The sequence below is a fragment of the Schistocerca cancellata genome, chromosome 3 (genome assembly GCF_023864275.1).
Source record: "Schistocerca cancellata isolate TAMUIC-IGC-003103 chromosome 3, iqSchCanc2.1, whole genome shotgun sequence".
NCBI lineage: Eukaryota > Metazoa > Arthropoda > Insecta > Orthoptera > Acrididae > Schistocerca > Schistocerca cancellata.
The window spans coordinates 379,513,660-379,657,838 of NC_064628.1; the positions used below are offsets into that span (position 1 = coordinate 379,513,660).

Below are 144,179 nucleotides of genomic sequence, written 5' to 3' on the forward strand. Positions count from 1 at the left end.
TGTTGGTGTACAGGTAGGTAGTATCACCAAGGACGAGTTGGGATCCAGGAGGTAAAGGGATGGGGATGGTGGAGTGTTGGTGGAGGAAGTGGTTGGCATATTTGACTTAGGAGGCTAGATTATGGGCAATTGGTTGGAGCTGTTGCTCAGTGAGGGCCAAAATTCTTTCTGTGGAACCACAATAACCAGACACAATGGGGCATCCAGGGTTGTTGGGTTTGAGGATTTCGGGGAGCTTGTAGAATGTGAGTGTGTGGGGTGTCATAGGGTTGGGGAGGGAAATGGATTCATGGCGGAGGTTCTGGGAAGGGTCTAAGGCTTTAAGCAGGGATTGGAGGTGATGGGACGGGGTCACTCTGGCTGAGTTTATAGGCGGAGGGGTAAGATAACTGGCAAAGGCCTTCCACAGGGTACTCACTGCAGTTCATAACAACAGTGGTGCAACCTTCATCAGCAGGTAGGATGAATAGGTCATGGTTTGATTTCAGGCAATGTATGGCTGTCCTTTCTTCTGCTGAAAGGTCTGTCTTCTGAGGAAGACACCTGGGGAAGGATGGAAAGGCCATCTTGGAGGTAAGAAATTTCTGGAATGTGACTATTGAGTGGTTAGATGGGAGGGGGTGAGTATAATGGCTGGATGGTGTAATATTTCTGGCTTAGTCAGCCATCATATTAGGCTCCAAGAAGCAGTTCCCAGAGCAGTGGAGATGCAAGAAGTATATAGATGATGAAGTGTGGTGTGAGGTACTTGTGACAGATGTTAGATTCGGTACCATTCCCGTGAGAAAGACCACCTGCATAATGCTACTGCTCTGTGGTTGGCTGCTGTGTTCGGAGCAAGGGCGCCAAAACGTTAAAGTATAGTTATTATTATTAGTTAAACTACTCATTGGAATGACTTCACTTTTTAAGATAAATGTCTCTCAACAGCTGACTATCAGTCAGTCATTTTAGAATTATTAAAAACAATTTACATCAAAAACAATAAGACTGGCGAAATTGCAGACGAAGCACTTTGGAAGCGTTCGGGTCACGCTTTTTCTGGTATGGCTTGCGAAGTGTTTTGGGCTGTTCGTCACTCTGGATTAGGCAGTCGAGAAGAACAGACATGTTGTCTGTCATAGTATGTGTTTCCAATTTCTATTTAACTTCCTTTTCGTCACTCTGGATTAGGCAGTCGAGATGTACAGTCATGTTGTCTGTGGCAGGATGTGTTTGCCAGTATTCAGTATTAAAAGATTCATTCCGGTAGTCATGAGGCACAGACATGTGCCACTAATAGTGTAAAGATACGTTTTCGTAAACATTGTGTTTGATCATGTACTTTGCTGTATCAGAAGGTGTTGTATTAAGATCATGTAGTCTTCTCGTATGGCTATATTAAAATACGCGAGTGGCATCCCAAAGAAGTGATACATCATTTCAGAATAGAACCTCACTAAAAGTCAGTTTCAGTCTCAAGATACATAACCTACGACCTGCATGCTGTTTTCTGCGCTGGGGACATCAACTTGAAGACAGCAGGTTAGTGAACTATATCAGAACCTTCGTATTACACACAGTGCAGTGGAAACAACTAGGCGCCTCACGTGTACTGCATGCACAGAACAAACGTGCTCAGTGAGACGTCATCTGCAGTAGTGCAGAGGAGGTAAAGGAGGATGATCGTTATTAACACCAACAATCAATTCATTCTTCCTTTCTTGCCATAATGGCGGTATGAACTGGGTGAGGTAGGGATCAGTGTTGGGATTAGGTTCGCTATGGTTGGAGGGATTGGTAGCAAATAAGTGTTTCCACTTCAGGGATCGGAGAAGGAGGGTAGAAATTCGACAAGTCCAGCAAGGATAAATTTGGGTGTAGGGCTAAAGGTGAGGTTTCTGGCTGGGCTTGTCAGTGAGCTACTCTCCTCCCAATCCCTGCAATGGAAACAATGATTTCCTACCAGTTCCTTCAACCAAAGCCAACCTAACCTCAACAAGGAACCCTGCCTCCCCCAGTTCATACCATCATCCAACTATGATCCTGCCCCCCTCGCATTTAACCATCCAAAGGTCTCTTTCCCAGAATTCCTTAACTCCAACTTGACCCCATCATCTTTCCCCAGGTGTCTTCCTCAGAACATACAGCTTTCAGCAGAAGAAAAGACAGCTATACAGGGTATTACAAAAAGGTACGACCAAACTTTCAGGAAACATTCCTCACACACAAAGAAAGAAAATATGTTATGTGGACATGTGTCCGGAAATGCTTACTTTCCATGTTAGAGCTCGTATTATTACTTCTCTTCAAATCACATTAATCATGGAATGGAAACACACAGCAACAGAACGTACCAGCGTGACTTAACCCTTTAGTGACCAAATTATTTCCATAAGTTTTACACTTTTTATGAACACTTTATTGGGCTAAGGAACCACTCATAAAATCATAGTTTAAATCTTAAAAGTGAGAGTTTAGCCTAAGAGCATAAAAAAATTAGTGGGAACTATTGTTCCCACCGAACTCTGGAGTAACTTCTCTTGCTAATTTAAAAAAAATGTATATCCTTTTTTTTTAGTACACAAAGCATGTTAAACGTTACATTTATATTAGTATTTGTTCATATTGTCTTTAGAGTTCACTAAGGTGTTGTACTATGGAACTTAGAGAAGCATGGTGCTACACACAAAGGTACCCGACAGTTGCTGCACATTAGTTTTGTTCTTTTCTTTGTTCTTGGCGCTACATTGGCTGCATCTTGTGTTTGTTGTACCTTTTGTAGGCAAATAAGTTCCAACTTTCTCCAGACGAACTTCATCTGGCCCTCCAGACCTGTCACCTTTCTGGTGTTTGAAAATGAACAGGCCTTCCTCTTCGCTTATGACCTGAGATTCCAGAGATAAGCTGCCTCGCCAAGTGCAATCTAAATGTTAGCTGGTCTGCTTCTGTCATCTGTAGCTTCCACATAATGTAGGAATTGACAGCTGCCAAATCTACAAGAAAGAAAAACAGTCTGTGCCACCACTTCCATGAACGATAGCCTGCAGCATAATGTTCACGCAGGTGATCAAATCTATCCACTCCTCCCATTATTTTATTATACTCTGCCATAGCCAATGGGCAGAATACTTACTTCACTTCTGCTTCCATCTTTGTTTCTTCTCAAAACAGTTGTAATGTGTTTGGATTGTGGTAATTTGGTAGTATACAAACAGGTTTGCTATCCTGCCACTTCACTGCAGCAACACATGACCTGACAGAAAATTCGAATTCTCCCCTGCTAAGTCTAGAATTTTTTTCAGCATATCTGTGAAATATTTGGTGACTCAAAATCATCATCAGAGTCAGCATCGATATCTGAATCTTCTACATCTTCTGGTAAAGCATACAAAATTCTGAAAACATCTTCTGCCATCAGTCCAGGCATTCTAAACAATAAGAAACAAACAATAACTACGATGCCAATTACGCAGCCATATGCATTGCACTTCACCCCAGTTCAGTGGGAAAAATAATTCCCACTAACTTACCTTGTAATATTTACGTAATTTCCAGTCAAATCCAGCAAATATACTCGAATACTATCTGCCTCACAAATGTAAAAGTAGATAAATACGACACAAGTCATTTCACACGCAAAAGGAAAGCACACTGTACAAAAAACGCTGTGGCGGTCGAAACAGTGGCTCGTTTTCACGCGGAAACTGCGCTTCTGCATTGATTGACTAACAAGGTAGAAATACAACCGCTTTCGCACACCCGTTGACAATTTACATGTAGTTACCATACTCTAACAGAGCTGACAGCACAAGTTAGAAGTGGGAACACAGGTTACCACTGAACTAACAGCGAAAACAAATAAGTGGGAACTATAGTTCCCACTGGTCACTAAAGGGTTAAAACACTTTGTTACAGGAAATGTTCAAAATGTCCTCCGTTAGCGAGGATAGATGCATCCACCCTCCTTCGCATGGAATCCCTGATGCGCTGATGCAGCCCTGGAGAATGGCGTATTGTATCACAGCCGTCCACAATGTTGTTGTTGTTGTGGTCTTCAGTCCTGAGACTGGTTTGATGCAGCTCTCCATGCTACTCTATCCTGTGCAAGCTTCTTCATCTCCCAGTATCTACTGCAACCTACATCCTTCTGAATCTGCTTAGTGTATTCATCTCTTGGTCTCCCTCTACGATTTTTACCCTCCACACTGCCCTCCAATGCTAAATTTGTGATCCCTTGATGCCTCAAAACATGTCCTACCAACCGATCCCTTCTTCTAGTTAAGTTGTGCCACAAACTTCTCTTCTCCCCAATCCTATTCAATACCTCCTCATTAGTTACGTGATCTACCCACCTTATCTTCAGCATTCTTCTGTAGCACCACATTTCGAAAGCTTCTATTCTCTTCTTGTCCAAACCAGTTATCGTCCATGTTTCACTTGCATACAAGGCTACACTCCATACAAATACTTTCAGAAATGACTTTCTGACATTTAAATCTATACTTGATGTTAACAAATTCCTTTTCTTGAGAAACGCTTTCCTTGCCATTGCGTCTACATTTTATATCCTCTCTACTTCGACCATCATCGGTTATTTTACTCCCTAAATAGCAAAACTCCTTTACTACTTTAAGTGTCTCATTTCCTAATCTAATTCCCTCAGCATCACCCGACTTAATTTGACTACATTCCATTATCCTCGTTTTGCTTTTGTTGATGTTAATCTTATATCCTCCTTTCAAGACACTGTCCATTCCGTTCAACTGCTCTTCCAAGTCCTTTGCTGTCTCTGACAGAATTACAATGTCATCGGCAAACCTCAAAGTTTTTACTTCTTCTCCATGAATTTTAATACCTACTCCGAATTTTTCTTTTGTTTCCTTTACTGCTTGCTCAATATACAGATTAAATAACATCGGGGACAGGCTACAACCCTGTCTTACTCCTTTCCCAACCACTGCTTCCCTTTCACGCCCCTCGACTCTTATAACTGCCATCTGGTTTCTGTACAAACTGTAAATAGCCTTTCGCTCCCTGTATTTTACCCCTGCCACCTTCAGAATTTGAAAGAGAGTATTCCAGTTAACATTGTCAAAAGCTTTCTCTAAGTCTACAAATGCTAGAAACGTAGGTTTGCCTTTTCTTAATCTTTCTTCTAAGATAAGTCGTAAGGTCAGTATTGCCTCACGTGTTCCAACATTTCTACGGAATCCAAACTGATCTTCCCCGAGGTCGGCTTCTACCATTTTTTCCATTCGCCTTAGTATTTTACAGCTGTGACTTATTAAACTGATAGTTCGGTAATTTTCACATTAGTCAACACCTGCTTTCTTTGGGATTGGAATTATTATATTCTTCTTGAAGTCTGACGGTATTTCGCCTGTCTCATACATCGTGCTCACCAGATGGTAGAGTTTTGTCATGACTGGCTCTCCCGAGGCCATCAGTAGTTCAAATGGAATGTTGTCTACTCCCGGGGCTTTGTTTCGACTCAGGTCTTTCAGTGCTCTGTCAAACTCTTCACGCAGTATCTTATCTCCCATTTCGTCTTCATCTACATCCTCTTCCATTTCCATAATATTGTCCTCAAGTACATCGCCCTTGTATAAACCCTCTATATACTCCTTCCACCTTTCTGCCTTCCCTTCTTTGCTTAGAACTGGGTTGCCATCTGAGCTCTTGATATTCATACAAGTGGTTCTCTTCTCTCCAAAGGTCTCTTTAATTTTCCTGTAGGTAGTATCTATCTTACCCCTAGTGAGACAAGCCTCTACATCCTTACATTTGTCCTCTAGCCATCCCTGCTTAGCCGTCCACAATACAAGCACGAAGAGTCTCTACATTTGGTACCGGGGTTGCGTAGGCAAGAGCTTTCAAATACCCCCATAAATGAAAGTCAAGAGGGTTGAGGTCAGGAGAGCGTGGAGGCCATGGATTTGGTCCACCTCCACCAATCCATCGGTCACCGAATCTGTTGTTGAGAAGCGTACGAACACTTCGACTGAAATGTGCAGGAGCTCCATCGTGCATGAACCACATGTTGTGTCATACTTGTAAAGGCACATGTTCTAGCAGCACAGGTAGAGTATCCCGTATGAAATCATGATAACGTGCTCCATGAGCTTAGGTGGACGAAACTAAAATGAGCTCTAACATGGAAATTAAGCGTTTCCGGACACAAGTCCACATAACATCTTTTCTTTATTTGTGTGTGAGGAATGTTTCCTGAAAGCTTGGCCGTACCTTTTTGTAACACCATGTATACACCCTCAAAACAAAAATGGACCTAATTATCCTACCTACACAAATGGTTTGTGAGTTAACGAACATTTCCCTCTGATTTAAATATATGGTCGAAAGAGTCAACCTTCAGGAATTGTGAAATGAACCCTGAAGTCCAGGACCGTGTGCCACAAATTGCGCAGATTCACCACGAGATGGGGGAACATGCCACTATTGTCTATTGAGGCCTAAGTGCTGTAGTTTGCGAGTGAGACAGACGAGAACCTACGTCATAGGGAAACCCAGGAGAAGGCGTTTGTGGCCAGGGATGTGTAGCAGTGTTAAATATGGCGGACCTAATATTGGCCATAAAGGGAAACATTTATGGAAACTATTTAATTCTGTAGTAATTCAGAAAATGAAGCCACAGTAATTTCCTGCCATCCTCCATAAATTTCCATGGTGATCCCAGTAAAACTTTAATATTGATCATATCTATAATAGTTTATGGTTTCCTCCACACAAAACACATTGAACGATGACAACATGACACCTTACTGTATCATTAGGTAATAGAATATTTGTTGTAAAGTTTAGTGCATAATACACTCCTGGAAATTGAAATAAGAACACCGTGAATTCATTGTCCCAGGAAGGGGAAACTTTATTGACACATTCCTGGGGTCAGATACATCACATGATCACACTGACAGAACCACAGGCACATAGACACAGGCAACAGAGCATGCACAATGTCGGCACTAGTACAGTGTATATCCACCTTTCGCAGCAATGCAGGCTGCTATTCTCCCATGGAGACGATCGTAGAGATGCTGGATGTAGTCCTGTGGAACGGCTTGCCATGCCATTTCCACCTGGCGCCTCATTTGGACCAGCGTTCGTGCTGGACGTGCAGACCGCGTGAGACGACGCTTCATCCAGTCCCAAACATGCTCAATGGGGGACAGATCCGGAGATCGTGCTGGCCAGGGTAGTTGACTTACACCTTCTAGAGCACGTTGGGTGGCACGGGATACATGCGGACGTGCATTGTCCTGTTGGAACAGCAAGTTCCCTTGCCGGTCTAGGAATGGTAGAACGATGGGTTCGATGACGGTTTGGATGTACCGTGCACTATTCAGTGTCCCCTCGACGATCACCAGTGGTGTACGGCCAGTGTAGGAGATCGCTCCCCACACCATGATGCCGGGTGTTGGCCCTGTGTGCCTCGGTCGTATGCAGTCCTGATTGTGGCGCTCACCTGCACGGCGCCAAACACGCATACGACCATCATTGGCACCAAGGCAGAAGCGACTCTCATCGCTGAAGACGACACGTCTCCATTAGTCCCTCCATTCACGCCTGTCGCGACACCACTGGAGGCGGGCTGCACGATGTTGGGGCGTGAGCGGAAGACGGCCTAACGGTGTGCGGGACCGTAGCCCAGCTTCATGGAGACGGTTGCGAATGGTCCTCGCCGATACCCCAGGAGCAACAGTGTCCCTAATTTGCTGGGAAATGGCGGTGCGGTCCCCTACGGCACTGCGTAGGATCCTACGGTCTTGGCGTGCATCCGTGCGTCGCTGCGGTCCGGTCCCAGGTCGACGGGCACGTGCACCTTCCGCCGACCACTGGCGACAACATCGATGTACTGTGGAGACCTCACGCCCCACGTGTTGAGCGATTCGGCGGTACGTCCACCCGGCCTCCCGCATGCCCACTGTACGCCCTCGCTCAAAGTCCGTCAACTGCACATACGGTTCACGTCCACGCTGTCGCGGCATGCTACCAGTGTTAAAGACTGCGATGGAGCTCCGTATGCCACGGCAAACTGGCTGACACTGACGGCGGCGGTGCACAAATGCTGCGCAGCTAGCGCCATTCGACGGCCAACACCGCGGTTCCTGGTGTGTCCGCTGTGCCGTGCGTGTGATCATTGCTTGTACAGCCCTCTCGCAGTGTCCGGAGCAAGTATGGTGGGTCTGACACACCGGTGTCAATGTGTTCTTTTTTCCATTTCCAGGAGTGTAGTTACACATTGAACGATGACAACTGAATCATTAGTTAATAGAATATTTGTTGTAAAGTTTAGTGCATAATAGTTACTTTTGTTCTGTATCTTTTTATCAGAAAGCACATTGGTGCAAGGCTACTGGCCGTGACATTCAAAGTTAAGAAGGAAATTGTATTGGTTTTATGTAAAAGAATTTAACATTTACTATGTAATGGATATTATTGTTACTTTATTTATAACATGAAAGTGGTCAAGCTTTGATTATTTAAATATATTAAAATGTAAAATAATACAGAATAAGCTGTAGCCAATAAGATGTACGGCTTCAGGAAAGGGAACTGCACTAGTCAGTTGAGCGAGTATGTTCGGCGAGCAGGAAGTGCGGCCAGGGACAGGCGGAGGAAGAGTGCTGGTGCAGACACGAAAGTGGACAGTTCTGGTCTACATACGAAAGGGAACAGTTTGGATTGAGACGCGAAAGCGGACAGTCAGTCTTTAGGCAGCTAGAAAGTGAAACGACTTAGACAATTTCGTGTTGTGTGGTATCGCGGGACTTAGTCTCTGAGCAGTGAGCAACCGCGCGCCTGGTGTAACTTTTCGTGTGAATGATCGAACTCTGTCAAATGGATATGTGGTTGAGTGTAACAGTAACTCTAAAGACGACCACTTTCGCTATTAGTTTGCCTTCTGAGTAAACATTATTCTAAACAAATCGCAAATGTGTGGCCTAAATTATTTATGGGCCATTAATTTAGTTCCCGATATTATTATTACTGTTAATGTTATATGAACTATGTATTTCGCAAACTTGCCATCAGACTGAAAATTTAACCAAACGTTCATAAGTGTCTAATTTAGGACGTGTAATGCGACACGTGCGATTCAACCCCTAGACGCAGTTGAGCCAAGGCAGTGAGCCCGAACATCTTTGGGATGTTAGATCGCAATTGGGGGCTCGTCCGAGATAGGAATTTGGAAAGTGTTAGCTGAGGGATAAGAATCTTGCACAGTGTTGGAACAGGATTGGATTTTGGAAAGTGTTAGTTGCAGAATATGAACTCTGGAAAGTTTTAGAACTGTATTTGAACTCTGCAAAGTGTTTCCAAAAGTATTATCTTAACTTCGCCGGCCGCTGTGGCGGAGCGGTTCTAGGCGCTTCTCAGTCCGGAACCGCGTTGCTGCTACGGTCGCAGGTTCGAATCCCGCCTCGGGCATGGATGTGTGTGATGTCCTTAGGTTAGTTAGGTTTAAGTAGTTGTAAGTCTAGGGCACTGATGAAAAAAAATGGCTCTGAGCACTATGGGACTTAACATCTATGGTCATCAGTCCCCTAGAACTTAGAACAACTTAAACCTAACTACCCTAAGGACATCACACAACACCCAGTCATCACGAGGCAGAGAAAATCCCTGACCCTGCCAGGAATCGAACCCGGGCGTGGGAAGTGAGAACGCTACCACACGACCACGAGCTGCGGACAGAGGACTGATGACCTCAGATGATAAGTCCCATAGTGCTTAGAGCCATTTGAACCATTTTTGAACCTCAACTTCGATGGGCAGGGTCTCTCGCAAAATTTAAATGTGAGATCGTTTCAGTACTGAATACTAGGTGTCTTTATTAGTTGTGAATTTACAGTTTTAATTCTGACAGTTAACGACATTCTGTGATCTAAGTCTCAAGACTGTGGCAGCTTAGGTAGTTTGCGTGCGGGCTCTGGGGTACGAATTCTGCAACAGTTGTGCTGAAGAAGAGGCGACATCGAAAGCACATGGTTCCAGCCGGCAGTGGAATATTCAACGGCGATTCATCGCTTAGCGGCGGTTGCAGCACCACAGCAGAGGCTACGAGATCTTCGGCATCAGCTTCAACTGCAACATTGGCAGCAATACCATGGCAGTAGGATCTAGCACGACACAGCTAAGTAGCTGCGCTGATAGTGACATTATGTATGCTTCTGTGGTTCAATCGCCAATAATAGACGTCGATAACATGAAGCAGTCGGCCAGTTTGTGTGGGTCCGAAAATACTAGCGAAGTAGGGCAAATAGTCCGAAAACAGGCAAGGTACATGAATTTGGGGGGAGACATGATGTTGCAATTAATGCAAATGATAAGAAGATTGGTATCCAAAACTGAGTCTGTTAAAACTGATATGGGATCAAAAACTGATTCTGTAAAATCCGATATGGGATCTAAAACTGATTCTGTTAAAACCGATAGGGGTGACGTAAATTTAAAAATTGATTTGGTTCAATCCGAACTAGCTTCGGTTGTGAAAGGAGAAATAGATAAAATGGCTAGTATAATCGCGAAACAGATAGACGGAAAATTAAAAACATTCTTGATGAAATGGGCAAAATTTCTGATGAAGTTAAGATACTTGACTCTAAGGTAGATCAAGCGGAGAAAAATTTCAGTGATAAGGTGGAGAAGTTGCAGGCAGATCTGGGAGGCAAAGTAAGAAATTGTATGAGTAGGCAAGATGCTCTAACGGCTGAGACGACAGAGGATATTAGCAACTTATCCGTTCGAATAGGTAAAGGGGAGAAAGAAGTAGATAAAATATATGAACTAGTAGAACGTTGCATTCATATTGAAAATAGTGAAGTTATAAAGCAAATCAATGAAACAAGAAGCGATCTGAATTTATTAGCTGCACATCAAACCTCTACAGTGATCATTGTTCCGTGGATGAACTCAGGATCGGCCAAATGTTTTGGAGACGATGGGAAATATCACCCAGTAAATTTTCTAGCAGCATGCAGGGATGGTTTTATAAGGGGAATTTCTGACAAGGCGAAGATAAAATTCGTTAAAAGACATTTGGAAGGTGAGGCGCAATCGTGGGCAAATATACACTACTACGAAATATCTGAAAGCAGTTTCCTGAACAAGTTCTGGAGTGAAGCAAAGCAAACGTAACTCCAAAATGAGTTTCCGAACGGGCCAACATTTAAATACGGGAATGGGTCGATGCGAGAATTTTGTAAACGTGAACTTGTGAGATTAATGCATGTGAAATGTCCATTGGGAGTGCTTACTGAAATTATGATGTTGAAAAGGCGGTTACGAAACGGTAACAGGAACACATCCAATGATAAATTTCAAAGGGGTAGTGGGAACGGATACTTTCGTGACAGGGACCGACACCAAGAACTTAGATTTAGGGACCGGCACCTGGCGAAATGAACCAGCGTAAAGGGAGACTGGGAAACTAAGTTTTGCCGCATCTCAGGTCCGGAGATGGCAAAATAAACCGGCGATGAATAGGATTCGAGTAAACGGAAATGTGACATGTGTTAATAAATCGGCAGAAAGGTGCCAGAATTTTGAAATGAGATTAGTAAGAGATGAAAATCAAATAGGCAAATTTTCAGTTCAGATCGTACATAAAAGGCGTAATTCTAAGATAATGAAAGATAGCGATAAACCCAATGATGACGATTTAGGGCTAATGATTTGTTTTACGAATGTGAGACGAAAGAGTGTGTGAATGTTAATACAATGAAAGAATCTGTGTACCAAAAGGAGGCTGCGGTGGAACTGAATTTGGTGGAGTTAGATGGTATAGAAAATTCAAAAGAAGTACTAACTAGCGGTAACGATTATAGTGATGAAGGTGATGATGTTTCCGGTGATATTTTGACGGCGAAAGTTGTGAAAGAGGTTAATAAGGGCGGCGTGCATTAGTCTCGTAAGCTGTTGATGGATTTGTGTGTGTATCGGCAGATATTGGTGAATTATTTTTGAAGGAAGGTAGTAATGATGATTTATGTGCTGAAGTTGGTATTGATACTTCAGAGGAAGAAATCTGTGTGTATCTTTCTACTGATGGAGGAGAACCCGAAATTCTGGATGGATCTGTGGATCTTGAATGTTTGTTTGAGAATGAATGTGTATCTGAATTTGATGTGCGATCTTCAATTAATGTGGTGCAGGAGCATGTAGGAGAGGAAAAGGTATTATTCTCAGGTTTAAATCAAAACGCAGCGGAATTAAATGGTACTGTTGATTCTGAAATTGCACGTCTCTGTAGCTATAATGTATGTGATGTAACGGCAGAGGATGGTGAAACTATGAAGGGTTCTTATATTTGGTGATCTGTCGATGGAGGTAAATGAGGTTTTATGTAGCGAGTTGTATGATGTATCAGCGGTTGTTCAAAGTGTTGTTTGGGAAGGTGTTTGTAATGATGTGAAAGTAAAAAGTAATGCTTTATTTCATGATGATGATGTTGTAGCTACTACTCTTGATAATTTTAAGGGAGAATACAGTGAGTTTGATTCCAATATACAAAATAATATTTGGACAGAATGGTATCTTAAGGAGAAATGTGATTTTACTGTAACTGATTGGCGGTGGTACGGTAGAACATTACGATCGTTATTGCCTCATTTGTGGACTCGAGAGAAGTTTAAGATAGCGAGAGGTCTAGAAGGGGGGAAAAATGACATTGGGGCGAAAGAAGCATTTAATTAATTATTCTGGGGCGAGTACGAAATTGAGGGGTGGATCGAACAATATATGTGTACTCTAGAGATGGAAGAGAAGGGACGAGACGTAGAGAATGATTTATTGAGGGAACAATGTTTAGAGCAAAGGGAAATGATTAATGTTCAGCCTATCATTGAAATAAAAGTAAATGACGAGAAAGTAGATGCACTGCTCGATTCTGGAAGTAATGTTCGGCAGTGTCGGAAGGTTTTGTACATAGGGCAAAGAACAAGAAATTAGTATTACTACCTGTCAATAGTGTAAAAATTAATATGACAGTTGGCGGTTTAAGTAAGCCGATAAGGCAAGAAGTGATCTTGGAATTCAAGTGCGAGGAGAATCACTTTAGTATAGGATGATTTGTAGTGAATGGACTTGTAAAAGATATGGTGCTGGGAACAGATTTCTTATGTAAATATAAAACTTCGTTTCACTGCGTGGGAAGGTGCTTGGATTTTCAAATTGAGGGTGAAAAAAGGAAAGTAAAATTTAAGAATATTTTGGTGGGGACAACCAGATTGCGCACACTATAATTACACATGGTTGGAATGAATAGAACAATATGTGTGACAAGCTTGGAGAGGTGATTTTCAATGTTTTACTTCAGGATTTATTGTAACTTGTTTGTTGTTTTGTCGCATAAAGATTTTTTTGGCACAAGATCTGTGTGATTATAAAGAGATGCGGTAGTTAAGACGCACATTTGGGTACGAGGAGGTTGTAAAACTCGATTATTTGGTGAACGGTATCAAACCAAAAATCTGTGCACAGTATGCATATAAATTAGGTTTTGGGGGTATATAAGGGATTTATTTTTGTGTATATTTTTGGATGGTTTTATGTTTATTGTAATTTCCAAATTATAAGTTATGGTCACGTCAATTTGGGTGCATAGAGGTCGGAGATATTTGGAAAATGAAAATTAATAATGCTTACCTAGGAGGACAGATGTATGTTTATCTATTTATCTGAGAATATATTGGAGGAATAATTTATTATTGTGTGGAATATTGATTTGTGTACGCAGCTTCACTGCACGGAATTAAACGAGGGGTGAAATTTGTTCCTCTATTTGTTGTTAGTTTTGAGTCTATGGGAGTTATTTAAATTAAAAGAAAATATTAATTTGCCGATGAAGTTGATTGGGAATCTGTCACGAGATGCATGTCTCTAGTGGGACTTGAATAACGTGTCAGAATCATTGAAGAAATTACGAGCATCCTGCAAACAATGTAAATCAATTGTTTAATGTGTAGTTCAGATCTGTTTGTATCGATTCCACTAGGAGAAGTGTTCAGTGCAGATCCCGGGCGTTTCAGAAAGTGTTTGTTTTCTGGTATCCACACCCGATTCGAATTTCAACAGATATGCTCCCTAAAAACGATGTCGATGGAATGCAGAGCCATTCAATATTACGGTGGGGTACTCGGCTCTGAATTTGTGGAGCGCCGCTGGTGACGTTGTGACAAAACGTTTCTGTGAAAGTGAGCGCAGTGGCGCTGATATTACTGCGGCATTTCAATAGACAGTCGATTTTGATAAATGTATAGTTTTATTTGGCATTTAATTAATATAATGCAATCCATAATTTATGTGAGATAAAAGTTTCTTTAATTTAAAGCATGCTGCATCTACACCACTACAAATATTTACACTATTGATCTGGTGCTTAGTATATTCACTACTGGCCATTAAAATTGCTACACCAAAAAGAAATGCAGACGATAAACGGGTATTCATTGGACAAATATATTATACTAGAACTGACATGTGATTACATTTTCACGCAATTTGGGTGCATACATCCTGAGAAATCAGTACCCAGAACAACCACCTCCGGCCGTAATAACGGTCTTGATACGCCTAGGCATTGAGTCAAACAGAGCTCGGATGGCGTGTACAGGTACAGCTGCCCATGCAGCTTCAACACTATACCACAGTTCATCAAGAATAGTGATTGGCGTATTGTGACAAGCCAGTTTCTCGGCCGCCATTGATCAGACGTTTTCATTTGGTGAGGGATCTGGAGAATGTGCTGGCCAGGGCAGCAGTCTAACATTTTCTGTATCCAAAAAGGCCCGTACAGGACCTACAACATGCGGTCGTGCATTATCCTGCTGAAATGTAGGGTTTCTCAGGGATTGAATGAAGGGTAGAGCTACGGGTCGTAACACATCTGAAATGTAACGTCCACTGTTCAAAGTGCCATCAATGCGAACAAGAGGTGACCGAGACGTGTAACCAATGGTACCCCATACCATCACGCCAGGTGATACGCCAGTATGGCGATGACGAATACACGCTTCCAATGTGCTTTCACAGCGATGTCGCCAAACTCGGATGCGACCATCACGATGCTGTAAACAGAGCCTGGATTCATCCGAAAAAATGACGTTTTGCCATTCGTGCACCCAGGTTCGTCGTTGAGTACACCATCGCAGGCGCTCCTGTCTGTGATGCAGCGTCAAGGGTAACCGCAGCCGTGGTCTCCGAGCTGACAGTCTATGCTGCAGCAAATGTCATCGTACTGTTCGTGCAGATGGTTGTTGTCTTGCAAACGTCCCCATCTGTTGACTCAGGGATCAAGACGTGGCTGCACGATCCGTTACAGCCATGCGGGTAAGACATCTGTCATCTCGACTGCTAGTGATACGAGGCCGTTGGGATCCAGCACGGCGTTCCTTACTACCCTCCTGAACCCACCGATTCCATATTCTGCTAACAGTCATTGGATCTCGACCAACGCGAGCAACAATGTCGCGATGCGATTAACCGCAATTGCGATGGCTACAATCCGACCTTTATCAAAGTCGGAAACGTGGTGGTACGCATTTCTCCTCCTTACACGAGGCATCACAACAACGTTTCACCAGGCCACGCCGGTCAACTGCTGTCTGTCTATGAGAAATCGGTTGGAAACTTTCCTCATGTCAGCATGTTGTAGGTGTCGCCACCAGTGCCAACCTTGTGTGAATCGTCTGAAAAGCTAATCATTTGCATATCACAGCATCTCCTTCCTGTCGGTTAAATTTCGCGTCTGTAGCACGTCATCTTCGTGGTGTAGCAATTTTAATGGCCAGTAGTGTATGTTATTGTATGGCACGCCACACGTTATGCAGTGGAGGTGTGTGAGTTAATGAGCATTGCACTCTCATTTAAATATATGGTCAAACGAGTCAGCCTTCAGGAATTCTGTAACGAACCCTGTCGTCCAAGACCGCGTGCCACATAGGGCGCAGATTCACCACGAGATGGGGGAACTCACAGGCGTCTATTGTCAATTGAGGCCTAAGTGCTGTAGTGTGCGAGTGAGACAGACGAGAATCTACATCATAGGGAAACGAGTAGACGGCGTTGGTGGCCAGGGAGATGTAGCTGTGTTAAATATGGCGGACCTAATATTGGCCATAAAGGGAAACATTTATGGAAACTATTTAATTCTGTACTAATTCAGGGAATGAAACCACACTAATTTTAATCTGCCATCCTCCATAAATTTTCATGGTGATCCCAATACAACTTTATTATTGATCATATCTATAATACTTTCAGCTTTACTGTTACAGTGAAATTAATCAGTGTTGTAACAAAGACCTGAATGCTAAAATCTGAATGCTTTGGTCGATCTTAAAGACAGACATTTCATACAGAAGCGCATCATTAAAATGACAAACGTCGTAGATATCAACGCTGTAACTTTATTTGTTTAAAAGATATAGGAAATTTAAATTATCAGTATTTTCAGTTAAGCATCAGATCATCATTTCCTCCACACAAAACAAATTGAACGATGATGGCATGACACCTTATTGAATCATTAGGTAATAGAATATCTGTTGTAAAGTTTAGTGCATAATAGTTACTTTTGTTCTTTATTTATTTATCAGAAAGTACACTGGTACAAGGCTACTGCCGTGACATTCAAAGCTAAGAAGGAAACTCTATTGGTTTTATGTAAAATGATTTAACATTTACTATGTAATGGATATTATTGTTACTTTATTTAGAACGTGAAAGTGGTCATGCTTTGATTATTTAAATATATTAAAATGTAAAATAATATAGAATGATCTGTAGCCAATAAGATGGATGGCTTCAGGAAAGGGAACTGCACTGGTTAGTTGAGCGAGTATGTTCGGCCAGCGGGAAGTGCGGCTGAGGAAAGAGTGCTGGTGAAGACACGAAAGTGGACAGTTCTGGTTTACATACAAAAGGGAACAGTTTGAATCGAGATGCGAAAGCAGACAGTTGGTATTTAGGCAGCTAGGAAGTGAATCGGCTTAGAAAATTTCGTGTTGTGCGGTATCAGGTGACTCAGTCTCTGAGCTGTAAGCAGCCGCACACCCATTGTGAACTCGATAACTTTTCATGTAAATGATGAGGTGGAGTATCGGACTTGCATTTCGCGATGAGATTGTGAATGATCAAACTGTGTAAATGGATATGTACTCGAATGTAACAGTAACTCTAAATACGACCACTTTCGCTATTAGTTTCCTTTCTGAATAAACATTATTCTAAACAAATCGCAATTGTGTGGCCTATATTATTTATGAGCCATTAATTTAGTTCCCGAAATTATTATTACTGTTATTATGCGTTATATTAACTTTGTATTTCGCAAGCTTGTCATCAGCCAGACAATTTAACCAAAGGTTCATAAGTGTCTAATTTAGGATGTGTAATGTGACACATGTGGTTCAACCCCTAGACAAATTTGAGCCAAGACATTTCGATGAAGGGGAGCCGCATGTGAGCCCGAACATCTTTGAGATGTTAGCTTGCAGGTTCCACCAATGTTGTTAGGAATCATAGTGACTGTCTGACTCCACCTGTAAACTCTGTTGGATTGATACCATCCCAGAACTCCACTGTAACCTCCACTCCTTGCTCAAAGCCTTAATCTCCTCCCAAAACCACTCCCTTGAATCAATTTCCCTCCTCTCTCCTATGACACCCGGCACACCCACATTCTATATGCTCCCCAAAATTCACAAACCCAACACTTCTCCCACTGTGGGTGGTGATTGTGCCCCCACAGAAGGAATTTTGGCCCTCATTGAGCAGCAACTCCAACAAATTGCCTGTAATCTAGTCTCTTATATGAAAGATGCCAACCACTTCCTTCAGCACTCTCACCATCCCCACCGCTTTACCTCCTGGATCCCTACTCATCACTGGTGACATCACCTCCCTATACAGCAACATCCCTTATCCCATGGTCTTATTGCTATTGAATACTACTTTTCCCACTGTTCTTCAGACTCCAAACTCACTGCCTCATTCCTCATACACTTTACTAACTTTATCAAGCAACGGAGATTCCAGGATGGAATATAACAAAGATGAGGCCAGAATGCGAGGAGCAGTGCATGATGGGAGTGGCAATTGGGTAGTGGGGGTGAGGAGGAGGCTGGGGTGGGGAGGGGGGGAGAGCAGGGTAGGGCTAGGGGATGGTAAAGTGCTGCTTGGAGGAGTATATATGGATGAGGTGGTGAGAGGCTAGGATAGCTAGGTGTATTCAGGGGTTAGATGGAGGGCAGGTGGGGGGGGGGGGGGGGTAGCAGAAAAGGAGAGAAGTAAAAAGTCTGTGGGTGTGTTGATAGAATAGAGGGCTGTGTACTGTTTACTAGAATGTGAGCAGCGTAGGGGCCAGATGAGTAAGGACAATGATCAATGAAGTTTGAGGCCAGGAGGATTACAGAAACATAGGATATATTGCATGGAGAGTTCCTACCTGTGCAGTTCAGAAAAGCTGGTGTTGGCGGGCAGGATCCAGATGGCACAGGCTGTGAAGCAGTCATTGAAGTGAAGCTGTTTCTTGACAAGTTGTTGGTGGCCATTCATTTGGAAAAACAACTTGTTGGTTGTCATGCCTGTGTAGAATGCAGCATGGTGGTTGCAACTTAGCTTGTAGGTCACATGGCTGGTTTCCCAGGTAGCCCTGCCTTTGATGGGACAGGTGATGCCTGTGACCGGACTGGAGTAGGTACTGGTGGGATGATATATGGGGCAGGTCTTGCACATAGGACTATTACAGGGATATGAGGCAAGGGGTTGGGAGAAAGGGTTGTGTAGTGATGGATGAGGATATTGGGTAGGTTCAGTGGGCAGCAGAATACCACTGTTGGAAGCGTGGGAAGTGTAGTGGGTAGGACGTTCCTCAATTCAGGGCATCATGAGAGGTAGTCGATGGTGTGGTATGAGATCTTTAGGAGGAAGGACTGACAGAGGACATCAAAAAGTTCTAAAAATGGCAGCTCATTTTATAATATTCCAAAATAATGGAGGGAGTGTCAGAGATATGATAAACGAGTTGGGGTGGAAATTGTTAAAACAAAGGCATTTTTTGTTGGATCGAGATTTTTTCAGAACATTTCAATCACCAACTTCCTTCTCCGAATGTGAAAATATTTCTTTGTCAGTGACCTACATAAGGAGAAATGATCATCATAATAAAATATAAGAAACAGCTCTTTTTCATCATGAGCTGTTAGAGAGGAGAATAGTAGAGAAATAGTCTGAAGATGGTTCGAAGAACCTTCTGCTAGGCATTTAAGTGGGAACTGAATAGTAATCATATAGGTGTAGTTGTAGATGTAGATGTTATTAATGGCAAATACTATTAGGGAGTATAAAATAAATAATTTTTTCACCTAAAGTGTAATGTCCCATAAGACCTGCCTTCACAACACAGTGAAAGAGAGTTCTGCATACAAAGCAGGAAGACCTCAGCTTTTTGGTTAACTTACCCACATGCTAGTGCCACTTTGGTTTATTATCCATCTGATGCCCTGGAGCTTCACACATGGGGTGCCATCCAACATATGCCCATTGATCTCTATTTCTGTGAAGTCAGGTTTATTTGTTTGAAAATTGCAGAATATGGGTTTTGTAAAATTAAGTGTTAATCTTTAGCTGTAAGCCATTCATAATCCTGTTAAGTTGTTCTCCTGGCTGTGTCTGGTGTGGATGTGTTTATCAATATATTTGTGTCATAAATAAATGTTACGGTCTTTGAATACCCCTCTGAATGTCCAGGGTAAATCATTTATGAATACCAAGAACAGAAGGGGAGGCAATCATCAAACATTCCAGCACACCATATATAAGGGATGATCAAAAAGTTACTCTCCAAAGGCTGAACAGTCCAAAATCAGTACATGAATCAGACAAAATCACCATGAGCCTTGAGGCAATCATCCCACTGATGCACTAAGTTATAGATATCAGTTTGGTAAAACACTATGTCCTGTAGCATGAAGAAGTCCATTAGTGCCTGCTGTGTTTCCCTGTCCGACAGGAATAATCGACCCTTCAAGGCCTTTTTCAGGGACTGAAGCCATGATAATCAGATAAGTAGAGATGAGAACTATAGGGTGGATGCTCAAGTGTCTCCCACTTCAGTTGGTGTAGCTTTTGCATCTTGTGTTGAATAGTGACCACCGTGAAACATGGTACACCACTCAACAATGGTGGTTTTTGATGGACATGTTGCCCCATACACATTCTTCATTCTCTGGTGGATGTCTATTGGCGTTCGTCCTTCGGCAGCCAAAAATAACAGCATCTTGCTCCTGTTTGGATACATTTGGTAATAAAATTGCCATAGTTTATGTTTCCGCATTTACCACACAAGTTGGAAAGACATGAATGCAACACTAATCCCCTCCCTAAATATCACTGTTTATACTCCCACATGAGTCACACTCCACTGCACACATGCTGCAGCAATGTCATCAAACTTTCTGATTGACACCTACATGATGTTTTCCCAGCCTGAATTGAATCTTATTCTTGGTCATATCACTTGCTGGCCTGACCTCCTGTTTCCTGTTGTCAAGATGTGACCATTCAAGGGGAAGACTTTAATGTCATGTCATTTTAGTTTCCCTAGCATAACTTTATTATCTACCAAAAGCTACTGCATATTTAAGTCTTTCAGTAAATACACCTTGACTGATCTGGTTACAAAGACAACACCAGGATGGTGCTACGAAGTCAGCATAAGATTTTAATATTTTGGCTGATATAGCATCATGAACCTCATTGTAAAGGCTGAGTACTACTAAATTTTGAGGTAAATTCTTGTGAGTGTCCAAATTGAGTTTTAATGTTGTTAGCTCTCCATGCTACTCTAGCCTGTGCAAGCTTCTTCATCTCCCAGTACTTACTGCAACCTACATCCTTCTGAATCTGCTTAGTGTATTCATCTCTCTCTCTCTCTCTCTCTCTCTCTCTCTCTCTCTCTCTCTAAGATTTTTACCCTCCACGCTGTCTGCCAGTACTAAATTGGTGATCCGTTGATGCCTCATAACATGTCCTACCAACTGATCTCTTCTTCTAGTCAAGTTGTGCCACAAACTCCTCTTTTTCCCCAATTCTATTCAATACCTCCTCATTAGTTATGTGATCTACCCATCTAATCTTCAGCATTCTTCTGTAGCACCACGTTTTGAAAGCTTCTATTCTCTTCTTGTCCAAACTATTTATCATCCATGTTTCACTTCCATACATGGCTACACTCCATACAATTACTTTCAGAAACGACTTCCTGACACTTAAATCAATACTCAATGTTGAGTTTTAATAAAACCTCATAAAAAGAAATGCTGAATTTTGTCACATGAAAGTGCTTACATTTAAAGTTAAATGACTATAAGCAATTCTTTTCATGTCACAGACAAAGTTGCATAGAGCAACTATTGCATGCATTATATTATGTATTTTATTGCTGTGTCTTGTTGTGTGTAGTCTGCTTTGTGTTTTGTCTATGGTGTAAATTCAGTATTCCTGACCTGTGCAGTGCATGAAGTGTTACTTATGACTTACAAAAGATACTAGTTTGAGGACAAGATTGAGGCAGGTGCTGATGTGAAAGAAAACTTGCAAATTAGGCTATTGTGCACAAATGATTGTAGGCCTTCAGTGCACTGAGGTGTCTTTCCAAGATCAACTGAAGGAAGCACGCATTGTGTTTGTGACTTTCTGTCATTCATCCACAGTTTTCTGTTTACCATGTAATTTTAAGCTATACTGGTATTTTCTTGTAGAGTGGTGAGTATTTACCATACATCACAATTACACTGCATAAGTTAAATAGTAGCTTCATGTTGCTACTCTGCTATGATCCTCATTGCCTAACTAGCTGAAAATTGTACTGGGGAGAGAAAGGTTGAGGTGGGGAAGGGGTGTGGGAGGCTTGGTTTCAAAGAAGAATTACCCACATTCAAAGTGCCCTTCACAACACCAGTATAGTTTTTACAGCTGCTCTTAGTGAAGAACTTTGCACAGCAAGGCAGGTAAAAGAAACTGATACATATTGCCTAACAAAACAAGAAAAGTAAAGCACCCAGAAGAATAGGCTGGATGTCTATGTACCTTTGTACATGTCCACACCATTGGCAGGTATGTAAATGATAAAACGAGTTGCAATTTGTAACACGCATCTGCACTTTGTGCCATGGATGGCATGATCATTTAGGTTGGCACTTGCCGATCTGGGTTGGCTGTAAAGCCCTGCATATGTATGAGGAACTCCTCTGAGGAAGAAAGCAATTTATCTACGGAATGGGCAGGCTATGAAAGGAGAGAGAATGGTTGTGGCGGAGAGAGAGAGAGAGAGAGAGAGAGAGAGAGAGAGTGAGTGAGAGAGAGAGTGAAAGAGAGAGAGAGAGAGAACGGGTACACAGAGACGGAAGAAGCCTGGGCATACGTACAGAAAGCATGGCATCAAGCGAGTGTGCTGGTGTTTACTTGACAGAAGCTAAGCTGGTAAGAGCAGTTAGCATCGGGCACAGAGGAAATGAGAGGCACGGTGACTCAAAGTAAAGAGTGGTGCATGTAACATGTCTTAAGTGGCTAGATTCACTATGTGATCAAAAGTATTCGGACACTCCCAAAAACATACGTTTTTCATATTAGGTGCATTGTGCTGCCACCTACTGCCAGTACTCGATATCAGCGACCTCAGTAGTCATTAAACATCGTGACAGAGCAGAATGCGGTGCGCCGTAAAACTCATGGACTTCGTACATGGTCAGGTGGTTGGGTGTCATATGCCTGTAAGCGAGATTTCCACAGTCCGAAACATCCGTAGCTCCACTATTTCTGATGTGATCGCGAGGTGGAAACATGAAGTGACACAAAAGCTCAAAAGCATACAGGTCGACCTTGTCTGTTGACTGACAGAGACCACTTACATTTGAAGAGGGTCGTAATGTGTAATAGGCAGACATCTATCCAGACCATCACACAGGAATTTCAAACTGCATCAGGATCCACTGCAAGTACTATGACAGTTAGGCAGGATGTGAGAGAACTTGTATATCATGGTCGAACGGCTGCTCATAAGCCACACACCACGCCGGTAAATGCCAAAAGGCGCCTCGCTTGGTGTAAGGAGTGTAAACATTGGACTACTGAGCAGTGGATAAACATTGTGTGGAGTGACAAATCACGGTACACAATGTGGTGATCCTATGGCAGGGTGTGGGTATGGTGAACGCCTGGTGAATGTCAACTGCCTGCGTGTGTAGTGCCAACAGTAAAATTTGGAGGTGGGAGTGTCATGGTGTGGTTGTGTTTCTCATGGAGGGAGCTTGCACCCCTCGTTGTTTTGCATGGCACTACCACAGCACAGGCCTACATTGATGTTTTAAGCACCTCCTTCCTTCCCACTATTGAAGAGCAATTCGGGGATGACGATTAATCTTTCAATACAATCGAACACCTGTTCATAATGCACGGCCTGTGGTGGAGTGGTTACGTGACAATAACATCCCTGTAATGGACTGGCCTGCACAGTGTCCTGACCTGAATCCTATAGAATACCTTTGGAATGCTGACTTTATGCCAGGCATCACCGACAGACATTGATACCTCTCCTCAATGCAGCACTCCATCAAGAATGGGCTTCCACTTCCCAAGAAACCTTCCAGCACCTGATTGAACATATGCCTGCGAGAGTGAAAGCTGTCATCAAGGCTAAGGGTGGGCCAACACCATATTGAATACCAGCATTACTGATGGAGGGTGCCATGAACTTGTAAGTTATTTTCAACCAGCTGTCTGGCTACTTTTAATCACATAGTGTACATGAAATGATAATGCGGCTGCTGCATTACTGGAACATTTGCTAAAGGTACAGTTATTCGCTAATATTATATGCTCGTTGTCTTGGTTGAACATTAACTTACATTGCATCAGTATCACATTGATCATCCTTGTGGTCAAACCATTCTCTTCTGTGGATTGGGCAGCCTTTGATTTAGAGACTAAAGGGTAGCTAGAGCGTGTAATGTTAGAGAGATTCATTAAGTGGTGTTGGGATCAATCATGTATAACTCCAGCTCACAGCTGTTAGGGATTGTGGGAACCCTGAGCACAACATTACGCCATGGACGTGCTGTGTCCTCATGAGTTACCTCTCGTTAGACAGTACCACGGTGCCATTTTTCAACATGACAATACTCTTCCAAATATGACAGTGTCTCAGTGAGCTGTCTGTATGATTTGGGGTACTCCTATGTCCAGCAGGATCCCCAGATCTGTCCTCAACAGAACATGTATGGGAACACCCTGGACAGCATATCTCTCTCTGTGTCAGCTTCTGGGAAATCAAGGAATAGTTACAACAGTTGGAGGCCAGTCTGCTTCATCAGAGGATACAACAGCTTTGACACCCTTCCCAACTGAATCAATGCGAGCATCAGTGTCAGAGGGGATGCAACATCATACTTATTAGTGGGCTCGTACTGTCTAGTTCTTTCTAAAATTTGACTCATTTTTGTAGTCACCAAAATAACATCATATACCGTCTCAGCCCATACAGTTTCATTTTGTTTCTTCCTATCCTTCCAAGTGCTCCACTTTTTGTTTCAGCCAGTGTGTTACATCACAATTTTCTTATTGTATGTCACACAAGCATTCATATTCATGAAAGTATTTTGGACGCCACATATAGGCGATGTATAAATTGCACCTGAGGATAAGATTCCTGGAACATTTTACAGCAGACCAGGACACTGTTGATGAGAAGAGAGTACCCTTTAGGGGCTGCATCGGCTCCTTATTTGACAATAAACAAACTAAGTGAAATGGACCATGCGTATTAAGATTTTGGCTGAATGCAAGAAAGCTTAGATCAACTGTTTTGAAATCTTCTACAGAAGTTGTAACACCAAGATGTGACCACATGTGTCATTCATGAAAATTATATATATAAAAACAATCAACATAGTGTGTAAACTGTCATTTTATCCATCCATCCACTCATTTAACCTGGTGCCCTATATGCAGCCAATGACTTGTCATGACTTATAGGGTACTTATCCAGTTTCACAGAGAACCAACCATACCCATATGCAGGCTATTATTACAATGGGAGTTGCCACTTCCAAAGGCATTTTAAAGGTACTGCCAGCTCTTTTACCCTCAACTCCCCCAACCCCCCACCCCAACCCACAAGCCCTCTAGGTGGAACCCATGCAACCTTTCTTTCTGCATCTAGTGTCTAGTGTGCACGGCATGGTCAAATACGGCATCGTGTTTCAAAGGAGTGATTTGGGAACCAACGAAGTAGTTACCTAAATGGATATGGAAAACCACCTTAAAACTAGAGCCAGGCCAGCTGGTACATTGGCCCTCATCGTTAATCTGCAAGAAGAATTCGATCTGGGTCCGGCACATCTCCCTGTGTCCCAGAAGTGGACACCTTAACACACTCTGATATCTAGGTGGAGTAATTTAACTGTCACAATACAGTTTAATGTTAATCATGCTTAAACCATGGTTTGGAATTCTGAATTCAGACACCCATCTCCCAATACATTTACTTCTAACTTATTTTTGTTGTTTAAAATAAAATTCAGTTTCAGTTGAAGTATGATGAATCAGACGAAACACAAAAATAATTTACATGTACACTTTGCTTCCTCATTTAGGGCTCACAAGAGAGTTATGTGCTCTAGTCCAAAAGTACTGAACAAGTTCCCATCCACCACTAGGCAATACTTTTCAGTAGAATATTAAAACATGCACCTTGTTTGTCACTCTTTCTACAAAATTATCTCAATACCTACATTCAAGGATTAAGTTATTTTAGCTCCATGGCACTCTGCACAGCTGCATAACACACAGTAACACACGGTAAACAGAACTTGTATGTACAGATGTAGGAAAACGTTCTGAGAAAAATGCCAACAGGACAACGAGCAACCAGCTTTCAAAGTTAGCAGCTTACTTTCTAATTTACTTGATTAAATTTAGCTGGCATAATCATGAGTACTATTAAGCAGTATAGTGATAGTTTTATTGTTCATATGTGTATAAATTAAGTTGCTATGATATTCTTGTCTTTTGTTCATGTATACATTTGTTTGTTCTGCATTCCGGAACATTTTTCTCCTTGACAGTATCTATGGAACATGATGAATGAATGAACTCTTAAGCAAGTCATTTGGCATGAACCCAATTGTTTCTCCTACTTGGCTACTAATAATTGCACTTTAAATTAAATTCAGTAGCTTGTAAAGAAATTCTAAAAAAAATACACAAATTAACACTACTTGCACCATTAAACAAACTGGGAAAGAAAAAGTGCCAACATGCAAAAAGGAATAAATAATGGCATGCAAAATGAAGGGAGAAGTAAACAACTGGATGATTTAAAATCTGTTTACAGTTGCCATAGCTACAATGAAACAACATAACATCTAGTGAGAAGATATTTATTTTATATTATATTGAATGGGGAGAGAAGAAGACAATGAAAACAGAGTCATTAACCTACCCAAAGAAGAAGAATCACCTGTTACTTGGACAGAAATTGCTCTGAAACAAATGAAAGGAGTGCAGTCACCTGGATATGATTAGTTAACTCATACGGGGATCACCTTATTACCACACTGCCCGGTATCTTTGGAAAATTGTAGGTTATCTAGAATCTCAGTTCAAAGAATAGCATGGATCTGGGATAACAGAGGAACAATTGGCCTTATTTTTACACTCCAACAAATAACAGAAAGATATTGGGAGAAAGATTTCATAACAGTGTACTTAGATTTGGAGAAGGCATATGACAAATGTGCTGAGGTACAAAATATGAGACTGCCTGGGAAGAAAGAGAGTGTCTCCATCACTAATGACAGAAGTTCGGATGCTGTATGGTACATGTAAGGACAGTGAACAAATAGGAACCAGACAGTCAAAGTGATTTAAAACAAAAAGAGGTGTGCAACAGGGCAGTTCTTTCTCCACCTTTACTCCCCGTCACAGTCATGGATACTGTAAGGACATAAAGTAAAAAATAGACCTAAACATTCTATTTGTATATGACATCATGATTTGGGGTGAAACCAAGATAGAGGTACAGAGGAAATTGGATATGCAGAACACCAAGTTCTAAGAGTTTGTGTTAACTGTAAGCAAAAACAAGACAACAGCAATGTGAATGAGCAGACCACCCACTCCAAGTAATATATTTCTGGAGTGTGAAGACTGAAAATGTGAATAATTTCACATATCATCACAGTGTTAGGGCAAGTGATCACAGTATCATTCTTGAGGTTCTGAGCAGCATAACCAAAAGATCTGAATTCATCAATGTAGTACAAAGACTTGTCTGGGATAAGGTTGTTCCTGCCTACACAGACCATGATCATCTTTCCTTCTTCCCACCATGCCCTCTAGTTTGGAGAGCTGTGTCATAAAAACAAGGCACATAAACTTATGACGTGAAATTTCTTATGTCTGTTCTACGAAAGATCAGGGAGGCAAGCTCAAAAATGAGCACATAAGGAGAGATATGCAAGTGGAAGTGACAATGCAGGAAAGGCTAAGTTCAGTGAGGCTGAAGCACTTTTGCTGTGTGAAACAGATGCAGACTAACTGAATTATCCATCTGTACTTGGAAAGAAATGTGACAGGATAAAGTACAGAAAGTACAAGAAAGATTGGCTGGACCAAACTAAAGAAGACCTTGAATGGCAAGGAGAGCTGTGACGAGGGAGAAAATCTACCAAGACAGAAACAGACTGGTGCAAATCATTCCTTGCTGGAACAGCTCCCTGGTATTGATGACAAAGATGACGACGATAATGGCAACAACTATGACAATGAACATCTACAGCAAAATAAAACAATCTTGTGTAATTCCAGCTCGAGAATGGAAGTGAAAATTTCATGTTCTAGATCCATTCAAGAACATGAACACTTAAAAACAGGATATACAAGGCACTTAAGGATGTGTCTGATGTGTTTTCCATTAACAGAAAAATCATGACTTAGAAAGTTGGGGGAGAGGGGTGGGGGGGGGGGGGGGGTGGGGTGTTAACTAAATATCAGTGATTAAGTGAATCCACACTTTTACTCAAATTATAACTGCCAATGACATAACAACCTTTATGGATCACTATCTGGGCAACAAATATGGATGAGTTGCTCACCAACATGGCCTGCACATGGGGCAGTGTGTTAAAGTTCCTCTGGACTAAACACATTACAGATAACAAAGACTTGGTCAACAAGTCACATTGATCCCCTGATTGATATCTGGACGCACTCAGGCCTGGGCTGAAGCCCCCAGGGGGCAGTGTAGCAAGGATACAGTTGTCGAGGCTATGCTACAGTGTGAAAGATCCCAGCATGACATTACCTCAACATAGATGAAAGCAGGTTAGGGGCTGTGGACTGAGGGAACTAATGCAGTGGATGAAGATGATGGAACACACATACTTTCTTCGGCACCCAGTCCTTGTTACATCACATTTGGCTGAACAGACAATATTGTGGATTTAGAACCCTACTACTTTTGTTTAGGGACCCAAAGATAGATTACTGGAGTCAGAATAAACAAAACCAAATTGGATGTTATAATGTTATCAATAATGTGGTGTAAAATCGAAAAACAGGACATCCTTATTATTGAGGTACATGGTGGAATGAAAATTCAGGAACAGCCTTTGTTGTAAACAAGAAACTGAAAACCACTTTACAGGTGTCTCAGAACTCTCAAGAATGGTACCAAGATTATTTTTAAAAATAAACAAAATATTTCTATGTAGAATTATTTCATGTCCACACAACAACCTATGTGATGAGGAGCTAGAAGGCCTTTATGCAAAATCACACATCTGACAAATGACAGCAAATCCCACTACATGGCAGTGTCTATTAATGCAAAAGTAGCACAAAAACTGAAGACTGATTCTTCAGTGAGTAATTATGGATATAATATTTGACATAACTGAGGACATAGGCAAGTAGAAATAGCTCAAACAATAAATGCTTGCTCTTAACAAATTCAGCAGCCAGCTATCCTCTTTCCCATAAAGCTTACTGTACAAGATTGATAAAAAAAAAGCAAAGATACAAACAGTTCCAATTCAAAATCAACAGGTGAAGCTCTGGTACCAGGATGTTCTGAAGTTCCTTTGTCAGTGTAAGCAAAAATGTACAATAGAATATATTAGTATATTGTCTGTGTAACTCAAAGAGTGTAAGTTTCAAACAGTTTCACTGACAAAGAAATTTCTTCAAGAAAGTGGTTATGATAAATAATACATATCATGTCACACATGTAGCCAACTGAGGCTTAATTTGGGTGGACAGTGGGTGCATGAACAGATATAAATAAAAACCAAAAGTAACAAAGAGGTAGCAATATATTTTCTGGTACATTGAAATTATACAAAATTAAAATTCAAAATGAGAAAAAAATGCTTTTGGTGAATGTGAAATAAGAACAAAATTAAAATAACACTGCAGATATACTGTGATTTTAAAAAGCAAAAGAAAGCTGCACAGACAGCAAATTTCTAAAAATTATTGAAACATTAATATGGCTAAAAATAAAAACTACCAAACCATTGACAAATGTAAAAAAATAAATGTATAACAAATTCTTTAACATTAATGGTTTGTAAACAAAACAACATTTTCTTGAACATTATTAATTACACCCTATGAGACCACTATGTAAGAATGTTTTCATGAGGTAACAAGTACTACACATCAAATACTGTCACTGCCTGTATTTCCTCATTATAAAAACTAGTGTCTTGTTTCCTTTACCTAAAATAATATCATTATATACACCTAGCAACAGTCAAACAAAACGCACTAACTCAGCACCAAGGATAAAAACAGAACATTATCAATGAAACTATTCTTGACAACAAATACATACACATATTTGATCATGCACCAACATTTCCATTCACACATTCATGTACTACACAATCATGCTGAAACACACTGTTGGCTAGTGGCTTCAAGATTAAACTCTCAACCACACCAGAGAACAACTGGGTGTTTCACTGTATTAATATGATTTGCAGGAACAGAACTAATAAATTCATTCATTGTTTCAAATTAGCTTTGTTATTTTGATCAGAACTGGTTATTGTGTTAACTAATCAAAACAGATACTTTTTCCTTATGAAGCAGCCTATTATTCGTGCACCATAACTGAGAAATCTTAATTTATTTTCAAACTGAGTAATAAATACTATGGAAATGAATTTGTGAAAGGCAAACAAGACAATTACCAACATATGGGGAATATGATAAACAGCTGAAAGACATAAATGGGGGCTTTAACAGTACCACACCCAGAGCTACATTCTCTCCATGTTGAGAAGTAAGCTTATTAGGTGACACAGAATCAGGGGAATATAATGTTTTCACTCCCCCTCCCCACAATTATATTGCTCTCTCCTTATGCCACTGTTTGCATCCCACCAAGGACTTTCTACTATTATACAGATTTTGTAAAGGTACTTTTATAAGAAACCTTGACACTTTTTTTTTAACAGGAACAATAAACTAAAGAAAATTTTAAAAAGAAATATTAATTAAAAAGTGTTGATAACTGTGTACTGTCAACAAATTAGATGTGAACCAAATTAGAACTACTTATTTCTATACAGAAATATACAGAAGGCTGTCACAGTATTCTCAAGTTCTGTTTCTTCGGGGAGGGGACGGGAGGAGGGGAGGGGAGGAGGGTGGGGGGTAGGAAAGGCTTTACTCCTGAAATGCAGTGACCAATTGCAGATCAGAATATTACCATCAAATTTGTCTTCTTGTGTAAAACTAAAACCAAGTTATAGTCACATAAATGCCTATTTAACAACAAAAGAAACAAAAAAATTGACTTCATGATCATCAGTTAGAAGATATCCTAAGTGTACAATAAAGTAAAATATCTTCAACAACACTCTTCTTTGCTGAAAATAGATAATGGGTCAGAGTTTACAATGCCATTTCTCTCTTTGTTGGCAGGTAACACAAATTTTATTTAAAAAATAAACATAACAGACAAACTCATTTGCCTCTTTCTTTCACTTGAAATAATGAAGTTGTCATATAAATGTAATTTTTACTAAAAGGAAGTCTGTATATTACTTTGTACCCAAACTTTCTACAATTTTGTAGGCACACTCTGATAACATTTCCAGCTCAAGCAGTTTGTGTTTACAATTAAAACTGCTAAGCATACTCCAATGAAGAAATGTAATTTTTCCACAACAGAATCCATTATAAACAGTCGAATGATCATCAATAAGACCTGCACCAAGGCGGCCGGACCTGCCCCGTAAGGGGCCTCCCAGCCAATTACGCCAAATGCTCATTTCCATTTTCCATTGCTGCCAAAAAAGCAAGCAGTGTTAATTCAAGCAAATGGTTACTGAAATTATAGGTTACATATGGTTTCCTGACAAAAGAAACTGAAGTGCCAGTTCTGTGAAGCTAAAATTAACTTTAGAAATATCAGGAGTCCCTAAAATATTTTAGAGCAATTCATAGGATTTTATAATAATAAATACATAGAACAAATTCATAAGCATTAGCAGCTACAAAAGTAGAAATGTAATTCATAGAACAAAAATTCAAGGAAAATGAATTCAAGTAAAAATGAAAGCCCACTTTGCAAAAATACTGAATCTCAAGCTTCAAAATAAGAACTGCAGGCTTATTTTTCAGAAGCTACAGAGATACAGTAATAACACTGGGTTTGAAAAGTTTGGAATTTAGTTGCATCTTTTTCATGAAGTACACCAGTAACGTCAGAGTCTTTTGTGACCAGACCATTGTATGTACCTCTTACAGATTGCTGCATTGATTTACTTCCTCTACAGCATGTTGCACATAAATGAAGATGTAAATATAACATCAGAATTAATGATAAGTTGACACACCTGACAATTGAAAAAGGAGGAAAAATGGGAAAAACTCAGCTTTTGTGGCTTTTATGTTTTATACTGTCTGACCAAGGAAAGTATTTCCGAAAAAGAGGAATCTGTAAACATCTAATATAAATTCAAGTGTTACAAAGTCTTTTCTGAAGGTATTAGCCAAGACTGTAGCCTTATATGGAAGTGAAATGTGGACGATAGGCAATTAAGACAAGAAGAAGATAGAAGTTTTCAAAATGTGGTGATGCAGAAAAATGCTGAAGATCAGGTGGGTAGGTCAAATACCAAATGAGAAGGTACTGAAGTGGATTGGGGAAAAAAATTTATGGTACAACTCGACTAAAAGAAGGGATAATTTGATAGGGCACATCCTGGGGCATGAAAGAACTGTCAAGTTGGTAATGAAAGGAAGTCTGGAATGGTAAAAATTTGTAGAGGGAGACCAATGCAGTAAGGGCATTCAAACGGATGTGTGTTGCAGCAGTTATTCAGAGGTGAAGAAGCTTGCACAGGACAGATTAGTACAGAGAGCAACATCAGTCTTCGGACTGAAGACCACAACAACAGACAGAGGAACTTCAACAGCTCAAATGAACAGTACAATGTTTCAGGTCAATAGCAGGCTTGAAAAAGAAAATTACAGAAAATTTGCTGCATATTTATCAAGCAAACACTGTTCACGAAAACATCACATATAAAAAGAAACAGATACAGACTAAGCTTCTACAATTTATATAGGAAAAAGGCTACGGAAAACTGATAATTTATCAAACAAGTGCTATTACTCTTAAATTAGCTATGGAAACTTTCCTCAAAATCTAAAAGAATTTAAAGTATCTGGTGCAATAGACTGCTTTTTAATTCAAGTCCAAATGGAAAAGCACTAAATTTTCTTAAATAACATACTTCAGTATTTCAAGAAAAGAGAACTTTGGCATTTACAAATGCTGTAATTTGAATAATACTTCTATACAACACATTATGATCAGAACCACATCATGCACTCTGTAAATTATAGTACTTTTGAAAAATATGCTATACATTTATTTCTAGTAAGTACACTTGTACGATTACAACTGGCTATTCAATAATCTGGTCAGTTATTAAAAGGTACACAATTCTTTGTCTGAACAGTACTGAAAAAGACACAAAATTTCTTCACAGACATCTCACACAAAGTAAAATGGAACATGTCAACTAATACTTGGCAACAGATTCTTGAGTTTTTCGATCTATTTACTGTTTTTCTTATCATCCGGGACAACAAATTCTACATAAAAGAAATGTATTTACTTCCAATCTTCTGTAAATATGAAATAATCTAAAATATTGAATTTAAGAATCAATAATCTGTCTCGTGTACAAGTAAGTCTTGTTTTATCAAAAAACCTAATTAAGTACTCATGACCAACTAAAATATTAACACTGTCATAGCCTTCACTTTGTGACAAGAAATTACAATATTATAACTAAATTTCTGGATTTGTTCCACAGTTCATAAATGCATTTTAAGAAAATCAAGAAAACAATCCCCAGTGTCAAATATATTGTATTTACAAAAGAATCATTATGGTATAACCTACTTCTTAGAACAACAGTTTATTAAAGATGTAACATCACGTAACAGTGCAAAGATCAATTAGAAGAATAGAAATACTGAGAAGGCGCTCTGTACTTATGCCTACACACAACACATGGAACAATGAATGTCAACAAAAACTATCTTACTATATCACACACAGTTGTCACCCCACACATATACTGACAACATTAAATGATTCTAAATAGTGTCAATAGTTTTCAACATAATATATTCAGTTATCACATTTGTGTAATCTATAAAAGTTCTAAAGCATATATGCAGTTTACTATTATTTAACTAGTGGGAATCAGTTACTTTTCTATTAGTAGTGCCTTGGCCACACATTAAGGTGACGTACTTCTATAACCACAGGATAGTTTTATAGAACGTCTTACAGTACAAACTGCAACACAGGAATCTTTTGAATTCTTCCACTACATGAAATTTCACATCGTGTGTTTGATAAGAAATGCACTAGAAACTACAGTTCTGCAACTCTGATCTATGTAAGGTAACTACCAGTGAACTTCATCACGATTAAAACACTTGGCTATTATTCTGCAAGAAAGACATATTATAACAGGAGCTCACTAACCATTTTCTTCTGCACATTATGCTGGACAGAAATCATCGGCTACAATTTTGGAATTTGCTAGCCAGCATTCATTCTTGTGCAAATATATTTTTGAAAATGAGAATGAATAAAATGTTATGATTATCTTCATTTATAATGCAAAACCAGAACTCCACAGGCCAATAATATGGAAAGTGCAATTATTAATACACATTACAATGAATTCAACTGTAGGTTGATATGATACAAAATCAGTAGACACAAATACCTAGAGTTGCAAAGATGTATCTTCTTAAGATTAAATCATTTTATCACAGCTGAAAACAGAAATTAAGAAGACAATGTTATAGGGAATGATATTAAAATACTAATGTTGAAATTTTTAAGCATGGTAAAGAAGAAAACTGACATACAGGTATAACACTGTTCTCCCAGCTCTCCTCACTAAGGACCTGGTCACGCTATATAAGGCTGCATCTATTTAGGGCTTGGCCCTTTATAGAAACATCCTTTTACAAAAATCATTATAGTGGCATTAAGCAATTTTTAAGCTGGTGACAGATGCCTTGCACAGCTAGCTTCTTAAAACTTCATTCACAGTTACATTCTCTCTTAGTTTATCATCTGCAAATATTTACAGAAAGCACCAATCACTTTTCAGGATCATCTACCATCTATAAGATTATAATGTTCATTAAAGATTTACAAAGTTAGAAAAAATACTCAAAGGAAGGAAACACACACAACCACTGTATAGTGTCCCCTGTATATCACAATAAAAATGGGCAAGAGAGACACACCATTGTTCAATGATGTAACAGTTCACTTTGCTTTTGTTTCAAGTAAGTAACTGTCAATTCTTGCTTTCCTCCATCACAGCTCCACCTGCAGTGTTATTTTTTCAGTTGCTTGTATCTAATAAATAAAGTACAAATTAATAAGAAAAATTCAATGCAAAAGCACATTACTCTCAAAAAATGTAAATAATTTATACATCCTTCAACTATGTAGAATATGCATCAATGGTACTTATCAAAAGCATTACCACAGGAAACTTCAATAACTTCTATGACAGCATGAATGTTAACTAGTGCTTATAAAAATATAAATAATGCAAAATGATGAATGAAAAATAAATATACAAATAATTGAAGTTTCCCTTAGTCACCAACAAATGCCACAAAATTCTAGTCACTATTACGGATTTTCTGAATGGTTCACCAATAAAGTCTTTCTCATTTTGATTTTTGTACCAGAAGAGACCACCTCAAGACAGATACTGGGCTGCATACTGACAGTACCAGTTCTGTGACTGTATATTTTAGTCGACTCGGGCCTTGCTTCTGGTTTTCCTTAACTGTCATACGAAGTCAAGTTCAGATTTGAAAGCCTTCTGACGCTTCTCCAGATGCCTCTCCATAAACTTCTTCAGCTCAGAAACAACAAACACTGTTGACGTCAGACTGACGAGGAACAAAATATCTGCACAAAAATGAAAGCAAAATTAGGTCCTGCACTCAGAACACAGCTCCGCTGTACATGATACGATAAGGGAGGCAGCAGATAAATAATCAAGAAACATTCCTGAACATCAATCGCTAAATGTATTTAAACAACATTATAAAGATATGGCCAAAACACTATCTGTGTCAGTCCTCTCAGATGATGCATGTACATGACACAGAAATGAGGAATGAAAATAAAGAAATGCAAAAGTAGCAATGTTAAAGTTGTCCTTGAGCAAACGTCCAACTGCTTAGAAAAAATTGGTTCTTTTCACAGAAAAAAATCAGCAAGTCCTTATCTAAACATAGTCCAGTAGATTAAGGTTAGTCTCACAAAAATCAAAAGACTTTCTTAAACTATGCAGGTTTCCAAATTCTTAATTCAATAACCTAGTCTGTGTGTGCATGCCATTTCTACAGGAAAGTGTCATTTCAAAAGGACTGCCTTCTTCATTTACTCAGATGCACTCTTAATTCCACATTTATGAACTGTAAAACGCCACTCTCAACATAAAACTAGAACAAAAGGAAATGGGGATAAGGGGCTAGAAATGTCTGTTTATGTCCAATCTCTCTAACTTCATTTTAAATATAAATGTTACAGGTATGTATACAACAGAAAGCAGAATATTTTAAGACTTCTCTATACAGATTTCATCTTTAGATTTAATGGTATTGTTTAATTTGATGAACGAGTGAAAAGAAATTTTGCTGGAGAAACAAAGAAATTCACAAAATTGTTGTTTATATCTTACCAAACTCTTCCACTATGACCACTTGCTAACAAGTCAACAATACAATTAAACGATAATTAATTGAAACCCTCAGCTGCCGACAGGTGGTGTTGATATACCTCAATGGGGACAGCCGAAAATGTGTGCCCCGTATGTAGATCGTGAACAGCTCTGGGAAGGCGGACGGCTCTGGGAAGGCGGACGGCTCTGGGAAGGCGGACGGCTCTGGGAAGGCGGACGGCTCTGGGAAGGCGGACGGCTCTGGGAAGGCGGACGGCTCTGGGAAGGCGGACGGCTCTGGGAAGGCGGACGGCTCTGGGAAGGCGGACGGCTCTGGGAAGGCGGACGGCTCTGGGAAGGCGGACGGCTCTGGGAAGGCGGACGGCTCTGGGAAGGCGGACGGCTCTGGGAAGGCGGACGGCTCTGGGAAGGCGGACGGCTCTGGGAAGGCGGACGGCTCTGGGAAGGCGGACGGCTCTGGGAAGGCGGACGGCTCTGGGAAGGCGGACGGCTCTGGGAAGGCGGACGGCTCTGGGAAGGCGGACGGCTCTGGGAAGGCGGACGGCTCTGGGAAGGCGGACGGCTCTGGGAAGGCGGACGGCTCTGGGAAGGCGGACGGCTCTGGGAAGGCGGACGGCTCTGGGAAGGCGGACGGCTCTGGGAAGGCGGACGGCTCTGGGAAGGCGGACGGCTCTGGGAAGGCGGACGGCTCTGGGAAGGCGGACGGCTCTGGGAAGGCGGACGGCTCTGGGAAGGCGGACGGCTCTGGGAAGGCGGACGGCTCTGGGAAGGCGGACGGCTCTGGGAAGGCGGACGGCTCTGGGAAGGCGGACGGCTCTGGGAAGGCGGACGGCTCTGGGAAGGCGGACGGCTCTGGGAAGGCGGACGGCTCTGGGAAGGCGGACGGCTCTGGGAAGGCGGACGGCTCTGGGAAGGCGGACGGCTCTGGGAAGGCGGACGGCTCTGGGAAGGCGGACGGCTCTGGGAAGGCGGACGGCTCTGGGAAGGCGGACGGCTCTGGGAAGGCGGACGGCTCTGGGAAGGCGGACGGCTCTGGGAAGGCGGACGGCTCTGGGAAGGCGGACGGCTCTGGGAAGGCGGACGGCTCTGGGAAGGCGGACGGCTCTGGGAAGGCGGACGGCTCTGGGAAGGCGGACGGCTCTGGGAAGGCGGACGGCTCTGGGAAGGCGGACGGCTCTGGGAAGGCGGACGGCTCTGGGAAGGCGGACGGCTCTGGGAAGGCGGACGGCTCTGGGAAGGCGGACGGCTCTGGGAAGGCGGACGGCTCTGGGAAGGCGGACGGCTCTGGGAAGGCGGACGGCTCTGGGAAGGCGGACGGCTCTGGGAAGGCGGACGGCTCTGGGAAGGCGGACGGCTCTGGGAAGGCGGACGGCTCTGGGAAGGCGGACGGCTCTGGGAAGGCGGACGGCTCTGGGAAGGCGGACGGCTCTGGGAAGGCGGACGGCTCTGGGAAGGCGGACGGCTCTGGGAAGGCGGACGGCTCTGGGAAGGCGGACGGCTCTGGGAAGGCGGACGGCTCTGGGAAGGCGGACGGCTCTGGGAAGGCGGACGGCTCTGGGAAGGCGGACGGCTCTGGGAAGGCGGACGGCTCTGGGAAGGCGGACGGCTCTGGGAAGGCGGACGGCTCTGGGAAGGCGGACGGCTCTGGGAAGGCGGACGGCTCTGGGAAGGCGGACGGCTCTGGGAAGGCGGACGGCTCTGGGAAGGCGGACGGCTCTGGGAAGGCGGACGGCTCTGGGAAGGCGGACGGCTCTGGGAAGGCGGACGGCTCTGGGAAGGCGGACGGCTCTGGGAAGGCGGACAGCTCTGGGAAGGCGGACAGCTCTGGGAAGGCGGACAGCTCTGGGAAGGCGGACAGCTCTGGGAAGGCGGACAGCTCTGGGAAGGCGGGCAGCTCTGGGAAGGCGGACAGCTCTGGGAACGTGGTCAGTTGGGAATGTGGGTCTCATGGGAAGCGTGCAAGGGATAAGTCCCTGTAGTCACGACATTCCTCTGCATCCTCGGTGGCTCAGATGGATAGTGTGTCTGCCTTGTAAGCACGAGATCCTGGGTTTGAGTCCCAGTCAGGGCACACATTTTCGGCTGTCCCCATCGAGGTATATCAACAACCCCTGTCGATAGCTGAGGGATTCAATTAATTGTCATTTATTCTAGAGAAGCTGCACAGTCATCAATGTTATCTGTTCTTTCGAGAACATTGACTATCTTCATATAAATACAATTAAAAATGGGAAACAGAAATGTTTTCCCAATGTATTATTCTGTATCCACCTACAAATACCAATCATTTGTATTTTATGGCAGTCTGGGATTTTCACAGAGTGACCAATAGCATGTATTTGTGTGTCCAGCTGGGCTGACAATTCTAATTTTCTATGCAATATTTAAAACCTGCTAACCCAGTTATCATCTTCCAGTGCTAAGAGAGAGTAACAATGTGTGTCTGGGTGGGAGGGGGGGGGGGGGGGGGGTGCACTCTGATGGCAAAGAATAAGCATGCACATAAGACCAAAACTAAAATGGCATTTTTCTCTCTACAAGACCAAACCACACAGAACATAGTAAATGTGACAATGTCACTTTCAAAGATTGTGCGAAAAAAGCAGAATCTTTGATTTGGCTGGACATAAAGAAACAAACATACTGTATACACACTCACCTACTGCTTCAAAGGTACCCACACAGTTGTGTATCCCATACCTTGATAAATGATAATACAGTATTCATCAGGTGTCAGTAATTACAGTGTGACAATGGAATTGGGAATCCATCTGGCTATAAGAGAAATACAATTTTGAAATGTTCTTTGACTCTTAAGTGCCTCTATAGATATTGTTTTGTTTCAGTTTCCCTTCTGCCTAAACTGTGACTCTTAGGTTTATGAAGTTTAACCAGAAGCGAAAAATTCGTACAACAGGAACAGAAACCCTGTCTACATAAGACACGCAGTTCCACAAGGTGAATGAAATTACACTTGGAATTTCATCTAATATCTTTAAAAGTGACATATGGCTTTCAGTTTTAGACTTCTGATTTAAAATTGTGAAAAAACTTATGGATAATGATTATTATTACCTGTAAGTGTAAGAGCTTCAGTTTGGAACACCTTCTGAAGGGGTGGGAAATAGACAACAAGCATCTGACCTAACACAGAAAGTGACACCGCAAGCAGAAACATTTTATTACTCAGGAGACCAACTGTGAACACTGATTTAGTCTGTAAAAGAAAAAAAAAAAAAGATCACACATCAACAAAGTAACACTAAAAAATACTTGCAACAAACAGAAACTAATGATTATTTCCTTGTGTGCTTGCACTTCCAAATTTTTACATTAACCTGGGGATAAGTGTACATTTTATTATGGAATATCATTTAATCAAAGTGCTGCATTAGAATAAGTGACTTGGTGATATACAGTACTGATGTGAGGTATGAAACAGTATACATGGTTTGTATAGTGTGATGTGAAGCTGATATGATGTTCCATTAACTTTGACTGTAGTGATTACACTTGGTTTTTGTAGATACTTTACTATAAATGTGTTGTTATGTCACCAAAACTTTCATTACACATCATTTACTGTCTTCTCTATACCTACAAACTTCAGTGTCATGACTGCTGCTATGACCCTCCTGTCCATGGACCCTATATAAAAGGAGTATGATGCAAAACTCACGTGCTTCAATTTTCACATAAATCTAGACAGGGACACCATATTTTTTAGCATGCTGAATGGCACCAACATGACATTCTTTATTTCAATGATATGACAAAATGCACACTATCATTTTTCGTTAAACATAGGATATTGTGAAGTTACATGGTTGGTAAGTTGCTGAGGACTCTAGCAGTGAAAGACTTTTTCTGGAGTTGGTATCAGCTTTCCTTAAGATATATGATTATTTTATCCGACTAATAGTTTCAAAGGGAAACATGTAATTTTATTTTACTTCAAATAAAGTCATTTATTCATTTATTTCACACTGAAAGTCCATGACATAATATGGTATAGTATAAATGAGTTTAAAAATGCTTGTTTGTAGCTGAAAAAAATTCTCATAGCTGTTTTTGCAGGTTTCTTTTTCTTTTTTTTTCTTAAATTTCCACATTTACAACATGTTTTGGACCCAGCCCATCATCTGGTGACCTGTCAGCACTTAAAATTTGGGATTACAATTACAATTTACGTTGATTTCTTCCATCTCAGCATTTCTTCACAGTAACTATTCTTCACTCTGTTTTAGTTTCCAACGCCTCTGCCACACACCGTCAGGTGGCTTGTGGAGTATGGATGTAGATGTAGACCTGTCACTGTCTTACCCATCTATTTTTCACTGTCCCTGTCCCACCTCTGTTACATACAATGCACTTAGCTTTTCACTCTTACGAACTCACGTGTGATGTTTAAGCATCATCTCTGTCTTGCATATTACCCTGTCTTCCACCTTTAAGCTCTCATGTTTTCAAATCACATCTGATGCAATCCCCAACAATCAGTTTTTTCTTCTCATCCCATGCGGTAAGTCTCCCCTGACCTGAGTTCCCGAGTTCTACCCCTTTTCCTAGACCTCTCCAGTCCTTTTCCTTGACTCCTCTTCCCTTCCCTTCAATCCTTCAGCTTGAAGAAGGAGCCACAGGCTCCGAAAGCTTGCCTAATTACAAACCTATTTTATGTGTGTGTTCTGCCACCACTTGGTGAGTAGATTTTTTTTATCTATCCAATTAAAAATAATACATATAATAATATAACATATAATAAATACAAATAATACATATAATAAACAATATATAATACAAATAATAAACATCCCAATAATGCAAATGCAAATACACACAACTGCAAGGCTTACACACATACAAAAATAATAATAAAAAATCGAAGATGTCAAAATAGGCAAAACTGTGCATATCACATCCAATTATATAAGCTTAAGAGGCTGTTGTAAATGCTGCACATCAAGAAATGCATTTGGTATATCAGGTGCAATAACTTCCCACTTGCAAAGACAGAAACCAACTGTACCAGAGCCAGAGCTGCAGTTAATGCACACTGTGGCCAATGTAGGGCACCTTGGGCTAGCACAATGTCAGGTGGCCAAATTTTTATTGTTGGCACATCACCAGACCATGGCCTGAGCCAGAAACATGTTCCGAATGTGGAAATAAAAAAATAAAAAACAGCTACGAGATATTTGCAGCAACCAACAAGCATTTTTGGAGTAACTTTTGCCACTGATTTATTTCAGAAGAGGACAAGAAGTATTAAAGACAGGAAATGAAACAGCTTGACTGTAGAGCAAGGGCAATCTCTTCAGCCATGACAATGCAGCTGTACAGAAATACCTTCCTGTATGTATGTGTACTCTATAAGTACAAAGAAGGATTTGTCTCAAAGCTAGGAAAGTTCTAAGTGTTATTTATGTGCCTCCAACAATTTAGGGCCTTAACTATTTGTTACCAATAACCTTAAGTCCTCAAATTATTTATATTCCACCAAGGACTTTGTTATCATATTAATAATGTAAACTATTTTATTTATGCTTTTCAGTCAGTAAATTGAGTAAGAAAATATGAAGTATAGACAATTAGTTTATTACATTAGACTTCAAAAGAAACTAGCAAAGAAAAATTTTTTCTGATCTTTGAATTAATTCTGCAGCAGTAACAGAGTACTAAAAACAAAACTAAACTAAAATCTTTTACACTGAAATAATAGTGACTCTTAAGGGGAGAGGGGGGAGAGGGGGGGGGGGGGGGAGAGAGAGAGAGAGAGAGAGAGAGAGAGAGAGAGAGAGAGAGAGAGAGAGAGATTTGATTAAAAATACATGAATCTTAAGACTGAACAATAAAATTAAATCTTTTTTTTCCTATGAAACTAAATTTATAAAATGAAATACAGACCTGTGACCGGCAGCTAAGGGCATTGAACATGTCGAAGAATACAAAACATGTGAATGTCATTGTTGTGTCCCTCGGTGTTATAACATTATCGCTCATCTGCAAAAGTAGGAGATGTGTTAGTCCAGAGGGAAATAGTGCAACACACGACTAACTCTTGCAGCACAAGACAAACTCTTATCACCAGAGAACTGAAAATTACTAGGAACATTTTCACGGTACCTCTCTCTTGAAAACCCATAAGGTTCCAGCTATAATTATAAGAGCTGACAACAGCACATTCAGTATAAGTGATTTGGTGATCATTGGCTCCTTAACATTTCTAGGTTTTTGTTTGGTGACATCCTTGTCTACTGGTTCAACGCCAAGACTAGGAGAAAAAGAGTTCATTAGTAGCCACCACTGAAGGAAATAATGTAATAAGAAGCAGCTTATTAAATTAATAATATCTCTATTCCTTATATTAGCTATAAAAAAGAGTTAACTAGTTTTTGTTGGAAAATTGCTAGATAAGTAGCAACTTACCTCTGAGCTGGTGGACCATCCATAATAATATTAATCCACAGAATCTGCATTGCATTTAAGGGATTTGGTATTCCCATCAAAGTTGAAAGTGCTATAAGTGAAAGAGCTGCTATACTAGTACTCAGTTGAAATCTGACAAAATTTCTGATGTTGTAGAATATACCCTTCCCTTCTTCAATTGAAGATCTGAAAGTTGAGGAAAAATCTTTTTTTTTAATACTTATATGAGTTTAAGACAATGTCAAACAAAATATTAAATAACTGCTCTAGGTGAATAAATTCACAACAACAAAGGAAAATCTATCATCAATCCAAAAGTTGGTTTAAACACAACAATGTTTTACTACAATTTTAGTAACAATTCTAGTTCAGTGTATCTGGAAAGGTGCATTCAATAATTATGGAAAATTGTAAGTTGGTGTCTCAAAAATTTTCCAAGATATTGGGTCACAAAATTCGATAATTTAACATTGGCAGAATAGGACATACAATGTCCCATGAAAAACTTTTTCGTTCTATTTGTGTGACTATCAACAACTCAACTATAAGGGCATTACTCCTCCCATTACTTTTATTCCACTTTATATCACATCCACTGTCTATTCAAAAACTTTAATCTCAACAGGATGTAGCCATGTCATATTTTTTGTCAAAATTAGTTTTCACATGTATCAAAATCCACAGCTGGACATGTTGATGGATATCCTCCTTCCACAGTGAGTTTTGACTTTGCAGCAGAGTGTGTGCCAGTTTGGAACTTCCTAGCACATCAAAACTCTGTGCTGAATCGGGATTCAAACCTGAGAGTTTTGTATATCATGAGCAAGCACCCGACCGATCGTGCCAGCAAAGCCCACCCTCAAAGCTTTATTTCTACCAGTACCTCATTTCCTATTTTTTAAATTGCAGACTTTCCCCTACAGACCTTGCAGGAAGGTCCTAGAAGGAAGGATACTGTGTAGAGATGGCTTAGTCAAAACTTAAGGGACTGTTTTCAGAATAAATTTTCATTCTGGAGTGAACTGTGCACCGATATGAAACTTCCTGGCAAATATGAGCTGTGTGCTGGATCAGGACCCTAACCTGTAACCTTTGAGAAGTTTGGAAGGCAGATGAAGAGGTATCAGCACATGTACGCTGTGAGGCCAGGTCATGGGTCGTGCTCGGAAAACTCCATTGGTAGACCGCTTGCCCACATATGGCATAGGTCCTAGGTTTGATTCTTGGTCCAGCAAACAGTTTTAATCAGCCAGGATATTTCAGAATCACACTTGCCTCATTTTCACACAACCATACCAAAAGCAAAAAGTTCAATGTACTGGAAAGTACAAATGACTGATAATAGAACTCAGTAATTTATATAAACAAAATAAGTTAAGAACTCAATAAATGAATAATAACAATTGATTGTAAAAGAAAGATTTTCAGATGAGTAAAGGGCCAAGATGGTTTTAAGAGAAGCATTCTATATTAAAGGGCATCTCTGCCCCAAGTATATTGTGTCCATTTTTTTATATTAGAAATATTCACACAAAATAAAATACCACTAATCATGTGAAACCACTTTTCTACCATCCCTGAGTAAAACTTTGCTAAGAGCAACATGGCTCATGGTCTTTCCGGATAAATCTCATTTTCTGTGCATCATTTAAGTACTATTTCCATAAAAATATGTGCACAATGAAATTACTTATCTTTGTTTTTAATACATATAATGCTACTTACATAATGGTGTGAAAATCATCATCAACAAGAATCATGTCTGCTGCTTCTTTGCACACATCAGTCCCATTCTTTCCCATTGCAATCCCAATGTCAGCTTTCTTCAGAGCTACGCCATCATTTACTCCATCTCCTGTCATTCCAACAATCATGCCATTCCTCTGAAATGCCTGATCACATACAACATAAAATGATAAAGCTTGCAGTTTCTGCAGAAATAAATAATGTGAGAAATATTGCACAATCTGAATTACCTTAACTATACATAGTTTGTGGCGTGGAGTGACTCTGTAAAACACGCTAACACTGTTCACTATCTGTTCCAGCTGATGATCAGTCATTGAGTCTATCTGATCTCCGGACAGTACCTGGCTGTGGATAGTATCTAGGCCAATCATTGAAGCTGCAAACAACAAATGAAATCTTATTCCAGAATACAGTTACACAATTTACCAGCTATAGAGATACTGTTCAATATTTGCAAATATAAGCATTTAGATGTTAAAACTAAGGATTTACCACACCACACAAACTTACTTGTATCTATTTCTAATCTCTTTTATGAATGTTTCTGTCACAATGTTCTATAAATTATTCTATAGAAGGTGTTACTGAAACATGTAGAGATCTCTAGAAAGAATCTGTATAACTGTGAATATATCTCTAAACAACACTGGCTGGTGAATATCAAGGCAGCACAGAAGGAAGGTGTTAATATTGCAATATGGCAATCTTTGCTGGAATAGGCTTGGTCATTACTGACATGTGCAGGGAAATCTGGCAATGGGTGATAAAAGGCAAAGAATTTTGTCAACTGACTTTCCAACCATGGAACAGTAAACCATACACCTTGATTTTACCTCCTGAAACATATGTTACATAAAAACAAACAGATGAGCATTAGAAATTGACCTAAGAAAGCATCTGATGCATAACAACACACTTCCACAAATGCTGACTCAGAAAATAAAACTGGCTGAATTTGGAAGAAGATGAAGAAATGGATTTAATTTCCTGTTGAAATGAAGCAATTAAAAATAGAGCACATACTTAGACTGGGCAAGAATGAGAACAGAAGTCAGCCAGGTCCTCTTCAAAGGAACCAATACAGCATTTGTGTTAACTTGTTTAGGGAAATCACAGAAAACTTAACGGTTCATCAGATGATGATTTGACCATATTCCTCCTAAATGTGAGCCCTGTACTTTAACTACTGTGTTACATTCTTCAGTAGTTCATATTCAAGCATAGGGTTTAAGAACATCCTCACTAATTACCTGTTTAAGCCTACTACACTACAAACACTTTGAAAAAACAAAGGAGACTTTAAGACAAAAGATATTAAAATACGCAGATGGTGTACAGCAAGCTGTCCATGAGTGGAGATGTATGGATACAAAAAACTGAGTCTAATGACAATCTTGTGAAAAGGATAGATTACTGCTCACCATATAGTGGAGATGCTTAGTCACAGATAGGCACAACAAAAAGACTGTCAAACAAGTAAGCTTTCAGTCAAAAATGCCTTCATCAGAATTAGACAAACACACACACACACACACACACACACACACACACACACGGATCACAGTCTCTGTCAGTGACTGACGTAAGACACAAAATCTGTTGGCAATCAGAGACTGGTCGTGTGTGTGTGTGTGTGTGTGTGTGTGTGTGTGTGTGTGTGTGTGTGTGTGTGTGTGTAAGACTAAGTTTCAACCCAGTGATTTTATTTCACAACTCATGCCTCATCCATCTTAACAGTTTGATTGGATTCTTTTTAAAATGATCACAACACAGCTCATAAATGTGTTATTGCAATTGTTTTTGGTAAACATTCCGCAAATGAGACACTCCTCAAGCACCATATTTTCTCAGAGACAATTATTTACATGATGCTGAACAAATTCATCTCCTGACATGTACATGCCATCAGCTATTTCATCATTAAAATTCCACTTCACTACTGTGCAATTCATCAATAATTTCCTTTGTGGTTGCAGTTTTGGTATGTCCTTAATGAGGATCATCTGCAAGTATGGCATGCTTGAAGAGTGCCAGACATTTCTTGGTCATTGAAAAAGAAAGCACTTCTGATAAATATTCACCATGTTTGGATTGATTTCCATTGTGATAAACTATCTGAAATGAAAATTCTATGACAGGTAGGTATTCCAGTCAGTCTTTGTGAATGAAACACATGATTTATCTACTTTAAAATCCACATAAAGTATTTCTCAGTTCCAGTTGACACTTACATCACACATACATCAATATAACAAAGTGTCACAGATTTCAGCATCATCTCAGAGGGAGCAAGAACATTTTCCTCAGATACTGATCTGTTATGAGTTTAGCCTTTAACTTTTTAAATAATGTAAATCCTTTAACAGAAGATATGGAATTATTTAAATTATGAGCCTTTGGATAAACACTGCACCTAGAATTACATGACTGAAAGCTGTAATTTTTGGGGCAGTGAAAGTAAAATAATTAAAACAACGTAAGATAACTTTAAAGACTTCTTGCTAGAGCAGTTTCTTACCTATAGCAGTTGCAGTTTCCTGTGCATCTCCTGTTACTAGTGTTACTTTCACACCAGACTGCACTAGTGTTTGTATTGATTCTCGTACAAATGGTCTGGGTGGATCACAGATGCCCACTAGGCCAGTGTACACCAAATCTTGAAGTGAACTGCCTCTTGCCATTCCCATCACTGGGAAAAAGTCAGAATGATATCATTAAATTAACACAAAGTGTTATCACATAAAGATATTGCACAAAACATTTATTTTAGCAACCACACAGTTATCTGAAACAATATTTATAAGCACATAACTGTCAAAGGTCATTACAATACAGTTACTGTCAGCCACATAAGGAATGCACCTTACTTTAACGAGAATGAAAATGGAACAGCAGTTAAACTTTAAGTCAATCTACATAACAATGATATTTTCTCAGAATCACTGTAATTTGGTGGAAACATGACAAAATTTTGTACACACTGCATTTGTGTATAAAACACAAATTATTTTGAACAGAAGAGGAGTATTTACTTGGGGTTCACTGAAACAGAAATAATGGAACAGTGCTATTAGATACAGAACTTTTCTTATTTTCAGGTTGTATCCCTAATCTTCTGAACTCTTAAGAAAGAACAAAATGGGAAGCAAGGAGGAGGATGTGGTATACACACGGCAGAAGCAAGTTCTGTATTTGGAGTTAGAGAAGCAGTAAGAAAATAATCTTAACTAACAAGTTACGGCATCATAAAATCTTAAAGTGAAACAGTTATTCACTGAGAAAGGATATTAACAGACTAAATGTAAACAGTTTCCAAGGAGACAAGAGGATGAAGGGGGGCAATGGCATTTTTCCAACAAGTACAAATAAAGTGAGCTCACATGCATGAACGAAGAACCATGAAAACAAATCTCTAGGCATGAGCAGACGAAATGATATGTTAAGATTGGGACTGAGACAGAAAAAGAAGGGGCAAAAAGCTAAGAATTCAGCTTAATAATATACTCCGAGCATACAGCAGTTCCACAAGACAGAGATTCTTGTTTACAGAGTTCAGATGGGAAATGAAACTGTTAACTGCCAACTCTTAAACTTTTTTTCTGCTGCTGTGCAACAAAAGCACAAAAATCACTCATTTTGTATGTGATTTACATCTGTTGCTGCAGCTATTACATGCAGCTTTTTATATGAAATGCACAAAAATAATTTCTGTGATGAAAAATATAGCAAGATACAGAAACGTACTATTATAAAAATTGTTTGCTTTTTCCTTAAATGTTCTCCACAGTCCTCTTAGTCATCATCTGCATTGAATGTATTCAAAATAATTCTCTGTTAATCCATCAGGCACTCCAAGCCACATCCAGTAAACCTTACCTCTGAGACCCTTTCTGCCAATTTCATATGCTTCAGCAAGATATTCCTGCTCTTTCTTGGCATTGAGGGGTTGTACTGTACCATTTATTAAGTATTTTGTACACTGCTGAAGCACTTTCTCAAGAGCTCCTTTCACAAAGTACGTCTCCTCTTTATTCTGTAAAGGTAAGCACAGTTAGTCATTGTAGACCTTATTTCTCACATTAAATACACATGAAAATCACCACTGAATATCACAAAAAAATTTCTTGCACTTACATCACCATACTTAGGCACACATTTCACAGCCATCATCTTCTGTTCAGAACTGAATGGGTACTCTTGGAGTCTAACATATTTGTCTGCCACTCCATACATCCCATGCTGCAAGGTAAAACAGAAGAGACATTTTTAATAAACACTCCTCAGAGTGAAACCTATCCATTCTGTGATTAGTAAAGTAGAACGCAGCACACAGAAAAACTAATATACTCAAGAATGAAGTCACCATAATTCCACACATTCCATTGCAACAGTACAACATTCAACTTACTTGTTTACATTGTTGAGAGAAAACTTTACTAAAAACTAACAAATAGAATGCAGTGATGTGGAGTCACAAATAGGCACAACAAAAAGACTGTCACAATTAAAGCTTTCGGCCATTGACCTTCGTCCAGACACACACACACACACACACACACACACACACACACACACACACACACATACCTGCAGTCTCAAGCAACTGAAACCACACTGTGAGCAGCAGCACCAGTGCACAATAGGAGTGGTGACTGGGCGGGTGTAAGGAGGAGGCCAGGGTAGGGAGGGGAAGGGATAGTAAAGTGGGAGTGATAGAAACTGAAGTGCTGCAGGTTAGATGGAGGGCAGGGTAAAGGTGGTGAGGGGGGTGGAAACAGCAGAAAAGGAGAAAAATAAAACGACTAGGTGTAGTGGTGGAATGACAGCTGTGTAATGCTGGAATGGGAACAGGGAAGGGGCTGAATGGGTGAGGACAGTGACTAACGAAGGTTGAGGCCAGGAGGGTTACGGGAATGTTGGATGTATTGCAGGGGAAGTTCCCACCTGTGCAATACAGAAAAGCTGAAGGATATCATGTTTGGCAGCGTATTCAGCAACGGGGTGGTCCACTTTTTTCTTGGCCACAGTTTGTCGGTGGCCATTCATGTGGACAGGCAGTTTGCTGGTTGTCATGCCTACACAGAATGTAGCACAGTGGTTCAAGCTTAGCTTGTAGACCACATGACTGGTTTCACAGGTAGCCCTGCCTTTGACGGGATATGTGATGTCAGTGTCTGGGACTGGAGTAGGTGGTGGTGGTGGTGGTGGTGGTGGTGGTGGTGGTGGTGGGAGAATGTATGGGATAGGTCATGCATCTAGGTCTATTACAGTGGTATGAGCCATGAGGTAAGAGATTGGGGGCAGGGGTTGTGTAAGGATGGACGAGTATATTGTGTAGGTTCGGTGGACAGTGGAATACCACTGAGGGAGGGGTGGGGAAGGATAGTGGGCAGGACATTTCTCATTTCAGGGCATGATGAGAGGTAATCAGAACCCTGACAGAGAATGTAATTCAGTTGCTCCAGTCTTGGGTGGTACTGAGTCACAAGTGGAATGCTCCTCTGTGGCTGGACGGTGGGACTTTGGGAGGTGGTGGGAGACAGGAGAGATGGCATGACAATCAACAAGCTTTGCAGTACAAAGTTTTAAAATTCCAAATTCCCAGTCAAGTGGTAGTAATTCTGAAAGGGCACTTGACCAGAAAAAGTGTTATGCCATATTTCCAGAGCTGATGGGTAATTGTGAATTGTGCATTTTCACTTCCATTTTCCGTTTTGTCCAGGTTCAATGGCCGCTCTTTGACCCATTCTGTTGTCATCCAGGACTTTGTTGAGGCTGGTGGGCCACAGGAAATGACGTGTGGGATAGTAGAGCTCACTATCGAAAGTGATTTTTGCTTCTCAGACCTGTCCATGTTCACTACAAGCAAGGGCATTACTACATCTTTGCTATGATTTCCAAACAACATTTTTCATCTTTAAAAAATAAATGTGTGGTCAAGATTATAAACTTGTAGAAAAGGAAGTTTTGTCAGTACTGCACACGTCACATGGTTTGTAACTTGCCAGCAGGCTTTCTAGGTCATTTTTCCACGCCAAACAATGTCATCAGATCTTGTGCTTTCTCCACAGTCATCTTAAAAATGATTCAGTTTTTTCTTATAGTTTACAAGCAACTTGCTTACTAGCGGTACCATACATGCTAGAAGATTAACAGCGAATGACTCCTGCCTTTTCCTTAATAATATAGCCTCTCACAGGGATACTTTGTCCTTTACATTGACTAAGCACGTTTCAAGAAGTGAGAACTCTCCTTGCAGATGGGAGTCCACTTCATCCCTCCATGTGATATGTTCCCAGCAATCCACAGTTTCTGCTTCAGGATTATTGAAGTGAGGATGGTGGAAACTCAAAAGATTTTGCTACGCTATTTTTGTTTCACCCCAGTTTCCACAACCCCAATATTCTCCTCATTTTGTGTGAGAATCAATTTTTATAACTGGTCTATATACTGCAGTACATTACACATTGTTGAGTAAGCAGAAGACTGTCATGCAGAACTGAAAGATGACAAGAATGAAAACAATTGACAAAACAATTCAAATTACCGAATATTGACAGCCGCTAACTTCAAACTATAGTGTGTATGTAAAGAGTCTGTTATCTGACATACACAATTTCTTTGATTTATTGCTGTTTAATCAAGAGAATGGACAACTATTTCGCTTTATCAAGAAATTTGATTTATTGCTGAGGTTCGAATTAACAAGAGTCTACCAATTTTTGCTTAATTTCAGTTACATGATAAATCAGACGAATCTAATGACTAAGTTTGACTAAATACGTAGGGATTACAATTACAGATAACTTACATTGGAGCGATCACACAGATAAAGTTGTGGACAAAGCAAACCAAAGACTACAACAACAGGTCTATTAAAGAGTGTGCTTACACTACATTTGTACGTCCTCTTCTGGAGTGCTGTTGTGTGGTGTGGGATCCATATGAGCAAGGATTGACAGAGAAAATTGAAAAAGTTCAAAGAAACGCAGCTCATTTCACACTATTGCAAAATAGGAGAGAGAGCACCACAGAAATGGTACATGAATCTGGGTGGCAATCACTAAACCAAAGGCATTTTTTGTTGCAGTAGAATGTTCTCATCAAACTTTGATTGCCAGCTTTCTCCTCAGAGTGTGAAAATATTTTGTTCAAGAGTGATCATTATAATAAAATACGCAACACAGAAAACATAAATGAAACACTACGAAAGAGGCGACTGCTATTTTTTGGACACTAATACGGAATGAACAGCAACAGGTTCACCAAACAGATTTTTAAATATCTTTGGGACATGAAGCCTGGATTCAAGAAGTTAGGAAAGATTTGGAAAGAAACAACATAAGTGAAAAAGATGCAACGGAAAGAGAGATTTTCAAGAGGAAAGTGTTAAAAATGGAAGACTTGCAAGGCAAGAGGAAGAAGTAGGCAGCGTCAAAATGATCTGAGGAGAGAAAAAGGATACATAGTGAAAATATGAAAGAATACTGGAGGAAAAAGAAATAACAACAAAGAAGAAAGCATTGAAATTGGTGTGTGGTCCTTAGATAACCCACACGAAGAAAGAAACAAGAACAAAATATGGTAAATCAGAGCTTGCACAGAAAGATTTAAGTGTTCATTTTTCCCATACACGGAGAATGGAATGGTAGAGAAATATCTCTACATCTACATCTACATCCATACTCCGCAAGCCACCTGATGGTGTGTGACGGAGGGTACTCTGAGTACCTCTATCGGTTCTCCCTTCTGTTCCAGTCTTGTATTGTTCGTGGAAAGAAAGATTGTCGGTATGCCTCTGTGTGGGCTCTAATCTCTCTGATTTTATCCTCATGGTCTCTCCGTGAGATGTACGTAGGAGGGAGCAATATACTGCTTGACTCCTCGGTGAAGGTATGTTCTCGAAACTTCAACAAAAGCCCGTACCGAGCTACTGAGTGTCTCTCCTGCAAAGTCTTCCACTGGAGTTTGTCTACCATCTCCGTAACACTTTCGCAATTACTAAATGATCCTGTAACGAAGCGCACTGCTCTCCGTTGGATCTTCTCTATCTCTTCTATCAACCCTATTTGGTACGGATCGCACACTGCTGAGCAGTATTCAAGCAGTGGGCGACGGAGCGTACTGTAACCTACTTCCTTTGTTTTCGGATTGCATTTCCTTAGGATTCTTCCAATGAATCTCAGTCTGGCATCTGCTTTACCGACAATCAACTTTATATGATAATTCCATTTTAAATCACTCCTAATGCCTACTCCCAGATAATTTATGGAGTTAACTGCTTCCAGTTGCTGACCTGCTATATTGTAGCTAAATGATAAAGGATCTTTCTTTCTATGTATTTGCAGCACATTACACTTGTCTACATTGAGATTCAATTGCCATTCCCTGCACCATGCATCAATTTGTTGCAGATGCTCCTGCATTTCAGTACAATTTTCCATTGTTACAACCTCTCGATATACCACAGCATCATCCGCAAAAAGCCTCAGTGAACTTCCGATGTCATCCACAAGGTCATTTATGTACATTGTGAATAGCAACGGTCCTATGACACTCCCCTGCGGCACACCTGACATCACTCTTACTTCGGAAGACTTCTCTCCATTGAGAATGACATGCTGCGTTCCGTTATCTAGGAACTCTTCAATTCAATCACACAATTGGTCTGATAGTCCATATGCTCTTACTTTGTTCATTAAACAACTGTGGGGAACTGTATCGAATGCCTTGCGGAAGTCAAGAAACATGGCATCTACCTGGGAACCTGTGTCTATGGCACTCCGAGTCTCGTGGACGAATAGCACAAGTTGGGCTTCACACAATCGTCTTTTCCAAACCCATGCTGGTTCCTACAGAGTAGATTTCTAGTCTCCAGAAAAGTCTTTATACTCTAACATAATACGTGTTCCAAAATTCTACAACTGATCGACGTTAGAGATATAGGTCTATAGTTCTGCACATCTGTTCGACGTCCCTTCTTGAAAACGGGGATGACCTGTGCCCTTTTCCAATCCTTTGGAACGCTATGCTCTTCTAGAGACCTATGTTACACCACTGCAAGAAGGGAGGCAAGTTCCTTCGTGTACTCTGTATAAAATCAAACTGGTATCACATCAGGTCCAGAGGCCTTTCCTCTTTTGAGCGATTTTAATTGTTCCTCTATCCCTCTGTCATTATTTCGATATCTACTATTTTGTCATCTGTGTGACAATCTAGAGAGTGAACTACAGTGCAGTCTTCCTCTGTGAAACAGCTTTGGAAAAAGACATATAGTATTTCGCCCTTTAGTCTATCATCCTCTGTTTCAGTACCATTTTGGTCACAGAGTGTCTGGACATTTTGTTTTGGACCACCTACCGCTTTGACATAAGACCAAAATTTCTTAGGATTTTCTGCCATGTCAGTACATAGAACTTTACTTTCGAATTCCTTGAATGCCTCTCGCATAGTCCTCCTCACACTACATTTCGCTTTGTGTAATTTTTGTTTGTCTGCAAGGCTTTGGCTATGTTTATGTTTGTTGTGAAGTACCCTTTGCTTCCGCAGCAGTTTTCTAACTCTGTTGTTGTACCACGGTGGCTCTTTTCCATCTCTTACAATCTTGCTTGGCACATACTCATCTAATGCGTATTGTACGATGGTTTTGAACTTTGTCCACTGATCCTCAACACTATCTGTACTTGAGACAAAACTTTTGTGTTGAGCCGTCAGGTACTCTGAAATCTGCTTTTTGTCACTTTTGCTAAACAGAACAATCCTCCTACCTTTTTTAATATTTCTATTTAAGGCTGGAATCAACGATGCAGTAACCGCTTTATGATCGCTGATTCCCTGTTCTGCATTAACTTTTTCAAATAGTTCAGGTCTGTTTGTCACCAGAAGCTCTAATATGTTATTGCCACGAGTCAGTTCTCTGTTTAACTGCTCAAGATAGTTTTCAGATAATGCACTTTAAAAAAAAAAGCTTGTGCTTCTGTAAGGTGGTTTGATAAACCCTCTGCCAGGCACCTAACTGAGGATTGCGGAGTAATCATGTAGATGTCAACATAGATGTAGATATATGAATGTCATATCAGAATGCTAAAATTGCAGTTTTTTATTACAAATACTTAAGGTATAAAATGAAGAAAGAATACCACCAGTCCCTTCTACGAATTCTTTTCCTGGAAAAGATATAACTACACTCATTTGTAACTAAAAATGAAGAAAAAATAATTAAATAGATAAATGCACTTCACCTTCATGCCCACTGCAAGCAGGGCACCTTCTGTTGGCTGACCCAGAAGTGTTTCAGAATGTATCACAGCATTGTTACATACGCAGCCAACCTGAAAAAAGAAATTTTTTACTGATGAAATATTACTGTGCATGTACAATGAACTAACCAAGTACTTCAGAAATGAAGGGGATAAAGGAAATTAGACAAAAAATACATATCTGATATTATTTTTCAATATCCCAGTCATTATAATCCTACAAATTAAATGTCAATTTGTTACTTACATCAAACAATACAACAAGATTTCTAAAATACTGGACAAGAGTTGACTTGCTAATACTAAACAATGTTGCATCAAAGAATATCTACTCAGAAACCTAAGACAGTTTCCCTCTGTGGAAAAAAAAAAATTAAAAAATGAGCACAAATTATTATTAACTAAAGATCATTTTTTTAGATGAAATGTTGTGCTTCTGCATATTTTAGCAACAATAATGAATGCTGGAACATTTACTGAAGAGGATAAACATGGTTAAGCTTCATGAAGTTCTTGGAATACTGTAAGTGTTGTACGAGAACAAATGGTAAACCCAATAATTCAGTTAACAAAGTCACCTAAAATGACACTCAAGTGATTTAGCAGCTTATTCTCTGACCATAAAAGGTGAGCAAATTAGAAGCATTACCAAGATGTGAGGGCAGAATACAGAGTGAAAAAGAATGATTTCAATATAAGGCCACCACTACCTCTAGCAACTCGTTATAAAAGTTATTGCATTTTGTTTCTCCACCCAATTTGCTTTGCATCTGTACTGCACTGAAATCAGGGCACAACAGTTTAAATGTAGAGGGTATGCGCGATGTGTTTTGTTTCCACTTGCTCACAGTTGTTAACAATAGTAGTACTCGTTTTACTTTTAGCCTTCAGGTATGCATTCAGTACTGCTCAGTTTCATCTTGCATTTGTTTTTCCACCAGTGCGAACTGTACCTTAACAGAGGTACACAACTATATGGATAGGTTTAGTGATGAAGAATTGGCTGATATGCACTTGGTGTACTGGTCCGCTGAATGCAATGGAAGCGCAGCACAATGACTATCTTTTTATTAATACAGTGAAGGCAGTTAATCATAGTACATTGTTTCATCTGCGGTTTGTGGCATTACTCTGTGTTGTGTGCTGTACAATTGTTGGTTAGTTTAATGATGAAAGGGACTTAATTATGAGGTCATCAGTCCCCCCCTTCCCCCTACTAGAATAGTAGTCAACCAAACTGCACACTAAAGAAGGGCCTAGTGTGCAAAATCCAAGGAAAGAAAACCCCAAGGTCTACCGGAAGTCAACAAAGCCTAGAGAAAGGAACAAGGTAGAAGAAAAGGGGGAAATAAGAGGACCCCCCCAAGGGCAAAAAGTGTGATGGAGGACAGACCCCCAACCCAACAATACCCAGGAAAACTAGCAATACAGACAGGGTGAGAGGAGCACAGGAAAACAATGGAAGAACACAAAGTCAAACAGAACACACAAGAAGGGGGAAGCGAGTCTGAAAGATTAAGGGTCTGCAGCAGGTCGGCAAGATTAGGACAGTCCAGTAAAGTGTCAACAATTGTCAAGTGGGCACCACAATGACAGTGGGGCAGATCCATGAATGGAGGAGATGACCATGAGTCAGCCAAGTATAGTTGATGCGCCGCCGGCAAAGAATGACGGAGTCCCTGGAAGAGACCGCATGGAGGATCTTCACAAGTTCATGGTCTCCTTTATTGCCATAATGTGTTCAGCAAAGTCAGAGTATGCCATTCCGTGCACCAAATCATTAGAACTTTAAGGTGTAACACCATTCTAAGGTCGCATTCTGAAATACAGGTCTCAAGAGGTGGCTTGCCGGTAGCCAATTTGTCAACAAGTTAATTCTCCAGGATGCCAAAGCAACACAGGGTCCAGACAAAGACCGAGTGTCCACACTGTTTGAGGGAAAAATGAGAATACTGCATAGTCAGGACCAAGGGACAGCGAGAGTAACACTGGTCAAGATCTTGTAAACTACTCAAAGAGTAGCTACAGATGATGAAGGACTCACTGGTGCAGGAACGGATATGTTCAAGAGCACGAAAGATGGCTACCAACACCACAGTGAAAACATAGTGGCCATCAGGCAAGGAGCAGAGTTAATTATATCCTGCATGAACTTAATCAAAGCCAACATCACCAGCAACCATCAGTACAGATTACTTATGAACCCCGAAACATGCCAAGAATGGAGAAGAACTGGTGGCAGAAGGCCTCAGGATGAGCAGAGTCTTTCGGACCTTGTGATGGGTCAAAACAGAGCAGTTGATGGGGGTATGCACTGTGGAGGTGTACACAATGCGGTCCAGTGAAGAGGTGGTAAAAAGTGAAAGCTGGAGTTCAGAAAACGGATTCAGATGCGGATGGCGATTGTCACCCCAGACCTGGGCTGCCATTGCGGGAGGTACATGTCCGTATCTGGAAAGAGGTGATGGTAGTTCGGGTGTTCCAGGAAACAGTGGATGCATAATACCAAAGTCACCAAATGATGATGGCACAGAACCTCCAACAGTGGAACCCCTACCTCCACTAGGAAGCTAATCACGGCCATTGTCTGAAAAGCACCAGTTGCCAATCGTATCCCACAATGGTGTATCTGGACCAGAATCTGTAATATCAAAGGTGATGCTGAGCCACACACGAGACTCCCATAATCTAAATAGGACTGAATCAATGTTATGTAGAGCCGTATCAGAGTAGAGCAGTGCACACCCCAAGTGATGCTGCTGAGGCATCGAAAAGTACTGAAGTGCGATCACCATATTCACTTTAGTAGAAGATGGGGAAGCCACATCAGCCAGGCATCTAAACCAAGACCCAAAAAACAATGAGAGTCCACCACACTGAGGGACTTCCATCAAGTTACAGATTCAGATGGGAACAGACTGTATACCGATGACAGAAATGCATAATAGAGGTCTTGGCAGCTGCAATATGGAAGCCAGGGGAGAAAGCCCAAGACTGCACTCAGTGTATTGCTCTCTGCAGTCTGCACTCAGCAACGCCCATCGCAGACAAACAAAAATAAATGAAAAATCATCACCATACAAAGAGGCCCCACAGCTACCAGCAGACCGCAAAGACGTAAAAAGAGAGGGACACTCAAAACAGAATCCTGTGGAACCCCATTCTCCTGCAAATGGGAAGTGCCAACATGTACCTGAAATGAGTGAGATGAAAGAAAGTTCCAGATAAAAATCTGGAGAAGGACACAGAGGCCCCACTCATGTAAGATTGCAAGGATGTCTTGGTGCCACATAGTATCATAAGCTTTACATAGATCGAAGAAGATTGTAACAAGGTGTCGATGTCAGGCAGAAGCCTTATGGACAGCAGACATCAGGTGGATTAAATCACCTGCAGTAGAGTGCCGTCGGCGAAAACCACCCTGAGTGGAAGCAAAAAGGTCCCAGGATTCAAGGACCCAACACAGCCTTCGACTCATCATACAGTATGTTCCAGTACCTTGCAAAGGACATTGGTTAAGCAGATCGGACAACAGCTCTCCATCTGAAGAGGTCGTTAACCAAATTTCACAACTAGAATAACGACACTTTTTCACCACTGGGAAGAAAATTCCCCTTGGTCCAGAGATGGTTAAAAAGGGCAGGTATATGGCACTGGCAAGCCATCAATAAGTGTTGAAACGTTTAGTGTGGTCCAGGAACCATGTCAGAGCAGAGTGCGACGGTGCTGGCGAATTTCTACTCGCTAAATGGAGTGTTATAAAACTCCAGGCAGAGGGGAATTGAAGATAAAGGAAGTCATTCCAGACTGTGTTTGAGAAACTGAACATGGGTGGATAGTGGATCAATGTTGAGGCCTGGGCGAAATGCCAAGCAAAATGCTCAGTGATAGAGCCCCGGCTGGTGAGAATAATACCATTCAGGGAAATTCCTGGGACGCCTGTAGGACGACGGAGGCCAAAAATGTGCCTGATCTTTGCCTAAATCTGCGAAGAGGGAGTCTGCGGCCCTGTGGCAGTGACATATCATTCCCAATAAACCCGTTTCTAAGATAATGGGCCCAAGCATGAAGCTGTCTAAAAGCAAGGTGGTGCTCAAGAGACGGATGTCGTTTGTAGTGTTGGAGTGCACAACAGTGGTCTTTAGCAACTGGCAATTTTGTGGAGGTCCACCAAGTGACAGACATACATCAACAAGAATCTGAGGAAGAAGGAATCTCCAAAGCAGCTGCTCAAAGGATGGCCTCATTCGAACTCCTTAAGGACACTCAGTGCCGTTATGTGATGAAACAACTGGGATGGCAGCCAAAGAAAAGGCATCCCAATCCACATTAGTAAATGGCAACCTAGGAGGGCCTCTAGGTGAGTGATGGTGAAGACCAGATAGGGTGATCGGAAAACAATCGCCGTCACACAAATTGTCATGAGCTCCCACTGAATGGAAGGGAGAAATCCCGAGCTACAGCTGGAAAGGTTAGGTTAGGTTAGTGTTGTTTAACGTCCCGTCGACAACAAGGTCATTAGAGACAGAGCGCAAGCTCGGATTAGGGAAGGATAGGGAAGGAAATCGGCCGTGCCCTTTCAAAGGAACCATCCCGGCATTTGCCTGAAACGATTTAGGGAAATCACGGAAAACCTAAAACAGGATGCCTGGAGATGGGATTGAACCGTCGTCCTCCCGAATGCACAGATGGAAAGATCAATGGCCAAGAAAGTGCTGTCTGTGACACTACAGTGTGTGTGGACACCATTGTTGAGGAGTCAAAGATCAAGCACTGCCATCAGGTTTTCAACAGTCCTGTCCTGGTCAGTGGTCACAGTATCACCCCACAGAGGGTTATGGGCATTAAAATCCTCAAGGAGAAGGATGGAGGGAGGGACTGACAGAAGAAGTTTTAGTCAGTAGGGAACCAGATTGCATTCTACTAAGTGATTCAAATCCGTCAAACTTACCTTAGATATTTTCTACAGAAAAGAGGACTTGGCAGCGGTGAAAGTCTCCCCCCCCCCCTCTCCTGTCATGGAATAAACCTAGTAACGGGGACAGGCTTATATGCACGCCTGCAGGCCTGGCCTCTCTCCAGGTAGCCCTTACCTTAGTAAGGGCTGCCTGGCATGACAGTCACTGCTAGGAGTTCTGATGCCCCAAAAAGATAAGCAACCACTCCTAGCAAACACTTGGCAATGGCAGTCCGGGTATCAGAAGTGTGATCCCTGTGTTGTCAGGGGGCTCAGCCAGATGGGTAGATGGGTACATAACAGCCCCACCACATGGACAGGCTACAAGTATTGCAGAGGTGAGGGGTGGGGGTCTACGCTAGGGAGGGATGGGTGGAAAGAGGGTGAGGATGGGGGGAGAGGAAGTCCATCACCAGAGACGCTAGGGAGAGAGTTCTTGCCCCAATGGCTCACACTCGAAAACAGAATTTAGTAAGAAAGGTCAAACCCCACAGGGGACCGGGAAATGCCAGAAAAAGAGGGGAAATGAAAGCATGAGACTCAAAAACAAAAAGGAATAGCACAACCAAGGGAATAGCTAGGTTGTCAAAAAGGGAAATACCAAGGGAGAAAGATGGAGGGTGCATTCAGGGGGAGGAGCTAGGGCGGGAAGGAGTGGATATGGGGAAGGAATGCACCCCGGGAGAAAAGAAAGGCTGCAATAGTTTGGGGCCCCTTGTGTACCAACCACACACACACACACACACACACACACACACACACACACACACACACAAGGAACTTTCGGGTAATGGAACATGTATCAATAATTACAGATTTCTGTAGTTGTATATATATGTTTGGATGTAGCTGTATTGTGTTGATGTACTGGTGGATACTGTGTGGTATGGTTCCTGTAGTTGATAGTATAATTGCTACAATGTCAACTTTATCCTGATGCCACATGTCCTTGACTTCCTCAGCCAGTTGGATGTATTTTTCAATTTTTTCCCCTGTTTTCTTCTGTATATTTGTTGTATTGGATATGGATATTTTGATTAGTTGTGTTAATTTCTTCTTTTTATTGGTGAGTATGATGTCAGGTTTGTTATGTGGTGGTGTTTTATCTGTTATAATTGTTCTGTTTCAGTATAATTTGTATTCATCATTCTCCAGTACATTTTGTGGTGCATACTTGTATGTGGGAACGTGTTGTTTTATTAGTTTATGTTGTATGGCAAGCTGTTGATGTATTATTTTTGCTACATTGTCATGTCTTCTGGGGTATTCTGTACTTGCTAGTATTGTACATCCGCTTGTGATGTGGTCTACTATTTCTATTTGCTGTTTGCAAAGTCTGCATTTTTCTGTTGTGGTATTGGGATCTTCAATAATATGCTTGCTGTAATATCTGGTGTTTATTGTTTGATCCTGTATTGCAATCATGAATCCTTCTGTCTCACTGTATATATCGCCTTTTCTTAGCCATGCGTTTGATGCATCTTGATAGATGTGTGGCTGTGTTAGATGATACGGGTGCTTACCATGTAGTGTTTTCTTTTTCCAATTTACTTTCTTCGTATCTGTTGATGTTATGTGATCTAAAGGGTTGTAGAAGTGGTTATGAAATTGCAATGGTGTTGCCGATGTATTTAAATGAGTGATTGCTTTGTGTATTTTGCTAGTTTCTGCTCATTCTATAAAGAATTTTCTTAAATTGTCTACCTGTCCATAATGTAGGTTTTTTATGTCGATAAATCCCCTTCCTCCTTCCTTTCTGCTTAATGTGAATCCTTCTGCTGCTGAATGTATGTGATGTATTCTATATTTGTGGCATAGTGATCGTGTAAGTGTATTGAGTACTTCTAGGTCTGTGTTACTCCATTTCACTACTCCAAATGAGTAGGTCAATATTGGTGTAGCATAAGTATTTATAGCTTTTGTCTTGTTTCTTGCCGTCAATTCTGTTTTCAGTATTTTTGTTAGTCATTGTCTATATTTTTCTTTTAGTTCTTCTTTGATATTTGTATTATCTATTCCTATTTTTTGTTTGTATCCTAGATATTTTTAGGCATCTGTTTTTTCCATCGCTTCTATGCAGTCACTGTGGTTATCCAATATGTAATCATCTTGTTTAGTGTGTTTTCCCTTGACTATGCTATTTCTCTTACATTTGTCTGTTCCAAAAGCCATATTTATATCATTGCTGAATACTTCTGTTATCTTTAGTAATTGGTTGAGTTTTTGATTTGTTGCTGCCAGTAGTTTTAGATCATCCATGTATAGCAAATGTGTGGTTTTGTGTGGGTATGTTCCAGTAATATTATAGCCATAATTTGTATTATTTAGCATGTTGGATAGTGGGTTCAGAGCAAGGCAGAACCAGAAAGGGCTTAATGAGTCTCCTTGGTATATTCCACGCTTAATCTGTATTGGCTGTGATGTGATATTATCTGAATTTGTTTCGATATTAAGTGTGGTTTTCCAATTTTTCCATTACTATGTTTAGGAATTGTATTAATTTAGGATCTACTTTGTATATTTCCAATATCTGTAGTAACCATGAGTGGGGTACACTATCAAAAGCTTTTTGGTAATCAATGTATGCGTAGTGTAGCGACCTTTGTTTAGTTTTAGCTTGATATGTCACCTCTGTATCTATTATCAGTTGCTCTTTACATCCTCGCGCTCCTTTGCAGCAGCCTTTTTGTTCTTCATTTATAATTTTGTTCTGTGTTGTATGTGTCATTAATTTCTGTGTAATGACTGAAGTTAATATTTTGTAGATTGTTGGTAGGCATGTTATGGGGCGATATTTTGCTGGGTTTGCTGTGTCTGCTTGATCTTTAGGTTTCAGATAAGTTATTCCTTGTGTAAGTGTATCAGGGACTGTGTATGGGTCTGCAATGTAATTGTTAAATAATTTAGTTAGATGTGAATGTGTTGAGGTGAACTACTTTAGCCAGAAATTTGCTATTTTATCATTCCCAGGGTCTTTCCAACTGTGCTAGAATTAATTGCTCGGGTGACTTCATGTTGCAAAATTATCACTTCAGGCATTTGTGGTATCATCTTGTATGAGTCTGTTTCTGCTTGTATCCACCGTGCATGTCTGTTATGTTGTACCGGGTTTGACCATATGTTGCTCCAGAAGTGTTCCATGTCTGTTATGTTTGGTGGATTGTCTATTTTAATGTGTGTGTTATCTATTGTCTGGTAAAATTTCTTTTGGTTTGTGTTGAATGTTTGGTTTTGTTTCCTTCTATTTTCACTTTTTTTGTATCTTCTAAGTCGTTTGGCCAATGCTTGTAATTTCTGCTTCTTTTCATCTAATTGTTCTATTGCTTCTTGTTGTGAGATTTTACCTAACCTTTTTCGTTTTTTGTCTGATATTTCATTTCTTATAAATTGTGTTAGCTGCCCGATGTCTTTTCTCAGTTTTTCTATTCTGATCTGCAGCCTGTGTTGCCATGCTGGTTTTGTGGGTTTCTTCCGTGTGTTGGTTGGTTCTGATCTCTGCCTAGTATGTATATATAGTGTAGTGAGAGCTCCTACATACACCAGTAGTTGTAACTCTTCCATAGTTGTATTTTCATTTATTTTGTTGTGTATGATTGTGTTGATAGTTGTTATTGTTGTTTCGACTTGTGGATTATTTGGTGGTCTATGCAAGAATGGTCTAACGTCTGTATTTGTGTCTTTGTATTCTATATATGTTAACTGAAATTTTTCTTCTATATCTAACGTGTGTCACTTCATGTTCTATTTGTGCTTGTTCTGGTGGCTGTCTTAAGATTTCGTTTTCCTCTGATTGTTCAACTGACGCGTGTTGTTCTTTGTTTGTTTGCTCTGGGGTGTTTGAGTCAATTACTGTATTTTCTTCTTCTTCTTCTTCTTCTTCTTCTGATTGCACATTATTTTGTTCCAGTATTTGTTGTACTTGTTGTTTGATGTTTTCTAATTCTGACTGGGGTATCCTGTTATTTTTTATTATTACACGAATCTGATCAGCTAGTCGTTGTTCTGTTAAAAATTTTAATTCTGGGTACCTGGTAATAAATGTTGTGTATACTTGTGATCTGTATCCAGTTGTGTTGGTTCCTAAGTTTGTTGCTTTGTAATAACAGAACATGAGGTGTCGGTTAACTTCATCTGACCATCTCATCCTCTGTCTGTTTTCCTTCTAGAGCGGTTGCAGGAAGCATATCCTGCAAAACACCTCTATTTAGATTTAACTCATTTGCCGTGTGGCTAGCAGTGTCGTTACAATTGTGGACGGGCATAGTTCTGTCCTGAACCAACTAATTACACTAAAAGGGATGGGTTAGCCCTATTAGTGGTTTGTTCTTTTCGTCGCCTTTTATGACTGACAGAACTTACCGGAGGCCTATTCTTTTCCCGGGCCTCCACGAGGTTTATTATTAATTATTATTATTATTTCTTTTTCTTTACTTTCTCAGACTGTTAAGTCTGGTTAAAAATGGAACGTGACGCGGACCTTGATCAAGCGTGACTTCCTTGTAACTGTATGGTATATGTTATATTGCATTTAGGAACTTTCGGATAATTGAACATGTATCAATAATTACAGATTTTTGTAGTTGTATATATATGTTTGGATGTAGCTGTATTGCATTGATGTACTGGTGGATATTGTGAGGTATGACTCCTGTAGTTGATAGTATAATTGGTATAATGTCAACTTTATCCTGATGCCACATGTCCTTGACTTCCTCAGCCAGTTGGATGTATTTTTCAATTTTTTCTCCTGTTTTCTTCTGTATATTTGTTGTGTTGGGTATGGATATTTCAATTAGTTGTGTTAATTTCTTCTTTTTATTGGTGAGTATGATGTCAGGTTTGTTATGTGGTGTTGTTTTATCTGTTATAATCGTTCTGTTCCAGTATAATTTGTATTCATCATTCTCCAGTACATTTTGTGGTGTGTACTTGTATGTGGGAACATGTTGTTTTATTAGTTTATGTTTTATGGCAAGTTGTTGATGTATTATTTTTGCTACATTGTCATGTCTTCTGGGGTATTCTGTATTTGCTAGTATTGTACATCCGCTTGTGATGTGATCTACTGTTTCTATTTGTTGTTTGCAAAGTCTGCATTTATCTTTTGTGGTATTGGGATCTTTAATAATATGCTTGCTGTAATATCTGGTGTTTATTGTTTGATCCTGTATTGCAATCATGAATCCTTCCGTCTCATTGTATATATTGCCTTTTCTTAGCCATGTGTTGGATGCGTCTTGATCTATGTGTGGCTGTGTTAGATGATACGGGTGCTTGCCATGTAGTGTTTTCTTTTTCCAATTTACTTTCTTCGTATCTGTTGATGTTATGTGATCTAAAGGGTTGTAGAAGTGGTTATGAAATTGCAATGGTGTAGCTGATGTATTTAAATGAGTGATTGCTTTGTGTATTTTGCTAGTTTCTGCTCGTTCTAGAAAGAATTTTCTTAAATTGTCTACCTGTCCATAATGTAGGTTTTTTATATCTATAAATCCCCTTCCACCTTCCTTTCTGCTTAATGTGAATCTTTCTGTTGCTGAATGTATGTGATGTATTCTATATTTGTGGCATTGTGATCATGTAAGTGTATTGAGTGCTTCTAGGTCTGTGTCACTCCATTTCACTACTCCAAATGAGTAGGTCAATACTGATATAGCATAAGTATTTATAGCTTTTGTCTTGTTTCTTGCCGTCAATTCTGTTTTCAGTGTTTTTGTTAGTCATTGTCTATATTTTTCTTTTAGTTCTTCTTTAATATTTGTATTATCTATTCCTATTTTTTGTCTGTATCCTAGATATTTATAGGTATCTGTTTTTTCCATCGCTTCTATGCAGTCGCTGTTGTTATCCAATATGTAATCTTCTTGTTTAGTGTGTTTTCCCTTGACTATGCTATTTTTCTTACATTTGTCTGTTCCAAAAGCCATATTTATATCATTGCTGAATACTTCTGTTATCTTTAGTAATTGGTTGAGTTGTTGATTTGTTGCTGCCAGTAGTTTTAGATCATCCATGTATAGCAAATGTGTGATTTTGTGTGGGTATGTTCCAGTAATATTGTATCCATAATTTGTATTATTTAGCATGTTGGATAGTGGGTTCAGAGCAAGACAGAACCAGAAAGGGCTTAATGAGTCTCCTTGGTATATTCCACGCTTAATCTGTATTGGCTGTGATGTGATGTTATCTGAATTTGTTTGGATATTAAGTGTAGTTTTCCAGTTTTTCATTACTATGTTTAGAAACTGTAACAATTTAGGATCTACTTTGTATATTTCCAATATCTGTAGTAACCATGAATGGGGTACACTATCAAAGGCTTTTTGGTAATCAATGTATGCGTAGCGTAGGGACCTTTGCTTAGTTTTAGCTTGATATGTCACCTCTGTATCTATTATCAGTTGCTCTTTACATCCTCGTGCTCCTTTGCAGCAGCCTTTTTGTTCTTCATTTATAATTTTGTTCTGTGTTGTATGTGTCATTAATTTCTGTGTAATGACTGAAGTTAATATTTTGTAGATTGTTGGTAGGCATGTTATGGGGCGATATTTAGCTGGGTTTGCTGTGTCTGCTTGATCTTTAGGTTTCAGATAAGTTATTCCTTGTGTAACTGTATCAGGGACTGTGTATGGGTCTGCAATGTAATTGTTAAATAATTTAGTTAGATGTGAGTGTGTTGAGGTGAACTACTTTAGCCAGTAATTTGCTATTTTATCATTTCCAGGGGCTTTCCAATTGTGTGTAGAATTAATTGCTCGGGTGACTTCATGTTGCAAAATTATCACTTCAGGCATTTGTGGTATCATCTTGTATGAGTCTGTTTCTGCTTGTATCCACTGTGCATGCCTGTTATGTTGTACCGGGTTTGACCATATGTTGCTCCAGAAGTGTTCCATGTCTGTTATGTTTGGTGGATTGTCTATTTTAATGTGTGTGTTATCTATTGTTTGGTAAAATCTCTTTTGGTTAGTGCTGAATGTTTGGTTTTGTTTCCTTCTATTTTCACTTTTTTTGTATCTTCTAAGTAGTTTAGCCAATGCTTGTAATTTCTGCTTCTTTTCATCTAATTGCTCTATTGCTTCTTGTTGTGAGATTTTACCTAACCTTTTTCGCTTTTTGTCTGATATTTCATTTCTTATAAATTGTGTTAGCTGCCCAATGTCTTTTCTCAGTTTTTCTATTCTGATCTGTAGCCTGTGTTGCCATGCTGGTTTTGTGGGCTTCTTCTGTGTGTTGGTTTGTTCTGATCTCTGCCTAGTGTGTATACTTAGTGTAGTGTGTGCTCCTATATAAACCAGTAGTTGTAACTCTTCCATAGTTGTATTTTCATTTATTTTGTTGTGTATGATTGTGTTGATAGTTTTAATTGTTGTTTCGACTTGTGGGTTATTTTGCAAGAATGGTCTAATGTCTGTATTTGTGTCTTTGTATTCTATATATGTCAGCTGAAATTTCTCTTCTATATCTAACACTTGTGTCTCTTCATGTTCTATTTGTGCTTGTTCTGGTGGCTGTCTTAAGATTTCGTTTTCCTCTGATTGTTTAATTGATGCGTGTTGGTCTTTGTTTGTTTGCTCTGGGATGTTTGAGTCCATTACTGTATTTTCTTCTTCTTCTGATTGCACATTATTTTGTTCCAGTATTTGTTGTACTTGTTGTTTGATGTTTTCTAATTCTGACTGGGGTATCCTGTTATTTTTTATTATTACACGGATCTGATCAGCTAGTCGTTGTTCTGTTAAAAATTTTAATTCCGGGTATCTGGTAATAAATGTTGTATATACTTGTGATCTGTATCCAGTTGTGTTGGTTCCTAGGTTTGTTGCTTGGTAATAGCAGAACATGAGGTGTCGATTAACTTCATCTGACCATATCATCCTCTGTCTTTGTTTTCCTTCTAGGGTGGTTGCAGGAAGCATATCCTGCAAAACACCTCTATTTGGATTTAAATCGTTTTCCAGTTGGCTAGCAGTGTCGTTACCATTGTGGGCGGGCATAGGGTTCAAGCGTCGTCCCCGACCATGACGGCGCTTGTCCGAGGCTTCTTTAGTTCTGTCCTGAACCAAGTAATCACACTAAAAGGGGGGTTAGCCCTTCTAGTGGTTTGCTCTTTTCGTCGCCTTTTACGACTGGCAGAACATACCGGAGGCCTATTCTTTTCCCGGGCCTCCACGGGAATTATTATTATTATTATTATTATTATTATTATTATTGTGTAATGAGCTGCCACAGGCCGTGGGTCCCTTAGACTCAAACAGCCAGAAAGTATCCATTAACAACCTCTATAAGTGTTGGTGGAACTTTGTTTCACCCTATATAGACCAGTTTGTTTTATCATTCACACCCCATTGTTGAATGTAGGCTAGACTAAGAAAAACAATGTGGTAATACTGAAAATGTGGGAGGCACACAGAAAGACGTATATTCAAAAACTTGGGTAGAATACTTCAAGCAGAATTTTGAAGGAGGAGACCACACATCCTTTTGATTCAAAAGATCAAACAAACCAGTAACTGCATTTGTGGACTTCAGGACAGCATAGAATCCAAACATTGGTAAACACACTAGAATAATTTCGAGCTGCTAAAAGACAAGAGAATTTATCAAATATGTTGTTTTACTGAACAAGCACATACCCTTATAGGTTGATCTGTTTCAAAGCAGGAATTGTTGAAGGCACAAATCAGAAGGAAATTTATATTGTTTACGAAACAAGTTGTCAAAATATGCAAGTCCAGTTTCCCCATCCCTCATACAGCCTTAGTCCCACCAAACGTAAGAATTAACAGCAAATTTCAACAATGAGATTGATGAGCCTATCAGTCAATTTGCCTTTACGATAAAGAGGACATAACGCTGATTAAAAACTTTTAAAATTAGGAACTATTTTGTAAATATTACTATTAATGATGATGATGATGATGATGATGATCTGTTTCCAGAAACTAGAACAATTTCTTGTTGGTTACTTTATCAAAATGTAAGTTAGCTGCAGTGTGGACAAGCATCAAGCTAAAAATGCAAAGACCCATTGTCTGTTCCAAGTTGTTCTCAAGACCTTTCCTGGCCACTAACAAACTTATGTTTGACAATGTTTTGTCTATGTGAAAAAAATCAATTTGTGCTGTGGTTTGGATTCCAAATTGAGCTTTGGGGTTGCACCACATAACTAGATGACTCTCGGCTTAGAGAACAATCAGTAAAACCCCGATTCTTTAAGGAATTGTGCTATCATGCATGAAACAGCTTCAACTTACGTTACAAATGAGTTGATGTGGTAAATATTTCACATTAAGAATATAAAGGAGAAAAGTTTAGAAAATATTTTAAATTATGTTTAAAGTTTGTTGCAAGGCACTAGTGCTCTCAGTCTCAGACACTGTATGATGTACCTTCATTCGTGAGACGTCCAATTTCGGACAGTGTGCATCCATAAAGTTCACAGGCCCACTTACACAGACCAACTGGGTTGGCCCCCTGGCACGCTCTGATGGGCCATCAAAGAAACAGCATTATCTAAGTGATTGCAAAAGGGTGCTCGGCCTATTCTTTATGCTGTATTACTGTTGTCCAGTCAATGTGTTCAGTGCTATGCACAACCTGTACCTTATGTGTTGCTCAACAAAATACTATGTTCCATAAGTTGTGTTTGTTCTTGCTGTAACAAAATGGCAACAGGTGAGGGTTACGTTTCTTCCTCTGCATGTTAGTGCCAGTGCCAAGTCATCCAACAAACATCTCAATGGAAGAAATACTGAACAACTCATTGCCCAGCAGCAAGCTTTTACAGAACATCGTCAAGCTATTGCTACTGCTCTTGATCAAGTGGCACCTGCATGTTCACAGCAGGTTACTCTCCAGTCAGTGCAACCATCACCATTTCCAGCATATAATGAATCGGCTGAAGATTGGAACTCCTACGAAAAATGGTTACATCAATACATCCAGGTTTTCCAGGTGGGCGATGCTTTCTTTCTTTCCTGGCTTTTGCCTGGCATGTATCAGTTGTTATGGCAACATGTGTCTTTGCAAGAACTGGCCGGCTTATCATCTGACAAAATGTGCAAGCTTCTCTCAATCTATTACTGTGACAGAACACAAGGCATTGTGATGCATGTACAATATTACCACAATTTACCAAACCAATCTTACAAAGCCTGGACTGCAGAATTACACGAGTTGAGCCATCATTGTAAATTTGTCACTAGTACCCATCATGAATCCTACGCTGATCACACACAGCATGATATTAGTCATCTGGCCCCAGATAGGGAAGTCCATGAAAAACATTTCAATGCGAGAATCTGGCACTTATGGATGTGCTCAACACAGCACAGTCCTTTGAAGTGTCACGGGCCACAGGTGATCAGATTGCTGTGTGGGGGGAGGTTTCAGAAGGTGCTCAGTCAGTCCCTGTTAGGCACACTGCAAGTATTCAAGAGGCAGGGAAGCTTTTGCAGCAGTACAACCTTTGACTCAGTGTCGCATTGGTTATGGCTACAGCAGCAACAGGCTGCATTACAGCAGCGGCCATGTGCCCCTCTTCTGTCTTGCCTGTACAGCTTCGTCCAACACAAGCACACTGCATGCCCTAAGTGTTGGGTCATTTGCAACAAGTTTCAAAAGAAAGGCCACAATGCATCGGTGCGTAGCTCCTCTTCAAATGTGACAGATACAATAGTACCGAAGGACATGAACTGTATCTCTACAATGACTGTTTTCCCAAACAAATTGTTCATTGACTTGCACATCTTTTATAAACTGCTAAAAATGCAAATGGACACAGGAGCTGCAGTGACTTTACTAAACGCACAAACATACATAGACTTGGGCTCTCCTCTCCTCACATGTTTCACGGAAGTTGGTAAAGTACAATGTATTGTTTGCCCTCTCATCATGTATCAGCAAATGGAGTCCCTCTGCGCTGAGTTTTCGCCTCTTGTTTTCCCCTGGGCTACGTTTTCAGGTCCACATTACCATGAAAGTGTCATGTGCCCTCTTTTTTTTTTTTCGGGCCAACAGGTGCCTGTTGCATTGTGTGACTCTGTAAAGGCCGAATTAGACCATTTGACATCACTCAATGTCATTCAGCCCATTTCTTCCAGTGAATGAGATACACAACTGGTCATCATTAAGAAGCCGATGAGTAAGCTTCGCCCCTGTGGCGATTCAGTGTCACGATCAATGCACAATCCATGATACATACCCTTTGTCCCACACTGATGAGTTGCTCGCAAAATTGTTGCATGGCACTACTTTTCCAAGATTGATGTGTCAGAAACATACCTCCGGTTCCCTTTGGACGAGGCCACTAGGTGGCTTCTCGTTGTTAATACACCTTCGGCCTATATCAATATCAACGCTTGCCTTTTGGTGTCTGTATCCGGCTACATCAAATATCTCTAAGATATAGTTTTGGGTTTTTCCACTGAAGACCACCTTAGCCATCTCCAATCACTGTTCTCTGTTACGAAGTCTGTGGGTCTCAAGTGCAAACTTGCCAATCTCAATTTTCTCACTTGTCAATTGAGTACCTATGTTTTGAGGGTTCTCGCACACAAGTTAAATTGTTGCACCACCATGCTGATGCAATTGTGGCTTTGCCGCAGGCGATCTCCATTAAGAAACCACAGGCATTTCTCGGTAAAGTTTCATACTACCGTAAGTTTTTACTAGATGCATCCACTGTTGCTCAGCCACTGCATGCACTTTTGCATAAAAATGTGCCTTTTTTCTGGTCCCCAGCTTGTAACTGAGCATTCACTTTCCATAAATATAAGCTTCAATCTGCCCCATGCCTGGCCACTTTTCACTTGGGCCAGCATTTCGTGTTGGCTACAGATGCCTTTCGGCACATTGTTGGCACACAAATATGGGGATGGGTCTGAATGGCCTATTGCTTGCACTTCTAAGACTTTAAGACCTGCTCAGCAGCAGTATTCTCAGATTGAAAAGGAGGCTTTGCTATAGTGTTCACCCTCAAGAAATTTGACATCATCTTGTAAGATTCTAAGTTCCATTTAATCATGAATCACAAGCCACTGGTTGCTCTTTTTCACCCTTCGGCCTCCATGCTGGACAAGGCATAGCATAGTTTGCAGTGGTGGGCTCTCCTCTTCTTCTACTATCATTATCAGATACACTACCGGCTGACAAATGCAACAAGCCAATGCCTTATCTTGTGTTCCGGTCAGCCCAGATCCGGCATTCAATCAGGACGAGTTATTTTGTTTTTATTTAGATACTGAGAACCAGAACGCTGTTGATGGTTTTCCCATCTCTAGTGCCATGTTAGCATCAGCTGCTGCTGTGGATCCTGTACTTAGTCGAGTCCTCCCTTTTGTGCAGCACAGTTGGCAGGGAAAACCCCCAGGCTATGTCTCTAATCCTCTGCATAATTCCTTCTGTCTCCAGCACTGCCATTCTGTGTTTGATGGGGTTCTTTTGTTAGCTATAGAGGATGCTGCCCCCTGGGTTGCGATTTCTGCTTCCCTAAGTCATAATGTACTGCAGCTTTTGCATGTCGGTCACAGAGGACCTCTCGCACCAAAGTTTTGGCTCACTAGCGTATGTACTGGCCGGCTATAGATGGAGTCATTACACAGTGTATCACTACTTGCCTCACTGTGTTCAGAAACAGGTGGCCTTGCAGGCATCTCTTTTCACCTGGCAAACTCCGCAGCACCCCTGGGAGCATCTACAGGATGATTTTGCTGGGCCATTCCTAAATAGCTATTGGCTCATTGTACTGGTAGCCTATCCCGAATTTCCCCCACAAGGTGCTTTGTCTGTTCATGTCCGCAGCGGCCACAATTTCGGGCCTGTCTAAGATTTTTGTAACTAAAGAACTTCCTTATACCATGGTTACTGACAACGATCCCTCAAGCTGTTTCTCGAGAATTTACATCTTTTTGTCAGGATGGTGGTGTTCACAGCTCCCCCGTTTCATCCTCAATCTAACCGTGAGGCTAAATGCCTAGTTCAGATGTTTAAAACTCAGATGCAGAAGTATGTATCTGGTATGTTCCCTGAAACTGCTTTTGACAGTTCTTTGAGTTGCACCATTTCACTCCGGTGGGGGACAAGAGCCTGGCAGAGCTGCTACCTGGAAGCCAACCACAGACCCTCCTTCAACTGATGTATCTGATGCCATGTCTGCTGGCATCACCAGCTCCATGACAGTTCCGGTCGGTTGCACCTGTTTGGGATAATGGTTTCAGCTGCTGGCTGAACTGGGTTCCTGAATCATTGAGCATCACCTGGGCTGGCGCCTGTTTGTTGTCTGCACTCCCAATGGGTGGATGTCCCAACCAGTTGTGGCCGCACAAGGCAAGGCTAGACCAGAGGTCCCACTGCCTCCCCTGCCTCCTGTGTCACAGATGGTCTGGTTTGTGCCGCAGAGAGGGTCGTAGGCTAGCAGATTGCTGTCCGGGGTACCCGTCTCCTCCCCCACTCCTCGTTGGTGCAGCTCTCTCTGCACCAGATGCTAAGGCCACCACCATGGTGACCTCAGTTGACAGGTCCTGTGCGGCCGTCATCTCCGACGCCCCTGGTGATGCCTCTGATGCCAATCACTGACCTCAATGAGGAAGTCGCTATGGAGATGCCATCTCCGGTCCTGCCCTATGGACTCTCATGAGAGGAGGGATGTTTGGCCATCCTCCCCCCCCCACCCCCACCCCCTCATCACCACTAGCCTGTGCCTACTTGCCACATGCTGAAGAAGCAGTCTCCATCACTGGGCAAAGAAATCAACGTCAGTGCCATCACTGGCATTTTCCGTGACTCGTAATCTCAGAGCCTCATGAGAGGAATGGTTTGTTCTTTCGCCTCTTCACGATACCCGTGCACTTTCAGTGCCAGAGCATTTTATCTGCACCTACTGTTTTTTATGTATGTGTGTATGCATGTGGTTTTCCTGCCCCTAGAAGGGAGGAGTTAGGTACCTTCACTCATTATGTGCCCGATTTCAGAGAGTGCACGTCCATACAGTTCCCTTCCCTGTTTATAGAGGCCACTTGGGACGGTCTCTTGGAGCACTCTGGTGCCCCACCAAAGAAACATTATCTAAGCAATAGCAAACAAGCGCTCGGCCTATTCATTATGCTGTATTACTGATGTCCAGTCAAAGTGTTCAGTGCTACGCACAACCTGCATCTTATGTGTTTCTCTATAAAACACTATATTATGTTAAGTCATGTTTGTCCTTGTTAAAGCACTGGATGAGTATAGTCTGGGTAATTTTCACTCTATTTTGAGCAAAAGATAGTCTTAAGCATCTCACTGATTACGACATCATATCTCCTAAACTATGAGCTGCACAATTACATAATTTGTAGTACAGAAGTAATAAATTAAAATGCAGCATTTTACTGCATGAACAGTGAAAATGTAGAAAGTGGCATACATTTTTCCTTCCATCATTTTGTACAGCAGCTCAGTGAGATACAGTGTCATAATGGTTCAAAATTATGTGTAAAGTTAGTTCAAGTCATTAAGTGCTCTCATGCTCAATTACTGGACTAATATGATGTGGGTATTTGCACACAATGAGTTATGTCACCTCAACTGTAATACTTGTCTTACTGTGTTAAAAGTTTAATGTTAGCTTATACTTCATAATGAATATATGCAGACAACATCTTAAATTTTTAAGTTTGGTCAATATTTACAACACAAAACATTGAAAATTAAATTGTTGTCCCTGGAAGCCATTAGATAGGTACACTGGAGCTGGGACTAAGAGCCATTTAGTAATACAGACACCTAGTACAATCATGTGGTCATCAAATGAGTAGGCTGATGAGACCTTTGCTCTACTCTCCATCACAGCAGGCAATAACTGTGAAGGAATATTTGATGATGAAATCTTTTGCACTGTCAGCACCCTCTTATACACAGCTACAAATGTTTCAGCAACTGCATTTTTCTAATAAATTTGTGACGGCTGAAATTCACAGTGCTAAGATCACAATAAAAATTACAAAGAGGTGGTAGGTAAATGAATAAAAAAGGCAGTAAAAAAAGTGATTATCCTATGTGATACACTAAATATGCCACATAAAAGTAAAGTTATTTCTTACCTCCAGCAATGTATATATGGATTCTCTGGCACGATCTACACTGTCACATTTGTGAATATGGATCTCTCCCTGATCATTGTAGCCAGCACCTGAGACCTGTTCAACAAATAAAATTTACAAGATGGAACAGTTTCTCTGGTTTATTCGAGTCATTTGAAAAGAAACTACAAATTAAACCATTTTAGATTTTATTTCCCACACACTTAACACATTCCATTTAGTCATTTGTAATGAAAGAAGCTGCCAAAACCAGAAAAATACAACAAACGCTTTTGTTGTGCAGTGAAATTTGGATATAAAGAAAAAGACAGTGTGTGTGTGTGTTTTCTTTGGGCAGACTAATGTGGCAAAGAAAATATTACTGTGGAAATCAGGTCATTGTAATTTATATCAATTTCCTGTATTACTATCTATAGAGCACACAATAACAAATTACGTTGGAAAGTCCTGGTCTGTCACAGGCATATCCTATCCAGATACAGGTCACCTGTGAAAGCAATCATGTCATATACTAGCTGTGCTGCAATCACTGCACAGCATTCTAAGTGGGCATGGCCACCAACCAGTTGTCCACCAGAATGAATGGCCATCACCAAACTGTGACTAAGGATGAAGTTGACCATCCAGTGGCACAACATGCCACTAAGCACACAACATGCTTGCGTTCAATGCCTTCTCCACAACCCGTGCCAGCTGTATCCTTCTCTGCAACACCAGCTTTTATGATCTACATAGATGGGAGTTATCCTTGCAACATATACTGCACTCCCATAATCCTGCCGGTCTCAACCCCTGCTAACCCGCTGTTCCCACAACCTTTACACAACAGTTTCTCATCCCTGTGTCCTGTCATCCCCTCCCAATCCATGTCTCCATATCACCTTCATCATGTGCCACATCTCACTGTCCCCTCTACCCGTGCATCACATGCCTAGCCCATGCACCTGCCACATTCCCTCCCGCATTCCTACCTTGCACATCTACTGTCTCCCTCCCAGCCACTGGTTGCACACCACTCAACCCTCCTCCTGCTTCCTCCATTTTCCTTTTCTCCCTCTACCTGTCCATCCTAACAAGCCCACCCCTAGTCCCAATCCATCACAGTTGTGTGAAGCCAGCAAGATTTTCATTCTCTTTTGCGTCCATCATTCGACGACGTAACACCTCTGCTATTCGGTGAATGAACCCCTTTTACTCCCAAATATTTGCAGCCTTTTACTCCTAAATACTTACAACAAGAAACTCTGTAAAATTTAGCAGATATGCAACTTGCACCACTGCCTATATGAAGCAATTCACATCAACTGTCAGTTTACAAGACAAAACATTGTAACAACACAAAATACAACCGCTACTCATGAAGTGCATAGAAGATGGTACTTAGCACAGTACCAACATTAGGGCTTCTTCCCATTTGATTCACATAAAGGACATGGGAACAATACCCACTTAAATGCCTTTGTACATGTTTTAATCTTGTCTTCATAGTGGCAAGACAAGTAATACTTGGAGGGGGTTGGGCATGGTCACATAAAACTGTGAGAAATTAAAATGCCAAACAGATTCATTGGAAGAATGTGGAGAAAGGGCAGTCCACATATGAAGCAGGTACCCCTCAGTAGCTAGTATTGATAGAGGACACAGGGAAGATGGAAATAAGATGGTTGATTGGTTTGTGGGGGTCGAAGGGACCAGACTAATAAGGCCATCGGTCCCTTATTCCACGACCATGAAACATCCACAAGGAAGAAAAACAAGCAACAAATACGACAAAGGATGACACAGAACAAGAAAGACATAGACAAAGACCAGAAAAAAAGAAGTAAAAACACACAGTGTTACAGTGGTTGGCCGACCAGGGAAACAAAAAAGGAAAAACCAACCACCAAGAGACACACTAAAAACACCAACCTAAACCGTAGGCCAAAGGCCAGACTCAACACAAAAAAAGACACAAACCCTCAGATCAAGCAATAAAAGCCCCCTGTGCAAATAAAACTTAAAACTAATGTCTGTCTGAGCACAGTTAAAAGCGGACAGGCCAACAAGATGTGGACAACTGTCAACACTGATCCACAGTGACAGAGGCAGGTCCTCGCTGCTCAATAAATTACCTTGTGTCAGCCAGGTATGGCCAATATGGAGCCGGAAGAGAACAAATGAGTCCTTGTGAGAGGCTCACATGGAGGAGTGCCACACACCTGTAGTTTCCTTGATAACCCGAAGTTTGTTGGGTGAAGGCAGGGTGCGCCATACATCACCCCAAGTACCAAGGACTTTGTCGCAATAATGCCTGGAGATCACATTCCGAAAGGCCAATTTCCAGGGCCAGTTCGCTGATAGCCTGTCAACACATTCATTACCCGGGATGCCGACATGACCCAGGATCCACACAAAAACCACGGAGTGACTGCAACAGGTAAGAGTATGGATGGACTTCTGGTTAGACATCACCAGACGAGAGCGAGGGAAACACTGGTCAATAACTCATAAACCGCTCAGGGAGCCACTACAGATAATGAACGACTCCGTGAGCAGGAGCAGACATACTCTAGGGCGCGAGAGATGGCGACCAGCTGGCAATGAGTGTTGTTCATAATGATCCCCTAGAGTAAGAGCATAACCGACATGACCAGCAACCAGCAACCATCGAACCATCGGTAACACGACAAGGCTGGAAAGAAAGCTGCGGCAGAGGGTCTCAGGAGGGACTCAGTCCTTCGGGCTGTACCAAATCCAGCCGAAGGCATGGGCGGGGCAACACCATGGGGGTATACATATATGGGCCCAGAGGGAGGTGGGAGAGGGAAAAACTCAAGCCCAGAGAGAAGAGCCTGGACACGAACCGCGATCTTACACCCTGACTGGGTCGACATTCTAGAGAAGATGGATGACCGAGTTGGGGAACAGGAGACTGTAATTTGGATGCCCGGGCAAGCTACAAACATGTGCAACATAAGCGGCCAGTAGTCATTGGCACCGGATCCGCAATGGAGGGACACCAGCCTCCAACAAGTATGCTGTTTACAGGGCTTGTGCGGAAAGCTCCAGTTGTGAGTCGGATCCCGCAGTCAAGTATTAGATCAAGCAACCACAACACGGAAGGCGATGGCAAACCGTAAGCCAGGCTCCCATAATCAAGACGGGACTGAATAACACCTGATACAGTCAGAGAAGGGTATACCGATCAGCACCCCAGCTGGTGTGACTGAAGCAATGTAGAGTGTTAAGATGCGGGAGCCAAGTCAACCGGGCATCAAAAAGCAATCCCAAAAACCGGTGCATCTCCACCACAGCAAGAGATTCACAATCAAGATAACACCATGGGTCAGGATGAACAGAGCAATGCTGGTAGAAATGTATGATGCAAGACTTGGCAGCCAAAAACTGGAAGCCGCACGATATGGTCCAAGACTGCACCTTGCAGATAGCGCCCTGCAGCTGCCGTTCAGCAATCTCAATGCCAGTGGAGCAATAGTACAGGCAAAAGTCATCAGCATACAAAGAAACCTATATGGACATTCCAACAGCAGCAACTAGCCCATTGATAGCAACTAAAAAGAGGCAGACACTCAAGAGCCTTGCGGGACTCCATTCTCCTGGATTCTGGAGGGACTATGGGAGGGACCAATTTGCACGCAGAAGGAACGAAGCGACACAAAATTATGAATAAAAATCGGCAGCAGGCCCCAAAGACCCCACCCATGAAGCGTGGTGAGAATGTGATGCCGCCATGTTGTATCGTATGCCTTCCGCATGTCGAAAAAGACAGCAACCAGATACTGACAGTGGGCAAATGCTGTGCAGAAGGTAGACTCCAGGCAGACCAGATTATCGGTGGCACAGTGACACTTATGGAACCTATCCTAGGACAGAGCCAACTAAACCTCCAGCTCACCATGCGTGTGAGCAACTTGCACGGAATGTTGGTGAGGCTAATGGGGTGGTAGCTGTCCACCTCCAGTTGTGGAAATAAGAGCAGTACATTGCATTGCAGATTCACTTAGTAAGTACAAAATGATCCGCAAGATGCTCATCGAATTCCACTTTTAACATTACCCTGTTTATGTGTGCCAATATGGCTCTGGTTGCTGCACCTCTGTCGGATCTGGCTGAAAAGCAACTGGTGAAAGTAGGTTATTTCAAATAATGTTGTTCATATCAGGTTCACGGTCCAAAGCACTTTAATTGTGATTTGATATTAAATAACCTACTGTTTATTGCCAGATCGAGTCTCATTTACTATTCTTTATGCACAGATAATGGGTAACCCACACACTACACTCGATTGACGTCCTATAACGACGACGATGGTCTGAATGCAGTAACCTAACATAAATGCAGATTCACAATAATTAATGTACAACAAGTAAATCACTAATACATTCACTAATTATACAGTCCTTCCAAGTATATAATCATATCAAAATAAAAACGACGTTCACAGTAAGCGTACTTCAAAAATAATACACTTCACAGTTCAATACTACTGTTACAGTTCGCAGAACGCATTATTAAAGATTAACACAGTTCTAGAGATTAATTGCAAGTTAACAATCAATCCTTTAAAGTAGTCACTAAACTATAGAAATACCTTGCAGATGCAAAATTTAGATAAAACTTGGCACATTGTATGAATTGTAATTTATGCTAATTCGCCTACAGTACACTGTGTGATAATTTTGGACACAGATCTTGCTCACATTATACACTTCCACAGATTGATTGAAATGGCTTCCAGCAATCTACCTTTTATAGTATCGCAATAATAACCAATAGATTCAGCTATTGTTGATATTGTATTTTTAGAAATTAAAATTAAGTATCTACATGCCCGATTAACTAAATAGTGGGGAAAAATTCTTCCGTATGTGAACTTTCAGATACAACAGTAACTGCTACTGTGTGCTCTCTTATTTGCCAAAATGTGGTATTCTGTTTCAGTAACAATGTTTTAACTATAAATGCTAATTATTCTGAAACTAAATGAGCGCAGAAGTTGCTAACATATTTCCAGCATTAGCTCTATAAATACTGCAATTGTTGTGTGTGTTTTTCCTTTTCTCTATCCGAAAGTTAGTAACTGGGTACAAGTTAACATGTGAACAATGATGATAAAGTTTTATATTACTGGTATCTTGCAATCAGCACAGTTTTTAGGTAAATGAATTATAGCAATGGCTTCTAATTGACTGAATGAACATACTTGATAACAAAGTCAAGTTGGCTAAGTGCTGTGTTAATATTCAAGATTTCTGGTACTGTGCACTTTGTCATATAAATGATATCTTGTAGATATTTGCTAAAATGAATGAAGAAATAAAATTTTGTGGGCCACAAAACATAACAGGGGGGAAGAATCCACCTGCTTTGTTACACAGTGGCGGACTTTACAAGAGATGTCTTCTGCATCACTCTGTGGTTTTCTTTAGGAATTCCTAGAAGTGTCAATGAATATATTACTTCCTCCTACACATATCTGTGAAACTGCAGCTCACATGGATACATACCAACAGTTATTCTTCCCACATACTATTTGCGATTAGAACAGAAATGGGAGGAAGTGACAGTGGTACACAATGTACCCTCCCTCATACACAAATGCCAGCATCTGACTAGCATCACAACATTCACGTTTTCAGCATTAATGTAAATGTTTTACTCTGAAACTTGAATTCCGTGTCACTTACATGGGCAAAAGTTCTTTGTTGACGGATGGCCCTTTGACGTGTTCCTATTTTATTTCCCAGAAATACATCATTGTTTATACAAGGGGTAATCATTTGGTTCCACTTTGTGTGCTTAAACAGTATGTGCGTATCAAATGTATTAACAAGCACCTTTACTCACCTCAGCCAAATATCCATCTGAAGTTACAATGACAGTAACAGTCATTTCATTCTTGGTGATTGTGCCAGTCTTATCTGAACATATAACATTTACACACCCTGAAAAAGAAAGTAGTCAGGTCTGAAAACACATTGTCTGAAAAACTTTATACTGAAAAAAATATCTAATATTATACAGAGACACCAATGACAATATACCAAAACATGGTAAGATTTTGCACTGGTAATTTGACAATATTGTTATCTGGATATGCAGCAAAAGTGAGTAGCCAGTGACGCATGAGAACATGTAGTTAAGTGACCAGAGAATTTTAGATGTCCGATCTTTTCATCATGCACAGAAGTGCATAGCCACTCAATTTCCAGCCTCTGTTCACAACTGACAAAATTCTCAATTGAAAGCAATTGGCTGTCATTCTGTTGGCAAAAAGTCAACATCCATATGTTATCTAACTTAACACCTGCTTCTTTCCTGATGTCAGCCAGAGATAATCACCCAATCAGCAATATGATGACAGACTGCTCTCTAAGCAGCTCTATAAATGCAGGGTTTCCTCAAGTCCTCCATGTAATCATTGTTTTACCTCTGATGATGTTTCCCATAGTTGGAAACAAAATGCCAGATAATAGCTTTATACATCAACTGTGGCTTCTCATGCTGGAAGTTTTAACTGAAGTAAACACCAGCTGTGAAAGCCTATGTCGTATGATTCTCAGAACTTTCTTCAACGACCCCCTTTTCAATGAGTATGCAGAATAACTGTTGTTATAACTAATATAAACAAGAGTATACCTGCAAAGATAGCATCCCCTAGGGCAATAGGAAATTTGAAAATAAGCAATCAAGGAGGTCTGATTGGAGACTAAGTATAGGAAGGGGGCAAACATTTTGTTATGATTTGTTGTGGAGATTCATTAGTAAGAGGACAAGCTGCGCACACACACACACACACACACACACACACCACACACACACACACACACACACACACACACACAGTCTTTACAATAATGGTGTGCTGGACCAGTGGGAAGCAATTGCATGAGTAGCTGCCTGCAATGGACTGTCAGATGGGGTCTGCACACTTCACACTGTAGCAGCTCTCAGTACAGAACAAGTTGGTTATAAAGTGCTATGAATGTTTATAGTCTGACACTGACAATGTGGCTTGACAGACAGTTCAGAACTATGTGGTCACTTCAGTTCAGTGCTCTGCGTATCTTGCAGTAAACTCTGAAGCGCTGAAACGTAATTTTGCTTTTGAATGATCATTAGATTTATTAGAGTACTTTTGACAGTTAACAATACTGAGTGCTAGTTCCTGCTTGCAATCCAACAAACAATATTATACCTATCAACTGATCCAGATATACACTAATACAGTAAACTACCCAGACCACAATTTCATTGTGGAGCACAACTTATTTACATAAACTTTTAATGCGTGCTGCATGTAGTGACACAAAAAGGACAAAAAGGTTTCATGTAACTTTTGGTAACTTGGGTGAGACTGCTGCTGTGTTAAGACTCATATAAATTAACTGTATCAGTTTTAACTACTTAACATTCACATACTTAATACAAACTGTCACTACTAAACAAGGCATAGAAGCTTTGTTAAAAGTTGCTGACAATGCATACTAACCAACTAACCAAAGAACTTACACGAATTTCACTCTATGTATAGAAAGTATTATTATAATTTACAGCGTGTTGCTCTGTTGTTTAATGTGTGAGTTTTACTTTATGTGAACGCTAGCATGATTTTGAATATAAATTAGATGTAAAAGTAAATGGATAGATTGCTACTCACCGTAAAGAGTTGCAGACAGACAATGGAAAGAGTGTTACATATTTAACTTTTGGCCAAAGGGTCCTTCAGAAAAGAACACACAGGCATACATACACACAAGCAAGCACACCTCATGCACACATGTCCACCGTATCTGGCAGCTCGGACTGGAATGCAGCTGTCATGTGTTACAAAAGTAGCAGTCTGCAGGGTGCAAGGAAGGGGAAAAAACAGCAAGATGCAGGCAGGTGAGTTAAGAGTGCTGTCTGGCAGAGCATGCAAGGATAAGATGGTGGTATGACAAGACTGTCACCAGGTGGAGCATCAGCTGGCTGTGCATCAGTCAGGAGGGGGGTGGATAGCAGTGAGCAGGGGAGAAGAGGGGCAGGGGGAGAAGAGGGGCAGGGGGAGAAGAGGGGCAGGGGGAGAAGAGGGGCAGGGGGAGAAGAGGGGCAGGGGGAGAAGAGGGGCAGGGGGAGAAGAGGGGCAGGGGGAGAAGAGGGGCAGGGGGAGAAGAGGGGCAGGGGGAGAAGAGGGGCAGGGGGAGAAGAGGGGCAGGGGGAGAAGAGGGGCAGGGGGAGAAGAGGGGCAGGGGGAGAAGAGGGGCAGGGGGAGAAGAGGGGCAGGGGGAGAAGAGGGGCAGGGGGAGAAGAGGGGCAGGGGGAGAAGAGGGGCAGGGGGAGAAGAGGGGCAGGGGGAGAAGAGGGGCAGGGGGAGAAGAGGAGCAGGGGGAGAAGAGGAGCAGGGAAGAAGAGGAGCAGGGAAGAAGAGGAGCAGGGAAGAAGAGGAGCAGGGAAGGGAGAAGATAAGCAGGTGCATTAGCAAAGGGTGGCACACTATGAACGCGATGGGATGTAATTAGGGAGCATGTGACAGGACAGAGGGGGTAGAACCTGCTGGGTAGAGGGTGTGAGAATGGTACGTTACTGTCGGTTGAGGCCAGGGCAACTTCAGGAGCAGATAATGTGTTGTAAGGATAACTGTCATTTGCATATTTCAAAAAAGCTAGTGGTGGAGGACATCAAGACGGCCACAGTTGTGAAGCAGCCATTGAAATCAAGCATACCATGTTCAGCTGCCTGTTGTGTCACAATTTCGCAATGGCCATTCATCCTGGTGGACAACTCTTTGGTAATCATACCAATATAAAAAGCTGTGCAATAATTGCAGCAGTGCTAGTCTATGACATGGATGCTTTAGCAGGTACCCCGCCTCTGCTGAGGTAGGATAAGCCTGTGACAGGTCTGAGATAGGAGGTGATGGATGGGTGGATCGGGCAGGTCTCACACATGGGTTTGGGATCAGGAGTGGCACAGGGATGGACTAGGATGTTGTCATGGCTGGGTGGGTGGTGGAACACCACTTTAGGAGGGCTTGGAAAGATCTTTGGTAGGATGTCTTCTTCTCCGGCCAGATTCTGGAAATTGAGGCTCTTGGCTAGTTAGTGTAATTTTGCTGTGTTCTGAATTGGAAACTGCTTAATGCTACAAGATGTTAAAAAAATGTAGTCCACCCTGCTGATCCCAGAAGACTGTGAATACTACATTACATGCAAATGGCTGCCTCCTGATTTTCTTTTTTGTTGCAGAATGGACATGTCACCACTACATGGGCTGCTATTCTGGCTTCCAGCTCATAGTGGTGATCTCTGGTGCTGAGGATGTTCATAAAATTGTCACCTTGATCATTGTATTGGTCCAGCAGAGCCCAACATATTTCAAACTGATAAATTTTTTGATCTCGTGCAAGCCTTGTTGGACCCGCATCTTGTCTAAGGAATTATAGCCAACATTCAGTTATGCACACAATTTTTGGGCATAATCTATCGATAATCGTGAAAAAGTTGATTGAGAAGCTGTTTATTACGAGATATGGCAGCTGAGGAAGGCCGACTACCGCACGACTTGTTATGCCGATCCTATTTACCACAGTTAAAATGCAGTAACCATCATCTCATGTTATCTCCGTTTTTTGTTATTAAGAAACTAAGTATGTGAAAAATAACTGGTGTTCCTTCATGCATCAGACAAAGAGCAATTGACATGTGTGAATATCTCCTCAGAATAAATGTAAAGTGTTTGGATACTGCTGAAAAAGACAAATTAAATTCAGGAAACTGTAAAAATATACATACATGTTTGCTGTATAATCTCTGTACAACTTTGGTGGCCTTCGATGGATTAACAGTAACACATCTCTGTCTAGTAAGCACCACAATGTAAGGTGCCCTTTTGGACTACTCTCTTGCTGCTATCTGTTGCAAGAATTCAACACCATTAGTGTGAAGATTAAAAAAAATAGTACTACACAAAGATACCTTTGCTCAGACAGCCGCAATCAGCACACAAAAATAGGAGGCATTAGTTTCGGAGTGACCCTCTTATTTGTCCAACGCTTTCCCATTTCTGCCAACTGAGGGTTTGTGGGAGAAAAAGTGACGGAAACTCACCAAAAAAAGTAAAATGGTACTAGCCTTACTTGACCCCAGCGGACACTTTTGCATTTTCAAATCACAGATTAGTGTTTTGCACAAAAAATGTATGAGGGAAACTAAGTGATAATAAGAAATATTTATAAGAACAAATGGAATTACAGACCTAAGGTTTCAACTGTAGGCAACTTCTTGACTATTGCATTTCTTTTCGCCATGCGCATTACTCCCAAGGCCAGTGTCACAGTCACGACAATGGGGAGGCCTTCTGGTATAGCAGCAACAGCTAGGCTGTAGACCCATGAGAAACAAAATAACTTACAAATGTTGCAATACATGGATTTAGAACAAAATTCAAATGTGAACAACAACAATAAATGAGACAGAAATGGCACATATAAGTGTACAACTGCCAAAACATATCCGAACTGTAGCATTATTGTGTAATATGTGGAAATATTAATTAAAGGAGTAGTTGAAACTCTAGCTTTCAACATTAAAAAATAATTCTTTTGTTAGGAGGATAGGAAGCTAAGGACCAGTAGTACAGGTAAGATTTACAGTGAGAAGCAAAAGTCACGCCATCTCTGGATTAGAAAAGGCAGAAGGTGAAAGAGAGTGAAACTTATCTTGTCAGTTTTTCTTAATCACCCCCTTCCCTCTCTCCCTTACCCCATCCCAGCCTCTCTCTTCAAGCTTCAGAGTTGAAATTTTGTTATCTTTCCAAATGGATGGTATTGAGTCAACTGACACATTTCAGATTCAAATACAATGCAGATGCAGCCATTTTTTCATACTTCCATCAAAGAGGACAACAGGGAGTACGAAATCATGCAAAGTTTCATGTTATCTCCGTTTTTTGTTATTAAGAAACTAAGTATGTGAAAAATAACTGGTGTTCCTTCATGCATCAGACAAAGAGCAATTGACATGTGTGAATATCTCCTCAGAATAAATGTAAAGTGTTTGGATACTGCTGAAAAAGACAAATTAAATTCAGGAAACTGTAAAAATTACCAAGACAGAAAGGCTGCCAAGTACTTAACTTTAGGAGGTGCAGGCCCCAGTACTGTTACACTCAAAACAGTAGTCTCCTCGCTTTAGGAACAATACATTCCTTCTTCAGGAAAGAGAAAAATTTGCTTTGAGATGAAAAAGGGGTAGGGTGTAGTTCACTCAGATCCTGTCCTAATATGAACCCACCTGTTACAAGAAGAAAGGGGGGGGGGGGGGGGGGGGGGGAAGAGGGGGCGAGATCAAGGGGAAAAGGGGTAGTATAATACTAATAATAATAATAATAATAATAATGATAATAATGTCAAGAGTGAAATAATAAACAAAAATGAGAAATGGTGACCAGTAGCCAACTGATCAAAAACTTAACACTCGATAAGTACATTTGGGTGTTTGTAGTGTTAAGTATGCGAATTTATAAGTGCTAGAAAAAGAGCAGTAGCTCCAAAGCTATAGTTATATATATCTATAATATTTGTGCCTACGTTCCACTAATCAAACTGCTGTAGATTAGCAGTTGTCCTCATTTTTGTTTGTTTTAAAAATGGTTGTAGGTTAGAGATGAAGCATGCACACAACCACGAACTAACAGCAATGAAGGATACACTGTATTTTGAGCATACCCTTCAACATTCTGCGAGACAGTACTCTTTCATTTTATGCTTAAAAAAATACAACGGTTTGGAATAGTGCAAACATACCGCATAATAAAATATGGCACAAGGACTGGTACTTATGACATCATAGTATAATATAATCAAGTGTGGCTTAACATTTTAAAAATGAAAATAGTCAGGTTTTCACAATGTAATAATGTATTACTTCTCACAGTTAGAGAAGTAATTTCTCATTGCTGAAGACAAGTGTATTCTGAGCAGAAAAACAACACTAAGCACATGACCTGCAATAATATTTGGTGCAATCTTTGGAGGATTACAAGATAACACTCATAATTTAGTTACTGCACTATTATTGGAATTAAATCAAAGCAAAAGGTAATATTCACCTAAAGGGTAAGAGCTATGGCCCGTTATGAGTTTAAGTATAATACTAAAATAAATATACAAAATTAAAATTTTAACCCAACAACTGTCAACTGCTCAAACCTTCGCAAGAGGAACAAGACAGCAAAGATCTGCCTCCCCTACCCCACTCCCTCCCCTAGTAACACCATCCTTGGTTTGCTATGTGGGAAATATGGACAATTTAACAATTTGCTCAATATCTACAAGACCTTATCGGGTCATGCCAGCAAACAAATTGTGATAACAGTCACCAGTAAAACTCAAAGGACCTGCACAAAGTGTCATTGCAGCATCCTTAAATGAATGTTTCAAGTAGTCAATGTTACTGGGATTTTAGGCCCAATTTTTTCAAACTCAATAATGGTAAAACTGTGGTTCTATATGGAATGTCAGTTTGACAAATAAATGTGTTAAACTGAACCACTTTTACTAACAGTACTCCCGATTTCCAACAAAATGGACTGACAGCCCATATTACTCAAAGAAGTATCAATGTTGTTTATACGAAATGTGTGGAACAGTTGTTATCAATTTTGAAGATAATGCTTGGTCTGTACAGTTACTGGATTTGACTATTACATGCTTTTTCCTTTGGTAACCTCTTTTAAACCTTAAGTTTTTGATGTGTGTCTTGAATCACACAAGTCACTGTTAATGAAGCTGCATGTATATCAATGAATTCTTAAGTGTTATCACCCACTTTCAACTGGTTTGGTATTATCTATTATTTGTGTATGTAACCAAACAGTAACAATCTAAAAGGTCATCTCTCCTCGGATGAAATAAACTATTAAATACTTTTGAAGTGATTTTCACAAAATTCTGTTCATTTAATTTAGCCAAGATGACATATTGGCTAACTACTTAAAACAACTGTACAATATCTCCATAAAAATCTCAGGCAGAGTAAAAGAAAATGTTTTGGCCTTACTACTTTAAGAATCAACGATATAGGAGAAGACAGACTGCTACTTACTGTAAAGATGACACATTAGGCTAGGCGCAAATTGAGACGCGTATAGCGCGACACAGCGCGCGTTTTTGTAACATCACAGGTTCAAATTGGACCGCGCAAATTGCGACACGACTGGGATGCGACACGCGCCTGCGCCAGGTCGCACGGCGTTGTGGTTGAGGCACAGTTTCTCGTGTCGCTCGTGCCTCGCTAGCACTGTGGGAAATTTGAGGCGGGGAGCGGAAAAGTAGCCCGGCCATAAGCTCATATCGGAACGGTGCATGTGAGAAATGGCAGTATTGCCCATACAATAAGTACATTATACTTATCTGTTATTTATATCTGTGTAGTTTTGGTTGTTTTTTCTTCTGTCAAGAAAAATGCATACTTCAGTAACTGATGAGCCACTGGCCGCTGGAATTGTATCATATGCCTCCGCGATGTTTTCAGATCGCAAAAAGAGACAGAGGGTAGTGAATAAGGAAGCAAGGAATACTATAAAATCATGTGATTAATAATCAAGGTAGGAAAGTAAAGCAAAGTTATCTTCTTTCTGCCTAGTATGCTGGCGTATCTGTACGATCTGTTACAAAAATTTAGAAAGGGATAATCTCCACAGGTGTGATCCCTTTGTGCTCCTGGTAAAAAGCGTACAAGATCTGAAGTATAGAAGTCTCACTGTGATTACTCTGATATGGATGTAATAATGTAATACGACACACTGTGCTACATGCACGTGAACATCACATTTACATTGTAACCTAGAAACAGTCGAAAAGCAGTCACAAATAACAATGTTTTAATTGGTTCGCCATGATGAGAAAAAGCACTTCAATTGTTGCATCCACATTATCAGCATTAATAAACTAATTACACAACAGGCTACACAAATGAAGAAAATGGTCGGTATTATTACTAAAGTAGGAATATCCTAAAATAATGTTATGATGAGATATATTTAATTTGTTGAAATGTACTGCTGACAAAGGCAGATCTACTTTCATGACAATGTTTTTCAAACTCCAACTCACAAGACACACATGACTAGCTTGTGCATTCCTGTCGCGCGCATTATCCTCCGCTGCTGATAATACACTGACCATTGTGTTGTGCGACAGATCAGTTGTTTATTTTTCTCAATAACAACTATTTTATTCGCGATCACACATTGTCAGTTTGGCAAGCCATAGGTGAGTAACCAGTATCTGGCATGTGCCTATCATTCCGCCTGAAGGAACATTCATCGTTATTTTAATACTGCTCAGATCAAGAGAAGGAATAAAATCCTTTGGTAAGTTTCCAATCCAGTCGCTCAGTGTTAAAAATACGATGGGTTACGTGGATTCCACCAAAATTCCAACAGAATTGGCAATCTATTTTTGTGTGAGTTGTTAATCTTATCTCATTCGAACAAGCATCACCATTTTTGAGTAACGGCCACATTTCTCTTGGTGAAGGGTTTAACTGTACTTCCTTCGTCACAGTATAATTTGCCAAACTCATCTCACAGCAGCTATTGCGACAGAATTCCGAAACGGAGTGCCTCATTAAACGAGTAATTGGCAATCGCAGAGCTCAATAGCTTACGAAAAACCTCATAGTGTCGGTTTGCAGTAACATAAGAAGAAATTTTATTTTTATTTTCATACTAGGAAGCTCTTGTTTCGCTAGCTGTCGATAACTCTTAAAAAATTACAGTCACTGGAGTGAAATAAATAACAAGGGAAGTACAAGTACTGATATATTGCCATAGATAAGAAAGTTCCGTGTGTTTAAGAATTGACAAAACACTCTCCTCCTTGTATGCTATCATTCGCCAAACTTTCGTTTCGATGTTTTGTTTTAGGAGATATGAGAGATGCTGTGAGTATTTCATTCTTCCGGGCATGAGAGCAGAAGTGAGCACGCTACATGAGATCCATTTTCTCGAGATCGGAGGCAGATAGAGACCTCCTCCCAAATCTAAACAAAAATTCAGCATGTTAGCTAAATTTCATACTCAGCAATATATGGTGTAATACGCACCAAACGCAAAATCGTAGCGGCCCCTATTTTCGTTGCAAACTTTTTGAGTTTTGCGTAGTCTCTTACTAAAATGTGTACATCACAATAAGAATGGTCATCAGCGAGTTGATGGGCACTTCATGACGAAGCTGACATATAACGCTACAAATAAGGCAAAAATCATATACTTTCAGTGAATAGTTTCTGTAAAATCGTTTGAGAAAGATAACAGCTTGCGCGCACTTCGGTTCTGTCAGCGCAGAGCGTCGCCAGTCGGCGCTTGTGAAGTATGGTGTACGTGTCGCAATATGCGCTGGACCCGTGCGACTCGTGCAGCATGTGCGTGTCGCGCTGTAGTGTCGTGTCACGTCACACGTGCTATACGCGTCTCAATTTGCGGCTAGCCTTAAGTTGCAGACAGGCACAACTAGAACACACTTCCATATTAGCTATCAGCCACAGTATTCGTCAGAGAAAGAAAGAGAAACACACACCATTCATTCATGCAAGCAAGCAAAAAAGCACACCTTACACACACAAGCAGCTGAAGTAGGTGGTTGTGGTTGTGGTTGTGGTTGTGTGTGTGTGTGTGTGTGTGTGTGTGTGTGTGTGTGTGTGTGTGTGTGTGAATGAAAGGTCTGTTTTTCCTTCTTTCTTTCTTTCTTTTTGTGACTAAGGCTGTGGCCAAAAGCTTTTATGCAAGGGTCTTTTACATGTACCTGCCTGCAATTTAATGTGTCATATTTACAGAAAGTAACAATCTATCTTTTCCTACATTATTGATATTCCAACCTGAAGTTTCTATAGTTTTCTTTAGGAATCGTGCAAGAAAAAAAAAAAAAAAAAAGTTATGTGGCCTTCTTTTGTTTAGTTTTTCCACAATTACTGTATTACTTCTGGAACTTACTCTTTAAATTATTATCAGACTTTATGTCACATAAATGAAATATATAAGGAAATAATAGTGTATTGACTACTGTTCCTCGAGTACAAAATTTTACCATTAAAACAATTTGCATGCATGCACCTATGACCTATGATTGATCTTAGAGTACAACTCATTCTAAAGCTGATCACTTAGCAAACTATACATTATTCTTATAAGAACAGTAAATGATTAAACTGAAAGACTACAATAGATACATGTTGTATTAAATTTTTGTACCTGACACCAATGGTGAACATATCAAGAATAGGCCGGCCTTGAAACCAGCCAAGAATCATTATGAATCCAATGATGCAGAATGAATAGAATGACAATTGTGCTCCTAAGATATCCATGCTTTTCTGCAAAGGTGTTTTAGGTGCTTCTTCAGCTTGCATCATTTTAAATACTTCTCCAAATTCAGATTTTTCGCCTGTATTTACTACAATCCCCTACAAGTAAAATTAAAAGTACATTATGAGGCAAGTCTACCAAACATAAGCAAAACTCAAATATTCACTCAGCTTCTAGTTTCAATTTAAAGCACAGACCTGACACACTATGTAAATAAAAGTTGAATTAGTAGTGGTTAAGGAACTTCAGAATTTTTTCAGCAACTTTCAGTTAAAGTATTCTTAACTAAACAGAGATTAGACAAATATAAAGGCAAAACACATACTTGAGGTACACATAGAAACAAATACAATTTTAGTGCTTACCTTTCCATTTCCACATCTTACGAGTGTCCCCATGAATGCTATGTTTTTCATGGATGAATGACCATTGCTTTTTAGAATGGGAGCAGTAATCTTGTTTGAAGGTTCTGTTTCTCCAGTAAAACTGCTCTCATCTATAGCCAGATCGATTGCCTGAAAATCGAAATGTTAAAAAAAGAATCATATATGAATTGTGTTGCAGTATGCTTTTGACACTTCTTTGGTTGTGTGGCACCACAAATATGAAGCACTGAGCATGGAGCAATGTGGAAATACTGTGTGACATGTCTGGAAACTGATATTGTGGAAAGGAGATGTGTGTGAGCTGAAACAACCAAGATAAAAGTATCAAGAGTACTTATTTCTACCTGTACTTCGGCACAATTCTGAGGCAGAATTTCCTGTAAACGTTCAATACCTACAGTGCACACACAAGCACTGAATGACTGTGCTGTAGCGAAATGTCACTGATGTGTCACTCATTCACTCATTACTAGTTTACATGCATCCATGCAGAGCATAGTAATTTGTCATATGCAACATTATAGATAAAACCCACCTTGTTAGAGCTTAAATGTGTTATTGTAATGTGCAAATAATGCCATATTAATAATCATGTATCTGATGTAAGCTTCTTCTTGAGGGTAGTTTATTTTTATCAGTCTAATTGTAGACGTTTGCAATTTCTCCAAGCTGCAATGCACCAACTTTACTAGACAATCTAACTGAAATGTGTTTTACATGCATTCACTTCCAACAAATCCTAAGCACAGACAATAAAACTTCATATCCATCTGTATGCAATAGCTTACATGCTGCTGATACTGTATGTCTGACTAATTGACAAAAGGACTTTATTGTCACTTTCTGAACTGAACATGCTCTGGTTTCTGAGCCACCTTGTACTAATGGTTCTCATCCACGCACAACACACGGCTACGTAACTGTAAGGATTGTCAGGACAATGATCTCATGTTGCACATTCTTTCCACAGATATAATTATTCCTATATCCCTAGACCTTCAGACTGATCACACTACCATCCTTCACCCCCACATACTTTTGTGTGTTTTTCTGTACTTTCATGTGCCACTGACACACATTTTGTTGAATCCCGAACCTAACCCCCTCCTCCTCCTCCTCCTCCTCCTCCTCCTCTCTCTCCTCCACGATTCTAACACTGACCTCATACAATCCAATTATACCTCTTCACACCTATCAACCCGCTGAAATGTGCCCCACTATTTGTAACGTGCTGGGCTGTATCCTCACCTGGGGCACCACATGTAACATGCCGGGACATGTCCTTATTCATTAGTGCCTCTTACTAGTTCACATCACAATCGGATGTACCGGTATTGAAACATTTCCTCACCCAGTAGATAGTGCGCAGTGTTCTCAACCTACCTTGCTTTGTTTATTCAATATTGTCTTCCCGGTAACTGCGTACATCTCACCTAAATCACACTGAAATTAAGAAGCCAGGATCCTAGGCGAAGTTTTCCAAAATCAAAAGTCAAGATCGTATTCATTGTTGAACATTTATGCCAACCACAATGCGATTTATTTGTTATCACTCGCACACACAATATTCATGTGACCAGGCCTCTTACACTTAATCATCACAATAGGTAGTCAAAAACTTCCAGTCTTTAACAAAGTTCACAATTACTGAAAAATTAACCAACTTGCCGCACTTTTGCTCCAAGAGAATCTGACCGAGAACTAACAGAGAACTGCACCAGCTCGGACCTTATATAGACAAGCGCTTGAATATTTGACTATTTCTGTTAATATATTATAGTTTATAATTTCCCAGGGTTAAAATGATCCTTTCTAACTGGTTTTGAAGTTAGCTATTGGGTTTTATTACTTAAATAACATGAGTGAGCTGTATCAATTTAAAAACGCAGAACTAACTTATGCATCCGCCGTGGGAATTCCCGACTTATAACCATGGCAACCCTCTTGAACAATAATTTTTACTTTTTCAAATTTACTTAATTCTTTTAATGCACTTACAAAGTTGAGACTGGAGTCATTTTACGTAGAAAAATATAGGTAGCAAAAGTATCAAAACAGATCTCGGAATTATACAGTAGTTTGGTCACAATTGGCACTGAAAGTCATACAGGCTACAGATTTTAAGTCTTAATATCTATTTAACTAACAGACTTTAGGTTAATTTAAAAACTTTGCTGGAATCAGTAAAATTTAGGCTTTCTTTTAGATGCAGTCTTATAGCTGAATTCGATCTATTAGCTCACTCGAATTTTACTTAATACACTCCTGGAAATTGAAATAAGAACACAGTGAATTCATTGTCCCAGGAAGGGGAAACTTAATTGACACATTCCTGGGGTCAGATACATCACATGATCACACTGACAGAACCACAGGCACATAGACACAGGCAACAGAGCATGCACAATGTCGGCACTAGTACAGTGTATATCCACCTTTTGCAGCAATGCAGGCTGCTATTCTCCCATGGAGACGATCGTAGAGATGCTGGATGTAGTCCTGTGGAACGGCTTGCCATGCTATTTCCACCTGGTGCCTCAGTTGGATCAGCGTTCGTGCTGGACGTGCAGACCGCGTGAGACGACGCTTTATCCAGTCCCAAACATGCTCAATGGGGGACAGATCCGGAGATCTTGCTGGCCAGGGTAGTTGACTTACACCTTCTAGAGCACGATGGGTGGCACGGGATACATGCGAACGTGCATTGTCCTGTTGGAACAGCAAGTTCCCTTGCCGGTCTAGGAATGGTAGAACGATGGGTTCGATGACGGTTTGGATGTACCGTGCACTATTCAGTGTCCCCTCGACGATCACCAGTGGTGTACGGCCAGTGTAGGAGATCGCTCCCCACACCATGATGCCGGGTGTTGGCCCTGTGTGCCTCGGTCGTATGCAGTCCTGATTGTGGCGCTCACCTGCACGGCGCCAAACACGCATACGACCATCATTGGCACCAAGGCAGAAGCGACTCTCATCGCTGAAGACGACACGTCTCCATTCGTCCCTCCATTCACGCCTGTCGCGACACCACTGGAGGCGAGCTGCACGATGTTGGGGCGTGAGTGGAAGGCGGCCTAACCGTGTGCGGGACCGTAGCCCAGCTTCATGGAGACGGTTGCGATTGGTCGTCGCCGATACCCCAGGAGCAACAGTGTCCCTAATTTGCTGGGAAGTGGCGGTGCAGTCCCCTACGGCACTGCGTAGGATCCTACGGTCTTGGCGTGCATCCGTGCGTCGCTGCGGTCCGGTCCCAGGTCGACGGGCACGTGCACCTTCCGCCGACCACTGGCGACAACATCGATGTACTGTGGAGACCTCATGCCCCACGTGTTGAGCAATTCGGCGGTACGTCCACCTGGCCTCCCGCATGCCCACTATACGCCCTCGCTCAAAGTCCGTCAACTGCACATACGGTTCACGTCCACGCTGTCGCGGCATGCTACCAGTGTTAAAGACTGCGATGGAGCTCTGTATGCCACGGCAAACTGGCTGACACTGACGGCGGCGGTGCACAAATGCTGCGCAGCTAGCGCCATTCGACGGCCAACACCGCGGTTCCTGGTGTGTCAGCTGTGCCGTGCGTGTGATCATTGCTTGTACAGCCCTCTCGCAGTGTCCGGAGCAAGTATGGTGGGTCTGACACACCGGTGTCAATGTGTTCTTTTTTCCATTTCCAGGAGTGTATGTATTGCACAATATATGTCATTGTTTATAACTTTTAATAGTATGCATTTCCAATAAAACTGATTACCTCATTACTTTCAGAATAGACATTAGAATGTACTGAAATAATAGATTTTACAAGGGGAATTTTATTTAAACTATTTCTGAATTCTGTACTATGAGGCTGAAGGCCACAGAATCTGTAGTCGGAATCTGAGTAGTGAAAATGAAAAAAAAAATAAATAAATAAAAAATAAATAAATAAATAAAAGTTCATTACTTAACTAAGTTACTGAAGGAGTGTAAAACCAAAACAGGATAGCAGACGGCAACCCTGCTTCGTTACATATTACCTTCTCTTTGATTTCATTTTGTTTTCACATGAATTTTTGTTCATTTTCATATTTAACTATAGGCACTACTCCTACGTGTTTCACCTCTTTTCACTATACTTCATCTGTTTGTCCTTTCTGTGATTTTTCTCACCTATTTTCATGCATTTTTAATCTTCCATTTGTGACAGTTCAGAAAAGTTTCCCTAACCCTAAGCAGAACCCTACAAACTGTTCCTGCATTGTAGCCTAGCTTATGGAATTCCCAAATGACCTGGCCATCATATTACCCATCTCTAGCTGAGAACCCTAATCAAATACAGTCAATCTACTGCTCTCATAAACATAGTTCTGCAAAACCACATAACTGAGGCCCAAACCTCCTTGCAATCCCTCCTCTCCATTCATAAAATTCTCTTGCTCTGCAATAGCAAATGCCTACAGCCTATCTGCCAGACAAACTTTTGCCATCCAGAAACTAGAGCAGCATTCACACAACCACCTCAAAAAACTCTCCAATCTATTCACCTCATACACCCATGGACTACCACCACACACCCCTCCATCAAACCTCCCTCATATCCCCTCCATAGCTGCCAAATTTTGCATCACAGACCTACTACATTTACTGCACCCTCGGAAACTCCCTCCCACTACCACAAATTCCAAGACTTAAACAGACTCACAAAACACAGTCATGAAGCTGTCCTTCAAAAGCCTCAGTCCCACAGACCTATCAGTCCTTTCCAAAGGACTTAACATCTGTCCCACTTACAAATTCAGTCACATTGGGCTTTTTAAAGACCTGTTCTCCTTCTCTTGATCCTTATGTGGAAACACTTTTTCACCATCAATCCTACCAATCACACTAAATTGAAAAGCAATACTGAACACTGCCTAACTCAGGTTTTCAAATCGCATCTGGTGCAATCCCCAACAATCAGGCTTCCCTTCTCATCCTGCCCAGTAAGTCTCCCCTGACCCGCGGTTCTGGGTGACTTTTCCGAAATCTACAGCTTTTCCTAGACCTCTCCAGTCCTTTTCCTTTACTCCTCTTATTTGCCGTTCAACCCTTCTGCCTGAAGAAGGAGCCACCAGCTCTGAAAGCTTGCCTCATTATAACCTCCTTTTATGTGTGTACTACCGCCACTTTGTGAGTAGATTTTTTATTTATCCAATTACTTCACTGTCTCTGTGCTAGGATGAGAATTTCTGTTTAGCCCTAATTTGCTTGCAGGATTATACAAAATTACAAAGATGGAGTACTTGTCAGTGTGAATTTAGTATGAATTCACGGATATATACTCTACAGCACCATATGTTCAAATGGCTCTGAGCACTATGGGACTTAACATCTATGGTCCCCTAGAACTTAGAATTACTTAAACCTAACTAACCTAAGGACATCACATAACACCCAGTCATCACGAGGCAGAGAAAATCCCTGACCCCGCCGGGAATCGAACCCGGGCATGGGAAGCGAGAATGCTACCGCACCATATGTAATATGCCTCTAAGAGCTATGAAGGCAAGAATACATTAATTACAGCATGTACAAATGCTTTTAGGTAAGCATTCTCCCTGTGCTCATTAGGCAAACGGAACACTCTGAAAGATGACCAAATTCGAATTCACCTCCTTAGAACCAAGGCCACTAAGGGTCCCAGATTTGTATACCTGCTAGAACTAACTTGACCCTTTAAACATGGCCACAACAACATTTCAATTAAGAGTTTGTTGTTTGAGCAGTTTTATTCATTACTTGGCTGGCTGTAGACAATATTTATCTGTACAAAATCAGATCACACAACCGAGAGACAATTCTGCCTGTGCCGCCACTGATGTCAACATAAATAGAAAAACTGTGAAGAACAGAAGATTACAGTACCATTGAGGAATGAAACAACCCGACACCTTGTGCAGTACTGCAGCTGCAGCAACGCAGGAAGATGAGTGCCTTCCATCAATTAACAATAAATAACCCTCTCTACCAGCCAACAGACCACAGAATTGGAGAAGATGCAATTAACTGACTACTGAGAAAACTTGTCAGGAAGACTATCACCTGCATTAGCATAAAAATTTCCTGAAACATATCCCACTGGTTGTGCCAGGAAATCACAATGCTGTTCTTGACAATAACAATATCACTGATTTACCATTCTGTACACATGGACTCCAGAAGGCAATTACTGCAGTGGGGTAGTTTCAGGATACAACAAAAGTTCTGTGTCATTTAAAATGTTATTTTGAGAAGGAAATGATGGTCAAAAATCAAAGAACTGATGAGAGATGAGTAATGACAGTATTCTCCTCCATACCATTCTATCAGAATTCACAACAGGGACAGAATAGATGCATTTCTGCTAATGGGTTTTGAATGATAACCAGATAGAACAAATGGACCATAAATTTCATTGTCTTTGGCTTTAGCTTTCCTATTACCATACAGGTTTCATAATTAATTTCCCGAAAATTTCTGTATCTCACTTTTAGTGTTGATTTAATCTGTGTGACAACCAGTTTTATGGGTACAGAAACAGACTTACCTCAAAGAGTCTTATATCTGCTGGCACTCTGTCTCCAACATTCAGATGAACAATATCACCAGGTACAAGATTTCTTGCCAAAAATGTCTCCAGTTGGCCTTCGCGGAGACTGGAAGGAAATGCAACCATTTAAAATTAAAAATTTAAATTTCCATTGAAACAAATTACATTTTTAACTGGAAAATGAACAGAGAGAACTTACCAATGGCATGATGGAGGAACAAGTTTTGTTAGTTCTTCTAGAGATTTCTCAGAGCGATACTCTTGCACAAATGCAACCGTGACAACGATGAGAATGGCCTAAAATATAGAGTAAGCTCAATTATAATACTGCTACAGGTACACGTTAGAATGTTTGAACCAAAAATGCACCTAACATTTGGCAACATATTACATACCACTGTTATGCTGACAGCATCATCGAACTGCTTCATACACACACTAACTCCCGCTGAAGCCAATAGCAGCAAAATGAGAGGATTCTTGAACTGGAAGAGATAGAAGACTCGTTAATGAAAAAAGTGCTGTTTTACCACCTAAGCCCACACTATGTGGTATCTTCTGCAGTTTTATCAGTATACATATTAATACAACATAATTGAACATAAAGTGTTTTTGCAGGCCATCCATGCCTTTTTTCTTGATTTGGTTGGATTAATTCCACTTTGCTATCATTAAATAAATAAATGTCAACAACAAATTAAAATCATCACTGTGATTACAAAGGCTGGAAAAGAATAGGAAACACTATGAGGAATGCACACTTGAACATAAATGCAGATAATAGTCAAGCCTGTAGGTGGTGTCATTGTATTTGACAAAGAATGGCACCAACGCAAAGTCCTCAATATGTTGCAAATGTTAATCATGATCAGACCAGTGTTCTGTGTAGTCGTAAGTGCAATATGTCAGAGCTAAGTGGATTTGAACACGGGCAAATTGTTGGTGCTCTTATAGCGAGTGCTTCCATCAATGTTGCTGAAGTGTTTGATATTTCAGAAGACACTGCATCAAAGAATTATACCGCACACCGGGAAAGCAGAAAATTATCTGTTAAGTCACAACACAGAAGAAAGTGTGTGTTGAGTGACAGTATCGTGAGCATAGGAGAGGATTGTGACAAAAGTAACAGGATGAGAGCTGCGAAGGTCACTGCAGAACTGAATGTCACACTCGTGAATCTTGTCAGCACTAGAACAACATGAAGAGAGCTCCACCGGCTGGGTAATGTAGGGAAAGCTAGAATTCCAAAACCACACATGATGCAAATACCCGTAACAGGAAACCATCATGCCGAAGCTATAAAACATGGACTAGCATGAAAAGGAGGAAAGCCATTTACTCAGTGTGTTGAGTCTTGTTTCACACTGTTCTTCTAACTGAGTTTACATGGAGAATGTCAAACATGGCAGGGATTCGTAGATAATTTGGGCAGGCATACTGCAGCATTTGATGGGCCTTATGGTTCCTCTGCAATGTCACATTATTGCTAGGACTTACCAATTTGGTTGATCAGGTCGATCCCATGGTACATAATCCATGTATGACCTTCCCAGTTCACCCATCGTGACATTGTGCTCCAAGGCAATAGGACCACCATACACACAGCTCGCATATCTTCCCTGGCCATCAATCACCAGACCCCAATATTACTGAGGCTTTGTGGTCTACTTTTAAGAGAAGGATACATGACCGCGTCCACTTCAATTATCGGCATCTGAACATGCCACTATTTTGCACAAAAATGGTGTAAGATGCCCTTGAAAAACCTACTGGTCCTGTATTTGTGACTGGAAGCTGCTTTGCATGCCAACAGCTGCCTTTTTTGCTTTTAGGTCTCATTTTCATGTGATCACAGTTATAGAAGTAATACAGGTTACATATCATTTTTTGCAACTGTATTAAGTCATAAAATGCGTGTGAATTTCTAAGGGACCAAACTGCTGAGGTCATCGGTCCCTAGACTTACACACTACTTAAACTAACTTATCCTAAGAACAACACACACACCCATGCCTGAGGGAGGACTCGAGCCTCCTGCAGGAGGGGCCGCGCAATCTGTGAGATGGCGCCTCAAACTGCAAGGCCACTCTGCGCAGCATTAAGTCATAAAAAAATAGTATATAACCTACACTACTTATTAAAATTTCACTGGTCAACAGTTGCTCTCCATCACACCAGCAGAAAAACTACAATTAACCATGTCCCAGATGATTCTTTATCCAGCCACCTTCAAATACGTAACGCTGTCTATTACAAATGGTTTTCTTTTCAATCAAGTATTAAATTTAAGAAAATAGGGACATGCAAAGCTAGTTGCAGAAGTATATTCTACATTGTCTGCAGAAGTAAATCAGCGTTCGTTACTTCCAGTGGTTGCTCATAAAATTTTTTCACCTCTCTTTTGCCACTACAACACTCCAGCAAAAAACCACAATGTTTTAAAGATGACCCACACTTCCACATGCTAGACAAAAGGACAATACAGAATTTTAAGACATGAAATAGTCTACCACTTAGCAAAGAAGCAGATTACTGAAGGACAATTTTGTCTACCACCAATTGCTCATAGTGATTTCAAACCTAATATCAAGATATCTGCTTAACATGAGTGGAACCACGAATAGCAAGTGTGTCACACACCCAAACCTTCAGACATCAGACACTCAGATTGGCACCAAATGATGTGTGTCGATAGGGTATCAACCATAACACCGATTTAGTTCATGCTGTGTGTTGTCGTCCAGTAGAATGTGTAAATGGTAATAAAAAGTAACACCAGAACTACGGAGTATGAAACCTTATCTGTGAGCTAGGATGATGAACTTCTGTGGTAGGTCGTTACAACATCATACTAAAAGTCCCAAGTTTGAAACTGCCAGCTGGCAATCTTTAACAGTTTACACGTGAAACTGTTATATGGGAGAATTTCTTTCTGATGTGTAAAAGGATGTTTCGTAGTTTGTAGCAATGTTCTTTAGGCAGTATGCTTTCACTTCGTTAGTTGAAAGTAGCAAACCTATTGGGTACATTTACATAGATAGGTGTGGTGTTATCTATACAAATGTATGCAATAGGTTTGCTGCTTTCAACTAATGAAACAAAAGCAGACTGCCAAAAGAACACTGCTACAAACTACGGAATGCCCTTTTACACATCAGAAAAAATTTCTCCCATGTAACAATTTCACACAAACTGTTAAAAAAAAAAAAAACAAATAATTGCCAGCAGGTGGTTTCGAACCTGGGACTTTTAGTATGATGATCTGACACTCTGCCAATTCACCTACCAGAGATCTTTGTATCAAGACCTCATAAATACACTTTTCCTCTACTCCATAGTTCTGGTTTTACTTTTAATTACAATTTACACACGTTCTACTGGACAACAGCACACAATACAAACTAAATTGGTGTTTTTGTTGATACTCTATCAACACGCACACACAACATTTGGTACCGATATGAGTGTGTGACATCTGGAGGTTATGGTGTCAGCAACATAAGAGCAGACACTTAGCAGCTACTCAACCAGACATCTCTCCTCAGCAGTGGTTCAAGTATGTGAAGTTAAGTAAATGACACAAGAGGTACCTCATTCGTATAAGGCTCAGACAAGAATGTTACCCCACATAATCACATTGTATAAAAATTATAATTTCTGTAAGCTGTGATCAGGATCAGACATGGCCGATGTGAATCATGTACTACTGGCATGCACTAAGTACAAGGAAGCACAAGAAAGAAGGAATGAAGGTTAGGGTTTACCATCCTGTTGATATTGAGATCATTAGACATGGAGCACAAGCTAGGATGGTTTCAATGACAGGGAAGGAAACTGGCGGTGTCCTTTCAAAGGCACCATCGTGGCTTTTGCCAGCAGTGATTTAGGGAAATAACAGAAAACTTGAGTCCGTATAGTCGGACCCGGATTTGAACCCAATCACCCTCTTAAATGCAAGTCCAGTGTGCTAACCACAGTGCCACTTTGTTCAAGGGAAGTACAAGAATTACCATAGAGGAAACTGGTTGCAAGGGGTTTTTCCCCTACTTACAGCTGTTACATCCTTCATCTATAGATTCCATGTAAACAAGTACAATTTGATAACAGCATACTTAAAAGAAGCTGATATACAGTACAGATTTAAATTTAGTACTATAGGTCCACATGGCTCAAGTGATTTTATGGAGACAACCTGGTCATAATAATGCACTGTGATTATTCACAAAGCTAAGTGTAATCTGTCATTTTGCTTTACTCAAAGTTTTTATGCAAAAAACGTAAAGCTATAACCACTGCTGGATGTATAGTCAATGTTTCCTAAAACCAAAATAAAAGCAAATAATAAGAGAGACTAAAATTGTTGTGTGCAAGTTTACAGTTCAGCCTAGCATATGACTTTCTATGTGGCTGCAAAAGAATGTGTCTGGCAAATTTATGGAGTTCCAGAAGTGTAAATTATATGCCCAGCTACCAACTCAGAAAGTATAGGCCTACAGATTTAATCACACGTTGTAAATCTAATCAAAAGCTTTAGTTCAGCAACATTTCCTCTGTGTATCATTGCTAATGTTGGCGGTAAAAGCATTGGAATATTAGCTTTCTTTGTATACTTGCATTGTTTTATGTCATATGGAATAATTTTCTGGTGCAATTCTATTAAAGACACAAAGTACTCATTGCACTTGAAAATGTGCTGAATTGGTAATACAGTATCTTGTGTCCATCCCTGAACTTTATGTAGATTACTGTTTAAAAAATTAAAAAATGGAAAACTACAGACTGAAATATCAACAATATTAGTAATTGAATACACTGCTACTCACCATAAAGATGACACAATGAGTTGCAGACAGGCATAACGAAAAGACTTATGTATTTAGTTTTCATCAACATGTTCTTCAGAAAAGAAAAAACACACACTCACATGGCGCAAAAGTACAGCAGCTCGATCTGAGCTGCTGGAGATGGCACGTGTGTGTGTGTGTGTGTGTGTGTAAGAATGCATTGGCTGGCTGAAAACTGTAAGTCTTTTTGTTGTGCTTGTATGCAACTCAATGTGCTATCTTTATGCTGAGTTGCAATCTATACTTTTCTGAAGACTGTTGTTTAAAAACTTAGGCATACTAACAGCAGCCCCCCAACGCATTAACTCACTCATGAAGTTTGTTGTGCAGAATCAGGCATTATTTGCAAATAGTACTAGAATTTACAAATATAACACTATGAACAATTTCAGCCTCCACTAGTCACAACTTAACCTTACCCCTGCATAGAAAGGAGCAAAGTATGAAGCAATAAACATATTTGACCACCTCCCTAGTAAATTAAAGGTGTTAACAGACAGTTGTAAAAACAAATTAAATTAATATCTACTTGACAACTCTTCTTCTTCATAGACGAATTTCTGAGTAGATAGTATGTACACGGTTGGTTTACAGTTATCAGTTTTTGTTGTAGATCAAGATAAAAATATCAATTATGCAAATGTGGAAAACATATCTTTGTGAACTTACTGACAAACTTCACATCATGGTGAACTGTCATGAATATGATCCACAGGAGACGAAGAACGTGAAGAAGAAAGAAAAAACTAACTTCAATCACATTTCTTCCAACAGATTTCTGGTCTTGCAACTGTCAAAGTTGTCTGTACCAGGCATTACAGCATAAAAAGCATGTGTGTTCAATAGTTTCTGAATAGCAACCACCCAAGAACGTTCAGGAACAGTCACCTTTACTTTGTGTGTTTCTATCCACCAGTTATTACATTCTACAACCCCAATGACTCCAATTTTAAGCTGGATTACAAATATTAAATTATTTTGTAAACAATTATTAGATGTCATAAAATTGAAGCTTTCTTGACAATTTCTATCACCTAGGTGATTTCTGTTTCTTGGGATTTGGTCTGTGGCTTAAAAGACTATTTTTCTGCCTTACATGTCATCTCTTGCTGCAGACGACACACTTGGAAGTTAAGGCATGGATGATTTCTACCTACGTAACTCCTTAGCCAATGAATGTTAATAATTTGGGAGTAAACAAGACCACTCACAAAATAGTAGAAGCTTCGAGTCGTCAATAGGCAAATAAAAACAAGAATTAAAACTTCACTAGCATGTGTGCTGTAGCTCATTAAAGGATTCATATGAGAACTAGAAAAGCATTCACTTTTTTTGTGTGTGTATCAGCAACTCAGCACTGCTACCATTCAGTGAGAGGTCTCCTTTACTCCAAATTATTTACATTCTGCCAGAACTTCCCTTACCACATTTATACCACACAACACTTGAATTATACAATGGTTGTATGTGATTTTAGGCTTTCCCCATGTACATGCTGCTGCCAAGATTCTCAGCTGTGCTGCCACATCCTATCACCAAAGTTCCGTGATATTTCAGCAAATAATCATTCCACCATCATCACGCAGTTCTGATGAAATAGTGCGACCACTGTATGCTAGCATTATGTATTCCAGCCGGTCCCAAATTTGGGCCTCGCTGGCCCCATGCAATGCTCAGTGGTGGGAGGTCGTGTGGCTGTGGTGAGGGCTATGGTGGCGAGAGTCTCAGTAGCCTTGCGCCTGTTGTCTATGTCGCATCTCACATCCAGATGCCACATTCTGCTACCGCTGATAAATTTTGGGACTCCTTTCCCAAAGAAGCCAAATACCTGATAATTTTATCAACAGGGACCTGGGCTTCCAAATGAGCAAGGCACGCAAGCCAATACAAAACTCCATCAAAATGCGACATCTGGAAGCAAAATGTCACAGGGATGATGGGCAGAAGGCAACTGAGTTTTCCACCCATCACTGCAGCTGCACCCCCCCCCCCCCCCCCCCCCACCGAGCACAGCAAGTGGCCAATCAAGGCCCAACCTCCGGACCAGCAGGCATAAATACCATCAATCGTCAGAACATAGTACACATATCATTCCATCAGCACCACCTAGTTATGTCAGAGTGGTTATTCACTGAAATATTGTGGAACTTCAATTATTGGATCCAGCAATATACAAAAAATCTTGAAAGTAATATAATTTAGGCAGACACACAATCTACTCACCAAGAGGTGTCATGAAAAAACATGCAATTATAAAAGATATGGAAATGTGCAAGTTTCAGAAAAAATAGCTCCTTTTGGCAGAAGGGCTGAAGCGAAAGAAAGACAGATGAACAAGAAAGACTGGCAACGTTTAGGAAAGTGGGAGACGTATGGAAAAGTTTCCCAGAATCCAGGTCTGGAAAGAGTTACTGGACAGCATGAGAAATAAAGACAGACTGATTGTGCCTGAATCGGACAATATTTGAGAACCTAAGAACTTAAATGTAAAATGCAGGGTAATAAGTAAGACAGATTACTGAAAAAAAGTGTGCAAGAGTCAGTGTGAGTGGACAGCTATGTGCATTACACAATGCAGACAGGCGAGAAGAACAGAAAAAAAAAAAGAACTGACAGGCAACACAATAAAGATATTGTAAAATACTAGGGAACAAAGAAAAGGAACTGTTACTGAAAAGAAATGCTGCGACCACACAAAAGTAATATAAATCTAGGCCAGGTGGGTGGTGAGAACCAAGCATGTCTTAATGCCACCTGCACAGTTCTGCAATACCAGAGAATCGAGATGGCACGTGTGGTGTGAAACAGGCATTGAGGGTATGACTGCATGACTGTCATGGTTTTGAGCGTGCTCTGCAATAGGATATTGTGTTGCCAGTATACACTCCCCCCCCCCTCCCCCCACCTGTCCCTATTCATCCTAACTGATAGCTTGGTGACAGTCAAACCAATGTAGAAGGGTGAACAGTATTTACATATCAGCTGGTACATGAGATGGGTGATTTCACAAGTGGCTCTTCCCTTTGTAGTATGTTTTGCCAGTTAAGAGGACTGGTGTAGGTGGTGGCAGGTGGGTGCGTTGGGCAAGTCTTACAGTGGGGATGGTCACAGGGGTAAAATCTAGGAGTCACAGGGTGGGGAAATGGATGCAGAAGGAGCATAGTGTCTGACCGGGACATTGTGAAAATATCCCCAAAGGTCTACCTTAGAATGTCCTTAATTCTGGATGTAATCCCACTCCTCACCTCCCATTTTACAGTTTCAAATATGGCAATCTATTGCACTTACCCAGCTAATTGTGAGCTATATATCTCATCTGTCAATTTCCTCCTCCAGAGTTCTGTCCTCCTATAAAATATTGCAGTTATCTGTCTCTCATGTTTACTTCGATCATCAGCCAAGCCAACTACAAACTGCAACAACAGGCCTGACACCACCTCAGAAAACTATCCTGTCTTTTCCTAAACTACTTCAACAGTGATGTTTCCATCCCAGTTCTCACTCCAGTGCCATAAACAGCCACATCATCAGCCATCACTTGTCTCCTACAAACACAGCTTGGCCAACTCGCTGAACATCCCCCAGCCTTCACCACTGCCTCGCAGAGTAATGGCAACCCACAATCACATGAACCAGCCACAATAGTAGCGAGTTCTCATCTAAGCCCCTCCTGAATTATTCATATTCTCCAAATGTTCCACTTTCAGCCCTAAACCTGCATTTAATTTGTTGCTTTAGTTAAGAACCCACTTTCCTTCACATGTCACATTAACTGAAATTATCACTTTGCAGCCCAATCTCAAACCTTTCTAACAGCAGACCTGACACTGAACCCTGCTTTGAACAGTTTCATTCAAGATCCCAACTTGATCCACCACAATTACCTCACCAACACTCCGTGCAAGTTATCTGAGAATTTCAAACATCCAACGGTGCTTCGCCACCCTTTCTCACGTCCCTGCAGCATGATCTTAACGTGCCCTATGCAGGCTTTTTGTTCCTTAAAAATTGATGACGTCATCATTATTCTAAACCGGCAGACGAGATCTACCATTGTGGACCTGACCGATAAGAGTATGTAACCATGGCTCTAAACCAGTTTTCTGGCACTTCCACGTACAGCACCTGCCACCAAAATTCCATCCCTCAGCTGAAAACTGAACTAGAGTCCCCCCTTAAAACCTCAGGCCCATCACAGGGATTACTAACACAATCCATATAAGTTCTTACCCTACCCAAACCACACACACAATTTTTGCCTTCTTCCTAAGATCCACAAACTGGACAACCTTGACCATCCCATAGATGCTGGCTTCAAAGCACTCACTATATGTCTCTGTCTACCTGGGTTGATCAAAACATGCAACCTATAGGACAAATACTTCCCTTCCTATGTTGAAGAGACCAACCATTTCCTAAATCAGTGGTTCCCAACATTTTCTACCGGGCATCCCTTTTTGCAATCTCAGAATATCTCATGTCCCTATGTTTGTCTGTTTATTTATTTAGTTTTATTTATCGCTTCTTTTGAAAACTTTATTTGACAATAATCTGCAATCCTCACTTTAGTAACAGAAGATTATCAAAGGTAGAATAATACAAAACCGTAGTGTTTGAAAGGACTTGGCAGTTGAAATACAGCAGAAATGACTTTATGTCTTACTTAAATACCTATACACTATGCACATGAAACATTTTTTTATGTGATGGGAATCACAAAAGTTCAGAACATCAGTGAGATGGTTGACATTGTTTCTCTCCTGAATGTTTGGTTTAAAACTAGTTAACACACATCTAACAGCACTCTCCACATTAAGGCAACTACAGTGTTTTGTTTTCATGATGGTTAGTATCGAGAATCCAGTCTCACATAGGTACATAGATGAGAACTGTATGAGGACTTTTACGAGTGCCTCGCCATTCCTGGATAAATAAGAATGAAATGGGCCCAAAATTCTTCCAACCCCATTTGTTGACACTTATCTAAAACTCTACCCACATTTCAATTCAACTCTTGTATTTCATCAGAAAGTCCATGCTTATCAATGGTGGCAGGTGACCTTGCTAATTTGCACTGCCACTCCACTGAAGGCAAGTGAGAAATTTAGATTTCAAGTGTTTCCAGATGTTTGTTGATGATAACTCTCCACTCATTGGAATCACTGTTGCCTATCTAGAAGTTCACGGAATTAGGAATGACGAAAAGTTAGTAATGGGAGCATCCAGGCGACACTTCAATAGTTGTGTCTTTTCCAAGAAGGCACTTATGGCATCATTGGCATCTATTACGGTGTTATTTCTACCTTGTACTTTTAAATTCAGATTATTCAGGGTTTCAGATAGGTCTACAAGGTAGGCTTGGGAAAATATAAAGCTGTCATAAGTGAATGAATGATGAAGCTCATTGTTCCCTTGACTCAAAAGAAACAGAACTATGTCTGATTTCAATTCATACAGCTGCTAAGCATATTGCCCTTTAAAAGACACTGACTTTGTGTATGAAAGATTAAAGATTGGTGTACAACAATAACATCATATCACTTGACTAAATTTTATTATCTATGCCAATAGCGACTTTAAGTGCTGTGTTCAGCTTCTCAGGTAAAGCTAAGGCTTGTCCATGGATCACACAATGAGAGTCACAAATGTTAGAATGGTTTTCTTTGGCAATACTTAGGAAGCCAAGACATGAACAAATTTCTGTAAATGTCCCAAAACAAATGATTTTCAACCAGGAATTCATTAAAAGCAGAAAGTACATAATAACCTCTTGATGCCGTTTCTATGTTTTTAGTAAACAATAGTACTTCCATTATTTTCTTCTCAACTGCAAATCAGTAGTATAGTATTAAGTGATACTGTTAAGCTACATCAGTGGAGTCATTACACTGCAAGGTAAAAAATTGTAATGTTTCAGTCTTTCAACTAGATGTTCTTTCACATTCAGGGTCACTTCTTTGGTCCTACGCACCCTGGTGTTTGAAAGTAACGTTTTGTCCATCTTTCGCTGATTACCTTCTCCAAAAACAATTCTGGTTGCTTTAAGAATGGAAGATTTCATTAACATCTCACCAATAGTATGAGGGTTTTTTGTCTTTGCTATTAAGAGAGAAATTTCATATAATGCTTCAATAACATTCTTGTTTTCCTGCTGAAAGATCTCAGTAGAGTCCTGTTTCACGCAACATAAAAAATTTATTTTTCCAACTAAAGAGTCTTTTGGTTTATTTTTCAACACTGGGTGAACTGTTACGAGACATTCCAGACACAGGCCACAATGCATTGTTACTGAGGACTTTATGACACACAACACACTGTGGTAGTTTGATATGTCTTTTCCAATAAACTAAAATCCATATTATTATATTCTTCATTACACAATCTTCTTTTAGCAGTGATTTTCAATCAACATCCAGAACCAATAAAATACAATTTACTTCTACACAGCCCAACAGGTGTAACATTGAGTTAAGAATGGAGAATACAGATTGAAGACTGTTGTGTCAGCAACATGTGAGGCAAAACTGATTCTGCCAACTTCACAAAAAATAGATTCACATAGTGTAATAAGAATATAAAAGTTTTGACCTTTCTGACAGCACATTTCTGCTTTCTTCTGTGTTGTCTGCACCTCCCCTCCCCCCTTGTCCCCCATAAATCTCTCTAACCTCTCAGGTTGGAAACCACTGGCCTAGATCATATGAAATCTGCGTCTGCCCATTCCCACACTACACCTTACTTCTCACCACTGATGCCACCTCCTGCTATGCCGACATTCCCAATGTACATGGTCTGCTGTTGAACATTACCTTAGTCAGTGTCCACCTGCTTCTAAACCTATGATGTCCTACCTGCTCAATTTCATCAACTTCATACATACTAACAACTACTTTTACCTTTGAGGGGTAGACATGCAAACAGATTGCGGGTACAGCCATGGGAACCACGATGGTTCCTTCCTATGCCACTCTTTTCATAACTCATTTGGAGGGGGCTTTCCTGGCATCCATAAACCTTTGGTTTGGTTTAGATACGCCGATGGCATTTGTGCCATATGGGCTTGTGAGACTGACCTGTTGAAATTTTTGAAATCTCTGAATAAAGTACATTCTCACAGTTAAATTTCACTGGTCCTATTCCAAATCTCATGCCACTGTCCTTGATTTTGACCTCATCCCCACTGAGGGTCAGCTAGCACTTACCTTTACAGTAAACCCACAGACAATAGTACTTACATTTGACAGTTGTCATCCTTTTCACGTCAAACATTCCCTCCCACACAGCCTTGGAATTCAAGGCAATGTACTTTTTCAGATGCAGATTCTTTATGCAGTACACCCCCATTCTCACTATGTAATTATACTGTCAGCCTGGCTCAAAATGAGATTTACTGGTATTTCTGATCCTCCCAAAAAGAAAAAAAACATACGAGTACTCAGTAATATCCTGGTCTTGAATGCATTACTCAGTTACTTCAACAAGGTTACCACTTCTTAAAATAATGCCTTCAAATGAGCCCCAGTCTTTGTGATTTTTTCCCACATCACCTGGATCCCCCCCCCCCCCCCCCCAATCTCCACACTATCCTGGTCAGACCCTGTGGTCCCTTCTCCCCCAGTTACCCTACTCTGTAGCTTCTATCCCTGTTATGACCCCACTGTAAAACTTGTCCAACGCCTTCTATACCATCCTTGTGACTGCAAAACATATTATAAAAGGAAGAGCCTTCTGTGAAATGACACTTCATATACCAGCTGTTATGTAAACACTGTTTGCCCTTCTACATGGGTATGAGTATCACCAACTTATCAATTAGGATGAATGAACACAGACAGGGGTGTATATTGGTAACACACAATATGCTGTCTGAGAGCATATTCAACAACATGACAGTCATGCCCTCGGTGCCTGTTTTACGACATGTGCCGTCTTTATTCTATCTCCTAACACCAGTATCTCAGAACTGCATAAGTGGGACCTGGCATTATTACATGTGCTTGGTTCTCGCCACCCACCTGGTCTAGATTTACATTAGTTTCTGTGGTCACAGCATTTCTTTTCAGTAACAATTCCTTTTCTTTGCTCCCCTTTCTTTTTCTATACCTTTCTCCCCCCCCCCTCCCCCCTTTGCCTGTCTACCTTGTATAATGAACATAGCTTTCCACTCTTAGGAACTCTTGCACATTGTTTCTTTCAGTAATACGTCTTACTCATTACCCTATCTTTTACTTTTATGTTCTCAGTTTTTCAAATACTGTCCAGTGAAGTGACAAACTACCATTCTTTCCTTCTCATCTCATCCAGCAAGTCTTCCCTGAGCTGGGGTTCTGGGCAACTTTTCCATAACCCTCCACATTTCTTAAACCTTGCCAGTCCTTTCCCTTCAACCCTGCAGCCAGAAAGAGGCACTGCCTCAAAAACGTTGTATATTTCAATACCTTTCATATGTATTTTTTCCTCCCTTTGCTGGCTGAGTAAATTTTTTATCTATTCATATTATATTTTTGGACAATAATTGAAGTGACATAATGCATACTCTAACATGTGTCACACTGGTTACTTGCAATAACTCCTTTTAATACGTATGAAATTAATAGAGAGAGACCCAATCACACAACTCACAGAACCTTATTGGGTCATAGCTAGAAGATACAGTATACGTACAACAACATTTCCATTGTACAATGATTGGTTACTTTTCCCTCATTCTATTATTTCTATTCTTTCTAGGTCTTTCAGTACCACACTGATGCTGTAATTGGTAAATGGAAACACTCCAAACTTCTCTAAATGAACTGGAATTGAGTAGCCTATTTTGTCTTTTTCAGGTTCAGTTTCACTGTTACTGTTTAGTGATTTAGTGCTGGTGCTCTCCTCAGAGTGTACCAAGTTAGAAGCAAGAATAGAAAGGTGGCGAGGAAAATCGATACACAGCATAAAAATACTATCCAGGTACAGGTAGATAAAGACTGGAAATAAAGAAGTAAGCAATACAACATACCTGTTCAATGTATTTCTTCCATGTAGGCTCCTCTTCTTTGACAGTCAGTTCATTATAGCCAGTCAGCTGCCTCCGAAGCTCTGCCTCCCGCCATCGGAGGCCAGTCCGAAGGTCGGTGCGCAGCCGTGCTGCCACCTCCTCAGTGCCGAGAGTGCTCGCCTCATTTGTTATGAGCCACATGTAGTGCTCATCCACCTGAGCAGTGAGATAATAATAGCATCATTGTCGCCAGAAGCAGTAAGAACTATACATGCAAAGAAATTAAATGAAATAACAAGTAAACCAATTAAATGAGTCACAAGCTTCATATTCAGGCACAACTGCTCACCTCCCTTTAAATTTACAATTGCCAAGGAAGCTAGAGTTCCCATTCATAAAAGAAAACTGGGAATGGTAAAACTCAAACATTACGTATTTAATATCAATTAATGGTGATCAATGTGAAATAAATAGTGAAAAGTGCGGGCAAGACAAACTACAAAAAGAGAAAAACATGCAGATGTTCATAACGTTGACAAAAAATGCCAAAACAAGAGCCACACATTAGCTTGATATATGCTTTAAAAAATACAACCTAGGTGAATAAGTACAACACATTACACATGAAATTATAAAGAGCAGGCGACATTCACAGCAAAAACCACGATGCTGGAGAGTGTACACTTCACAGACCTTATGACATCTTTTTTTTTTATGCTGATAAGTTAATGCATAAGAATGATAATTTCAATGCATATATCTTATAGAGCTTATGTACCGAGTGTTTTGTCTTGTGTGTAACTTTCACTGGTTGATCTCTCAATTTCCAGCCAAGTTGCAAATTTGCTTATCTAATATTGTCATTAAAAACAAATTCATCATCCCTGAAAGTCTGCCTTCTCATGTTGAAGCAACCAAATGAGCAAGAAAACACAAGAGATTACTAACACCATAAGACTCAAGTTTCTAAACACAAAAATGCACAATGTATGACTCATTGCCAATGACACAAAACAGACTGACAGTTCCTGAATGAAAAACAGACGATACTGCCTTCAATTTCTTCTAGTCTACAAAACAACGGCATAGTGGTATGTATGTTTTGCAATTCACAAATGAGTTTAGGCCCCTATATAAAAATAAAGTAAAAAAAAAAAAAATTACATTGTGCATCCAACTGTCCTACTGTAAACCACATAGGCCTAATATCACATACAAAGTCAGCAACAAATGATTTTTCAAATAACATAGAATCTGCTAAATGAAAATATTTATTCTACACATACATTCAAAGCTGTTTATACTTGGATTAACATTAAGTGGCAGTTTCCAGACATCTAGTTTTGTCTCGCAATAATGAAGAGTTCAATACACATTGATAAAATGATAATGAATATACCAGGATGACGCTATTGATGGAATATGAAAACAGAAGTAAACATTTATACGTTTGTGGACAGCTCAGAAGTAAATGCCTGTCTGCATATGCTGGAAAGCCATACTTCCAAAGCGCTCACAGCCGCAAATTTTCCGGATCACGTAAGAACTGAATGAAGCTGATACATGGGAGAGATGAGATTCTTCATATTCGCCACACACTGATACATTTTCAAATTCAGTGTGAAGTAGAAAGCTTTCACATAAAAATGGATACTGAATGGAACTAACGGTACAAGTTTGGAGAGTATTAGAAAGAGACAAGGAAAGAATAGCACTAGCTACTAAAATTCATCGATACATCCAAACGTATCTAAAGCTAACAGTTGCAAGTCTGTAGTTACTGTCCGTTTTTTTTTTTTCTTTTTTCGAGAAGAGCAGAAAAGGACGGAAAACTGTAAACACATGAGTACGTATGACATACAGACATTGTATACTTCTCGATAATCGGTTGATGACATACGGCATGGCTGAATGAGATACTGTCAACGCAGTAAGTGTAACGTTCCACTTCATGCTAATAGCTACAATACATGCAGCAGAGGGGCGCGTTTATTCATGGAGCGGCACGAATTTACCAGAAAATACGATTCAGGCGCAATTTCATCTTCTAAATTTCTTTTGGCTGCGGAGTGCGGCACTGAAAAATTCATGTACTCAGAGGGAAAACTTTTTTTAAAGTTAGGAAAAAAATTGCTAAAAACAAAGCTAACTACTCTTCGGCAAAAATGCTACATATGCCGCACACAGACTTACTTCATGCATGTGCTCGATAAATTAACCTAGATTCGTGCTCTTCCTACTAATTTTTACTGTCAATCATATGCAACACATCAATCAGCATTGTTATTGATTAACTACAAATGCATGTAGACCAATAACTTTTGCGACACACTTTTTCGCTGCTTCCCTAGCTGATACTGATGTCAACGAACGATAAAACGAAAATTATGTAAGCACGAAGTATTATTTTCAATAAGTGTGGCAAAAACTTTCACATGCACTAATCAATATCGTTGAGTCCTACTTCTGCCAGACCACTCACTTCACTTAAATTTATACTTCCACTTTCTGGGCTTCCTACCGAGTCTTCATAGCACTTGTCGGCACGTGCCTGCGACAGTTTCTCATACTTCGTATTATTACTATGTTTCATTTTCAGTGATACGGCTTCACCACACTACCTGCGTTTAGCTTTTACATGACAAGACCTCCACCGCAACACAGCTACACACCAACTAAACTTCGACGGGCTTCTGTACGGCACTTCGACATAAAGATGAACCACACACCCTATAACGACTGATGAAAAATTTACTGCACAACTTCACTCCACTGAGTGTCAGACATTGAAAGAACACTGGCAAACTAATTGATACGTCGCTAATGTTTATAATTATAACAACAAACAATGTCGTTTAAGATGAAGCAGCTCTAAAGTGTTGCACTATGGGTCATCTTTGTTACATGGGCTTTGGAACCCTGTGCAGCGCAGCTGCGCCAGCAGACGAAATTGATGAAACAGCTTCATAACCATTCACCGCCTCTTTCGAAGACTTGCCGACGTATGCAGGAGAATCTGCGGGTGAAGCAGAGACATGTAATTGAGAAGGAATTGTCACTTGCGCAGAATACATACGAATTTTATTGATGTAACGGGTCAGTTTCTTTTGTCGTCTCTGAACGACGGTTTTTGCCGCTTCTGTATTAATTAAGACCACAGCTACTTTACTATCGATACGAGTTGGGACTTAAATATTTATTCGTATTCTATTACAAATCGTGTATGTTACAAGACTAAAAATGTTAGTGTACCCGAGACTGAATTTCTTGTACGACCATTCATTGAGAAAGTAACTGTCAGCCACGTCAGTCACGAAAACATACGGCAGCGTTCACATGGAAAAGCGACAATTGCGCCCTACATGTATGCCACACTAACTGATAAGTTCTAAACAAGTTATATTTTGTAGTGCAGATATAAATATTATGTGTTCCATGCCAACTAAAGGCAGATTCATAAAGCTATTTGAGAAAAATTACGATGCCTGGACATGGGTTTGAACTCTATTCGTTTCGAACTTGATTCACTATGCTGCCTGCGATGTACTGCAGTTGGATGATGCAAAGTAGATTTAGATAACCTCATTTTTATTTACTGCGGCCACCCCGATCACCCCCCTCCCGTCAATATAAAATACGACACACACACACACACACACACACTTACTTTTTTTTTTTTTGTCGTAAGTGAGAAGTCTACGTTGCCATCCCTGCATCAGTAAGTAGCTTCATTGCTAGCTCAAGAGTGAAGTAGCTTCAGCTGGTTATTGTATACCTAAAGAAACTTGTGGAATATTTTTCCTACCGAATTCAGGACTTTATCGAGCTACAGGCGGTGTTAAACGGATTTAGCGGGATATTTTTGGAGAGAGACTAACTTTCTGTTCTATGCGCTTCTATTATTATTATTATTATTTTCGACTATTCCCATTTAAGAGATCGTTTGAACTTGAATTCCTTTATGATGATTGTTTATGTTTCTTCTGAGCCCAAATTTTCTTCATGTGTTCACTGTGTTGTTTCTTTCGCTCCGCTGTCCATTTGCATCCTGATCTCTTCTGTGTTGTGGTGTCAAATTTATGTTTTTTGATGGTGTTCCTCAATTCATTTCTATTTTCTGCATCGTTTACTGTTATGTGTGCTTGTCTGAGGTCCTCTTAAACTTCTTTTATCCATTTTGTTTTTCCCCTGCCTGAGTTGATGACTAAGAATTCGCTTTAAAATTCTGTTTTCATTCATCCTGTGGATATGTCCGTAGAACTGCATTCTTCTTTTCCTTATTGTGTCCGTAATCTTGTCTGTGTATTTATATAATTCTGATGTTGGTCTCTTCTTCCAGATTCCTTGCTCTTGTATCAGGCCAAAAATTTTCCTGAGAATTTTCCTTTCTTGTTTCTTTATTTCTTTGATTTTAGTTTGCCCACCTGTTTGTGTTGTTTCAGATGCATACAGTGCCTCCGGAAGTACGACAGTGTTGCAGTGCCTCAATATGCGCTTCTATATTATAACAGAAGTTAATGAACTGGTAGTGTCTGCGTCTACGCCTGAATTTACAGGCCACTATACGATATTTGGCCTATGGCATGTAGGGTGTCGGAAGACTGCTGCACATAAGTAAATTTATCTAAATTTATTGGCATAATTATTATATGCGAGGTTCATGTGAGCGGACGTAATACGTTTGTAGACACAAACTTTGACCCGTATACTTCCGAAAAATTATGGATAAGACTTCAAATAATGCACAACGGATTTCCTGTAGCGTATCTTATCGAAGAGCGTTGGTCATTCTTGTGGCCCTCTGGCACTGAGTAAACCAACCTACTACGAAACGCGCTGGTCTTCTTCGAAAATTGTTTGTTTCTTCTGTTAATTCAACTAATTTCAATGATTAACCGGCGAAGATGCTTAATGTTCACTACATTACACCTCATTAAGCTGAGAATTACCTGTCACTCGTTACTTTGTCAACAATAGAGCCAAGTACGTCAGCATTGGTACGTGTATCCTACGAAAGCTATACGGCTGAGTTCTCGCATCCTGTATGGTTGATGTTTGGCTTGAGAAGGCAAGCCGGTGGCTGACAGTTAATACCAGAGAGTGAATTTAAATCAGGGATGCGTTAGTAATCATACAGCAAATAGCTGATTCTTTAAAGAATCGAACTCCCATGTATACAATAGCTTCAGACGTCGGTTTACTTCACAAATGAGTTTTACTTTAAGCATGTAAGCGAAAAAAAGTTTGGAAAAGGTTTGAAAGTATGCCTCAAGTTTTTTGAAAGTCGCTAAGTGTTCTCATTATGAAGTGCTGGATAAATATGTTTTCTACACGTCTCAATGTTTATGACGCGATTATCTCCTAAACTATATGTCGTGCGTTGATGTAATTCTGCACGTACATTCGGTGATGTGGATACTGTCTACAAACTGTGTTTCGAGTAGAGTCGGTAGTAAACAAGCAATACATTAAAAGTTCACGGCTGATGCCGAAGTTTTACTGCATTAACAGCTAAAATGTAATAAGCGACAAACTTTTCCTTTCGCCATTTTGCGCGCGAGGGGGACGGGGAGTCAGCGAACAAAAGTTTCGTAAAAGTTTGAAATCACGTGTAAAGTCTGTTGGAAGTCGCTGAGTGCCCTACTTCTCAAATACTAGATGAAAAACGTAGGGGGATACATGCGTGCCATCACTTGCGCTGCCTCAAGACGTTGGTTGGTTGATGTGGACGAAGGGACCAAACAGCGACGGCACCGGTCCCATCGGATTAGGGAAGGAAGTCGGCCGTGCCCCAAAGGAACCATCCCGGCATTTGCCTGAAGCGATTTAGGGAAATCAAGGAAATCCTACAGTACAGCAGGATGGGTGGACGCGCGGTTGAACCGTCGTCCTCCCGAATAGCGAGTCCAGTGTTCTAACCACTGTACTACCTAGCTCGGTGCCTCAATATATATGTATATATATATAATTTTGACAGTCGTAAAAATTCATATATATATATATATATATATATATATATATATTACTCAAACAACTAGCTGTCAACCTTGAATATCTATGATTGTCAAAATTATAAAAACACATTATAATAAGTGCAACATGAAATCATCGGACAACTTTAAATCTTTAGTGAAAAATATTACATCCAACAAATGCGGACAGCAGCAGTTTACTCATAGTTGATGTATGTCAGTTTTCAACGTCATAACATGTACTGATAAAGGCAATAAAGTCGTTATAAGCTTATATAAAAAATACAATATCAAGCTGCATGTTGTGCTCTAATTTCCTCGATAAACAAATCGGTTAAAGAAAAGCAAAAGAAAAAAATCTGCGCAAACTATACAGTCTACGCGAGCAAAGCAGTAGGCACTAAGCTAGTATTTGATAAGAAAACCTTTTCTCTAAAAATGAATTGTTTCTTTTCTTAATAACTAGTATTGGGCTAGGATTTAGAAATTCATTGTTATAGAAGAATGTCGACCTCCAACATCACGTGATGAAGGCGGGTCTGAGGGATGAAGGTGAAAACGTGTGGGGGGGGGGGGGGGGGGGGCAAATGGCTCTGAGCACTATGGGACTTGACTTAGCTTCTGAGGTCATCAGTCCCCTACAACTTAGAACTACTTAAACCTAAATAACCTAAGGACATCACACATATCCATGCCCGAGGCAGGATTCGAACCTGCGACCGTAGCGGTCGCGCGGCTCCAGACTGTAGCGCCTAGAACCGATCGGCCACTCCAGCCGGCAGGGTGGGGGGGGGGGGGGGGGGAGATAAGATGATGCGTAGCGTAGCAGGACCGCTAATTTTTTCAATGTGTAGGTGAACGACGTGTCAGTTAGGATCAGCAGCAGTTTACAACTGTTCGCTGGTGATGCTCTTGTGTAAAGTTCACCGGGCAAAAAATTTGTTACCCCCAGAAGACATCACGTTAATATCGTCAAATACAGGCGTTGATAATGATGTCAGTTCAGTGAGGAAGAAAATGCACAAGGTTCTTCAGGAATGCCACATCCAGTTGCAGCCACTAATTGATTACTAAATCCTTCAGAGTTATGGTAACTGCTGGGATGTTACCAGCTACGTTCCACCTGCTGTTGCAAATACGACGCCTGTCAAAAAAATGAAGCACTAAAATGACATTGGTGGATGTCAATGTAGCTTCGTACATGTACACACCACCAGCAAGTATGTAAACGATTGTAGTGCGTTTAAAATTAGTTGCGACTTTTGACAGTTCAGTACTCAACGAGTGGAGGGAATCGTTAACAGCGAGTGTTGAACGCGCCAGTAGATAGAATTATGCCAGGCCTTCTCGACGCGGAACCTGGCAGGCTCGATGGACGGCGTGAAATGCAAGCTGGCCGATCTGCAATCTTCCTCAAACGATGTAAAAGAAACTATTCGGTAATAAACTCTGATTCTCGCACATCTTATAGCTTAATTTGTTAGCTTCATGACGTATGCCTATCATTTCGTTAATGGTCATAGTTACTGTGATATTTCCATATTACGTAACTACTGCAAGAATTCTTAAAGTTTGCAGTGAAAAATAGGGATCGTTACGAATTTACATTTAGTGCGTGCTAGGTCATGTTGCATATGAAATTTAGAAAACATATTGAATTATTCTTTAAACTTGAAAGGACATCGCTATCTGTCTCCAATATCGAGAAAATGTAATGTAAGCAAAGTTCTCGATCACCAACGCACGCGCCAACGAAAAAGTCAGAATGAAATATTCATAAATCCCTCGTATCTTATAAACGGAAATATCGAAACAAGATTTTGGAAAATGATAGCATGAAAAGAGGAGATTATTTTGCCATATGATTATTATGCGAAACTTCCATATCTATATCGATATTCAAGCAACTACAGGTTTCTTAAATGAAAAAATGTAATTTTTTACGATCATCAATTGCTGATGAAACGAGAATTGTTATGGGTTTTGCAACAACATAAGGCGGGAAGTTACATGTTTATTTTTATACTGAGAATAGGCTTTTTCGTAACTGTTGACCCATCTTGTCCTCAGTTGCTAGTTTAATAAACTACTGTTTCAGTACTCTGTCACAATTTCTACTGCGTTAGAATGTTAGTAAGATGAATATTTGTAAATTCTCCTGTGTTTTGGGAAAAGAAGAAGATTTTAACATGGCAACAAGAGAAGTTATGTATTACTCGAAACTCGTCACAGTCCTTCATGAATCCTTGTCTCCTCAGCTTCCTTCTTGGTATGGCTGACAACTCGGATCCTGTGGTGTAACATTTGCAGTGGCTTCTTCTGTCAGCATTTCAACCTCACTGAGTGCAAATTTTTTATTATTTTTAGCGTTTTTGGTTTTCATCTAGGCCCATATATTTTCAGTCAGATTTAAATGAGCATGATACGCAGGAAGCCTGATTAAACTATGCCCTTTAGCGTTAGCCAGTTCGTCGACCTGGTACCTGCAGATTCCACTAACTCTGCCTCATACATGCTAGGTTAAATTTTATACAATGGAACATTTCTTTGTACCCAGAGCAAAACATCCCCTTTCCTCCACTGCATGGTCGGAGGATTATCTATCACATTGGAATAGTATGGAGTCTTGAACGACCAACGCCAGAAAATACCACTTTACAACGAGAGTAAATGAACGTCACGGTGTGGTACTGTTTATCCACCGTGTGGCAACAATGGGCACTTTACCAGCCGAACTTCTAACGACGTGGTAGGGAAAACCGGATCGCCATTGTTGTTACCTGGGCAATGGCGTCGGGTCCCCTACAGTACGCACTTTACCAGGTGTAGAGATATGAAAGTGGAACTTCCTATAGATGGCGCTAGCCGTCATTGTAGGGCCCGTGAGACCGCGTCTGCAGCGCCATCTGCTTCCTGTAATGGCTTACGATGAATGTCAACACACATTAACCCAAGTTCCATACATCAGTATCTGTTTCAAAGTCGTAAACATGCCGAGTTTTGTGCCTACGAACTACGATTTGCGGACAGCATTGGTTTTCTGTTATCATTTGAAGAAAACAGCTGCAGAATCGGAACGAATGCTTGTCGAACCTTTTGGCGACCATGCTCTTGCGAAAATACCATGTTTCGAGAGGTTCAAAAAATTCAAAAGTGGTGATTTTGACGTGAGAAACGACGAGCGCGGGAAACCTCCGAAAAAGTTCAAAGACAACGAATTGTTATTGGACGAAGGTGATACTAAAACTCAACAGGAACTCGCGGAACAATTGAGTGTGACGCAAAACCCGTTTCTCTTCGGTTGAAAGCTATGGGAAAGGTACAGAAAGTGGGAAAATGGGTTCCGCAAGAACTGGATGAAAAACAGCAAGCAAATCGAAAGATCACTTGTGAAATGGCGCTCGCCTTATACAAAAGAAAGTGGTTTTTCCGTCGAATAGTGACAGGTGATGAAAAGTGGGTATATTTTGAGAATCCTAAGCATCGTAAATCATGGGTGAATCCAGGCAAGCCATCGACATCCACTGTAAGACCAAATCACTTTGGAAAGAACACACTGCTCTGTGTTTGGTGAGATCAGAAGGGTGTCATCTATTATGAGCTGCTAAAACCTGTTGAAAAAGGTTAACACTGATCGCTGTCAACAGCAAATAGTCGATTTAAATCGAGCATTACGTGAAAAACGACCGGAATATAGGAAAAGGCAACGCAAAGTCATATTGCTCCATGATAACGCCCCATCACACACATAATAGCCGGCCGGGGTGGCCGAGCGGTTCTAGACGCTTCAGTCCGGAACCGCGCTGCTGCTACGGTCGCAGCCGTCATGTGTGTGATGTCCTTAGGTTAGTTAGATTTAAGTAGTTCTACGTTCTAGGGGACTGATGACCTCAGATGGCGAGTCCCATAGTGCTCAGAGCCATTTGAACCATTTTTAAGCCACACATAATAGCGCTCCATCACACACAGCAAAACGGGTCAGGGAAACGATCGAGGCGTTCAGTGGGAAAATACTTGGGCTTATTCTCCAGACTTGGCTCCGTCCGATTATCATGTATTTGCATCACTGGGATACGCTCTCGCTGGACAACGCTTCAATTTGTATGAAAACGTACGAAAACGGCTCGTTGACTGGTTCGTTTCAAAAGAAAAAAATGTCTTTTTGGCGTGGCATTCGTAGGGAGAAACGTATAAATGGCAATGGAGATTATTTTGAACGAAATATTGTTTATCAATTTCAAATGGTTGGCTCTGAGCACTATGGGACTTAACATGTATGGTCATCAGTCCCCTAGAACTTAGAACTACTTAAACCTAACTAATCTAAGGACGTCACACAACACCCAATCATCACGAGGCAGAGAAAATCCCTGATCCCGCCGGGAATCGAACCCGGGCGCGGGAAGCGAGAACGCTACCGCACGACCACGAGCTGCGGACTATCAATTTCAAATAACAGACGTGTAATTACTGCAACCAAATTGTGGTTTCGTATATCTACACCTGGTAGACTTGCAATTCTTCGCGTCTGCTAGAGAAGCTACAAGACTGCATTACTGTTGTTCATTACCAGGTGTGCTAGAGTATAAAAATGGTTTGAACAGCATCATAACCTCATAAAATAAACACGCACACACGAAAAATAGGACTAAGCTAGACATAAAACGTAGCATAGACATAAAAATTATGTAACTGTTCACCACTGCCACGAAAGTCATTCCCCTAAGGTAATTGGAGGACCTGATGTAAACAGGAGAGCACGCTAAACACCAAATTGACAACTGCTCTCTACACTCAGTTCAACAATCAAATCAACTGTATATCTTCAAATTATCCTCGCCTCCCACCTATAGTGGACAATGTAAAGAAAAGTGGCACTGTTAATGTTAAAGTATATCTGTCTATATATACATGTAATTAATAAATAAATAAATCGCGTAAGTAGTAACATAAAACAACACCACCACTACTCACACACATAAAATGAAGCACCACCACAAAAACTAAATAAAAACACACACAACAGTCGCCTCAAAGCATAAACAGTAAACTACTGCATTTTATTTTATGCACTGTATCTTACTGTATTGTATTTTTATTTTTGTTGTGTGATACTAACTTTATTGTATTCTAATGTACTCCGAGAGGATATATGGAATAATCATGATGTAAAATATTCGATTATCTATAGGACTTGTACCGTATCTCAATATGACAAATAACCCTGCGGTGCATTTGACCTGCGGTCGTCGCACGGTGGCGCTAGCAGCAGTCCACATACACAGAGGTGTGTTGGTGCTTGTCAGAGTCCGGTGCAGCGAGTAAGTATGCAGACGTTTTCAGACGTGCTAATGGTGACTGTGTGTTGACAATGGCCCAAAGAACACATATTGATAACGTTATGAGGGGTAGAATACTAGAGCGACTGGAGGCTGGTTAAACTCAGCAGGTCATAGCACGGGCCCTCCGTGTGCCACAAAGTGTGATCTCAAGATTACGGCAACGATTCCAGCAGACAGGAAACGTGTGTAGGCGCTATAGTACGGGACGTCCACAGTGTACAACGCCACAAGAAGACCGATATCTCACCATCAGTTCCTGCAGATGGCCACGGAGTACTGCAGGTAGCCTTGCTCGGGGCCTTAGTGCAGCCACTGGAACAGTTGTCTCCAGACACACAGTCTACACACGACTGAAAAGGCATGGTTTATTCGCCCGGAGACCTGCAAGGTGCATTCCACTGACCCCTGGTCACAGGAGAGCCCGTAAAGCCGGGTGTCAAGAACACAGTGCATGGTCATTGGAACAGTGGTCCCAGTTTATCTTCACGGACGAGTCTCGGTATAGTATGAACAGTGATTCTCGCCGGGTTTTCATCTGGCGTGAACCAGGAACCAGATACCAACACCTTAATGTCCTTGAAAGGGACCTGCATGGAGGTCGTGGTTTGATGGTGTGGGGTGGGATTATGATTGGTGCACATACACCCCTGCATGTCTTTGGCAGAGGAACTGTAATAGGTCAGGTGTATCGGGACGTCATTTTGCACCAGAATGTTCGCCTTTTCAGGGGTGCAGTGGGTCCCACCTTCCTCCTGATGGATGATAACGCACGGCCCCACCGAGCTGCCATCGTGGAGGAGTACCTTGATACGGAAGATATCAGGCGAATGGAGTGGCCTGCCTGTTCTCCAGACCAAAACACTATCGAGCACATCTGGGATGCTCCGCTGCACGTCTTCAAACCCCTACGACACTTCGGGAGCTCCGACAGGCACTGGTGCAAGAATGGGAGGCTACACCCCAGCAGCTGCTCGACCACCTGATCCAGAGTATGCCAACTCATTGTGCAGCCTGTGTACGTGTGCATGGTGATCATATCCCATATTGATGTCGGGGTACATGCACAGGAAACAGTGCCGTTTTATAGCACATGTGTTTCGGGACGGTTTTCTCAACTTACCATCAATACCGTGGATTTACATATCTGTGCCGTGTGTGTTCTCTGTGTGGCTATGCTATTAGCGCCAATTTCCTGTAGTGCCACGTTGTGTGGCACCACATCCTTAATTTATGAGCAGGAGTGCAGACTAAGTAGGGACCGACGACGTCAGCAGTTTGGTCCCGTAGGAACGTCCCACAAATTTCCAGTTTTTTCTGTAACCCCTTCACTTCTATGCCCGCCACCCAAGGACAAGTAATAGACTCCCTGCAACATTCTATGACATGCCGCACCATTGGTCGGAGAGTAGCAATAGCCAGATTAGGGATTGCAGTCCCACTAATAGGTTGTCATTGACACCACAACACAGAAGTCTACATGTAGAGTGGTACTGTGACCGGAGAGGATGGACTGTTGTTGAATGGTGTCCCATTGTGCTCCTCGAGAAATCGCGGTTCTGCACATCAGATGACCATCATCAGCGAGCATGGCAGCGGCCTGGGGAGCAGTCCCACACTTCCAATGTTTTGGAGACACTCAGTTGTATTATTCCTGGCGTAACGGTATGGGGAGCCGTCGGGCATGACTTCAGGTCACAGTTGGTAGCGATTGAGGGAACTCTGACTGGGTAACAGTACGCCACGGTCATCCTGCATCCAGGAGGTGTTACCTGTCATGCCACTGCATCACGGTGCATTCTTTCAACAGGATAATGCTCGTCCACACATTGCATGTGTCTCTCTGCCAACAGTGTGCGTGATGTTGAGGTACTCGCAAGACCATTAAGATCCCATGATCTATCCTCGATAGAACATGTGTGAAATCAGCTCAGACGTCAACACTATGCCAGTGGCAATCTTCAGGATATCAAGGACCAGTTACAACAGTTCTGTACCAAACAATCTTGTAGGTAGGGCAACCACAACTATGAGTCTCTGTTGGTCTATCATGGGCAGGGAACATCGGCTGGTTGAGCAATTGTCAATGACAATTAAACTCACCAGCAGCTGTGTAACTTAAGGACTGAAATTTATGGCTCTATATGACGTTTTCGATTGTTTGGAGAGATGCATCTGGGGCCTGAAGATGACATTGTGAAATGCTGAAATTAGTAGCCTTCAAAATAAAATAAAATAACATTTTAAACTGCACGGCTGTGGGTGAATTTAATTGACATTGACGGCTATGGGTAGTCATCTTGGGTATTAATAAACCGCTTCACCCGTTTTTAATCCATTATTATTGGATCACTACCAGTTTCGTGGCACTAAAAGCCACGTCTTCATGTGAACATCTGTATAACAATAAATTCAGTAGGAATGACAACTGTGAGATATACAGGGTGAGTCACCTAACGTTACCGCTGGATATATTTCGTAAACCACATCAAATACTGACGAACCGGTTCCACAGACCGAACGTGAGGAGAGGGGCTAGTGTAATTGTTTAATACAAAACATAAAAAAATGCACGGAAATATGTTTTTTAACACAAACCTACGTTTTTTTAAATGGAACCCCGTTAGTTTTGTTAGCACATCTGAACATATAAACAATTACGTAATCAGTGCCGTTTGTTGCATTGTAAAATGTTAATTACATCCGGAGATATTGTAACCTCAAGTTGACGCTTGAGTACCACTCCTCCGCTGTTCGATCCTGTGTATCGGAGAGCACTGCAACATACATCGCGTTTCTACAGAATGATGTGCCAACGTTGCTCGAAAATGTCCCACTGGAAATGCGTCGACGTATGTGGTATCAGCATGATGGTGAACCTGCACATTCCGCAATTAACACTAGGCTGACCCTTGACAGGATGTTCGACGGGCGTTTCATAGGACGTGGAGGACGCATAAATTGGCCAGCCCGTTCTCCTGATCTTACACCTCTGGACTTCTTTCTGTGGGGTACGTTAAAGGAGAATGTGTACCGTGATGTGCCCAGAACCCAAGAGGATATGAAAAAACGTATTGTGGCAGCCTGCGGCGACATTACACCAGATGTACTGCGGCGTGTACGACATTCATTACGCCAGAGATTGCAATTGTGTGCAGCAAATGATGGCCACCACATTAACATCTATTGGCCTGACATGTCGGGACACACCCTATTCCACTCCGTAATTGAAAACGGAAACCACGTGTGTACGTGTACCTCAACCCTCATGGCAATGTACATGTGCGTCAGTGAAAAAGACCAATAAAAAGGTGTTAGCATGTGGACGTAATGTGCTGTTCCAGTCTCTTCTGTACCTAAGTCCATCACCGTTCCCTTTGGATCCCTACGTAATTCGGTGCTCTCCGATACACACGATCGAACAGCGGAGGAGTGGGACTCAAGCGTCAACTTTAGGTTACAATATCTCCGGATATAATTAACATTTTACAATGCAACAAACGGCACTGATTACGTATTTGTTTATATGTTCAGATGTGCTAACAAAACTAACGGGGTTCCATTTAAAAAAAACGTAGGTTTGTGTTAAAAAACATACTTCCGAGCATTTTTTTATGGTTTGTATTAAACAGTTACACTAGCCCCTCTCCTCACGTTCGGTCTGTGGAATCGGTTCGTCAGTATTTGATGTGATTTACGAAATATATCCAGCGGTAATGTTAGGTGACTCACCCTGTATACTGGCATGGTAAATTATTTTAAGGTTTAAAAAACGTTAAAAACTTTAAAATGAGGATATGAGAATGTCAGTACTCACACGACTGAAACATTAGAGAGGAAAAGCTCGAAACTTTTTCACCCAACATTCGTTGTCCGTCAGAAAAAAACACCGCTAAATGATGGTATGTCATAAAATAAAACAGCCGGATGCCAAAATAGTGGATGGGTCCTAAACAAGTCGTATCATAGTGATCCATTGGTAAGGAGACAATAACTGAAAACTATTAAGACCTCGTTTTGGGCCATAGTGAAAAACCTGCGGTAGCCACAAAATGGAGGACTCTTCTGCCTTTCCGTCAATAGCTGGTTACTTGATGATTTTGTCCGGGTGGAACGTCCCGCCATTTTGTCTCACCCACTTCTTGATCTTTCATTATGGCCCAAATTTAGGTCTTAATAGTTTTCATTTATTTTCTCCTCACCAATAGATCACTATGATATGATTTATTTGGGACCCATCCACTATACAGGAATTGGGCTGTTTTATTCTATGACATACCGTCTTTTAGCAGTGTTTTGCTCTAACGGGCAACGAATGTTGGATGAAAAGGTTCCGAGTATTTCCGCTCTAATGTTTTAGTGATGTGATTACTAACATGTTGATATTCTCGTGTTAAAGTTTTTAATATGTTTAATATTTTTAAAATCTTGAAATAATTTAACACACCTTTGTCTGTCGCAGGGTTGTCATTCCTTCTCGATTTAATGTTATACAGATGTTCACCTGAAGTGCTTCAATAACAAAGGACTAAACACAGCTGAAGCGGTATATTATTGCCCAAGATGCATTCTATACCAGTTTGCTTCAGGTGAGGATTGTTCAGCTTTACGACACTAATGCGTGCATCGAGGCCAGAGAACTGTCAACTTGTTTATAAATTTGACTCGATTTTGGAATGATTGAAATAACATTAGACATCTTCTCACTCCATGAAGTTTCATTTCATTTCCTCCTCCACTTCTAGCTGCTCCTTTTTTTCAGTCTGTGAAGGTGCAGACATTTTCTGTGGCATAGCGATTTAACGAACTAGTCGATATGCGACAGGATGCCTTCGAAAGGCAGAAATATATGTGTGAATCCTTGGATAACAGCATACACACAACGAAGATTTAGAAGTTAGGACAACACGTCGTCACAAAGAATGCTGAAATAATGATTCTGATTTACGTCCACGATATACTGAATGAGTAGGCCAAGTGATGGCACAGAAAACATCACAGAACCACCCCCGGCCTGAACTACACCTCCATAAACTGCAAACATCTACATCTGTACCATAGGAACCACTCTAATTACAGGGTACGTTCCGCTGTACCGGTTATTATGGCTTTTCGCCGTTCCATTCGCGTAAGGAGCTCGGTAAGACTGATTGCTCAAACGCCCCTGTGCAGGCTGTAATTAATCTAATCTAATGCTCACGACCCCTATGGTAGCGATATGTAGGGATAATATATTCCTAGAGTCATCATTTAAAGCCTGTTCTTGAAATTCTGTCAGTAGACTTTCTCAGGATAATTTAGGCCTATCTTCAAGAGTCTGCCGATTCAGTTCTTTCAAAATCTCGGTGATACTCTCCCATGGGTAAAAAAAAAAAACTGTGTCCATTCGTACTGCCCGTCTCTGTATACGTTCAATATCCCTTGCTAATCCTACTTGGTACGTATCGCACACACTTGAGCACTGTTCTAGGATGGGTTGCACAAGTGATTTGTAAGTAATCTCCTTTGTAGACTGCATTTCCTTAGTATTCTACCAACAAACCGAAGCCTGTGCCTACGACTGAGCCTGCGTGACCGTTACAATTCGTGTTGCTACCGTTACACCCAAGTATTTGAACGAGTTTACAGATTCGACCTGTGACTCACGAATATTATAGTGATAGGACACTATGCTTTTTGGTTTTGTGATGTGCACAATTTTACATTTCTGAACATTTAAAACAAGCTGCCAATCATTGCACTACTTAGAAACCTTATCAAGATCTGACTGAACAGTACAGTTTCGTTCAGACTGTAATTCATTGTAGATAACTGCAGTATTCGCGAAAAGTCTGAGGTTACTAATAATAATGACCGCAAGATCATTAATATACAATATGATCAGCAGGGGACTCAACACACTTCCCTGCGGTACAATCGAAGTTAATTCTACATCTGTCGGTGATTCTCCATTCAAGGTAACACATTGCGTCGTCTCTTCCAAGAAATACTCAGTCCAGTCACGTATTTAGTCTGACACCCCGTGCGATCGTACTTGTGATAATAAGCGTAGGTGTCAACTGCCTTTCGAAAATCGGGATATACTGCATCTGCCTGACTGCCTCTATACACGGCTTTCAGGATACCATGTGACAAAAGTGCGAATTGGGGTTTAAATACATTTGGTCGTCGGTGTCTCGCATAATGTAAACTGAGGCATTATCTTCACTAGTCGTATCACATTACATCACTGTAATCAGCTTCTTTCCGGTCCCTACATTTTTTGCCCACAGTTTTACCTGTTCTTACGAGCAATGGCCTTTTGCGATACACCCAACACCAAATACCATTGCACGCATTTCTCTTTGAAGGGTTCGCTCGAAGCTGGTAGAGATGGACAGTAGCATTTCCTGTCAGGTCTGAAACCGACTGGAGTGGCCGTGCGGTTCTAGGCGCTACAGTCTGGAACCGAGCGACCGCTACGGTCGCAGGTTCAAATCCTGCCTCGGGCATGGCTGTGTGTGATGTCCTTAGGTTAGTTAGGTTTAATTAGTTCTAAGTTCTAGGCGACTGATGACCTCAGAAGTTAAGTCGCATAGTCCTCAGAGCCATTTGAACCATTTTTGAAACCGACTGTGATTGACCACGCCTTAAACTAATCTTCGGCCCTGCTTCTTGGAATCTACACTCATGTTTAGAAAAACCAGAGCACCTTGAACGATTGAAGATAGGGCATTCATATTCACACGACATGTACATTAGTATGTTCTGCAGAAATGATTAGCATTTGCACCATGTCGGCCCGCGTGTTCAAGGTCCACGAGACTCAGAGGGCCATAGACACGCGTTCCCAGGTAGATGCCGTGTTTCTTGACTTCCGCAAGGCGTTTGATACATTTCCCCACAGTCGTTTAATGAACAAAGTAAGAGTATATAGACTATCAGACCAATTGCGCGATTGGATTGAAGAGTTCTTAGACAACAGAACGCAGCATGTCGTTCGCAATGGACAGAAGTCTTCCGAAGTAAGAGTGATTTCAGGTGTGCCGCAGGAGAGTGTCGTAGGACCGTTGCTATTCAAAAAATATATAAATGACCTTGTGGATAACATCAGAAGTTCACAGAGGCTTTTTGCGGATGATGCTGTAGTATATCGAGAGGTTGTAACAATGGAAAATTGTACTGAAATGCAGGAGGATCTGCAACGAATTGACGCATGGTGCAGGGAATGGCAATTGAATCTCAATGTAGACAAGTCTAATGTGCTGCGAATACATAGAAAGAAACATCCTTTGTCATTTAGCTACAGTATAGCAGGTCAGCAACTGGAAGCAGTTAATTCCATAAATTATCTGTGAGTAGGCATTAGGAGTGATCTAAAATGGAATGACCATATAAAATTTATCGTCGGTGCAGCAGATGCTAGACTGAGATTCATTGGAAGAATCCTAAGGAAATGCATTCCGAAAACAAAGAAAATAGGATACATTACACTTGTTCGCCTACACCTTCTCTCTTCTTCCCTCCCTCCTCTCACCCTGGGCTTCCCCTACCCCCCTACCTTCTTCCCTCCCCCTCCCTTCTCCTCTGTCAATGGCATCTACATCCTCTCCCTCTCCCTCCTAGCCACACCTTTTCCCTTTGGCAGGTCCCCAGCTTTGTGCGTGAGCAGTGAATCTTCGTGCGCCGAAGATCGTCGCCAGTGTCGTGGTCAAGTGTCCCTCTGTTTGTGCTCCATTGTTCACATGTGTAATTTCTGTCTTCTCTGTTTGTGTACAAGTGCTGAACGTTTTTTTATTCTGACATTGCGGTTGTGAACGGCTACATGTATTTTAATATGTCTCATTGCGCTTGTGAACGGCTACATGTATTTTAATATGTCTGACTACCGTTTTTCATCCACCATGTTTTTTGTTTTTTTGTCTCTCATTATGCTGTGTGTGTTATCTGTGGTCAAAGAGCGGTATAGATAGGCCGCTACCGGCCTATTTTTCCCGTAAAGGTGTTAAAATAACAATAAAGAAAAAAAAGAAGAATGAGTCAGATCATCCCTAGCCTGGCTGACAAACACCTGCTGGGAGGTACGACAAAAAAAATGAAAATGCGTGTATGGCATCGTTAGCCGGGAGGCCCCCATTCGGGGAAGTTCGGCCGCCAAGTGCAAGTCTTATGTCGTTCGACACCACATTGGGCGACTTACGCGCCGGTGATGAGGATGAAACGATAAAGAGGACAACACAACACCCCAGTCCCCGAGCGGAAAAAATCTCCAACCCAGCCGGCAATCGAACCCGGGCCCGCTTGCATGGGAGACGAGCACGTTACCACCCAGCTAAGCAGGGGGAGGTACGACTTCTGTGCACAATGGTGCTCCACCACATATTGCCACACATGTGACAGGTCCCTAGCGCACATCTTTTGGTGGGGATCGTGTCCTGAGCCGCCACGTCCGTCATGCTAGCCCTTCCAGGTCCCCCAGATCTCAGTCCATGTGGTTATTGGTTGTGGGATTACCTGAAGTCGCAGCTCTTCCGCGATCGTCCGACCTCATTAGGGATGCTAAAGGACAAATTCAGACGACAGTTTCCCACTATACCTACTGCCGACATGGTGGGCATTTGTTATAATGGGCATCATCTTTGCAAAACTCAATTATTATGTTAATTATTCCTTTTGTATCATACGAAACGACATCTGTCGGTCATTTGGGGCACTTTTTTGTTTCAATAAAACTTCATATCATTTCAAGCATGTGTGCCAAGTTGTACGTCTCTACCTACATTATTCCGCGAATTAGTTCGTTTTCAAATATTAACGGTCTCGCGAAATTTTATTAGTAAGTGTAGCAGAACGGCTGTTGTTCTCTACATACATAAATGTGTATGGTATGGTGTCGAAGTGACTGTAAGAAGGTACAAGACGGCTTAGACAAAATTTCCATTTGGCGTGACGAATAGCAGCTAGCCCTAAATGTGGAAAAATGTAAGTTATTGCGGATGAGTAGGAAGATCGAATCTGTAATATTCGGATACAATATTACTACTGTCCTGCCTGACACAGTTAAGTCGGTTAAATTTCTGGGCGTAACGTTGTAAAAGTGACATGAGGTGGTTCGAGCATTTGAGAACAGTGGTAGGGAAGGCGAATGGTCGACTTCGATTTATTGGGAGAATTTTAGGAAAGTGTGGTTTACCTGTAAAGGAGAGAGCAGTTAGGACGCTGGTGCGACCTGTTCTTCAGTACTGCTCGAGTGTTTGGGGTCCGTACTAGGTGGGATTGAAGGAGGACATCGAAGCAATTCAGAGGCGGGCTGCTGGATTTGTTAGGTTCGAACAATACGTAAGTGTTACGGAGATCCCTCGGGAACTCAAATGGGAATCCCTGAAGGGAAGGCGACTTTCTTTCCGAGAAACACTACTGAGAAAATTTAGAGAACGGGCATTTGAAGCTGACTGGCGAACGATGCTACTGTCGCCAACATACATTGCGCGTAAGGACCACGAAGATAACATACGGGACATTATGGCTGATACTGAGACATACAGACAGTCGTTTTTCTCTCGCTGTGTTTGAGAGTGGAACAGGAAAGGAAATGACAAATAGTGGAGCAGGGTACCCTCCGCCACGCACCGTGCGGTGAGTTGCGAAGTCTCTTTGTAGATCTAGATGTAAATTTACAGAGGTGGTATTAGAGGTAAACTAACGGGGTCCACTATATACATGATGTAAAAAAAAAGTGTCACATATTCCTGCAGGAGGCAGTATTCGCCACAACTAGAAGAAACGTTTCTATAATTATATGTCCAGAAACCAACGCATGTTGAGATTTGGATCGTTTTTCTTGTGACGAGCAACGTGAAGTATTCAGTGGTGTAGGCGGGATTCACATGAGACGGTAAAGTAGATTACAACAATGCGCAAGTGTGGACACGTGCAAAGCTTCGAACAGTCATGGAGATGAGTCACCAGGATCGCTGAAGTATGAATGTCTGGGCAGGAAATGTCGGTGACAGACTCATAGGGCAGCGTACTTTACCAAACTGACTCGCAGGTGCTGTGTACCAACGATTACTGAGCTATCAGTTACCAGCGCTATTGGAGAACCTTACCGCTGCAGAAACACAACGATTGTCAACGATTGTCCATTCTGACAACGATTGTCGTTTATGAGCAACGGTACACCATCCAATTTTCTGCGGATAGTGCGACATGCCCTCACCGCAACGTTTCGTCGACGATGTCTTGGCTGTGCAGCTCTGGTAGCATGGCCTGCCCGTTCATAAGACCACAATTCGTTGGATTTCAGGGTAGGGAGACATTTAAATAGCATGGATATACGCCCAACCTATCGCCAATGTGCAGGAACGTGTGACCGATACATGGGACGCAATCCGAATGGAGTCAGGTGTATTTGAAAGAACGCGTGATTCACTGGGAAGAAGGGCGAAGAAGGATACGTGGCAACACAGCCTATAGTGTGTGCTTATACGTAAAAGGTAGATGGGAATAAGAAAACAGATTGGCCCGTATTTCAACAGGTATTGGTTTCTGAATATGCGATTTTAGGAACTTTACTTCTAGTTTTGACCGATACTAACTCTTGTGGGAATACCTGACATAGGAATACATAACATTTCTTTTAAATGTTCTGTACCTCACGTAGGGAGGTGAGAGGAATTTAGTCGTTAAGAGAAGAATATTTTTATCTCGCCCCATAAGTTATTGGGACAGGTCGGAGGGCAACTAAAGCTAAGCGCTATTCACTAGGAACTGTAAAGTTCAAACACAGGTAAATGTAGAAATAAGTTTAGGTAGTTGATTCCATTAAATCTTCGTATTACAGAACAGAAAGCGTTTCACTGTCCTTCGGCAAGATAGTCAACTCTGATATCGGAGGGAGCCAACACCTAAGAGCGCAAGCATTGCGTGAGATAAGAGATATAAGATCAAAGATATCTTCTGTTGCGATATATCAGTTACGCGTACGATTCAACGAGCATTTTCTGAGAAGGCTACCGGGATAACCGGCTGGTACCACCTTCTAACGGCTGTCTCTTCGTCGTGGTATACACTGACGTCACTAAAATCACGGGATAGCAACATGCACAAACGCAGGCGGTTGTAGTATGACGTACACGAGATATAAAAGGGGCAATGTTTTGGCGGAGATGTCATTTGTACTCGAGTGATTCATATGAAAAGGTTTCTGATATGATTATGGCCACACTATGGGAAATAACAGATTTGCAGCTAGATGCTTGGGACACTCCATTTCGGAAATCGCTAGGGAATTCAATCCACAGTGTCAAGAGTGTGCAGAGGATACCAAATTCCAGGCATTACCTCTCACCATGGACGGCGCAGCGCTCGACGGCCTTCACTTAACGCCCGAGAGCAGCGTCGTGTGCGCAGAGTTGTCAGCGCTAACAGACAAGCAACCCTGCGTGAAATAACCGCAGAGATCAATGTGGGACGTACGGCGAACGTATCCGTTAGGACAGTGCTGCGAAATTTGGCGTTAACGGTCTGTGGCAGCAGACAACCGAGGTGAATGCCTTTGCTAACAGCATATCGACTGCTGCGCCTCTCCTGGACTCGTGACCACATCGGTTGGACCATACACGACTGGAAGACCGTGGCCTGGTCAGATGAGTACCAATTTCAGTTGGTAAGAGGTCGTGGTAGGATTTGAGCATGGCGTAGACCGTCGAGGCCATGGACGCAAGTAGTCAACAAGGAACTGTGCAAGCTGGTGGTGACTGCATAATTGTGGGACTCTATTTACGTGGTATGGAGTGGGTCTCCTGGTCCAACTGAACCGATCACTAACCGTAGATGGTTACTTTCGGCTACTTGGAAACCATTTGCAGCCATCAATGGACTTCATGTTCCCTAACAATGGTGTCGTGTCACCAAGCCGGAATTGTTCACGATTCGTTATCTGAAAATTCTGGACAATTCGAGCGAATAGTTTGGCCACCCAGATCGCCCAACATGAGCCTCATCGATCATTTATGGGACATAATCGAGAGGTAGGTTTGTGCACAAAATACTGCACCAGCAACATTTCCGCAATTATGGACAGCTATAGGGGCAGCATGAGTCAATATTTCTGAAAGGGACTTGCAACGACTTGTCGAGTCCATGCCACATCGGGATGCTGCACTAGGCCGGGTAAAGATAGGTCTGACACTATATTAGGAGGTACCTAATGACTTTGGTCACCTCAATGTTGGTACCCTTAGTGACACAACTCTCGTAATGGAGAGAAGGAAGCTATGTTGTTGGTAATGTAAAGTTCTAGTGCTTCCTAAAGTGCACAAGGCCACTGACTTCGACAAAGGGCAGATTGTTAGCGCCCGGCGACTGAGAAAAAGCGTCACTGAAACGGTGGAGCTAGTCAGCTGTTGGCGTGTTACTGCCGCGAGTGAAGGACGGAGAAACCACAGATACGGGACAAGATGTCGAAGTCTATGCCTTATCAAAGAACGAGAAGGTCTGAGGCTTTACCACTCTGCAAAGAAGGACAGGTGGCTGTCTGTGGCAAACCTGATGACAAGAGTACACTGCTGATGCAGCCACAAGTATTTCGGGGCACACCATTCAACGCACGTTGTTGAACTTGGAGTTTTGCAGCAGATGACCTGTAAGTGGGCAGGCTTACCCAAAGACATTGTCCAATAGGACTGTATTTGGTAAGGGATTATCGATATTGGACGGTGGACCAACGTAAATGTGTTGCCTGGTCAGATGAATATTACACCAGTTTGATAAGCGTCTCCTGATACACTGTAATCCTAGCAAACGGCTCCTCGAAACATTCACCATGCCACGCCCGCAGCCAATGGGGGAGAGTGTTATATTATGGGGAACATTCACTTCGGCTTCCAAGGAACTCGTAGAAGTAATCGAAGGTACTACAACGACTGTTGACTTCCTGAACATCATTGCGAACTAGCAGTACCCTTTCGTGCTCGATATCTTCCACGATGGCTCTTCCAGTAGGATAACTGTCCATGTCGCAGGACCAGAATCGTCTTGGCCACCAAATTCGGCTCACCTGAACCCGATGGAACATACGTGGAGCGTTACTGAGGGGAACCCCCCCCCCCCCCCCCGGCCTGTAATTTACGGAAACTGATTGACCTGAGCGTAGACATCTGGTTCCAGATACCTCCGAAAAGGTACCAAGGATTGGTAGAATCCATGCCATGCAGAATCGTTCCTGTACTGATAGGTTGGTTGGTTAATTTGGAGGGTGGAGGGAGGGAACCAAACAGCGAGATCATCAGTCCCATTGGACTAGGGAAGGGTGGGGACAATCCCCTCATTTGCCTGAAGCGATTTAGAGAAATCAAGGAAAACTTAAATCAGCATGGCTGGACTCGGGTTTGAACCGTCGTCCTCTCGAATGCGAGCCCAGTGTGCCAACAGCTGCTGCTGTACTGCCTTCCAAATATTGACAAACACGATATTAACCAGATGGTCATAATGTTTTGGCTCAGCACTGTAGCTCAATTGTACCAAAAGAACTGCAGCATTCAGTATTATGAGGGCGAACTGATAAGTATGTTAATTTTTACGAAAGAATGGAATATTTTTGTTGTGTCTTCACGGTAAGCTTAATTATTCCAAGGAACGTACAAAGAATTTCAACAATGTTCGGTGTATAGTTCATTGTTGACAGCTGTCTGAATTGGTCAATAGATGCGACTGTAGATGGAGAAAACCGAGTTTCGTTCTGTTATTAATTTTCATTTGCAGAGTTGTACTGCCACACAAATCAAAACTGAATTGCATGAAGTCCACGAAGAGTCTGCACCGCTACTGAATACCATTTAATTTTGGAGTAATGAATTTAAACGTGGTCGCATGAGCACTGAAGACGAAACGTGCTCCGGCTGTCCAACTGAGGTCACCCTGAAGGAAATCATTGACAAAATCCATGATATGTTAAATTCATAAGATTGCCGAGACTGTAGGCATCTCAACTGATCGAGTGTGTTATATTCTGCTTGAGAATTGGCTATGAAGAAGCTGTATGCGAAGTGGGCGCCGCAATTGCTCACATTCGATCTAAAGTGCATCTGGTACAACTTTTGTCTGGCGATGTTTAAAAGCAACCCGCAAGGCTTTTTACTCCGATCTGTGACTATTGATGAAACTTAGATCCATCTTTCCACACCAGACTCAAAACCGCAGTCAAAGCAAAGGACAAAGGCTTGTGAAAGTGCACCGGAAAAGGTAAATACGATTTTGGCAGCCGGTAAGGTGATGCTCAGTTTTCGTGGCTTCCCAAGGAATAAACCTCATAGATTACTTCGAAAAAGGTAGAACCATAACTGGTTAAGGAAGTGATAGTTGCAGGCAACGAGCATTTTGCAGTGTTTGACAGACTCGATGTTTCCGGTGGGGTGAAAAAGTTGACAGATCGCTGTCGAAAGTGTACGAGTATATCTCTCAAAGGAGACTGTGTCGAGTGAGTTGTTTACGAAACAAACATTTTTCTTTCATTTTTACCAGACTTATCAAACAAGTACTTTTAGGGTATTGGAGCGGGAATAGCGGAGTGTCCCTCTTGCGATGTCAACATGTGCCAAGCTGTCTAATACAACAGCCTTCTTGCTATCCCACATACGATTTGGAACGAACACCTTCCGTTCATTATCAGCACAGATGTGGAAACGGAGGCATCTGATAGTCGAACTGTAATGCTGTATGTGTGTAGGTGTTACGTTGCCGAGTTGTGCAACGGATTGGTCTGACAAGTACCCTTTGGCTCCTGCAAGAAGCGATTTCCACCCCACACGACTACGGAAGTCAGACAGACGTTCCTAACGTACCAAAAAGAAATGCCTGAAAAACTTTCAGCAATAAATATCTTCTGGAGTCGTCCGCTATCAGGAAAAGACACAAAAAATTCTATTTTCTTACGTAACTAGAGCGATAGTTGGGTACTGGAGTATTGTTAGTTAGTGTAAGAAAAACACTAAACGAAAGGAAAATATTATTTATTGCAAAATCTGAGAAAATCAAGCGAAACTTTTATTTATAAACTGATACACGAATTTCCGGGTTCTTTTCAGAATAGGAGGTTACCTCTCATGAATAGGAATACAGTTAATGAAATTTATATACAAAGTGTGGGAAAGCTCTTTTATCCATTTTCTTTAAGAATGTTATCTACTCAGCAGAATGGCTGAGAGCCATGCCTACTCAACTTGAATAATTATCCAATTGAATTTTTCTTAGTATGGTCGAGGCTGTCGAGTGAGAAATGTAATGGAGTGACGTGAATGAAGTAAGTTGTTTCTAATGGAGGAAAGATGGGGCTCGCCTACACTGTAGAATACAATACTGTGAGATGCAATGACTGCTGCCTGCATCATTCGCCACTGAAAAATAACAAAACTATCTCTTTCTATCTGGACTGACCTTCGCCAATCGAACTCTCACTAAGCCTTGATGAAGTCAAGGACTCCTATCTGGCCCTAGTCTAATTACTGGCGTGGTACGCCAGTCAGATAACCAGTCCACCACAATGCCACTCAATGTTCACTCGCAGGTGCTAACTAATACTCTGTCTGTGTTCACACTGCACATTGTCGTGGCCAACACAGTGAACATACGCTTAATCGCGAGCGACTTAATATAGTGTATCACTCCGTTTCGCTAGCGACAGAAGTGCTCTCTCAGTGCAGTACTGAGTAGAGACTTTGTTCCTCATGCTCTGCGTACACGCACGAGTGCACTCGCTCTCGCTATGTGTTCCCACTTCTAGAGCGTCACCAGAACGACCCCTCTACATGCAAAAAGCCAAAGGGAATATCATCCCCTGTCTTTCTCTCACTCCTCCAGCTCATTGCGTCAGAAATAGTCCACCAATCAGTGTTACTCTTACAAACGGGGGAATGGCGCTCCATTTAAGCCGACAAATCCAGAAATACACTCCTGGAAATTGAAATAAGAACACCGTGAATTCATTGTCCCAGGAAGGGGAAACTTTATTGACACATTCCTGGGGTCAGATACATCACATGATTACACTGACAGAACCACAGGCACATAGACACAGGCAACAGAGCATGCACAATGTCGGCACTAGTACAGTGTATATCCACCTTTCGCAGCAATGCAGGCTGCTATTCTCCCATGGAGACGATCGTAGAGATGCTGGATGTAGTCCTGTGGAACGGCTTGCCATGCCATTTCCACCTGGCGCCTCAGTTGGACCAGCATTCGTGCTGGACGTGCAGACCGCGTGAGACGACGCTTCATCCAGTCCCAAACATGCTCAATGGGGGACAGATCCGGAGATCTTGCTGGCCAGGGTAGTTGACTTACACCTTCTAGAGCACGTTGGGTGGCACGGGATACATGCGGACGTGCATTGTCCTGTTGGAACAGCAAGTTCCCTTGCCGGTCTAGGAATGGTAGAACGATGGGTTCGATGACGGTTTGGATGTACCGTGCACTATTCAGTGTCCCCTCGACGATCACCAGTGGTGTACGGCCAGTGTAGGAGATCGCTCCCCACACCATGATGCCGGGTGTTGGCCCCGTGTGCCTCGGTCGTATGCAGTCCTGATTGTGGCGCTCACCTGCACGGCGCCAAACACGCATACGACCATCATTGGCACCAAGGCAGAAGCGACTCTCATCGCTGAAGACGACACGTCTCCATTCGTCCCTCCATTCACGCCTGTCGCGACACCACTGGAGGCGGGCTGCACGATGTTGGGGCGTGAGCGGAAGACGGCCTAACGGTGTGCGGGACCGTAGCCCAGCTTCATGGAGACGGTTGCGAATGGTCCTCGCCGATACCCCAGGAGCAACAGTGTCCCTAATTTGCTGGGAAGTGGCGGTGCGGTCCCCTACGGCACTGCGTAGGATCCTACGGTCTTGGCGTGCATCCGTGCGTCGCTGCGGTCCGGTCCCAGGTCGACGGGCACGTGCACCTTCCGCCGACCACTGGCGATAACATCGATGTACTGTGGAGACCTCACGCCCCACGTGTTGAGCAATTCGGCGGTACGTCCACCCGGCCTCCCGCATGCCCACTATACGCCCTCGCTCAAAGTCCGTCAACTGCACATACGGTTCACGTCCACGCTGTCGCGGCATGCTACCAGTGTTAAAGACTGCGATGGAGCTCCGTATGCCACGGCAAACTGGCTGACACTGACGGCGGCGGTGCACAGATGCTGCGCAGCTAGCGCCATTCGACGGCCAACACCGCGGTTCCTGGTGTGTCCGCTGTGCCGTGCGTGTGATCATTGCTTGTACAGCCCTCTCGCAGTGTCCGGAGCAAGTATGGTGTGTCTGACACACCGGTGTCAATGTGTTCTTTTTTCCATTTCCAGGAGTGTATATAGTATCTGCGTCAGGCGTTTACTGACCACTTGTGAGAACTCTGAAACTGCGCACTAGGTCCGTCAAAAATGCATATACTGGGGCTCTCCCAAATAACACAGCGGGTTTTGCTTTTAAGGTGAACACGCAGGCCATTATCCCTTTTCTCTGGCAAAACTGTTTTGGTCCCTGTGTGGTTGGCTGGCCGGTGCAGCTGGTTGCTAACCCACCCTCCTACAGACTTTCCAGCGGGCTGGTTGCCTCCGCTGAACAAAATCTCCTGTGACCATCGTGTATTGAATGTTTGTGTACGCCAGCCTCGACTTTTTAATCTCGGTGCGCACTTGCAATTTATTTATTAGATTTGCATATCGATTAAATGGAATGTAAAGTTGACTCTACCCTATCGAGTTTGGGCTCGAATGAAATGTCTTGATACATAGAATACGGTGGTGAGGTCGGAATATGTAGGAAATGAAGGTCAGGAGACCACGCCACCTTACAATGCTCCAACGGAAATGTGTGGTTCATTGTAGCCCCTTCGTTTTGTGAACCAGACTAAGAGCCAATTGAAAACCTGGGAAAGTAATGTAAAAAGGATAGAAACCAACAAAAGGCCTGATGGGAATTTGAAGTCCATTCCTCAAGAGAACGACTCCAATACTTTAACCACTGAACCGCTTCACTTAATTACTGCAACGATGATTACAAATTTGTGCTTAGAGCACACGGATGGGTGATTAATGCCCACACTGTTTTCATTTATGTGACTAGTATGGTCAAGAGGTATGAAATGGTATGTATATCTGCTTTTCTAACAGTAAGCAAAGTGAAAATGAATAAAACTCTGTAGGCTTTCAAGCAGCACCTCTAGATTTTCTGCAGTAACACTGCACGGCTGCCGTGGTCGCTGCTGCTAAACAATCAATGAACAGCAGATGTGACATGTTGAAAGACTAAGTGACCTCACAGAGCCCGAGGAAGGGCCCACGAGAAATACGGGCCCACGCAACGAACTTGTGACATCACACTAGTCGGCTTGTCCGCCACTCTTCACGAATGCCTGGCTCTGTGCAGGGCCAAAGGGCAGGGCCGCAGAAAGCCAGGATTGGGCCCAGGGCAAGATGTGTGTGTGGGATCCATCTCCAAATATGGCAGTCCAATTTTATCGTTATCTTAAAGAAAGCCTGATGATTTAAACTTAATGCAGTTCGAGCAGTATTGGAGAAACACAAAAAATCCTAATTGGGATGAAATATTAAATAAATATAATCTATTATTAAACACTGAACATATTTTCACAAATGCAATCACTCCGTGCACAATAGTGCACGAAACCAATATGTTCTACTAAAAAGCCACATGCAAAAATGTGGTTTTTCAAGATGTCATATCATGAGTTCTATTGATCACAGAGATAAGGGGTCAACTGTTTTGGATAACTCTCGACCTAGTCACCATTTGTATAGTTGTTAGGAGAACTACAGAGCTATGTACAGTAAAGGGCCAAAATTTAAATATTACACGCTTTCTCCTGCCCAGACAAACTGAGCAAATCGGTTGATTCTTTTCCTTTAGGTGTGGTCTAGGGTGGATCTCGGTGTTACAGTAGACCGAGGTATACGTTTTTTAATCTTCATTGTATTTAATTGTAATAATTTCACAGAAAGAAAACAGTTATTAATACATCTGTGTGATGAGCCCTTGAGCTCTTCAGTGTATTTACGCAACGCCACGCGGAAGAAGCGGGCATTCCCATTTGAATAGCAATCTGATAAGACAATTCTTTCTAAACGTAATACGAAAAACGAGTGCTAGTTCGTAGCGTTTGAAGTGTTTACTGTGGGTATATGGGGCGTGAAGTGTATAGCGACAAGTACTTCGATGACTATAAAGTGTTATTTCTACACCCCCTTTTCATAGTGTCCCAACGAGGTCCCAGCTAGATACGGCAACCATATAATGTACTCCCAACAACACAGAACTCTGCTCTGACCACGACTGACATTGGAACGCATGCCGTTCGCTGTCAGACGCAACGACGTGACCTGCAGCCTTCCCTACCATATCCACTTATGTTTAAGCGTGTATTTCTCTTGGTGTTCCCATATTTTTGCTCAAATTCTGTATATTCAAATAAATTTAACATGCCACAGAAAACACTTTTAAAATAGCTTAATTATATTATTAAATACATTTTTATACTGCGTATTGTGACATCATATCCGGTGAGAGGAGGGACCTCTTCGAAACACATCGAATAGACGCCAATTGTCCCCTGAAGCGAGTTGATGTTGTGATCGGTCATGTGGCCCTGCAATATTTTTTTAATTTTTGTGAATGACAGTGAAATTCAGGTTGGTAAAAGTGCATAAACATGTCGGATGTCAGTCATGAGCGTTTTTTACTTGCTATTTACAATATAAATGCTGAGCTATGAAGAAATGTTTTCCTTTATCAGTATTTACATTGCAAATTGTTACAAAATCTGGTAGCACAAGCGAACATCGGAACCAGAGACTTCGAATCGATTTTAGCCATCAAATTCATCACATTAGTCGATGAAATGTAGCGAACAGCGGCTCAGATTTCAATTTATCGATCCCAAGCGTAGGTAAAGTCACGCACTGACCCCGAAAATGTAAATTTTATTCACTGTTATCTCAAAATTTTTGTACATCCACAACACTTACGGTCCCCTGTTGCAGTTTCTGTCGTAACCATTTAAATGTGTACTGAAGAGCAATTAGCCAGCGATCCGAATTTTCATTCATATTAAATAACAACGGACATATCTCCTGAGAACTATATGGTGATATTCCTCTGAAATATTAGCAAACGTTACCAATTACGGTATTATAATTCGAAGGATGAATCGACCGAAAGAGAGGCTACTCATTCGGATAATTCATGTGACGCACAGTGTCAGTGGAATTATCGTTCAATTGGCCTATTTTGGTAAATTTAGTTTGTTTCTTGCTACACACAAAACTGTTTTTAATGCTTAACCGTTCTGAGAGAGCGCACACGAACTTTTCATTTCATAGTGCTTCTCAATCTAAACCAAAGACGGCATTCAATCTCTCCTTAATCTTAGCATACAGTTGACGTAGTTGATATTGATGATGCACAATTGCCCACTGTCCTCATCGCCAAAGACCTCGACGAATTTGAAAATCTGCCTAAACCAACAACGCAGTATCTGTTAGCCCATATACCAGACAGAGCTGAGGTTGAATTTCAATCGCCGGCACTTCACGTTCTCTCAAAACTCTTATCACACCCGTTACCTCGCACGTAACAGGAGAAAGATCAACAGCCGCCACTTTTAACCGTTACTATGGCGATACTGCAAGCGTTCTGAATCTTCGCATACGTCAGTTACTCTCAGAGATTTGAACTTCTTAGATTAGAGTAGATTGTTTAATTTTCGAGGAAGGTTGTCGCCGCGTTATCCATTGGTAGCATGCTTCGGGCTTCCCCGACCGCTGGTTTGGCCGCTTAGGTCCTTAGTTTCGTTTACGACGTGCTTCAGGCTGAGGCGGCAATGGTGCTGAAACGGGCGAATTTTCGCGTGTCGATCTTTTACGATTTCAAAGTGGGACTGAATATGACCGATTGTTCGTA

The 144,179-nt window shown here is 41.3% G+C and overlaps 1 protein-coding gene across 2 annotated transcripts; it reads right to left on the reverse strand.

The window, feature by feature from the left end:
- Nucleotides 1–30,442: 30,442 nt before the first annotated feature.
- Nucleotides 30,443–114,568, reverse strand: LOC126175076 (calcium-transporting ATPase type 2C member 1). Of its 2 annotated transcripts, none has more exons than XM_049921603.1 (21): nt 114,393–114,568; nt 111,932–112,126; nt 98,482–98,571; nt 98,286–98,383; nt 98,084–98,192; nt 91,519–91,668; nt 91,040–91,251; nt 85,043–85,167; nt 80,654–80,751; nt 74,804–74,899; nt 54,746–54,835; nt 48,639–48,743; nt 48,381–48,537; nt 47,023–47,193; nt 44,732–44,880; nt 44,481–44,647; nt 42,756–42,941; nt 42,453–42,600; nt 42,234–42,329; nt 39,405–39,546; nt 30,443–35,551 (listed from the first exon to the last, which is right to left on the reverse strand). In XM_049921603.1, exons 1-21 carry the CDS (start codon nt 114,501–114,503, stop codon nt 35,430–35,432), a joined length of 2,817 nt encoding a protein of 938 aa, XP_049777560.1. In that variant the 5' UTR covers nt 114,504–114,568; the 3' UTR covers nt 30,443–35,429. The 2 variants fall into 2 exon arrangements, with proteins under 2 accessions (XP_049777560.1, XP_049777561.1); XM_049921604.1 differs by having other exon boundaries at nt 114,432–114,556.
- Nucleotides 114,569–144,179: the final 29,611 nt, after the last annotated feature.

What these genes read in the sequence shown, in the direction of transcription:
- LOC126175076 (XM_049921603.1), bottom strand. Translation starts at nt 114,503, where the DNA reads ATGAAACATAGTAATAATACGAAGTATGAGAAACTGTCGCAGGCACGT. An exon ending in CAGATGGATATTTGGCTGAG is followed by an intron (nt 74,900 to 80,653) that starts GTGAGTAAAGGT and finishes TTTGTTGAACAG; the next exon opens with GTCTCAGGTGCTGGCTACAA. An exon ending in CCCTTAGCTGCCGGTCACAG is followed by an intron (nt 39,547 to 42,233) that starts GTCTGTATTTCA and finishes TTTCTTTTACAG; the next exon opens with ACTAAATCAGTGTTCACAGT.